This window comes from Arachis hypogaea, chromosome 18 (genome assembly GCF_003086295.3).
Source record: "Arachis hypogaea cultivar Tifrunner chromosome 18, arahy.Tifrunner.gnm2.J5K5, whole genome shotgun sequence".
Taxonomy (NCBI): domain Eukaryota; kingdom Viridiplantae; phylum Streptophyta; class Magnoliopsida; order Fabales; family Fabaceae; genus Arachis; species Arachis hypogaea.
In genome coordinates, this window is record NC_092053.1 from 133,289,018 (window position 1) to 133,406,208 (window position 117,191).

Sequence of the window (117,191 nt, forward strand, 5' to 3'; positions counted from 1 at the left end):
AAGTTGTTGATGTTGATGCTCAAAAAGAACTTTTTTATTAGGTAGTGTTTGTTTTTTAGATATTATAATTAGAACTAAAAAATTGAGATTTAATATTGTGTTTAGTGGTTAAAAATTTGAACTAAAATTTCAGTTTTATAATATAAAATTTTAATTCTTTTAGAATTTTCAAAAATTGAGAATACAAGATACTAAAATTTTAACAATATTTTTTTTAATAACTAAGGATATTTAGTAAATATTTTCATTTTATATTTATATTTATTTTGAATCAAATAAGATACTAAAATATAATTTAGTTTTAGTATATTTTACACCAAACATAATACAAATATTTAATCTAATTTTAGTTTCAGTCTTTGTCTTCTAATCTTAGTCTCTATTTCAAACGCAACTTTAATTTTGTTGTTTTGTGGAGTGAAATTGTTCAAAAGGAAGAACTTGGGAACAAAGACGTTAAAGAGAAGACTAGAAATTACTTTTGGAAGAAGAGAAAGTAAATAAATAAAAGCATAGAAGATGATACCCATGAATTTCAATTCCAAACTTGTATTCACTCAGCATGGAAAAGTCTTGTTGTTAATACAGAGAAGGTATTGCTATTGGTGAGTGGTTGTTTTCTTTCTAGTTGCTACTATCATGTTTTGAGAAGATGAAAGGAATAGAAGAAGTCAAGAATATTAAATCAAGAATTGATTTGGTTTTTTGTAATAATAAACATAATTAATAATATTTTAATATATTTTTTTATGAATATTGTAAGTATTAATAAATTGATAATTAAATATTACAATCAAACAATTTATTATTTAAGTAAAAATATTATATGATTGATTTTTTACAAGTAAGAACTAGTTTATATATGGAAAGAAAGCTGATGCACATTGGATGGAATTAAAGAAGGAAGAATTTCCTCTTCAATGCCAACGACCATAACCATTAATGTGTAAATGACTAGCTTGATTATATTAGAAATGATTCCAACATTGAAGGAAGCAATCAACCTTTATATATGAAGCTATCCAACAAGAAAGAAGGCAACTATTCGAGCTTAATTCAGAATAGACACAATCTTTGTTACCTTGTCATTTGAAGGCATTCATATATTTTTTTGGTGGAAACTCAAATGCATTCGACTTCTCGTGAAGTTGATACTTTAGAGCTGTTAGATGATTTGTCTGATTTAACTAAATTTTTATCTAACGACTCTCAGGTATCAATTTCACGTGAAGTCGACTTCACCTGAATTTTTATCATATTTTTTTTGTCTGATTTAAGTTTAATTACTTTGAGAGATACAAAAGACAAAGAAAAGTAGTACATACAAAAGCCATTTAATTTTTTGTTTGAGTATTTTGATTTCGAAAGCGCTGGCCGTCAGAGTGCACTTGGTTCTCTTTAATTAGGTTGTGTTAGTATCTAGGTAATTACTAAACTTGGGATAACTTAGATAGTTTATAAAAGTGTGAGTCTCTTAAAATTATTGTTTGTAATCCTCATTAATTATATTGAAAATTCTATCATTATCGTAGTAAAGATTGGACGTATGTTATATTACACTTCGTGATTGAATTAAAATACATTTGTATTTTCTTTTATCTTTTGTTCTACAATATAAGACGAGATAAAATTACAAATAATCTCTTAAATTTAGTATATTACACAAATTATTTTATTAAACATTAAAAGGATTTTTTGATTCAACCACCTTCTTAACTTATTTGGGAATTTTCCCAAAAAATGACTCCATTTCACTTTTTCCAATGGAAATCTGACCACTATTATTGTTCAAGAGAACAAAAAATGATTTGTCTTACTTGTACCATAGACACTTGATAATTACGTATATGAGTGTATGTGTCAATCTTTTTATATTAATATTTTTTATTGGTCACTGATAAAAAAAATATGATAAAAAATTAATTTATCTGTCAAAATTAAATTTTAGACATTTGTTTTGGTGTATTTTAGAGGATGAAGAATAAAAACTTTTGATATTAAAAATGTGAGCGACTAATTTAAATAATTAATAAAAAATTATTATATTCAAATGATTTTTTTATTATCTCTAGCATTCTAGATGGAAGATACATTTCTGTCATTATAAATTTTACCATAGCATAAGTTTGTGTATTATATACACTTTATTAACTCGAAATTGTTTTTAATATTTCTATTTTTATTTAATTTAATTAGTTATCTTCACCCATGTGAATACCTAAACCACAAGATCTCAATTATATATCTATTATCATATACTCATGCTCTCTACTTTTTTTAAATAATTCTCTTTTTTTTTTTTTTACCAAAGATAGAAGACTCGAACCTGCAACCTCTTAATTGAGTATGAGGAGATTATGTCATTTGAGCTATAACTCATTGGCAAATAACTCTCTCTTTTACTCTCTATATTTATAGACAATTTAATTAATATATAGTTCTGTATTCATATATTTTATTTTTGTCTTTTTGAATGAGAGGCACAGAGCTAATGAATAATAGCTCAAATGACATAGTCTCCCCATACTCAATTAAGAGGTTGCAGATTCGAGTCTTCTATCTAGTAAAAAAAAAAAAAAAGGGAGAGACACATAATATTTTATGGGGTTCACTTTTAGATATACCACGTCCACCGGCTCAATCAATATTAATGATTTAATGCTACTAATATTAATGGCTTTACATTAATAATAAAAATTCAGTTTCAGAAAGCTACTTTTACTACTATAATAAACTCAACTTTAACCGTAAGATTTAATTAAGACGTTAGCCGTAAAACTTGTCAATAATGACATAATAAATATGTTACAAACTACTTTCAATATTAGTCTATGATTTATGATTTATTTGTGTGATGAAAATTCAATATTCAATATTTTGAATAATAATATAATAATAAGGTACTATTATATAACTACTTACTCAGAATGGAATAATACTAAGAAGCATATTATACAGTGCTTAAACTAATATAAAAAATATTTGGTAATCAAAAAAATTAACAAAAAATAAATAGAATTGTCTTATTTAACATTCATTAATTATCGCAACAATTAATGAATGCTAAATAAGATAAGTTTTGACTGTTTTTTTTTTTGTTTCTCTAACATTACCAAACTAATATATAGACAATTGGTTCGTACACTTTGGAGAAAATTATTAGAGAATAAATTTGACAAATCTATTATATACATTTTTAGAGTAAATTCCTATACTGGTCTTCGAGATTGACGCTGTGCACTAAAATTGTTCTGAGATTTCAATTGCACTAGTTATGTTCCTAAGATTGGAAAAATTACACCATAGTAGTTCCTGACCCATTTTCTGTTAACGACGCGTTGATGTGACTTGATGACGTAGACCTTTGGTGACACATGTCATCTCATGGTTTGGTCACGTGTAACGGTATGATGACGTGTCGGTCAACGACACGTGGCATGCTGACATGGATGGGTATGCCACGTGTCACAATGCTATTTTGCCATGTGTCGCAAATGCTATTTGTCCATGTATCATCCACTATGTCATCGTTACATGTGTACCAAATTGGTTCCTTACTTTGTATCAAATGACTCATTTTAGTCCCTGAAATTGAATGTCGTGCACCAAATTAGTCCCTTCATTAGTAGTGTAATATATGAAAAAGTCGCCTAACTAAGTTATAGATAAAATGAATTATTATAATCGACAGTATAAATCTATCTTATTAATTTAGTAAGAAGTTAATTATATGAGAAATCGGACATTCTTAAAATAGATGAGAATAATGAATTTATATTAGTTAATAAGTGTCTTATCAAATATTTTTAAAATATTTATTAAAGTGTTAAATGTTAAAAAAATTGTATTAGAGAATATTATTATACTCTTAACTTACACTCTTTATTAAATCAATATCAATATGTCACATAATTCTTTTAATAAAATATTGTAGAAAAAATTGTATAATTAAAACTAATATTTTAAAAATATTTTATAAAAACACTTATATTTAAATAACTTGTGAAAAGATAAAATTAAAATTAGTGTATTCAAATATATAATGAGAATTTTAAATTTATAAAAAAAATGAGAAAAAATTGATGAAGGGACTAATTTGGTGTACGACATTCAATTTTAGGGACTAAAATGAGTCATTTGATGCAAAGTAAGGGACCAATTTGGTGCACATGTAACGATGACATAGTAGATGACACGTGGACAAATAGCATTGCGACATGTGGCATAATCTGACACGTGGCAAAATAGCATTGTGACACGTGGCATACACATCCACGTCAGCATTCCACGTGTCGTTGACCAACACATCATCGTATCGTTACACGTGGCCAAACCATGAGGTGACACATGTCACCAAAAGTCCACGTCATCAAGCCACGTCAGCGCGTCGTTAACGAAAAACGGATTAGGAACTACTTTGGTGTAATTTTTCCAATATCAGAAACATAATTGGTGCAATTGGAATCTCAATGATAATTTTGGTGCACGACGTCAATCTCGAGACCACTATGAGAATTTATTCACATTTTTAACACAAAATAATTGCATTTCTAATTAATTTGATACACAGTTAAAGTTTGCATAACTCGGAATATGCATTAGATATTTAATTATTTATATATACTATATAATTATATGGTACATCTAAATGACAGGAATTATTTAGTGTTTTAATTTAAAAATAATATTTCATATTCAAATAAAATATGAAAAAAAATTATTTCATGCATTAAATAAATGCACAATTTTAAATTTATCATATAATTATTACACAATAGAAATTAGAGAAATAATAATATTATTCTTATTTTCTATAATATCATTTTTTCATATAATTTTTTATTATATATTTGTATAAATTTATAAAAAAAAAGAATAATATTATCAAAATAGAAGTGGTATTATCATTTTTAAAAAAAATAATGTACCCTTTTGTTTTCGAAAAATACACTGGTAATGATCATATCGTGTCAAATGGGGATTGATATAAAACAACTATATTATATATACATAAAAAATTAACTATTAAACCAGTCTTTCATATAAAGTATATATTAAAATATAAAATATAAAATAAACATTAAAAATAAATTAAGTGTTACTAATGGCTCAATAGACACAAATACTTATTTAACCGTTTTTTTATTATTTTTATAAAAATAATTTTATTTGTTTTTCTAATATATTATTCACTCCTCATTTTGTTAATTAAGTTTTTTTTATCATTTTAATATTATCCTAATTTTATTTATATTATTTTTTTAAAAATAAAATCACTAAAAGATTAAAGACATTTAAAATACTAAATAATAAAAGTACACAATAAACATATATCTATCTTATTGAAAAATAATAGTTCAGAAATTAATGGATATAATTTTTTATCAAAAAAACTAAATATAAAATAAAATATATGTTAATTATTTACAAAAGATAAATTATACTTAAATGACATAGAGGAATAACCCATTAAATACTATATGTTATATATAAATATATGATAGTTTGTTTGGTGGGTAATTTTTTGTGCAAATAGAAACTTTTTTTAATGTAAAATCAGCAAGTCTTAAAAAAAAAAACTCATGCATATAATAAACTAATTACCATACCGTTTCATCATGAATGTGAAACTCATTTCAAGATGATACTGAATGAGTTAGATTAGAAATTATTAATTCCATTACAATAATAAGACAACAGCCAAAGCATAGTTTATTTACACCACTTGAATGAAAAAGTAACAGCATTATTGTATTTATTATGGCTTCCAAGATATTCCACTTATAACCTCCCCAATTCCCATCACCATTTCCAATACAGCACAAAAGTCCATAGCAAAAGTGGTAATATAAAAAAGGGATACACATAATTCAATCACAAAAATGAAAAAGATTCTTTATTCATTGTTTTTTTTTTTGTTTCATGGAAATGCTTTTTTCCTTTTTGAGCATCAAATTTTGGTATTAATAAAATAAACACACCCATATATATTTTTTTTTAAATCTTCAAACAACAAATATCTTTGCTTGTGTGTGAAGTTGAAACTTGAAAGTTGAGAGTTGAAAACACTTTATTGCTACACAAAAAAGAGTGGACTCATATCTCATCTTTGACAATTGACACAGTCATAGGTTTAAAGTCTTCCCTAATTAAAAGGGTCTTTTGTTCACACATTCTTGTTTCTTTCTTTGATCTTTGATCTTATTTTCCATCATCATCATCATCTTTGTGTTGTAGCCATCATCAATATCATTCATCAAATTGCAACAACAGCATCCAATACATCACATAAAACAAGATTTAACAATGGCCAAATCCAACACTACTACCAAAAATACAACCTTAACACCAAAACCAACATGGGTTTTGCCTTATAGAACAAAAAATCTGAATGAAGTCTACACTCTAGGAAGAAAATTGGGTCAAGGTCAATTTGGAACCACATACCTTTGCACACACAAAACAACAGGATGCAAATATGCCTGCAAATCAATCCCAAAGAAGAAGCTTTTCTGCAAAGAGGATTATGATGATGTTTGGAGGGAGGTTCAGATAATGCACCATTTATCCGAGCACCCCAATGTGGTGAGGATCCATGGAACCTATGAGGACATCTCAAATGTTCATTTGGTTATGGAGGTTTGTGAGGGTGGTGAGTTGTTTGATAGGATTGTGAAGAAGGGTCAATACAGTGAGAGAGAGGCTGCAAAGGTTATTAAGACCATTGTTGAGGTTGTTGAGTCTTGTCACTCTCTTGGGGTCATGCATAGAGACCTAAAGCCTGAGAATTTCTTGTTTGATAGTGTTGAAGAAGATGCTAAGCTTAAAGCCACTGATTTTGGTTTGTCTGTGTTCTACAAACCAGGTTTGTTTCCTTTGCTTCTAGCTTCTGGTTCAGTTACTTATAGATCCCTCCTTGATACTACTTAATGAGGAAAGAATAGTATTTAAGCAAATGTTTAAGAATGTTTTGTTGCGCGATTAGGGTGACCCGTTTATTCGATTGTTTTTGACATTTTTAAGAACTAGAAAATGCAGACAATGCTTTTGTGATTTGATGTATTGGTCTGATTTCATTTAAAATGTTGTTTCATGACTCTGGCCTTAACTATCTTCTTGAATTTGTGTGATCAGACTTTAAATCTTATTGATTTTGGTTAAATATCATGGCCATATGGTGAAAATATTGAAATTATGGATCTTCAATTGATTGTAGTTTGTAATGGTGTTTCATCATTTGATTTGGAATCTGATCAAGTTGAGAAAGAGATATATATACCTGAATATTTGAACTCTGGAAAATGGCTATATATGTATCTTCAAGTGCTTTTGAACTTAAGATCCTTGCCTTGAAGACAATTAAATAGTTAAATTTCTCAATCTCTTTAAGGCATAGTTTACTGTTTAAAAATGATATTTGATTGTCTGTGCTTTTCAGGTGAATCTTTTACTGATGTTGTTGGAAGCCCTTACTATGTTGCGCCGGAAGTCCTGCGCAAACATTATGGACCAGAGTTAGACGTGTGGAGTGCCGGCGTTATCTTGTACATCTTACTAAGTGGAGTGCCACCATTCTGGGCAGGTATTACTCCCTCTGTTCCAAAATATCTGTATTAATTTCGAAACTGTATCTAGATATATTGAATAATGAAAGTACCAAAATTAAAAAAGTACTAATGCAAATTATTTGATCAACAGAAACGGAGCAAGGGATCTTCAGGCAGATTTTAATGGGAAAACTTGATTTCCGCTCTGAGCCATGGCCTAGCATTTCCGGCAGCGCAAAGGATCTAATCCGGAAAATGCTAGACCGAAATCCAAAAACAAGGCTCACAGCTCACCAAGTACTTTGTAAGTCTATCATTAAATCTTGAAGAGCACGTAACTTGATTTGCACGAAACAGCTCATAGCTCATCTTTTTCTGTGTCAGGTCACCCGTGGATCGTTGATGACAATATTGCGCCGGATAAACCTCTTGATTCTGCTGTCTTATCGCGCCTGAAGCAGTTCTCCGCAATGAATAAGCTTAAGAAGATGGCGCTGCGCGTAAGGCTTTCTTATAACATCTTGTTAAGGCTAAGAATGCAGTAATCTGTTCCTGATAGAATGAGAAAGTGATTAATTATATTTGCTAAGATAAACTTTCCATTGAATTGAAAGAAATTAATGAATGTAACTAAGATCACTTTCTTCAAAGCCTTGGCCTGAATTTCAAGCAACAATTATATCTATAATTTGTAAGACACCAAAAGTTTTGAGAGCTTTTCACTTTTTCAGCTTAAATCTTACATTTGGAACTCTATCAGAACCTCATTGTTTTCACCAGGAGCTTGAAACTGATCCTAATTCTACAATTTCAAAACTTTTGCTTACTCGTTCCAGGTTATTGCTGAGAGGCTCTCTGAGGAAGAAATTGGTGGTCTGAAAGAGTTGTTTAAGATGCTTGATGCAGACAACAGCGGAACCATAACATTTGAAGAGCTAAAAGTTGGTTTAAAGAAAGTAGGATCTGAACTTATGGAATCCGAAATCAAGGATCTTATGGATGCAGTAAGATCAATGTTAACATTTGTTTAGTGAATCCAATTTTCCAAGTTAAGGATTAGACATAATCTTATGATGTTGTATGAAACAGGCTGATATTGATAACAGTGGTACAATTGACTATGGTGAATTCATTGCTGCTACTGTTCACTTGAATAAGCTTGAGAGAGAGGAAAACCTGTTGTCAGCATTCTCTTATTTTGACAAAGATGGAAGTGGCTACATAACCATTGATGAGATTCAACAAGCTTGTAAGGAGTTTGGTTTGGATGATGTCCATATTGATGAAATGGTCAAGGAAATTGATCAAGACAATGTAAGCACTGTTTTATCCTGCAATTATAAATTGAGCATAGATTCATTACTAGGGATTAATGGAAGACTTGTGATGCAGGATGGACAAATAGATTATGGCGAATTTGCTGCCATGATGAGAAAAGGTAATGCAGGCGGAGCGATCGGAAGGCGAACTATGAGAAGAACACTCAATTTCAGAGATGCTCTGGGAATCCCAAGGGATGGATCTGATCAATCTGCTGATGATTACCTTTAGTAATTGTTTGGTGAAAATTCTGAACAATGAAAAACTTTGGTGACATGAACCAAATTTTGTATTTATGAGAATAAACCCATTATTATAAAGGTGTTTTTCTTTAGATGTACACAAGGCTAAAACATGCTAATTCTATTAAAAGGATATAATTACAAATAATATAAAGTAAAAACAATGATAAATTGGAAGACTAAATTAAATCAACTATCATATTTTCCACAAGACATGTTAATCACTTTAGAACTATTCCGTGGAACGCACATACAATGAAAGTTATCATTGATCCAAGGATTTGATTAATCCTTCACGTTTTTTTGTTGTACAAATCTCCTTATTTTAGAGAAGCCAAATCTTTGCATTGAGCATTTCCTGTCTATATTGTTGAAGAATATCTGCAGAAATTAGTCATCAACCTCAGTGTGTTCCTCTATGGACCAATGAATCTGTCAAGTATTGCTGGGTAACTAATCGAAAATTTAGGACTGTAATGTTTGATATTGTAGTTGCATCAGTAGGCACTGACCTAAAATAAGTGGTATTTAGAAGGCTAAAATGTAAAATGTAAAGGCACACGCAGCTACAACAAATGAACCTTATTTAAAACTAAATAGAGTCAGCTAAATAGATAAACAAAATATACACTTGCCTTTTATAAGATCCAAGATTCCAATAAATCTTTTTAGCATAAGTTCTGGCTCCTGAATTCATACATACCCAAAAATAAATCTTTCCTATAAATCAATATGTATAAATTATGAAGTCACAAAGAGGAGCTGGTTATGGCCACTTCATGTGACAATGATGAGCTGTGTCTGCACATCAATATGAACTTATAAATCATTCAGGGTAACATCTCACATGTAGCAACCATAGCATTTGCAAGAAACTAAATCAGGAGTGACGAATGCGTATATTTGCCAGTTGCGAATATTAGCCAACATGGAACTGCTTATTTCGTTAGCATAGTTGCTGCCTTCACATCTTGCTGGCAAGCGGAAGATATTTGGTATGACGCCCCTGCGCAAAAATTTTGCCAGTCTTTTTCTTCCTGAACTCGACACTAACAACAGCTACTGCCTTTCCTACACGTAGGGTCTTGGCCTCGATCTCAATCTCCTCCTAACATAACAGAAGGCCACAAATAAAAAAGAAATCATCAAATCAACAACATCCAATATCATAAACCAAGAAGCGGATCCCTCCATTCCACTCATCGAAAAACAAAGTCTCATCCATACTGAACAATAAATCAATTCATGCCAAAATTAGAAAAGAGCATAGTTCACAAAATCATAAGCAATTGCAATAGTTTAAAGAGGGTGTCAACAGATAAAATCATAGGTTTTATCTTTGAGGGTCTCCCAATTTTTGTTTCTTGACCAGATATCAGACTGAATAGAGCTTGTAGCAGTGACCAAATTCATGGTAGCAAGACGGACAAAGAGCGAAAGATATCATATCATACTGCAATCTATCTGCGCTCAGGTGAATAACAATAAATTCAAACCTTTTTCTTTTAAAAATGATAGGTACTCTAGTTTGAGCTAGGCCAATATCATATTGGGAATAAAGTTCTCCCTATATATATATACTCCTTTTTTTCATAGGACTCAATATCACTTGAACCAACAATACGGTTGATCAATTCATGAAAGCCAAAGGGACCATTCCAACAGCTTCTTGAGGCATCAAACAAAGCAAACCATTACCAAACACATCACAGCCGCAAAACAATTTATACAAAGATCAAATCAAGCAACTTGAATTTGTCAAAAGATTCCACATATTTTCACCATTTGACAAATTCAGTGTGGAATTGCACATTTTGACAATTGATAGCGGCCAATTTCATTTTGTTTCCCCCTAAAAGAACACAAAAGAAAAGAAAAGAAAAGGTAAAGATAAATAGAAATGAATGATGATAGATAGATAGATACTAACATGAGCATATGCAGCATCTAAGTATGTAACATTGATCTCCACAGAAACCCCAGTCCTGCCAGACATATGCCCTAGGGTGGGAATCGCAGCTGAACCCACCACATCCACCATGGTGGCGGTGGCGCCGCCGTGCAACGAGTTGCCGGAATTCTAAGAAACAACAGAGCGATTAGCGAAATTGAGAGAGTAAACAGAATAGAATCGAAATTGTTGAGGATTGAGAGGTAAGGGCGAACGAACGAACGAGTAAACGAGGAGGGATTTTCATGGAGCAGAGGACTCGGCCTGGTTCAACGAGATCGACGCGAAGTGCATTGAGGACTAAGGGTTCCAAGAATCTTGGAGGGAGTTCATCCACAAGCGATGACGTGTCACCTCCTGGTTTCTCCAAGTACTTCTTCACCGATTCCAAGTTCATTTTCCTTCTTTCTTTCTTTCTTCTCTGCGATGCGATTTATCGAATACACTCACTGTTTTCCTTGTTCCTCTTGTTCCTCAACCTCCCGTTTGTCTTTGCATTTCAGTCAACCAAGTCATGCGATCATATTTTTTTTGGTTACCCACGGTATCATTAATTCGACACGTCAAATATTAATTCGTTTTGTTACCCACGATATCATTAATTCGACACGTTAAAGATTAATTCGTTGCAGATCTGAGTTTCATTTAATGGTCTGGCTAATAGGTTATTACATGCATAAGGTGAAGTTCAAACCCCACACTTACTTAAGCGAATAAGTGACCGATCAATTCAAATTAGTTTCATGCGATCATATTATTACTAACTTTTTTCATACAATTAAATATGCCTAAATTTTGAGTAATTATTCAAATTAATACTTATGGTTTTAAAGTGGACATTTTAGTTTTTTAAAAAAATTAATTCACATATTAATTTTTAAGATTTTATTCGGACAGATTTTGGATACAATTATTATTTAAATCTCCAAAAAATATGATAGAAGATTTTAAAAGTGAATATTTTAGTCTCTAAAAAGATAATACATAAATCAATCTCAATGTTAGTCTATTTTATTTTTTCTGTATGTCAATTTTTATTATTATTAACTTAGGTTAGTGCATGTGGATGATGACACTAACATATTAATATACTTTTTTAGTTAGAAACAAGTAAGGTGAATAATGGCCAATGAGTAATAGTTCAAATGGCATAGTCTCCCCATACTCAATTAAAAGGTTGCGAGTTCGAGTCTCATATTTTTGGTAAAAAAAAAAAAGATGAATAATGATACTTTGAAATATAAATTAAAATATTTTCTTTTAATATAAACATATTTTTTTTAAAATAAGACATTTTTTTATTATATTAAATACAAAAATATCAAATAATTTTAACATTGAATTTTTTATAAAATAATCTCTAATAATTTTATCAAACATTATTTATACGATTAATATAAAAAATAATTATTTTTACTGATATGTAATTATGTAATTAAATTAACGTGTAAAATTGTTTTATTTTAACTGAAAATCAAAATTAAATTAAATTGATATATTTGTTTGGACACCATTAAATTAATAAAAAATGATCTTTTTTCAATAAAAAAAATTTTTATTTTTATTTTTAACATGTTTAATAAATTTTTAATAATAAAAAATAAAAAATAAATTTTTAAAAATTATAATTTACATTTTTTTTAAAAATTTATTTAAAAAAAAATATTTTTTATGTAATAAATAAATAAAAAATATTTTTATATAATTATATCTAAACATAATAAGATGAGCCAAACAAACCTTATATATATGCGCAAGTGAAGTGAGGGCAAGTTGGGAGAAATCTTTAGCTTTATAAATATCCGCACTTAGTTACGCACTCGAAAAAGCTAACTCTCCGTCGTATCCTTCTCATTCCTTTTAGATCCTCGATTCTACCGCCGCCACCGCCTGCCTTATCCCTCTCTCCGCCGAATATGGCGCCGCCGACGGCCGCAGCTCAAGGCGGCCAGGCACCGCAAGGGAGACAACAGCAACAACAACAAGGAGGCTTTGGCCTCACCGGAATTATCCGCATAGCGGTTTTCTGGTACTTCGCCTCCAAATTTTTCTCTCCTAAAAAACCTACCGAACCTTCTGCTCTCATCAACAATCTCTTCCAGAAAGGCCAGCAACTAGTTCGTTCTTACACTCACTCTCTCACTTCTTCGTGATCTCTCTCTTTCACTTTCTCTCACTAACTTCCATACTGTTATGCTCGTTGATTAATCGATTTATGTGGATTTCGGAAATTTCAGTGCCCTTCTTTAGGTTGCGCCCTTTGTTCTTAGTTACTTAGACTGAGTTATGAATTTTGTAACTTCTAGGTGCGGTTTTTTTATTAACTGAAATTTCCTTCTGCACAGTTTCGCTGTGCAGTTTAGGTTGGTTGATTTTTTTACTATCGAGTATGCTCTTTGGGTCAGTTTATGTGAACGGAGAAAACCTGTGAATAAGAGAGCTTTACTTTTTCGTAGTTGGCCGATTTGGTTTGAATCATATCAGTCCGAGTATGGTCAACTAACTCCGAATATCTGATTTAGACTTGCAAAAAATCATAATTGAATGTGAAAAGAAATTGTACGAGGAAAATTAGGGTTTTATGTAAAATAGGACAATTGCTCAATAAGGAATGCTAGGTAAAACTGAAGGCTAAATTGAGAGTTTTATGGATGATGAAAGTGAGTGGATCCTAACGGAACAGAAAGGGAAGTTGAGGGGTGAAGTGGAATATAATAGCTGCTCTTTTCTTGCCATTAACCACCATTTTCTACATGCAATGATTGCAATCATAGCCTATGAAAGGTTATTATTCTACAAAGATTAACTCATGGTGAAAGATATGGAGGAAATTAATTTAGAGCTTGTGGGTATTATTATATTATCTGTCTGTGTTCTGCTGTTGGAGACTTGGAGTAAATTCAAAGTGTTTGCTATAATCCTATGTCATATTGCTTCTTGTCTTGGTACTTGTTAATGTTCTTTTTTTATGGTGATTTTGTTTAGGACATGTGGTTATATATCTCTGAGCGTGAGAAGTTCAACGACTTTGGTCGTGAAAGTGCTCTTGTTTGGCATGAAACCAATATTCCATATGCTGTTTGGGGACCTGAGAGTACCAGGACTCTTACTTTGAAGTATCACCCATCTGAGGTGTGACTTCCTGACTTGCTACTTCTTGTGGTGCATGATTTGCTTTCATTGATTACTGAAGAAAGTTTAAAAGTATTTTGTTTTCCCCAAGTATATTGAACTTTGTTGTGACTTGTTCTTTATTTCAGGCTTTGAAGAACAATGGGAGTCTGTATGCTCATGTTTTCTTTGCACATTCTGGATACTCACCTGACCCAAGTGATCCAGAATACCAACCTCAAGCAGCATTTGGAAGAACACATCGTATGATTTCTTATTTATTTTCCCTTCTCGTCGATACTTCTGTTACTTTTTTTAGTTTAAATTTAAGGGTTTACAAGACAGCACTATTTTTTATTGGCTTCAGCTGTTGTGATATACTTGCCCAAGTCAAAAGCAGATAAAAAGAAAAGTCTATTGGGGAATTCACCGGATTCTACTGAGGGCCAAGCGACATCCAAGGTGTGCTCGTAACTCGTTTTTCAATTTTTCAGTGTTGCTTAACATGATGGCACTTGCTGATTTTATGCGATGATCTCAATACATAGCAATTTTGGTTATTGTAGGTGGTTGATGATACCGAAGATGATTCTAAGGATGAAGGCCCTGTCGAGTGGGTTTCATATTGGAAACCAAATATAACTATAAACTTGGTTGCTGACTTCACACAGTATGTCAATTATTTTTGGTCCTTAGCTTTGCATGAGGGAAATATAAGAATGAGCATCCAATTTTTGTGTCACCTTTCTTTTAGTGGTGAATTAGGCTTTCTGATTGGAACATTTCAAATTTGTAGATGATTAAGCTGCTTAACTATGATTCCATCCTAAATAAAACAGTTTAATGGGTACTTTGTGATGACAATTACTGAAATTCACCCTTTTCATGGCTCTCTGTTCCATTCTCATGACTGATCATCCTTTACTTTCTAGTGTCTGAGCCAGTTATTGATGGATATTCTTTCTAACGCTGCTTATAATGTTGTACTCTTCCTGTTTGCAGGTATCCAAAAACAGGCATACCACCAAACATTGCTCCATGTATCCTTGTTTTCTGTTAATTTCTTTTTCGCTACCTTCCCATTGTAGTTTGTTTTGGCATTGGTTTTTGTATACTATATCTTCTGTATAGAGTATGGTTATATTATATGCAACATTAATGTAAAATAATGGAGAACTTCTAGATGGAGGATCTTGTACAGCTTATTGTCACTATGGTCGTATTCTATTCACTTTTAATTTTAAAATATAAATTCCGTCTTAACGCATTCATACGTTTGCACCAACAACTTTATGCTCTCTCCTTTCATGTTTTGATCTTCTATCATGTTCTGTTCCATCAACTATGAAATGCAAGTTAGCTGATCATATGTATGAGTTTCTTTAACTACAATGCCCAGACATGAATATCGATCCTTTCACTGGGAACTACTATCCAACTGTCTTTTTCAATGAGTTCTGGTTACTCAGGGATAAGTTGATAGCTTTGAATGAGACAGTAACTGAGTTACCACTTAATCTGGAGGTTGGTCCCATTAGTATGACAAAGTGGCAATTATTCATGCAGATTGACCAGTCATTTCAGATTCATCGTAATTATGGAAGCATGCTTGAAGGCGAAGCTGATGAATTAAAGGTCTGTTATCTAGAAATTCTTGGCAAAATGTTGTGTGATTTAATTCATGATGTGGGCATATCTAGTAGAGTTAATCGATATGTTGGAATCTTCTTGTTGAATGTTGAGAATAATTTGCAAGTCCTGTGTTTTTCCTATTTCTTGACTAGTTGTTTTTATTTATGTCAGAGGGTATTCTTGGAAGGAAATCCTTACCTCCTGGGAGTTACGATGATCGTATCTCTACTTCATTCTGTTTTTGATTTCTTGGCTTTCAAGAATGGTAAGTCATTTTGTATCACAATATTCAGGAAAGTTGCTCCATCAAGGAGATTCTGATGACTTTGGTTGGAGTCATAGCCTTTCATCTGACTGTTCTCTTTTTTCCCAGATATCCAATTTTGGAACAAAAATAAATCCATGGAGGGACTGTCTGCAAAGACCGTTGTTGTGAGCTTTATTTGTCAGCTTATTATCTTCCTTTATCTGCTTGACAATGACACCTCCTGGATGATTCTTGCAAGCTCTGGAATTGGCGTTGTTATTGAGTTCTGGAAAATTGGAAAAGCCATGCGTATAGAGGTATTGTTTGTGATATTCTGTTCTTTTTTTTTTTTTCATTTAGTATATCACCATATTTGATAATTGTGATTGTCGTGTAAAACTGCCATTCCTGAGAAATGACTTCTAGCTAACTTCTGTGTATCCTCATGTATACCAGTACTTACTGGCACTGTTTTATCGACCTTTTTGTTTGAATGAGAATACTTATGTTCTTCAACGCTGTTTGATTTCTGCAATCTGCAATTTATTCTCTTCTTTGTTTCCAGATTGATAGGACAGGAAAGATACCTATGTTGAGGCTCCGAGATCGAGAGTCATATGTAAGGAACAAGACAAAGGAGTATGATGATATTGCAATGAAGTATTTATCCTATGTTCTATTTCTCCTTGTTGTTGGCTTCTCCATTTACTCATTGATGTATGAGCGTCACAAGAGTTGGTATTCTTGGATTTTGTCTTCACTCACAAGCTGTGTCTACATGTTTGGTAAGCACTCTTCTAGTTCATTCAACTATAATTGTATTCTGGAGGAGATACTACCAGTTATATATATAACTTGTCTAAGTTTGATCTCTAATCTCTACTGGAAACTGGCGCAGGTTTTATTATGATGTGCCCTCAGTTGTTCATCAACTACAAGCTTAAATCTGTTGCTCATCTACCTTGGAGACAAATGACTTACAAGTTCCTCAATACCATCATTGATGATCTTTTTGCCTTTGTCATCAAAATGCCAACACTACATCGTCTCTCTGTCTTCCGCGATGGTAAGATTGGGATCATAACCACATGCTATTCTGCAACTGCCACATATACCAAGCATAATGTCCTCTAGGATTATATGCATGTAATATAGAACACCTTGCTCTTTTCCTTTTCCTTTCCTCCTACAAATGACATGCCAATTTTCGACTATTTGCCTTTCTAGAGATTCGGAGGTGGTACCAAATTTATAGAATAGGTCTGGCAGAACTTGTTTTGTTGTGCTATATTGCAGCTTTGTCTAACCTTTCATGACTGTGGGGACGGTTAACCTTTTTGTGACAGAATAGGGGGCCTTTTGTCGTTCAATCTACTAGTATGGTGGCCAATGCCTGATGTTCATCCTAGTTCATTACTTAGGGTCCATGCAAATGTTAATTATGTCGCCCTTGTCATTTTCTTAATATATTTTCATTAACTTGATATCTTTTACCCTTTCCTTCATTTCAGATCTCATCTTCCTCATATATTTATACCAACGGTGGATCTATCCAGTGGATAAGAAACGTGTAAATGAGTTTGGTTTTGGAGGCGAGGAGGACGATCAGGCTGTGGAATCTTCAGAGGTGGTTGCTGCAAAGGAAGAAGAGAAGAAAACCAATTGATTTAGTTTCCTGTCGGCCACTTTTGATAGAATTCTACAGTGAACACCATAAACTGCAGAATTCAAATGGGGACTAATTTATTTTTCTCCCCCATTTTTTTTCTTTGCTTTACATTTGCTATTAGATAGGACTGAAGGATGAAGTATCTATACAGCTTTTTGTTTGTGTTTTGTGAAGTAGAATTTCCTTAACAAGAATATCTTTAGTTTTATTTATTTATATTTGTCATCTCAGATGTCACCGGTTACATGTATTTTTTTTTTACCACTTTCCTAGTGTATTTTTTAAAAATTAAATTATCTTTCTACTAAATTGTTTGTATTGTAACTTTGAAAGTTGTGTTGCACATTTTTATTATCATCTAGGCCACAGCAAACTAGATTAGTAGCTTACTCTTGCACCATCTTCTCCCTCCTCTCATCATGCCTAGAGCAGCATATTTTGATATGAGAAAAAAGAAAGTTACATGAACAATAGAAAAATGAACAAGGATTTGGTCCTGCTAGAAGACTAATTCCTAATGGTTCAACATGGCATCTTTAATAAAAGAATGTCTGGAAACGGAGCTCCCAGCGAGTGTAGTTGGAATGAGGGGAATAGTGGAATACGTGGTGAATGGTTAATCTTGCCAATAGAAAGCTTACGTGGCGTGATCCACTCCTCGGAAATCTAATTATGATAATAATGTGTGGATAAGAATCTCCGGTGTGTATGCCACACACACACAAACACACACGAAGGCACTAAACTCCAATTGCTATTTTACTTTTTCTACATTCATAACATTATACTCTCTCTAACTGTCATAACTCTTCCCACAAGCTCCTCAACTGTTCTACAGAGGTATCCCTTCCTCTACTTCAACTTCTCTGCCTCCGAAACCATACCATCATCTTGCATTGACTATGCAGTATAAATTACCAGTATTGTTTGTTATCTTTTGAATCTTGTTGATGTCTATTCTTTACCTTTAATTTTGGGTCCAAAATTTCACTTTGGATGGGTGATTCGAGCATGAAAGGTTTAAATTATCATTATCACTTAGGTTGACATGTTTAGGGTTTGTTGATCACTAATAGTTAACAATCTTTCAGGAGGAGCTGCCAAGGGTAGAATCATGGATAGCACCCAAAAGGGAGCCCTTATGAGCAATGAAGGTCTTAAAGATTTACCACTCATGGTATATTCTCCACTGCTCTACTTTATGACAAATTCATTATGCCCTTACTCAGTTACATTTACTTTAATCTGTGACTCTGACTGTGATTAGCCTCAACTATTCCCATCATGTCGAGCCTTTAGACAGCAATACTGATCTTCATTTCTGTGAAGTATAATAACAAAAAAGAAAAGGATATGAATGTAATTATGCAAACAGAATTAGAATCAGGGTAGTTAATATTCTATTAGGTTCTGTTTAGTTAGTTAGTGCTGTTAGTCTTGCTGGCCAAGGCAGAGGTACTGCTTGTATATGTAAGTGTAGAGCATGTATAATCAGTTAGGCTACTTGTTCTTCATTTTTACCAATATTGAATAATCTTCTTCAAGTTTACTGTTTCTTGCAACACACTCAACGGTGTTGCTTTCAATTTCCTCCATACAATAATCTCAAATCATGAGTTATTCTTTCTCGAATGATTACGTGATTAGAAACATTCATGTTTTATTTGCAAAGTTACCCTGAATATTAGTATATTACAGTTAGTACTTAGGAACTCATAAACTTATTGTCTGATGGGCTCATAGAAGCTTATTGTCAACTTTTGGCAATGGTGAAACAGGAACTGCAGCAATACAGGAATAACCAAAGTAAGTTAAGCTCTAGTCGAGAAGAGACTCGTGATCAATCTCGCTGCCTTATCTGCACACGGGACAACAGTTGTCAAACAGTTTATTCAAGAACCAAACTGATGAATACTTTGATTGGAAGGGGGAAGCCACAGGAAGCTCAGTCCATCTTCAATAGTTTAACAGAACAAGGACATAGGCCAACTCTTATAACATACACAGCTCTTGTGGCTGCCCTCACCCGCCAGAAGCGTTTCAAATCCATTAATTCGCTTCTTTCTAAAGTTGTAGAGAATGGAATGAAGCCTGATTCAATACTTCTCAATGCTATGATCAACGCCTTTTCCGATTCTGGCAAGGTTGATGAAGCCATGAAAATCTTTCAGAAGATGAAGGAGTATGGATGTAAACCTACAACTAGTACTTATAATACCCTCATTAAAGGATTTGGAGTTGCCGGAAGGCCTTCCGAATCTATGAAATTGCTAGAGATGATGGATCAGGATGAAAATGTAAAAGCTAACGAGAGAACATATAATATTCTCAACCAAGCCTGGTGCACCCAGAAGAATCTTGAAGAGGCATGGAATGTTATGTACAAGATGGTAGCGTCGGGCCTGCAGCCCGATGTTGTCACCTTCAACACGTTCGCAAGGGCTTATGCTCAGAATGGTGAGACAGAAAAGGCAGAAAGGTTGATATTGAAAATGAAGTACAATAGAGTGAGACCTAATGAACGAACTTGTGGTATCATAATAAGTGGTTATTGTAAAGAAGGCAATATGACAGAGGCCTTAAGGTTTCTTTACGGAATGAAGGAGCTTGGAGTTCAACCGAATCTCGTCATTTTCAACTCTCTAATCAAAGGATATTTAGACATTACAGACACAAATGGGGTAGATGAGGTGAGTTCTCATATCTGATGCTTTTTATGAGATCCAACATTTTCCTTTAAGCATTCCCTTCTATAATAAAAGAGAGCAAGATTTTTATATTGAGATAGTAATCTTATGTTGCATGTATATTTTGTGCTTGTATCACGTTGGTCTATAATTATTTAGTATCAGATTTGTGATCAAAATAGTAACTCACAAATGAAAATTGGGCAGGCACTAACATTGATGGAAGAATTTGGGATAAAACCAGATGTGGTGACATTTAGTACCATCATGAATGGATGGAGCTCAGCAGGTCTTATGAAAAATTGCGAGGAGATATTCGAAGACATGGTGAAGGCTGGGATAGAGCCTGATATCCACGCATACAGCATCCTTGCAAAAGGTTATGCGCGTGCTGGACAGCCACGAAAAGCCGAGGCTCTTCTGGCTTCCATGAGAAAATATGGTGTCCATCCAAATGTTGTGATCTTTACTACCATCATCAGTGGATGGTGTGCCGCAGGAAGAATGGACCGTGCTGTTAAACTCTATGACAGAATGCATGAAATGGGAACTCCGGCAAACTTGAAAACTTATGAGACTTTAATATGGGGATATGGAGAAGCAAAACAACCTTGGAAAGCAGAAGAATTACTTGTTATCATGGAAGGGAGGGGTGTTGCCCCAGAAACAACCACTATACAACTGGTTGCCGATGCTTGGCGCGCCATTGGTTTTTCCAAGGAAGCCAAGAGAATTCTAAATGCTTTAGAAGACGACACTGAGCTCAATCAGAATCTTGAAGTCAACAAGATACCGATTCAAAGCTTGGACAGGATTTATAATAAAGAGCAACTCAGTGATTCCCACTCTAATCCACTGCAGATGCCTGATGTAGTGGTAACTCATCCAGAGAGAACAACAAATGGCAACATAAGAAGCAAAATGATAGTCAATGCATCTGTCATTTCACAGAAGGCTACCACTTGCATTGTTTTCGTTCGAACAAGTTCATACAGGGTTCAGCCACTTATTGTAAGTAAGCAGCAAACTCAAAACAACATTTATAGGCCCCTCCTTGATTGTTGCAGGGCAGTGCCAATACATTGTTAAGGTGACCTTCAGCTATGGCGGCTATGCGCAAATCCTGTCAAAATAGATTTCATTTGCTTCTATGAAATTGTAAATATCATCCTTGGACCAGGGAAAAAGGAAGACACACTTGCAGTTTTTACAAAATGCTGGTGTAAAATATTCATGTTCAGTTGCCAAAGGAATGTAATGTATGAGATACATGATGACAGAAATCATTCATTTACATTGCTATGTATGGTGCACGTTGTAGGGAAGTCCGTCTTCTATAAAATACTTGTAAAGAAAGAGAAGAAAACACATTATTCAGTATGTCTCACTAGTACTTTACCAACATCACAAGCAAGAACAGATCACTATCAATCTTTCGGGTCTTAATATCTCTCCACATCAAACCATTCACTATATCTAAATGTAGCATGGCATGCCTTACACTTTTGGTTTCAAACTTAAAATTTAATTTCGATGGACTGCAAGTGTAAAATCATTTTACATGTGTATCTAATCACATAACGTCACATTAGCAAAACTAATTATTTTTTACATTGACTGTGAGAATGGTCAACAAAAAAAAAACAGGTTGTGATTGCAGGATTATGTAAATTGTTTGCATGACTATGTAAAATGTTTTACATTGTCAGTGCATGTGCATCAAATTAAACTCTTCAAACTAATTCGTGAGTACAATCCAAATATGTTTATCATGAGTTATCTAATAATATTGAGAGTTTGAGACCCTAATTTCAAATTTGATCATTGTTAATGTATCAAAGAAAATCAACAAAGAATGTTGAATGATAATTATAAAAAGAGATCTCTTTTAATAATTTAATGTTAATGCATTATAGCAATGAGTGGTAAGTTGAAATAATTTGATACTTCTTTTTTTAATGATTTGATTAATATAGGTTATTTTAGTATATATTTGACTATCAATTATTTTAAACTCGTCGGATTGATCGACACTAAAACTCTAAAACTATATATATAATTGAATACATATATAAAACTATTTTATACTATAGGCAAGCTTAAGTGAGGCAATGGAGGGACATGTCCGCCTCCAAACCTTTTATAAAAAAATTAGTAGTACTTCTTAAAAAAATAAATATTAAATAATAGTTTAGTTGGCTCAAATATTTTACTATGACTTAAAGTACCTAGTTAAATTTTTATCTGTTATTTTTATTGTATAATAATTTTTAATTTTAAATATTAAAAATATATTGAATTTTGGCTGAATTGGATGGCCTTTGTTGGCTTCACAATACATTAAAATTAAAAAATTAAATCAAATCAAATAAAAAAAAGTCATCTAACAAAAAAAAGATAAAAATAAAAAAAGATCAGTTGAATTGCATGCTTGTATATTAAGTAGTTCAGAATTTGTTATAATTAGCATATTATTTCTAAGGTGAATGCTACTATGTCTACATGTGTAGATTACACACCTCAATTTTTTAGAATACGACGTTGCAAAATAAAGAATAATGTAACGCAACTTTAGGACATAACTACAATCCTTATTATGAGTGGTTGTAGAGGTGTGTTACATTGCTTAAGCGATCCTAATCGTGAATTAAGGTACATATTAGCATATTATTAATTTAAATTATATAAATTAAATCATTAATTAAAATATATAAATTAAATTATTAATTTAAATTATATCTATTTAAATTTTAAATTTAAAATTTTGAATTTGGATCCTCTAAATTTTAAATTTTTAATTTAAAAGATATAGCTGCGTTACACTATTCCCTATAAAATTCTCCATCTACAGATTAGTGTTCACCTATTTCTAATCATTAACTGCATGCATTCCTAATCTTCCTCTTAGATTAACAACTGATCTCACAAAATCCTCATTCCCCTTGATTATCGCAACATTAGAAGTCCCATAACTATTGTTCCCCTTAATTCCCTTTTACAGTTATTAGTTGTAAGGTAGAATAGTCATATTTTTGAAGTCTCCATGCATAACACACAAAATATGATTGATGAAATCTCTTCAGCCGCCACAACACAAAACATGATTGATGAAATCTCTTCCGCCGCCACAACAACCACCGTTAGCCATCATCAAGATGTCTCACTTTATGACGAGGAGGGCAGCCCAAAACGAACAGGTAATAATAATACAAATCAAATTAAATCAATCGTTACAATCTTTTTTTTTTCTCTTTTATAAGAAAATCATAAAAGAACAATTGAAGCTGTCATTGATTATATATGAATAGATTTAATTTCAATGCTCTGTAAATAACGTTTTTAACTTACATATTAATTATTCAAATGGATATAATTTTTTATGATATTTGATATATATTATACTTGGTGCAGGAACCATGTGGATGACTAGCTCATATATAATAACAGCAGTAATTGGATCGGGAACTTTATCCTTAGCATGGTCGATAGCACAATTAGGTTGGAGTGGTGGTCTTGTTGTGATGATCGTCGGTTTTCTCACTTTGTATACTTCACATTTTCTTGCCAATTGTTATCGTGCTGGAGACCCCATAACTGGCAAGAGGAGCTACACGTACATGGAAGCGGTTGATAACATTCTAGGTAAGTACAAACAAAATTAAGTTATATATGAATTTTACATTTACAGATCCTTTTCAATCTGAGAATGCATTTTGAAGAGATATAGATGATCTTATGTGTTTTATGTTTTTTTTTTAATTGCAATCACATATTCACATAATATTAAAAATGACACATTGAACTTGAAAATATATATTTAATTCGGTATGGATGTTCTAAATTTGATGATGTTAATATGAATCTTGCTGTGACTAATAATTTTATTTAATGATTAATAAGTACAGTGATATTTTGTTGTTGTAGTTATATTTAACAAACTTTTCTCTCCTTTAAAGTTGAGATTGTTACAAAATTATTTAAAAAAAAAAGGTAAATTTTCATATAAAATAGAGTAATATTATTTACAAATAAAATATTATGATTTAGTGGTCATATATATTTCATTACAAGGTGTTTTGAAAAATAGAAAACTAACTTATGATAGCAAGTATAATACATTGAAAATTAAATATTTCCATAAATAATATTGGATATGTCATAATTATTTTGCAGGAGGAAAAAATTCTATTTTTTGTGGGATAATACAGTATGCAAATCTTTATGGAACTTCAATAGGATATACAATTGCGGCCGCCATTAGTATGATGTGAGTTTAGTTAACTCTTATGTTTATCTTTGAAATCGATTTCATTTGGTCAATTTATATATATATATATATAAAATAGTAATAGACTTTTTGAATGATAATTATAAAAAGAAGTCCATTTCAATGGTAAGTTGAGGTAATTTGGCACTTTTTTTTTAAATGGATTTTATTTTTTATGGATAAAAATTGGAAGGTTGAGCTTTATTTTTTTTATTAAAAAAAAAAAACTAATTTCTCATAGTAGACTAATTTGGTAAGATTTTAGATAATTAACTTTAACAATTTCTGTAACATTTAGCCAACAAGAAGCCCATAAGAGTTTTTAAATTATACTCCATATTAAATTTTACTTTTTAAAAAATACAAAATTAATGATTATTAATTTCAGTTGTTTAAAATTGATTAATTAAAAATTATTTATCTATACTTTTCTTTAACCTAATTTGTATTTATTGTTAGTATATATATATAATATTCAGTATTCTTATTTTATTAATAGTATATAAAAATTAAACTCTTTGATAATACTAATAAAATAAATAAATATAATCTAATTAAAAAAAATTTCTGTATTATCTTGTTATTAAAATTACTTAATCTTAGCATATAGAAGTTATAAAAAAAAGATAATTATGCTTGAAATTGATTACAATTTATTGGTTTTGATTGGTAGGACAATCACAAAGACAAATTGTATACATTCCTCTCGTGAGAACAAAACATGTCATGTTTCTGGCAATCGTTATATAATATGGTTTGGAGCCATCCAACTTGTATTTTCTCAAATTCCTAATTTTCATAAGATGAGATGGCTCTCAATACTTGCTTCAGTCATGTCCTTCACTTATTCTTTAATTGGTCTGGCTCTTGGAATTGCTCAAGTTTCAGGTTATGTTTAACTTGTTTTACTACTTAAATTTGCTTGATATAATTAACATCATCTATTGTTGAACACAAATCATTATATGCCTTAATGAGTAAAGGTTTAATTTGGTGGTATTTTATATTCTAGTCACTAAAATTTCAAAAATTATCAATTTAATTTTTGTCTGACTAATATTTTATAAGTCATTTTAGTATCTGATTGGTTAACTATTATTGTTTTATTAATATGTTGCGTGATATATTTATATATCATTTTGTGTGATACATTAATAAAATAATATGAATTTTTTTTTGGTGACTAAAATAATATGAAATTGATCATAAAGACTAAAATTAGTACTTTAATTTAAAAATTTTGGGACTAAAAATAAAGTATAAGTGCAATCTCAAAAATCAAATTGAACCTCTACATGATCAGCGGCGGATTTAAGGGGGTTAAGGTGGCTATAGTCCTTCCAAATTTATTTAAAAAAATTAGTACTATTAATTTATTATTGTTATATAATATGTATATATATAGATTAAATATATTCTATACTAAAAAAAAATTTATATGTTAATAACTTAATATATATAAATAATAATGTGTATTATAATATATTAGTAGCAATTAACAAATAGGATTAAAAAAATAAATGTATATAAATATATAAATAATTAAAAAATTATTGAAAAAAATAGGTTTAGATTAATGTAAAAAGAACAACAACTACTAAAAAAATTTCTTGGTTTGATTCTTTCTATGACAATAGAAACAATTGAATAGATTTTTTTAACAATAAAAATTATTAAAACCTGAGTTTAAAATAAGATAAAAGACAAATTTTTAGCAGATTATATAATTATATATGTTAAAAAAGAGAATGTTTCAAATTTTATTTTAGATTATAAATTAATAATTTTAATTATATGAAATATCGTAGAAAAAATTAAAAATATCAAAATTTTAAAGTATGTAGTTAAATATTAATTTCTATATAATATAATTATTAATTTTGACTTATATACAATAAATTATATTTTGTTGACTTTTTTGTTATATGTTATATTTTAATTTATTTTGTATTTAATTTGGCTCCTCTCTTCTAAAATTTTTGGATTCATCACTCGTTATGATAATAATAGAAGATAAAAAATAATTTATGATATGAAAACATTTGATAATTGTTGCCTAATATTTTGTTTGTTTGGATCTACTTAAAACAGAAAACCGTGGTTTCAAGGGTACCATAGCAGGAGCTGAAGCAGAAACACACGCCAAAAAAGTGTGGGCAATATTTCAAGCTCTTGGCAACATAGCCTTTGCATATTCATTTTCTGATATTCTCATTGAAATTCAGGTATACCCTTTTTTCTATTTCCTAATCATTAGTTTTAAAATAAGGTAAAAACTCAGGTGAAGTCGACTTTATGTGAAGTTGATACTTGACTGTCATTAGATAAAAATTTAGTCAAATTATCTAACAGCTTTTAGGTATCAATTTCACGTGAAGTTGACTTCACTTGAATTTCCATCTTAAAATAAATGTCACTCCATTAATACATTGGAAAAAAATGTATTTAAACACAAGACAAAATATAAGGAACTAATATAGTAACCAACCAAAAAACTGTATGTATTTAAACACAACTGTATTCTAAATATATTAGTTATGCAAAAAAATGCTATTTACACAAAAAATTAGTTTTGGTGTAGAATTTAGATCATTTAAAATAAAAAGAAATTGGTAAAACAATAAAGTGAAGAGTTAATTACTATTTAATTTATAACTCTTATTATATGTGAGTCCTATTTTATTATTTTATCATTTTTTTATTTTGGACAAGCTTAATACATTTGTCTATAAATACATGTATTATTTAATTTATTTTTAAAATATATTTTGTATTTCAATATATATTTTATATGAATAACTAGTTTTTTTGTACATCTAATATAATTGTTATTCAAGATACTAACTTGGTCAAAAAAATTTAATTTTAAAAAGTAATAGAAAAGACTTTCTGTTTTTTTTTTTTACATGTAAATTAATTAGTATAAATAATACATTGACTCCTCCGATTTTTTTTTCTGATTTTTTTTTTTTTTTTTTTTTTTTTTTTTTTTTTACGTTGTGATGAGCCTTATTCTTTAAATGACGTTATCTCGAGGAGGACACCTAAAAACGAGTCGTAATGGCCTTATATTCAGCAGGCTCCTCCGATTTTTTTTTCAGATTTTTTTTTTCGGTTTTTTTTTTTTGAACAGGATACTATAAAATCTCCATTGAAAGTAAGAACAATGAAGAGGGCTATAAATTTGAGTATTGCAACGACCACAACATTCTACGTTCTTTGTGGGTGCATAGGTTATGGTGCATTTGGAAACTCAGCACCAGGGAACTTACTCACCGCATTTGATAAACCATTTTGGCTCGTTGACATCGCAAATTTAACGCTACTCATTCAACTTGCGGGAGCATACCAAGTTTATTCTCAACCCCTGTTTGCATTTATTGAAGAACGGGCAACTAAAAAATGGGAAATACTTGGAAAAGAACACAAAGTTCAAATTCCATTTTTATCCTCATACAACTTAAACATATTTAGACTAGTTTGGAGATCATTGTATGTTGTGGTAAGCACTGTTATAGCAATGTTAATTCCGTTCTTTAATGATATATTGGGAGTAATTGGGGCATTAGGGTTTTGGCCGTTATCAGTTTATTTTCCGGTGGAAATGCATATCAAGCAGAAGAAGATCCCAAAATGGAGTGGGAGTTGGATTCTTTTGCAAAGTTTAAGTATGTTTTGTCTCATGGTAACACTTGCTGCTCTTGTTGGGTCCATAGTTGGTGTCTTGCTTGACCTTAAGACATATAAACCATTCAGTGCAAACTTGTAGCCCAAGTCCCTTCGCAAGTCCCTTCATCTAACATTCTATGTTAATTAGTGGAAACTCAGGTGCAGTTGACTTCATATGAAGTTGATAGTTTGAAGTTGATAGCTGAGAGTCGTTGGATGATTTGACTGATTTGACTAAATTTTCATCTAACGGCTCTCAGTTATCAATTTTACGTGAAATCGATTGTATCTGAGTTTCCACCATGTTAATTACTTATTAGTTGTATTTTTTATTAACTAATTTTTATTATTACCGCACAATAATTCTATTGAAATATTAATTTTTTTTTATCACTTCTCATTTTTATTTTGTTTTAATTATTTTTTTTTTGTTTGGCCATTTTCCTCTTTTATAAGATACTGAATAATAAGATCTATTATAAGAAAAATTAATATTGACATAGTTTGACAAATTAATAATACTTAAATAGTAATAATCAAAATTATTTTTAAACATATAATTATTAAAATGGGCCTACTTAAAATGTTCTTTTGTCTTATCTTTTCTATTTTATTCCATTATTATTGTTATTATTATTATTATTACTCTTTCATTATTTCTAAGTTATGCATACAAAAAGTGGATTTTTTTTCATCTAATAATGTACCACAAATTTTAATATAAACTAATTCAATTATATTAGGTATATATTAAAAGTAGTCACTTAAAATAATTATCAATATAAAATATATATTAAATTTAAATTAAATTATATATATATATATATATATATATATATATATATATATATATATATATATATATATATATATAATATGATAACTGATTTTGAACATTTTTAAAACTACTCAACATGTGATTGAACTTGAAGGCTCTATCTGCTTATTGCTGCTGGAGTTAAGAATTTAGCTACGATTCCTTCCATTTTAAGTATTTTTCAATCCAAAGATAGAAAAGAGAAACAAAGAATATCATTGCTGTGTAAACAAATAATTTTAGACAAAGCATTTAAAATCTAAGATAATTAAAAAATTGACAGAAATAGAGAAATGAAAATTCTCTTATATAACATAACACATCTGATTCTATTGATTGAATATTTATAGATATGGAGTTAAATTATATGCAATAAAGTATAAATAAGAAAGTATTTGATTTGGTAAAAAAAATAGAAAAAATTATTTGACTAACTATTCGGTAAAAAAAAAATTTATGAATTAGATTCATATGAATCGACTAACTATCTTTTTTATTTATATCTTTTTTTAAAAAAATAAAAGAGATAAACCCCATTTTAATTTTTTATTTCTAGTTCGGTTCAGTTTGACTTTGGTAGTTTGGCCATAGAATTTTTATTCTTTTTCTATTTCTGAAATATGAGTGTGTGATTTGTTCTAATTGATCTTATTACAAATTCAGAACGGAAATAAAAGATTTGTTATCTTGATAGCGATAGTTTTATTCTCAATATTATTTTATAGGATATGAAATACATAATATATAAAATAGATTTAAAAAATATTTATTTAAGTAAGTGTTTTATTGGCGTACATCCAATAGAAATTGAACCTACCAATTCACTAATTATAAATTGGGTACTTTAACTAGTTAACCACGGATGTTTAGCGGAAATCTTCTTACATGGTGAATAACTAAATTTTTCAATTGAGATGAAATCTTTCATATAAATCAATGCAATTTATTAGGAGGATTCGGTGAAAGGACATCGATCCAAATTTTGGATTTTCAAATTGAGAGAGATCAAGAATTCTCGCTATTTTTTAAATTCATGGACACAATTCAATTCAACGAGATCTTTCATTCACATTTTTTTTCTATCAAAAGAGTTTTATGAAACTCTTGAACTCATGATTTTAGAGTATCCAACTTTCACACAATTCATAAAATTCAACAAGTAATCGATATTTTATGATTAAGGATATAGTATTCTTTAATATTTTAGTTTTTTGAATAAATTTCTACACGAATCAACATAAGTAAAGAAGGAAAATTTTTAAACAATTTTTTAAAATTCATTGTTGAGCTTAATCCTACTAAGCCAAATATGAAAGTACTTATGAGAGAATAAACTGATCTGACCTTTCACAATAAAATAATTGGTAGAACTGCTATTAAAAGACTTATTAATAAATTAATAAATCACTTTGAAATGACATATACATCACATATACCGAATGAAGTAAAAACTTTGAGATTTTGACAAATTACTATTGAAGATAGAATTATTTTACAAGTTAAAAAAGATGTTTAGAATGATAAATTTTACAAACTTAATTTAAAGGAGGCAATGTTACATAATTAAATCAAGAATATTCAAGAGAATTGTACAACTACACCATACTAGAACTATCATGAAATTAGAAACTACAAGAATTATAAGTGATGAAACTAGAAGTTAAAAGAATCACAAGTCAAACTTTATCTCCTAGTCAAAATTGGAGGCTACAAATCAAATTAGAAAAATTATAAACAAGTTGCACTCACTAATTACCTCCATATTAGAAGAATGATGAACCATGAATTGAAAGTTTCAAGATTGATGACTAAAAATTTGAAGCAAAATTGAATAAGGAATTTGACTAGTCAAAGTTTTTACTTGTTTCTTGAATCATTACAACTAGTGCTTAGTTGTTATAAAAATTACTATTTTATTATGAAAGGTTGCCTATATAAAGGCTTCATATGTATGTTGTTAATTATCTCTCGATGAATAAAAATGCTTAGTGTTTGTTTCAAAAATTCTCTCTTATATTCTTATGATTGTTAGTAAGTTTGAGTGATGAAAAATATGATAGTGTCATTTATGTGAGTGAGTAATCTTGGGGCCAATATAGTGTGGGTATTATATTTACATTTGGTATCAGAGCTGGTTAATCTAGCGCCTGGTGTTTGAGAGTTTGTGAGATGTGTGAAAGTTCTCACATAGTTGTTTATTCATAAAGTCAGTATGACAAACACTTTCAATATTGTATGGTCCGGTCCCAAGTTAGATGGAAAACTTGATTATAGTTATTGGGAGACTTTGATGTCTACCCACTTGAAGGCCCAGAACTTATGGAATTTCATTGAACCGAGTTTACAAGAAAGAGCAGATGCTGCCCAACAGAGGAGAGATTAATTTATGCTATCTCAAATTCATCAAGATATAGATTATACGGTGTTCGAAAAAATAGCAAATGCTAAAAGTGCAAAAGAAGCATGGAACACGTTGAAGCTGTCATATAAAGGCGTAGATAAAGTTCAAAAAGCAAAGCTACAGTCTTTCAGAAGAGAATATGAAAGGTATGAGATATCTAGCTCAGAAAATGTTGAGCAATATTTTACTCGTGTTACAAATCTTGTCAATAAGATGAGAGTCTATGGAGAAGATATGCCTGATAGTAAAGTGGTGGAGAAAATTCTTCGCAACATACCGATGAAGTATGATAATGTGGTGACTATGATACTAGAGTCCCACGATATGGATACCATGACGATTTCAGAGTTACAAGGAACCATGGAAAGCCACATCAGTAGAATACTGGAGAAGCTAGAAAAATCAACCGAGAAAGTCCTGAAAAGTCGAGTGAATTTAAACAATGTTGCAGAATCAAACCATACACAAGAAGGATGAGGTCGTGGTTTCAATCTTCAAAATAGAGGTAGATGAAGTTTCAGAAGTAGAGGCTGTGGCAATTACAACCAAGGAAGTTATAATAATTTTACACCACCTAATCTAAGAAAGAGGTGGAACGAATTTTAGGCCTGTCAACCGAGGAAGAGGTCGAGGCAATTTTTATCAAGAAAGAACCAATTTCGAATGGACACAAAGCAGCAGATTGCAGATTCAAAATGGTGAATAACAATCAAGCACACGTTACAGAAAATTAGCATCAAAATATTGATTGATGATAATCCGGGTACTCAGGCTTTATTTTTTACAAGCAATTCATGTGCTGAAGATGAAAATATATGGTACTTGGATAATGCTTGTAGTAATCATATGTCTGGTAGAGATGAGTTATTTTCTTCACTAGATGATTCAGTTAAACTATTATTGAAGTTTGGTAATAGTACAAAGATCCCTATTGAAGGAAAATGGCATATACCAATTAGATTGAAAGATGGTTCTCTGAGTTATATTTCTGATATTTTCTATGCTCCTGAACTTGATTACAATTTACTGAGTATGGGGCAATTATTTGAGAAGGGATATAAGATGATAATTTATCGTGGATATTGCACTGTATTTAATAACAATAGAATGTTCATAAATAAATTAATATGAATTCAACAGAATGTTTCCGTTAAAAATTCAATATGTTTATTCCTCTTGCTTGAGTTCTATGATACTTGATGATAACTGGTTGTGGCACATACGGTTCAGGTATTTTTATTTTTCTGATCTAAATTACCTGTCAAGAAAAGGACTTGTTTCTGGTCTATCACGAGTTCATATTTTCAATTGTGTTTGTGAGATTTGTCAACGGAAAAAGAAGCACAGAGATCTATTCCCTACAGGAAAGCCATAGAGAGCAAGAAGATTACTTGAAATTGTGCATTCAGATCTCTGTTCTGTTGAAGTTCCAAGCAATAGTGGTAGTAGGTATTTTATCAAATTTATTGATGATTTTAGTAGATATACATGGTTATACTTTCTGAATCAGAAGCATGTGATACCTTCAAGACATTCAAGCCATTTGTCGAAAAACAAAGTGGCTGTAAAATCAAAATTCTCAGAACAGACAGAAGAACAGAATATCTTGCATGTTCAGATTACTTTAAGCAACACAGAATTCAACACCAACTAACAACTAGATATACTTCTCAACAAAATGGAGTTGATGAAAGAAAGAATAGAACCATCATGGATATGGTCAGATGCATGCTCAAGTCAAAACAAATGTCTAAAGAGTTTTGGGCAGAAGCAGTCGCAACAGCAGTTCATATTTTAAACAAGTGTCCAACAAAAAGTGTTCGTGATAAAACTCCAGAGGGAGCTTGGAGTGGAAAGCGGCCTTCCATCCATCATTTCATAGTCTTTGGATATATAGCTTATGCCCACATACCAGATCAATTAAGGAAGAAGTTAGATGACAAAGACGAGAAGTGTATCTTTATCGGCTATAGCACAAACTCAAAAGCATACAAGCTGTATAATCCAGAATCAAAGAAAGTGATCATCAGCAGAGATGTGACGTTTGACGAAAAAGGCATGTGGGATTAGAATACAAAGACAGAAAAATGGCTGACTATAATTCCAAATACATGTGATGAAGTAGAAGAAAGGAAACCTGACACAGCTGAACAACCAGAATCATCTAAAAGATCGCAAAGAGAGGGAAGACTACTTGCTAGATTAGCAGATTATGAAGTTGGCAATGACAACGATCCATCCGATGAAGAAATCATAAATTTTTCTCTATTTTCAGATTGTGAGCCGTTGAACTTTGAAGAAGCCTCTAAAGACAACAATTGGAAGAAAGTAATGGATGAGAAAATTCATGCCATTCAGAAGAATGACACATGGGAGCTGATAGATTTATCAGCAGATAAGAAATCGATTGGAGTAAAGTGGGTTTACAAAACTAAGTACAAATCCAATGGTGAAATTTATCGTTTCAAAGCGAGATTAGTTGCTAAGGGATACAAACAAAACCAGGTATCGATTATTTTGAAGTATTTGCTCCTGTTGCTAGATTAGACACTATTCGTATGATTATTTCACTCTCGACTCAAAATAAATGGAAGATACATCAAATAGATGTTAAGTCTCCATTTCTAAATGGCACTTTCGTTGAGCAATCTGCAGGATATGAAGTTTCTGAAGAAGAAGATAAAGTTTACAAGTTGAAGAAAGTTTTGTATGGGTTAAAGCAAGCACCAAGAGCATAGTACAAGAAGATTGATTCTTATTTCACTCAGAATGGTTTCAAAAGATGTCCATTTAAGAATATGCTTTATATCAAGTTCGTTGAACCTGGAGATATCTTGATCGTGTGCCTTTATGTTGACGATTTAATCTCTACTAGCAACAATTTAAAGATAATTGCAGAATTTAAGAAGGCTATGATAAAGCACTTCGAAATGACGGATATGGACTTGATGTCTTATTTCCTTGGCATCGAAGTTCTTCAAAAGGATGATGAAATTTTCATTTCTCAGAAGAAATATGCAAATGATATTTTGAAGAAATTTCAGATGGAACATTCAAAGCCAGTTCCTACTCCAGTCGAAGAGAAGTTCAAGTTGTTGAGAGAAGATAAAGGAAGAGAAATAAATTCTACATATTACAAAAGCTTGATTGGAAGTCTGAAGTACTTAACTGCAACTAGACCAAATATTGTATTTGGAGTTGGATTACTTAGCAGATTTATGGAAGAGCCTTACACCAACCATTTGCAAGCGGCAAAACGGATTCTTCGATATATCAAAGGTACTTTAAATGATGGTAGTTATTATGAAAATACTAATGAAGTGAATCTTGTTGGTTACACTGATAGTGATTGGGCTGGAGATATAGAAACAAGGAAAAGTATTTCGAAATTTGCATTTCATCTTGGTTCTAGTGCAATTTCATGGGCATAAAAAAAATAACCAGTAGTAGCACTCTCTACAGCAGAAGCAGAATATATAGCAGCAGCAAGTTGTGCAAGACAAGCAGTTTGGCTTAGAAGAATTCTTGAGGATTTGAATGAGAAACAAAGTACTCCAACAACAATATTTTGCGATAACAAGTCAGCTATTACACTTTGCAAAAATCCAGTATTTCGTGAAAGATCGAAACATATTAATATTCGGGTTCATAAAATTAGAGAGTTGGTAAATGAGAAATAAGTTGTGATTGAGTACTGTCCCACTGAAGACCAAGTTGCAGATATCTTTACAAAACCGTTGAAGATAAAGTTATTTTACAAGTTGAAAAAGATGCTTTGAATGATAAATTTTACGAGCTTGATTTAAGGGAGGCAATGTTAGATAATTAAATCAAGAATATTCAAGAGAGTAGTACAACTACACCATACTAGAACTATCATGAAATTAGAAACTACAAGAATTATAAATGATAAAACTAGAAGCTAGAAGAATCACAAGTCAAACTTTATCTTAGTCAAAATTGGAGGCTACAAATCAAATTGGAAGAATCATGAACAAGTTGCACTCATCACCTCCATACTAGAAGAATGATGAATCATGAATTGAAAGTTTAAAGATTGATGACTAAAAATTTGAAGTAAAATTGAACAAGAAATTTGACTAGTCAAAGTTTCTACTTGTTTCTTGAATCATTACAACTAGTGCTTAATTGTTATAAAAATTATTATTTTATTATGAAGGTTTGTCTATATAAAGGCTTCATATGTATGTTGTTAATTATCTCTCTATGAATAAAAATGTTTAGGCCTAGTTTGGGTAAACAGTTTAATTAAGTTCTTTTTAAAAAATTAGCTTAAACAATAAATAAATGACTATATTAAAAGTAGTTTATAAATAAGTTATTTTGTGTTTGGGTTTTTAATTCTAAAAATGCTTATTTTAAAAGAAATGTGATAAAAAAAGGTAGTAGTATTATAAGAGAAGTAATTTTTTTAACTTTTCTATAAGCTCCTAAATAGCTTTTTAAAAAGTTACAATTTGATTTTAAAAATTACACCAGAGATTAATACTACTACTTTTCATAAGTCAATAGCTCAAAAAAATTACTTTTAAAGCTTTTCAAACGGGCTTTTAGTGTTTGTTTCAAAAAAAAATTTCTTATATTCTTATAACTGTTACTAAATTTGAGTGATGTAAAATATAATAATGCCATTTATGTGAGTAAGTGATCTTGGAATCAATAGTGTGAATATTATATTTATATTTATGATTTGGCAAGAAAAAGTGTGCTAATGCTAGAAGTGTGTTATATGCCGATAGAGCATAGGTCATTTCAGGGTCTGTTAAAGAGTTCTTTGAGAGTTGGACAGGAGTAGTAGGCGAAAAGTTGGAGCAAAAGAAATGACTAATAGGCTTCTTTGCGGTTTATTTGAAACATTTGGGTGGAGCGAAACAGAAGAGTTTTTGAGAGATTAGAGACAAGTGTTAAAGGTGTACATTATGTCATTCTCGAATTATAGAAAATGATGTGGAGTTGATCCGTTTGGTTGTTAATAGCAATGTCGGAGATGACAACGGATTATCTTTGTTATTTGTGTTTATGTCTTGTTTTTAGTGTCATTCAATCTTTACTGCTCCACTTCATTGTGTTGAGTTCTCTTTGTTCAAAAAAAAAAAAAAAAGTGTGCTAATGCCGATGAAGAGTGAAAGAACCTAGAGTGGCTCGTGGATAAAAGAAGAGGATCTAGAGTGGTGCCATAAATAAGAGAAGAAAAAAGTGGAGAAAATGAAAAAGTCTAACCAAGATAAAAACCGCATGCGCAAACTGTTTTGATGTCCAAATAAAACAAAAATGACGCTGCATTTGCTTTTATTGCGCATCAAAATCAAACGCCGTGGTTTTTCTTGTGTCTAGCGTGGCATTAGATGCTACTAGCTATTTCTAACTTATAATACTGGTGAAGTGGTGATACTTTGGAGGTTGTAGCAAGATAGTTTTTCTTTAGTGACATGCTTCTTTTCAAATTTTGGCATAAATTTTATAAAAAATTCTCTCGTATCTAATAAAATATCCTATAAATATAAAGAGTGTGTTTGGAAAGTATTCAAGTGAGAAAAAAAATTCTTTTTTTTTAAATGAATTCTAATTCTATTTTAGATTCAAATTCATGATTTAAAAGATAAAACAATTAATTGTATGAAAGAAATGAATTGTGTGTTTTTTTATTATTTTGTCTTTGTAGTTTTTTTATTTGTCTTTATTTATTTATTAGGAATAATTTTGACATTTCAATCTTTAGTAATGATAAAATTGTAAATGAGACTTTTTTTAGTCTGATTTAGTTTGAACACTAAGCTGAGAATTAGAATTCTCTTCAAAATTAAAAATTATACTTTTATTGTATTCTAAATTACAGAAAAAAAAATATTTTCTTGTGAAAATTCTACACACTCAAAGTGAAATACCCACTTGAAGGTATGTTATTTTTTTGTTAATCCTTGTGCCTCTTTGACCACGACCATTATTTTTAATCTGTAGAGCCATCGATTATCGATTATCGATTATTTGTAGTCATAAATTGTTTTTAGTCATTTAATCTAGGAAGGAATTTTTTTTTACTAAGCGATGTCATGTATATGATGAAATCCGATAACTTCGCTATCAACTACTACAATTTTTTTATTTTATTACAATTTTTAATTAATCAATGTTTTTTTGTTGCTTACGGATCTTTTTAGTTCCACAGACTAAAAATTAATCTGTCGTGAATTTAATCTTCATTTAAAAATTTGTTGTTTGCCAATAAATTAATGCATGTATAAGATAGATTCGAATTCAAATGAACTAATTACTCCATTAATCCAAATTAATTTTATATTAATCAATGTTAATATTTCCATTAATAGCAAAACTTCATTGATTCTCATAAATGGTCCAATTTAATTCGTAAATCTAAGGTATTATTTAGATGTAAGATGAAAAAAGAGAAAAAAAATTGAAAAAAAAAGAAAATAAAAAGAAAGAAAATAGAAGCAAATAAAAGTGGATTTTTTTGTTGAGATGAAAAAAAAAAAGTAAAAAAAAGAAAAAATTATAATAAAATAAAATTATATTAATACTCTTATCTATATTATATATAAGTTATAATTTATTATTGCTTTTTTCATGTTACACAAAAAATAAATTTGTAATTTATTAATTTTTCATCAATTTTTTTTTGCATGATTGAAGGAAAAATTTTAACATGGATCTCACATCAATTTTTTTCTCTTCCCCCTAACTTCTCTTCTCATCCTATCAAAGAAAAAAATTTACTTTTTTATTTATTTTTTTTCTAAATTTTTTTCCTTCCAAATTTCTTTAATCCAAACATAGTGTAAATCTTTGATTGCCATCCGATCCGTGAAAATGGAATAAATTAAAAAAATAATACTATATATTTAAAGCTTTTTATTAACCAAGTTAAATTAAATTAATTTAACATAACAAAAATCAGTTATACTAATATTATTTTAAATTACCAAGAAACAATAGTTCAAATGGCATAATCTTCTCATACTCAATTAAAAAATTGCGGGTTCGAGTCTTCATATCTTCGATAAAAAAAAATATTATTTTAAATTTTATTATTTAATTTAATTAAATTTGGTTCATAAAAAAATTTGAATGCAAAACATTACTCAAATTAAAAATAAAAGTGGTCCAAAACTCCAAATCAAACAACTAGCAAATGGAATAAAAAGCCGCAAATACTGCTACGACAATTGAAAAAAAATGGAGTTAGAATGTGTGAAGAAGATGTTAGAGAAAGGAATGGAAAGAGCATCAGTTGTAGATGGATTGCCATGGAAGTTCATAGAACATTTGTGTATGAATGGCCTCCAAATTCATCTCATGGAGCCTGCCCATGTGCTTTGCTCCATGAACATAACGCCACGTTTACTCGTAATAATTATAATCTATACTCTTATCTAATTAAATTATTATTGCTTTATTATGAGAATTGTTCTTTCTTTCTTTCTTTCATTGTTGTGTAGAATTCTAACAACTCTTTTCACGGTGGCGCCGCCGCTTTGCTGGTGGATGTGGTGGGCGCAGCAGTAATTCCATCCCCCATGACTTCCGGAGTTTCTGTTGAGATCAATGTTTCATACTTTGATGCTGCCTATCTCCATGTTAGTGTCCATCACATTTATTTATATTTATATACATCTTTTTTTTTTAAATTAAGAAGAGAAAATACTCATTTTGGTCCTGAAGTTACACTCGAGTCTCAATTTAGTTCTTGAAGTTTCAATTGTCTCAATTTAGCTCCTGAACTTTTTAAATTTTAATCACGTTAGTTCCTACAATGGTTTCTGTCACAGAGTCAATTGAAAAGTTTGGAGACAAAATGGAGGCAATTAAAACTTTAAGAACTAAATTGAGACTCGAGTGTAACTCCAGGCACCAAATTGAGTATTATCTCAATTAAGAATTATACTGAAATTCGCGATTTTTAAGTGGATATGAAAAATTATATTATTTAAACTATAATTTACTGGCATATTTATATACATGTTATTGTTTGGTTGGTGACTTATTTTATGATTTATAATCATTTTTTTCTTTTCTTAAAATAAAAAAACAAAAAAACAAAAGGAGGTGACCTTTAGATTGAATAAATTTTTTACTGAAACAGATTTCTGAAAGATTTTCATTCCCCATACCCGTAATATGAGGCTATTTATTTGCCTATTTTTTTCAGTGAGTTTTTTTATATGATTTTTTTAAAAATTTTAAATAATAAATTAGACTCACAGATTTAAAAAATAATAAAATTTGTATTGAAACATTTTCTTACCGTAAAACAGATTAGAGGATCTAATTTTCACATTTAAAAATTTTTTTAATACTAAAATATAAATTTAATCCTCGAATTTGCATGTTTGAAAAAAAATTAAAAATCACAAATTCGAGGTTTAAATTTGTGATCTCCACATAAAAAATATCCCAAATCTCAATATGGTTGAAAAATATTACTAAAAGCAAACGCCAAAATTAAAAAGCGTATTTATTTTTCTTGTTTTTGTAAAAATTGTTGTATAGAAATTAAATTGTATAAAAATTAAACTGAATATAACTGCATATCAAAAATCATATATTAAAATCAGCTACTAAATGAATTATTAGTATAAAATATACATTAAAATACACAATACACATTAAAAATAAATTAAATAACACATATATTTATACATAAATACATAATAATTAATTTTAGTATATAAATATTATTTTTGATAAGCAATATTGATTTTTTGTTTGATGTTTTTATTTAGGAGGAGATTGAAATCGATGCAAGGCTTCTACGTTTCGGAAAGGCTGTAGCTGTTGTTAGTGTGGAGTTTAGAAAGAAAAAGAGTGGCAAAATTTTTGCTCAAGGTCGACACACCAAATATCTTGCCCTTGCCAGTAAGTTATGATATCAAACATGTCATTGAATAAGCCACCAAATATATATTTTTTGATGATTAAAATTGTGGGAGACATTGTTCTTGCAATTTCAGGAGTTAAGTTGTTATTGTTACGAGTAAGATTGTTATAGGAGAAAAAAAAATGTAAGATCAGGTTCTTCTAAGTTCTCCCAATGTGGCTAATTTTTTTTAAGAATGGACGAAGATGGTGTGTTATCTACTAGAATGATTAGTTTGCGTGTTTTTTTTTTTTTTTAATATGGAACGTAATTTTTTTTAAAATTTTAATTAATAAATCGGACTATCCGATTTGAGTGATAATAAAATTTATAAAGAAATCGAATGTTCTAATTTTATGTAGACTAAATTTTAGAATTTTAGAGTACAAAAATCGAAAAGTCAATTTCACAAAATATAATTTTAAAATTTTTTAAGTTACAAATCGAACCTTTCGATTTAAATTTGGTGTAACTAAATAAATTTTATGGAAGTATGGAATTATCATGTTCTAAGAACCTCTTAAAATTATAATTTTAGATGATTATTAATCTCTATTGATTACCATCTAACTATTTAAATAGGGTTGAAATCAATTATTTATCAAGATTTAGGATATATTTTCGTATTTTTTTAGAGTTAATATTTATGAGTTGTGAATAAAAGATGAATTTTGTTTTAACTTTAATGGTTAACTATAAAATAGAAAATGTTAGTGCCAACAATATTAGTGAAAAGAAAATGAAGAAGAGTTTTGTTTATAATATAAAACAGAGGTACTAAAAAATATTGCTTGCCTAATATTTTTCTTATAAAATTTTAAACCATATCTATTGCCTAAAATTGCCACTAAAAGAGTAAATGGTACACTCATCTCAATTTTTCTTTTAACAAAGAAGAACTTGAACTATATTATTTTTGTTTATGAAAAATGTTGAATTTATTATTTTTGTTCATCATTTTTATTCATTAGTCTACTTTTTTTAATCTAATAATTTAACAATATATTTTAACTTATATTTTTAAATATTAATGTTTAAATAATAATAAAAAATAATAAATTTTGATAATTTTTTAGTATTTTTTTAAATATATTTTTTATTTAAAATTTTTATTTTATCATTTTTAACATGATCGAAACAATAAGACAATAAGGCACGGAAAACAATTTTTTTTCCTAAAGAGACAACACAAGAAAAAAAAGGTGGTAAATTGTTCACGTCAATATTTATTTTTTCATTTCAGGCCAATAACTTTTTGTTCTTGTAATGTGTCTTTGTTGTAAATATTAGTTTGTTCTAGCCAATTTTATATATCTAATAAAATTTATTATTTTTATTCTTGACCAACAAAAATATTTTCGTACTAAATTTAAAATTATAAATTTTAAATGCTAATAATAATAGTATAAAAACAAAATATTAACTTAAAATACTAGTTAATATTAATAAATATTAATCTTGTAATATTTTTCTTAGTATTTAAGTAAAAATTTACATGCAATTACTTTTATGGACCATGCATTCTATTATTTTGTTTTAAAAAATTTTGTTAATGATTATATTTATTAGATATTTAAAATTATAAAGACTTTAGTGTTTGTGAATTTAGAAATCATAATTTCTTTTGTCTTTAAAAATTATAAGTTTATTAAAATGTTTGTAAAATTATATTTTTTAATATTTAATAATTAAAAACAAAAATAAATATTAGCGGACTTTAGGATGGGATAGAAATTTGGCTGCGTTTGTTTATAGAGATAGGACATTGAGATAGGGATACAGAGACACAAAATCGTGTTTGGCAGAGGAGACATGGACAGAGACAATGTGTCTAGAGACACTGAATTAGTGTATTTTGTGTCCATCCTGACAGGAAGGACACAGAGACACTAACAAGGGACACAATTTATTTTTTATTTTTTTTCATTATTCTTGTTAATTTTTCATAATTATATTTTTTATTATTATATTTTTCATCTCAAATTTTTTAATGAAAAAAAATGAAAATAAATTGAATTTTCATAATTTGCTCTAGTTTATCGCCAAACAGAATACAAGAACACAAAATTTTGTGTCTCTATCCATCAGTGTAGTGTCTTGTCTTATCCTATTCTCAGTGTCTTGTTCTGCTCTTGAAAACAAACGCAGCGAGACAGACTACAATCAAATGGCGTGCTTTTGGTGGAGCGAGACGGGACGGCCTTTTGCCACCCCTAATTATGAAAAAAGAGGTAAATACCAAATCGGTATAAAAAAAATTATGACACTAACAAAATAGTACCTGAATTTTTTTATTAACAAAATAGTCCTTGAAAAATTTTAAAATTTAACAAAATTGCCAAACTATAAAAGGAGGATGTCACAGTAAATGAAAAACGTTGATATGACCGTCGAAGAGAACTTCGATGATGGCAAAGAGTTTCGATGTTTCCAGTGGAAGGAAACGCAACGACGAGGTGCTGCCATGTCGAAGGCCGGAGGGGATGCAGAAGGAACACAACGGCATGTTGAAGAAGAAGATAAAGCGGCGAACACGAGAACGCGACGAGGTATTGCCATGGCTGAAGCGTTTTGAAGAAGAAGGAGCGGCGAACAAAAAAAAACGTGACGAAGTGCGGCAGTGTGTCATGGCGATCTTCTTCTTCTGCTACTGTAGCGGAAGGGGACGCAGTAACATGTTCAAGAAGAAGAAGAAGCAGCGAACACGAAGAAAAAGAAAAAGAAGATCGTCGGAGCTTTCTGCCATTATCAGAACTCTCTTTCGATGGTTACATTAACGTTTTTCATTCACTATGATGTCATTCTTTTATGATTGAGTGTCTTTGTCAATTTTTAAAATCTTTTAAAAATTATTTTATTAACAACAAAAATCAGGTATCATTTTATCATTATCAGAATTTTTTAGATACTAATTTAATATTTACTTCTATAAAAAAAATAAGATTATATTTTAATTCATCTAAAAAGGTACGACCTATAATTAAAAGCACATAAATTAGTCACAAAAAAAAGCACATAAATTTATAATTTTTTTTTCCACTTACAGAAATTAATAAATTATAAATTAATCTATTTAAATAAAAAAAATTCTTTTACACCGGATAGCAGAACTGAAACTTAAAAGACTAAAAGTGTTTATATTTATATTATAAATAAAAATGCAAATATACTTTTAAGCCACTAATATAAGTGTAAGAATTTAATTTTATACAATATAATAATATATTATTATATTAGAAAAATAATTAATTTTTAAATATATTATTTAAAAATATATAAATATAATTATATATTTACGTAAAAAAATTTAATATTTTTAATCATTAGACAAAGAATAAATATATTTATCCAGTTATACATTCAAATAATTTTATTACATCCAAGTACATCAAGTCATTTAATTTATGTTATGGGATTTTGTCATCTTCTTCTTTCTCCTTTTCTTCTTTTTTTCCTTTTTCTTTTTCTTCATATTTTTTTTATTATCATCATGGTCACTACCACTATACCACTATATTTATCTCTTTTTCCTCTTTTTTTTTTATTTGAATTTTTTTCATTTACTCCTTTCTTTTTTTCTTTCTCTCTATTATTATTAGGGTCGTTCTACAGTACAGATGCAAGTTGGTACAGATATACAGATATTCTTTTTGGTTCACTATTAGATCGACAGATAGAAATTGGTGTCAGGGCTTGTCTGGGTGATGGTGGCTGTGGCTTGAGTCAAGCCTATCCATTGCTAGTGTTAGTTGGTGGATTTCTGGATTGGGTTGTGGCAGCATTGGATTGGATGTTCTAAATAATGAATTGGACCTCAAATGTTTGGATTTTGTTAATAGAAAAAAAAAAAGAGAAAGCAGCCCATGTTTAGCAATCAGCAGTAATAATGGAGCCTCAAATGGAAATTTATGCTGCCTTCATGTCAATTTATTTTTTTAATACTTTCTAATTCTTTTCATATTTATCTGATTTAGAACCATTTATTTTTATTTCGAGAAATCGAGATGATTTAAAAAGTTTATTTTAAAATAGCAAAATTTATATCACATTTAATTTAAATTGTAAAAAATTTTAAAGATTGAAACACAAGAATAGAAAAATTAATATAAAGTTTATATATAACTTTGCAATGATCTATATTTTTAGATCTACTACATTAAGATATTAAGTTCGTAGACATAATCCTAATATTTGTATGAGATTAATGAGATAGCATAGAAACTTAATTGTGTTAATTTTTTTAAAATAGTTTTATTAGTCTTTTATTGAATAAATGACCATTTATATCAATAAAAAATGAAAATACTAACATATGTATCTACACTAGATCGAAACTAAACTTGTATCTACGTAAGATGTTTTTCGTGTGATAAAAGTAGGGGTGGCAAAACGGGTCGAGCTCGTCGGGCCGATCCGCTAAACCCGCTAAAAAGGGCGGGTCGGGCTAGGATTTGGAGCCCGCCAAATTAAAAAAATCCGCCAAACTCGCACCGCCAAAGTGGCGGGTTTTCGTGGGACGGGACTGGCCGGTCCGTGAGGCCGAAGACTTTTATTTTTATTTTTTTAATTAAATAATAGAGTGATTACTATTATGAAATTAATAATTATAGAATTTTTAAACATTTTTTTCATTTTTTGTTTTTATTGTTCTTTTAGTTATTAACTTTATTTATTTTATTTTACAATTTCGTATATATGCTCAAATTATGTGACTTATTTTTTAAAATAAAGATGATTCTATTGGCAAATATTATTTTAAACAATTTTATTAAAGTTAAAATTTAAAAAAATAGTAAAAAAATTATATTATAATTTAACTATTTTTTATTTGTATTTAATTTTTTAATTATTATTTTTTAGTTAATTTTAATAATTTTTATTAAAAAAAAAAAGTCAAGCGGGCTAGCCCGCCAATCCGCCATAAAGAGAGGCGGGCTAGCATTTTGAACCCATGTTAGTTGGCAGGGCGGACCGGTCCGTCCCGTTTATGGGGCGGGCCGGCCCGCTTTGCCACCCCTAACAAAAGTACCCTACGTGGCACTCTAACCCTCCAAAGACAAGGTACTTTTGTCACACGGAAGGCATCGAGGACAAGTTTAGTTTCGATCTAGTGTGGATACATATGTGAGCGTTTTCATCTTTTATGTATACAAATGGTCATTTATTCGTCTTTTATTTATGTTCTTTCAAAAATATAACTTTATTATCTTATTACTATTTATTTCTTAACATTATTACTATCTTATTATTATTATTATTATTATTATTATTATTATTTGATAAAAATAAAATATAGATAAAGAACCAGTTTACCAATCAATTTTTTTTATACATTTTACTTCAGTAAAAGTATTTATTCAGCATAAAAATAATTGTCATAAGATCTTTTATTTTTTGAAAATGCTTATTTTGTATTGAATAAATAATATGAAATATATATATATTTTTCAAATATAGAAAAATAAATAAATAAAATAAAAATATTATTTGAATATTCTAAAGAATAAAAAAACAAAAAATTAATCATCTTAAAAAAGAAAGACATAAAAAATGTTAAATAGTAATAGTTTCCATTATGTTGTTAAACTTAAACTACTACTCTACTTCCCTTATTTTGTTTCATGCATTATATATACTTTGCTCCTAGGTTCAAATTTTTTATATTCGTCACGGATAGTATATGATCCGATAATATGACATAATATAAAATATAATATTTTTTAAAAATAATAAAATTATAAATAATTAAAGGCATTCAATATAAAATTAAAAACATAATTTTTTAAAAAATTAGTCAAATAAAAATATCTAAAACTTTTTTTTTAACCATTAAAATTTAACTTATCTAATCAATTAAATTGCGTATTAGTTTACTAGAATAAATCAAACAAGAGCCGAAGTATATATGTGATCCTATTCCCCAACAAACCAATAAAACATTCCAATTTCCAACATTAACTAAATGTCTAAATATAATACTGATACTAATACGGTGTCCGAAAAGAAAGCTATATTAAACTAACATATAATTATATAAGCAATAGGGAAGGGAAATAATAATAATAATAATAATAATTATCCTAATTATACTCTAATAATTATATTCAATTAATTGATATACATAATATTAAATTATATGATACTTAAATATTTAATCAAATCAATTAATTGATATAATTAATCTATTATAATAAATTATATTTAATGTGTTAAAAGAAATAAATCAAAAAATATTTTTAGAAACATGCCACGTCAACTTTATCATTAAGTGCAAAAATCCAATTTTTATATAATAGAATAGATAGATAGATTTGTCATTCGGTAACTTCATTAACAATTTTTATTTAAATATTGACCAAACATGTTTATGAAAATTTATCAATTTAGTTATTAAGTTATATTGAAAATATAGTTTATGTAATTGAAAAAATGAACTAAATTAATAGATTTTGATAAATATATCTAGTTAAAATCTAATTATTTATGTCAAGTATTATGTATGTTGTTAATTAATATTTTTATTATCAATTGTTGATGAAAATTGTTAATGAAATTACTGAAGGGCAAATATGATTAATTTGTAATATTTAAAGGATCAATTTGATGGAAAAAAATTTTAGGGATGAATTTAAAGAATGTCCCGCCTTTCAGGGACTAATTTGACTATTAACTCAATTAAACTTAGGTTTAATTACTCTGTTGGTCCTATAATTTTGCGAAATTTTCAATTAGGTCCCTATACTTTTTTTCTTTTTAATTGGGTCTCTGCACTAATTTTTTTTCAATTGAGTCTCTACAGAATTTAAAGAATGTCTCGTCTTTCAGGGACTAATTTGACTATTAACTCAATTAAACTTAGGTTTAATTACTCTGTTGGTCCCTATAATTTTACAAAATTTTTAATTTGGTCCCTATACTTTTTTTCCTTTTAATTGGGTCTCTGCACTAATTTTTTTTCAATTGAGTCTCTACACCATTTTTTTCCTTTTATTTGAGTTCCTGTACCAATTTTTTTTAGATGGGTCCCTATACAATTAAGGAAATTACTACTAAGAGGGACCTAATTGAAAAAAAATTGGTACAAAAATTCAATTAAAAAGAAAAAAAAGTATAAGGACTTAATTGAAAATTTTATGAAACTATAGAGACCAACAGAATAATTAAACCTTAAATTTAATCATTCATGTAAATTATATCTATTTAAATTTCAAATTAAAAATTTTATAATTCAAAATTTTAAGTTAAGTGAAGAAAATTAAATTAACTGAGCGAATTAAATGGGTTGATCTGTTTAAGTCCGCTTCATTTATAGGCCATAATTTTTTAACTCCAAGCATAATTTTTCTAAAATTGAAGAGAGTTAAACTCATTTACAATTTCTTTATCTGTAAATGCATATTAATATTAGTTTTTTACACAAGTCTCTTAAAACAATTGTATTGCTGTTATGTTTATTTTATTTTGTTGATTCAAACAACCTAATAAATCTTTTTTCAATATTTTATATTAATTTAAATGTTACAATGTAATATACACTTTATATTTTGACTCTACAATAAATTTAAAATTTATATTATTATGATAAAAATTATAATATAACATAATTGTTATTACATAAGTACTTATTCAATAAAATATCATAATAAATTAGAATTTATATTTATACAAAATATAATTTTTACATTCATAAATATAAATACATATGACAAAAAAAATTAAAAAAAAGTGATATGCATAGCATCAGTTAATATGATCCAAAAATAAGTGATGTCCAACAGCATTTTGATTTAAGTGATGAAATCCACACAATATTTCAATAACAAAATAATAGCCCAACAATGATAAGCCCATCCATGATATTTCTTTCCACCAGCTTAGCTTCAATATGGAACTATATAAACGAGCCCTGCAAACACTGCAAACTGCTCAGAAAGATGATCAAGTTGTCCCCCCAATTATTAGCATAGATCCACATGTCACTTTTGTATTCAACTAAAGAGAATATCTGTATATATACATCTGTATCCTATAATTGTCCTTATTATTATTGTCTCTGCCAATAATACTAATATTTTGATTAATATTTTTATTGATTTTGATTCTCTGTGGTGATAGAATGAATGGAAAATATTATCAAAAATTTGATAATAACAATAACGACGATGTGTATTAGAACTTAAAAGACAATGTCGATAATATAATAATGATAGAGGAGAAGTATAAAAAAAAAGGAAAAGACAAAATTCTAATAAAAAAAGAAGAGAGAAAAAAAAAAGTCTTATTGATGATGACGATATTAAAATTAAAAAATAATTAAAAAAAGAGGAAAAAAAAAAGAAGACATACATCTCGAATAAAAAAAAGAAACATTAAAACAAGAGGCTAAAAAATTTTGATATGGGAGTAAAATAAGTGATATATTTTAACATGGTAATTTTTGGTGTTTTTTAAAATTGTGGGAGTACACAAATCGGACCTTCCGATTTGTGTTTAAAAAAGTGAAAAAAATTTAGAATACACAAATCGTAGGGTTTGATTTGTGTTAAAAAAATTGAAAAAATCAGAGTACATAAATCGGACCATGCGAGTTGTTTGATTTTAAAATTTTGATTAAGAAATCGCATGGTCCGACTTGTGGTTGATCAAATATGAATTTCCGAAACTAGAAAACGGACCCTCCGAGTTGTTTGTTGTTATTAATTTTTTCATGAAATGGAATATACAACGCAACTCGAACCCTCCGAGTTGTTCCACTTACACCACATAGCTCTAAAGCACCTATATTCTCCATGTTCGAGTTTAACACCACTTTTATTTCCATAATCAAATTAAAAAACCAAAACAAGAAGATGGAAAAAAAAAATAATTCAAATAACTTGGATGAATTTAAATATAAAATTACTTAAAAAATTTTATAATTTTTTTATGTTTTCAATGAAAAAGAAAAATCCATATTTGGATCTTTAGCAAGGTTTTTATGTTTCACGCCGTCAGAAAACCCTACATTGTTCGATTTTTTTCTTCTTCCTTCTTTCTTCTCTTTGGAGAGAGAGAGAAACCGAATCGAATTGATTGCCATGGGAACCCCGGAGACAACACGCGAGCCCTGTCCTGATCGCATCCTCGACGACATAGGCGGCGCTTTCGGCATGGGAGCCGTCGGAGGTTCCGGCTTTCACTTCATCAAGGGCTTCTTCAACTCTCCCAAGGGTTCACGCCTCGTCGGCGCGTCACAGGCAGTGCGTCTCAACGCGCCGAGACTGGGTGGAAGCTTTGCGGTTTGGGGTGGACTCTTCTCCACCTTCGACTGCACCATGGTCTATGTTCGTCAGAAGGAGGATCCATGGAACTCAGTCATATCTGGATTTGCTACCGGAGGATTTCTCTCCATGCGTCAGGGACCCACCGTCGCCACGCGCTCTGCCGTGTTCGGTGGTGTCTTGCTGGCGCTTATTGAAGGAGCTGGGATCATGCTCAACAAGGTCTTCTATGCACCGCAGATGCCGCCTCTCACGGAGGAGCCTATGCTGACCGGTTACCCTTCAGGCGTCGGATTTCCGGGTCAGCACGGTCCTCAGCCTTCTCCGCCGACGGCCTCAGAATCGGAGGCTAAAACTTCTTGGTTTGGTGGACTCTTCGCTGGAGGGAAGAAGGAGGAGCCCGCGTCTGTTGGCGGCGAAAGCGAAACGAAGATTCTGGAGAGTTTTGATGCCCCACCGGTGCCGAATTTCGAGTACAAGTGAAAGAAAAAAAATGGAAATAAGTGGTCTTGTTGGGGAACAAATTCAAGGGTTAGGGTTTTTTTGGGGTAATTTATTACTATTAGGTGGAGTCTCCGTCAGTGACTGAGATTATTGTATTAATATTATTGTATTAAATTGTACTATTATGCTTTGTAGCTTGATTTTGTCATGAAAGTATGAACTTTTTAGAAGGATAAATGAATTCAGCTAGTATTGCACTCTGCAAATGTTAGTTCTTTCTTTATTGCTTAAAGTTTTCAAATTTAAGGAAGTTTATCCCAATAATATTATAATGATATTATCATGTGCATGGTTGAGAAGCATATTCTAGAGGGTTTGATTAGTAACTCAGTGTTTGTTTGTTCTTTAATTCTCTGAGTACGATCCAGTTCTCAATATTTTTGGAAATGTGTTATTGAATATCAATCTTGTTAGAAGTTAGGTCTTGTTAGACATCAACCTTCAATATTTGTTTTGGACTGTGTGTTCAACTCATTATTTGATGGTCATCATTCTTTTCTTTTTCACTAATCACCAGAACCTTTTTCGGCATACAATGCTACTGTGGAACCTCTCTAACTAGAAGATGATACTGTATCAGTTTTTTCTATATAATATAATGAACATGTTCCTTTAATTGCACAAACTCTGCAGATTCTAATAAAGATTATCTGCATGCTTGCTGCTATTATAATTGCATCAGACTTATGTTATTCTTTTTTCTTTAGCAGTTAGATCACTGTATTTTGAAAAATTTAATGACTCTGTTATATAAACAAAATTGGAGGATGAAAAAGGAAACAAAAGTTAGTTGGATAATCCTAATTCCTACTTCTGAGTTCTGATTTTGGGCTCTGCTCCTAAATTTCAGATTTGCAACCTCCAAATCTCTAAAATTCTGCTATTTTCCGACGGTCTCTGCTTCGCTATCTGCTCCGCCGTGGGAAGTAATCTTAGCAAACGCTGCCGGAGATTACAAAATGCAGTTATAAATAAGCACTCGCCGGGACATTTCCAATGAGCACGCCAACTGTTTGTGAAAATGCCAAAGAAGATATTTTTTTCCTTCATCAATTGTGGCATGAAAATGAGGAATTGGAAGCCTTAAAGGTTTGAAATTTGTGTAGCTTTTCACTATCCATTGTTCTGAATTCACTTGGTATTCTAATAATGTTGAAGTCCCGTATTTTGTAGCTTCCTCTTTGAAGAAGGGCATGCTTCAGCACGATTTCAAGAAATGGGGCTCCATGATCAGGACCTTATGTGTTGATTCCAGGCACAGAGAAGCCTTATCCCTTTTCCATCAATGCATAAAGGGTTATGCAGATTTTAAACCCGATCACAGTGTTGTTGCTTCAATTCTCAAGTCTTGTTCTGCCCTATTGGCTCTCAAATTGGGCACAGCTCTTCATGGCTATGTTGTTAAGCAGGGCCATGATGCTTGCCAGGTCACCAACAAAGCATTGCTTAACATGTATGCAAAATGTGGCAGGCTTGTTGAATGTAATAAGATGTTTTATCAGCTCAGCCACCGTGATTCTGTCATTTGGAACATTGTTCTATCTGGGTTTTCGGGGTCCATGAAGTACGATTTGGATGTGATAAGGATGTTTCGGACAATGCACTCCAATGGGGAGGCTATGCCCAATTCGGTTACTGCTGCTATTGTTCTTCCTGTTTGTGCTCGTTTAGGGGATGTCGACGCTGGAAAGAGTGTGCAGGCTTATGTGATTAAGTCTGGTTTTCAGGCAGACACCCTTGCTGGGAATGCTCTTATATCAATGTATGCAAAGTGTGGGCTGGTATCTCATGATGCATATGCTGTTTTTGATGACATTGGTCAGAAAGATGTTGTTTCATGGAATGCAATGATTGCAGGTCTTGCTGAGAATCTCTTGTTTGAAGACGCATTTACGTTGTTCGGTTCAATGGTGAAAGGGCCTACACAACCAAATTATGCCACTATAGCAAATATTCTGCCTGTTTGTGCATTGCTTGATGAGAACGTTGCATACCAGTATGGAAGGCAAATCCACTCTTATGTGCTGCAACGGGCTGAACTGTCAGCTGATGTTTCTGTGTCCAATGCTTTGATTAGCTTCTACATAAGAGTTGGTCGGATGATGGAAGCGGAATCTTTATTTTGGGCAATGGATGCAAGGGACTTGGTCTCTTGGAATGCTATTATTGCAGGATTCACATCAAATGGTGAATGGTTAAAAGCATTGCATCTATTGAGTAATTTAGTATCTCTAGAGATGCTATTGCCTGATTCTGTGACTATTGTTAGCATACTTCCACTTTGTGCTCAATTGAGAAACTTGCATGTAGGGAAACAGATCCATGCATATATCTTCAGACACCATCATCTTTTTGAAGATACTACTGTTGGGAATGCTTTAGTTAGTTTCTATGCAAAATGTGGCAATACAGAAAAAGCATATCATACTTTCAATATGATACCTAGGAAAGATTTGATTTCATGGAATTCTATTCTTGATGCCTTTGGAGAGAAGAGGCATCATTCAAGATTTCTCAGCTTGTTACATTCAATGCTTAAACTAGGAATTAGACCTGACTCAGTCACAGTATTGGCCACAATCCATTTTTGTGCTTCTCTCTTGGTAGTAGAAAAGGTTAAAGAAATACACAATTATTCTATTAAGGCTGGATCTCTATTTAGTGACACTGCTCCCACAATTGGAAATGCAATACTTGATGCATATGCTAAATGTGGTAACATGGACTATGCTAACAGAATGTTTCAGAAACTATCAGAAAAAAGGAATCTGGTCTCGTGCAATTCGATGATTTCAGGTTATGTGAGTTTAGGATCACATCATGATGCAAATATGATTTTTAGTGGGATGTCTGAGACAGATCTTACCACCTGGAATCTTATGGTCCGCGTATATGCTGAAAATGATTGTCGGGATCAAGCTCTCAGACTGTTCTACGAGTTACAAGCTCGAAGGATGAAGCCTGATGAGGTGACTATCATGAGCATCCTTCCGGTATGCACACAAATGGCATCGGCGCACTTGCTAACACAATGTCACGGCTATATTATTCGTTCTTGTTTTGAGGATCTTCACCTAAAAGGAGCCCTCTTAGATGCATATGCAAAATGTGGTATCATAGGTTGTGCAAATAAGCTATTTCGCTCAAGTGCTGTTAAGGATTTGGTTATGTTTACTGCTATGATTGGTGGGTATGCCATGCATGGTTTGAGTGAAGAAGCACTTAGAATTTTTTCTGATATGCTTAAAATGGGAATCAAGCCAGATCATGTTATCTTCACTTGTGTATTATCAGCTTGCAGTCATGCCGGCCATGTAGATGAAGGTCTGCAGATATTTTATTCAATGGAGAAAATCCATGGTATGAAACCAAATGCAGAACAGTATGCTTGTGTGGTGGATCTACTCGCTCGAGGTGGCCGAGTTAGGGAAGCATATTCTCTCATCACGAAGATGCCAATTGAAGCTAATGCCAGCCTTTGGGGGTCATTGCTTGGTGCCTGCAAAATCCATCATGAAGTCGAATTGGGGCGCATTGTAGCCAACCATCTCTTCAAAATCAAAGCTGACGACATTGGAAACTATATTGTTTTATCGAATTTGTATGCAGCAGATGCTAGATGGGATGGGGTCATGGAGGTTAGAAAGATGATGAAGAACAAAGATTTGAAAAAGCCAGCAGGATGCAGTTGGATTGAAGTTGAGAAGAAACATAATATATTTGTGGCTGGGGATTGTTCCCACTCACAAAGAAGCATTATTTACAGTACTCTATGTACATTGGATCAACAAATTAAAGAACCAATAGAGTTTTTAGCGTAATCTTGGTTATGCATTTATTAAGAAACTGGCATCCAATCAATGTTTCATAACACATTTGATAATACCCAAAAGAGCAACCATAAGAAATTAGGCTTCCCAATACGCAAATTTGAAGATCAACCAAGTTAAAAACTATTGTTATTAATAGTACCGCATGCAAGCAAGAAAATTTCAAGATTGGCCTTTCAAACAACAGCTAAATAAAACCAAAATAAAGTACCAAATCTGTCAGATTCTCAAATATCTAGAGCACCAAAATCTGAGTACCCAACATTGAACAGTCATTCTATAAATTGTGATTTTATCTTTATCTTTTTTAGTTGTGGTTATCTCTCTGTATGAGTCTCTGCATCCCCAATCATCAGGTACCACTGGCTTCGGTCTCTGATTGAGGCGGTGAATACTTTTCCATGAGTTTTGCAAGTTGTTCATCGAAGTTCTTCTCCATCTGCACCTCTTCCTCCCAATGCCTGTGCTTCAATGCAGCAATGCTTTCTTCACGAGCACGCAAAAGTTTCTCCTTTTCAGCAACAAAGTTCTCCATTTCTTTGTCTTGGACCTCAACAAATTTCAGATATTCATCCGCCCTATATCCAGAGAAACAGAAATTCACCATAAACAGCACTCACAACATAATTAAACCACATTCTTTACTGTATCACAAATGCAGTCAAGTACTGCTCCTTTAAATGCAGAGGATCGAAGACTCAAGTAAGCATTGGTCATTATTGAGTGTGTTTTATTTTCCATTTGCATCTGATGTATAGCTATTATGTGTTCGGGTAAATTTTTATGAAGTTAGTATTCTCTAGATTATTCAAATTGGAAGGTTGAAGGGGATAGATTTGGAAGAAAACCTAATTCATGTGAATAATCTAGAGAATACTAACTCCATAAAAATTTACCTGAACACAAAATAGCTATACATCAGATGCAAATGGAAAATAAAACACACTCAATAATGACCAATGCTTACTTGAGTCTTCGATCCTCTGCATTAAAAGGAGCAGTACTTGACTGCATAACCTTCTCACGTTCTTCCTGCTGCATCCTCTCAAAATCATCTTCCTTTGCAATCCTTGTCTCATGAATTGACTTAATCTGATCCTTGAAAAAATTTTCTTGCATATACATCTTCCGGTTGGGACACAGGATACAATAGTCAGAAACATAACATGACAAACATACACTTTTGACCTAGAGAAAATTACAGAACACATCTCACCAGACGAAAAAGAAATTAAGGATGAAACCAACCAAGTACAAAATCCATAAACAACAATCTCTATTCTTTTCTTTTCCTTTTTTTTTTTGAGCGAGAAACATGCCATGCACTCTTGTAATGAACTACAAAGTAGTAATTACATATGAAACTTCTCAATAGAACAGTTCACTGCATAATCATATTTGAACTCTCAAGAAACAATCATACGCTAGACATTTATAACACAAGTAAAGCAAATATGCATCAAGAAACAGCTTAAACACAAAAATTATAAAAGGCTTCTAACAACTCAATAATAAATGATATCCATCAATACTAAAATTCACCCTTAGAAATTACTTTGAATTTTGTTGAATAATTATTGATAATAATGTGATCCTTTGTATACCAACTGAAGTTATGGTTTGCCCAATAGGAAATATAGGTAAGCTAGAATAATAGTGCCATCTGAGACACATTAACTGGGTAGCAATCAGAGGATGATCCATTGAATGCTCTTTGAGCAAGAATTTTGTTCACAGCTTCTGAAGGATGAAAGACATCCCAAAACACATACTGGTCTCTGTTTCTGCATGGAATGGAATAGGGTAAGCAACTTATCCGTCCTTGAAAACTTCCAACTCCACAGCATGCTCTACCAGTCACAACAAAACCTGTAAATGAAAAAAATACATCATCATGCCATGATGATAATGGAAAAGAACGTTTATTCTCTAAGACTAAATGATATTACACATGATATTTCTTCATTTTTGACTCTGTAATTATGATATTCTTTTATTTGAAAACATAGACACTAACCTCCTTTGAAGTTTAAGCTTTAAGGCATTTTGTGTTAATAGATTTTATGAAATGTGATAATCACTTTTCTTATAAGCATGACACTAACCTCCCCTAGCCTCATGTGCAATACATTTACCTCCAGGAGAACTCAATATAGTTTACATTATTGCAATTCCGAGTAAACACCCAACCCGGTCCCTGTCCATATCAAATTAGGATAACGCGTTCCCTCACCAAAAAAGTAACGCGATCCCGGCGTGGGTTACTTTTTTGGTGAGGGATCGCGTTGTCCTAATTTGATATGGACAGGGACCGGGTTGGGTGTTTACTCTTGCAATTCCTGAATTTGATAATGTCACTCTTTTTATATAATTTGTCCATATTACCCTCCATTTTCATTATTTTATGTTTTCGGTAATGAGAAAAGCTCATAGAAATTGAGGACAATTTAGGAATAATAATAAAGGAGTGCCATTATTAATTAAGGAGCAGCAAAATACACCCCCTAGATTAATAACCATATAATTAAGGACATTTCTTACCATAAGCAATTGGGTCTTGTATAATCTGCGTGAGAGCTGCATAAGTGTTGCCGTAAACAAAAATTGATGAACCACTGTATTGTGTGTTCAGTTCATCAACCAAGGATCTCAATCTATCATTAAAAATTCCAACCATTGCGTTGACATCATCCACGCACACTCCTGATGGGAAAAGGCCTTTGGATATTTGATTTGGTATGCAACCGAGTGGTCCAACACCTGCCAGCAAGAACTTTCTCAGCCCCAAATCATGCAGACGCTGCAGAATAGTAGCACCTTCCATGTGTTAAGATTAAGCAATAAATGTAGAACAGATTATAGACACTGTTTTGATAGTTTCTGTTATATCTCCTAGCATCTCTCTTAATTACTCTGTTAGTTCGTATAATTTCACTAAATTTTCAATTAAGCCATTATAATTTAATCCCTATACTAGATAAAATTTTAGTTATGTCCTTACTAGTAGTTATCTTATATTATAGAGTAAACTACCATTTCTACCCACGAAAGTTGAAAACGCTGACATATCTACCCATAAAAGAAGGAAATTACCATTTGTGCCCATGAAATATGGGTTCCGCACAACAAAATTATCCAAACACTAAAAAATTACTTAAAATCCCTAAATTACCCTTATCTTCACCACCACTTTTCTAATCTCAAATCCCACTACCACCCAAACTTTTCTTCACCACCACTCTCATCCCCAACTACCACCATCATTGCCGCCATCCAAAATCGGCAAGCTTCCTAGACGACCTCCCTCCAAATAATCTCCGCTCTCTTGGCCCTCCGTTCCTCCTCCCTCAGCGATGCAATCACCCAAACGCGCACTGTCGTCACCGCGGTAGCCGCAGCCGTATCCGTCTCCCCACGCCTCCAGCTGCGCGCCCTATAACTCTCCGTCAGCGTGTCCCTCGACCGCCTCTCCTCCTCCAAACCCTCATCGACCTCCTCTACTGCCGATGACGACGGACCTCTGGTGTCGAACTCCCTCATGGCGGCCATAAAATGCTCCCAGGAGAACCAACGGATTGGGATCTGTATCCTATGACCGTCACATCTGCTACCCCTTCAATGGAAGGACTCTACCCTAAATCCAGGTGCGTCTCTTTCTTTTCTTTGGGTTACAGCAAGACATGGTTGAAGTTTGTACTTGTTCTGTGTTTGGTTGAAATAATCGTTGTTTCTGGAATGTTCCTCGGAGGCACGGGAAGTATTTTGAGTGATAGTAGTGGTTAGGGTTTAGGGTGGTGGTGAGGAAGAGTTTCGGTGGTGGGTTTGGGATTGAAAAAGTGGTGGTGTGGAGTAAGTGGTAGTGGTAGGGAATTTGGAAATTTCAAATAATTTTTTTGGATTTGGATAGTTTTGTTAGCAAAAGTTTATGTTTCATGGGTACAAATGGTAATTTTCTTCTTCTATGAGTAGATATATCAGCGTTTTCAAATTTTGTGGGTACAAATGGTAGTTTACTCTATATTATATATAATCTTAGAATATTCGCTTCTAGAATATTACACAATTGATCCTACATTGAATATAAAAACAAATATTCCAAGAACATTTCAAACTCTTTTAACAAAATGATTAGCAAGGACCTAATTAACGTTTTTTTTTTTCAAGAAGATGCATTGGAAAATTTACCTGAATCTGAGTTTTGTATTGCTGTATGAGTATATCAGCATATGTTTTTGGGTCGTAGAGGAAGCTTGATGAATATAGTCCTGACAAGAGATAGTTGTTTATGTAGTCATTGCTTCCATGATTCACTATTGCCAATGACTTCGCCAAATACTGACTCAAATTCATGTCATCCATTGTTGTCTTCAGCTGGGTTACGGTTGTTTGAAAATTCTGCACCTGCTGGTTGAAGGTAATGCGTGCTCCCTGTGTCGTTTAATCCGTTAGTTAAAATCTGGACATACAGGAATATACACTCTCGTATGAAATTTTTAGATTGCAACATTACAGGGGTGAGTGAGTGGGAGAGTAAAAATGTGTTTACATAGATCTGAAAATTTTAGATGCTATGTTTTTTCCCCCATGTTATTTCTGTTTTACTTGTAAGTGACCCGTTCATAAATAAATGTGATCACGAGATGTGAGAATTTCACATAAAATACATTTTCAAAGAGGTGGTTATTCACCTGAAGATGTCTTTTATATGAAGATGATAACTGAAATGTGGACATATGTTATGTCAATTAATTTAGTTAAATACATTAATAATCACTTGGATCTCAGCTGTCATCTTCACACGAAGACATCTTCATGTGAATAATCGCCTTTCAAAAAATAACAAAACTAATCAGTACAAAGATTACCAGATTTCTCCCCGTCTCATCGAGTATCCCGGCTGCAGCTGAAGCATAGTTTACTCCCCAGGTAATGTTCCTGCCTTGTATCTGAGCAGCTGCAAAAGATGGTAGATATGGATGGCCAAAGAATTCACCTGCAAAACTGTTTTATCAGCTCAAAGATACTCTATGATTTTGGTAATTACAAAAAAAAAGGCAAAAAGTTATGTACCTAGCAGATCTACAAGCATTTTTCCATTTGAAAATCTCCCAGTTGGACCCCATGAAGTATCAATGCCATAAGGTACATAATTGGCCTTTGCAAAAGAGGCCAGGTAGTTGTTGTTCCCATTATCCACTAATGAATCACCAAACACAAACATAGCCGAAAATGGTGGCATCGGTGATCGTGTCGCGGTGGACACGTTGTTTACCGACACAGAAATCAAAAGCAGAGTCCAAAACGCAATCCATACCATTAGCGAACACACCATCTGTTTAGCTCTTTTAGTTTTTGATGCTTTGAAAACTAAATTGAATCAAGTTCTACTTATAAGGAAATAATGGATATGTATTTCTTGTGCTTCTCACATTTATTCTCTTTTTCTCCCATCTTCCTGCATATATTAGGCATTTTCAGTCATGACCATGCTATCTTACCATATATGGTGATCACTTTGGGGTCTTAATGGACACTGAATTATTGCCTTCACACTTCAGAAAACCCCTCACCAGCATGGAAAGTAACAAAAGAAGTTTATTTTGGTTACTCAAGGTGATGCTATATTCTGTCTTCGCACCATAATGAGCTGTATACTTATCAAGCATATATATTGATTGTGCATGTTTTTCGGGTATACATTAAATGTGCTTTAAGAATATGCAAGGAGTTGGGACTTTTTCGATTAAAAATATACATGTACTGCCACCGACAAAACTAAAGAGAGCCAAAACAACAAAGAAAACCTCATGCAACACAATCCATTCAGGGACAGACGGCCAAACATGACGCATGGGCTAGTTGCTTCACAAGGTGGTGCCGTATCCCATATAGCATGAAAAGCATTTGCTTTTATATTATTATATTATTATATTTAGAGTAAATTGGTAGTTTATTATATTTAGAGTCATTTTATTGGATTAATTAAATAATTTATGGGGAAAATGAACTAATTGAACACCCTAATAATTAAAATACTTGGATAAACCTATGGATTGAGAAACTGGACATGGAACAAAAGTTCATGTGCAAATTGCAGGTTGTACCATGTCAGCACGTAGAACATGCATATTAACCATAGATATGCTAAAAGAATTCGTGTCAGTTTCTAATCAAGGAATAGGGTTGGAAGCTTCCGTTTACTTGTTATTTATTTATTCATTTATTTATCTTTTACACCTATCTGGAATGACTTCTAACAAGCACAAATAAGGATGTAGTATTGTTCCAAAGGATATAATAATTAAGATTCATAATCCTTTATCAAATAAAGTTTCAACAAAAAATTATTTACATATTAATATAACCAAGTAAAAAAGAAATTTAAATCTTTCAAACTTGGCTTATCGAAATTCAGTAGAAATGGAAAAGATAGTTTTATATGATATTTATAGTTTGGTGTCCACAGGAACTGAAACTACAATGGCAACATAAATACATAATTTCTACAAATGCTTGATGTTTACATTCAAGATACTAATCGATAAAAGATTACTACATTTTATTTTTAAGCATAATAGTTGTAAGAGATGTGTTATGTGTATATACATTGTATTTGATACTATGTCGACCATATCCTATTGGATGGGCTATGAACCCAAGCTAATTGGGGTCCACATTTCATCCAACGGTGAATGATGTGTGAGTCGACATGGTTCCCACACATCACATAATATGTATCCTTAATATTTTTAAAAATGGAAACGAAAGCTTGTTTAGTGATTAGGAAGTGAAAGTGTACCTGAATTTGGCATGGAAATTATAAATAGATAAATGGACATTGTTGCAAGTTGTTGAGTGTAGGACTTGAAATATAGGTTATAGGTTGAACTTGCATGCTTTACCAAAAATCCCGACAAGAACATGATCCCTTATTGAAATGATGGAACCGATTTCGGTCCCTAATAATGATATCTTTGTCAAAGATACCTGAAACATGCTTCATGAAACTATGACAGTCATAACAAATCCTAAGATTCTTGATAACCCTGATGGTCCTTCTATCCCTATGATAAAGAAGCAGATAAGCTACTGCCAGTTTCTCACTATGATAACCCAGAGAATGTTCTTTCTCCTCCTCTTGGATGTCATGCAGCACATTGGAGGTATTTTGGGTGTAACCTCCAACTTTCACAGTGTCTATAACTGAATCTAGAAACTTTGAAATCTCTTCCCATTGTGGATGAGAATTATCTCCTGATACAAACTCATGAACTGTTTGATCAACATGGAGCCAACTACAGCCAGGCTCCTTTGCAATCCTATTCTCCCTCATCGAATTCCTCAGCCCGGCCTTCTCAACCCATTTACCAACTCCGCCATAGGCGTTCGACAGAAGCACATAATCACCATCGTGATGGGGTTCCAGCTCAGTGATCCGCTCCTTGGCTTTCTCAGCCAATGCAAGATAGTTATGATTCACACAAGCCCCAAGCAGGGTCCTCCAAATAACAGAGTTTGGCTGGATTGGCATTTCCTCCACAAACTTAAAAGCCTCATCAAGCAATCCTGCTCGACCAAGGAGATCAACCATACAACCATAATGCTCCAGCATCGGTTCCATCTGGTACTCGCTTCTCATGGATTCATATACCTGCCAACCCTCCTCCACAAGACCACCATGGCTACAAGCCACCAACGCACCAGAAAAAGCAATGCGATCAGGCTTCAAACCAGACTCCCTCATCCTGTGAAATGCCTCCAAGGCCTCCCTACTTCTGCCATGAACTGCAAACCCACTGATCAATGTTGTCCAAGTAACAACATTCCTATGTGGCATTTCATCGAACACCTTCACCGCCCTGTCAATCGACCCACACCTTGAGTACATATCAACAAGCGCAGTGCCCAACAGAACCCCAACATCAATCCCACTCCTTAAAATAAAACCATGAACCCATATACCCAATTCCAATGCTCCCAAGCTCGAAACCGCAGACACCACACTCAACATAACAACCTCATCGAGTTTCAATCCACACTCCTGGACCTGCATTTGCCGGAAAACCCCAAGAGCTTCAGTAGGCATCCCGTTCCTTGCCAAGCAAGAAATCAAGGAGGACCAAGAAACCAAGTCCCTATGGGGCATTTCATCAAACACCTTAACTGCAAACTGAATGGACCCACGAAAACCATAAGCACCAATAAGTGCATTGTGAACGTAGAGACTGGAGTAGAATCCAAGCTTGATAATGAGTGAGTGGAGATGGTGAGGGTCAAGATGGCTTTTCAAGGCGGTGAGGACAAGGGGGAAGGTGAAGTGATCAAAAGGGTGGTGGGGGGTTCGGTGCATGAAGGCGAATAGGGAGATGGAGAGGGAAGAAGGGGTGGTTTTGATGAGGGTGTTGAAGAGGAAGGGGTCGCCGGGGACGGTGATGGTGGGCTGGCTGAGGAGGAGGGTGGCTGCATAGCGTGGAGCTTCGGGTAGTGGCGATCGGGCGCACTGGAGGACGAAGCTTCGGAGGGAAACAGGGTTGGAATGGTTCCCCGTTTTGATGAGGTTAGCGTGCAGCTTGTATACATTGTTCATGGTTCATTGTTCAACAACAACGTCGGATATTGTTTCTAAGAGACCCGTTAAGTGGATCTTCTAAGAGACCTGTTTAACAACATTCTTTCTTCACACTAGAATGGACTTAAACCCAAAATTCTCCTTGACATTCCTGCACTAAAATTGTTTTTGAGGTTTTAATCCTTGAGATCGACAAAAATGCATTACATTAGTCTCTGACTCATTTTTTATTAATGGCATAATGACATGGTGTGTTAGTGAGACGTGTCACTCCATGATTTAACCACGTATAATGGTATGATGATGTGTTGACTAGTGACACGTGGCATGCTGATGTGAATGGTTGCGCCACGTGTGGATAGTTGCACCACGTGTCTGTTTGTGTCACATGTCGTAACAGTATTCGTCCACGTGTCATCTATTATGTCATGATTGTAGATGCACCAAATTAGTCCATCACTTTACGTTAAATGACTCATTTTAGTCCCTAAAATTGAATGTCGTGCACCAAACTAATCCCTTCACTAGTTTTTTCTCCTTTTTTTTCTATAAATTCAAAATTATCAATGATACAACCGTTATACGTCGGTTACGAATTATAGCTCGGCGAATCCCTTTTTAATCGGCACATTAACTTTGCCGACTTTATGGCATTAAACCACTATGATCGGTTACACAGAAACGGTCAATAAACGGCCATCATCTCCGAGTTATAAAGGAAACAGCTGAAATTGAAAAGGTAGATCATCGTTCTAAGCTAAAATAACTCTTCAAATAATTCTCTTTAGCTGACTTGAGCGTCGGAGTGCTTTTTGCAGGTGCTCCCCCCCTTGTTTCACTTGGTGGTCGAGGCATATTGAAGTTCTCCAACAAGGTCGGACGTTCAACCCTCCAAGGAGACATATAGCTCGGCCACAACCAGGCAGGAACATTTGGCGCCCACCGTGGGGCCGAGGTTATAGAAAAATTTTCTTTCTAGGCCCCAAAATACCCTAACATCCATTAATGGCTGATGTGCCTCCCCCTTCTACGTCCGAGCTCCTTCGGATGGTAACCGAGCTTCAGCAGGCAAATCAACGCATGGCTGAGGCAAATCAACGTATGGCGGAGGAAAATCAAAGAATGCAACAACAAATTCAGCAGATAGCCAACGCCCGCCTTGAGCACAACGACACCCATCACGGGCGAAACACCAATGATGAGCATCAATCCCACCCAACGCATGTTTCGGAAACCCCTCAAGATGATGATGGCGGAGATCCCCATAACAATGAAACCTCGCCCAACGACGAGGAGGATGAGCCTGACAACTCGGCAGGACCTTTCACGGCCGATATTATGAACTTTCAACTGCCTAGACAATTCACATTGCCAACGACTCTAACTCCATATGATGGTTTGGGAGATCCAAAGCAACATATCAAAAAATTCCGATCTATCATGATCGTTAACGGTGCATCTGATCCTATTTTATGTCGTTGTTTTCCATCCTTTTTAGATGGTCCTGCACTTGACTGGTTTTGCTCTTTGCCTGCAGATTCCATTTCACGTTTCCAGGAGTTAGCAAAACAGTTTGAAGATCATTTTGCGGCATCAGCAATATATTTACATGATTCCGATTACCTGACGACTGTTAAGCAAGCCCCTCAAGAAAGTCTGAAGGATTATATCACCCGTTTTACAAAAATAGCCATGCGGATCCCCGACCTTCATCCTGAAGTACATCTCCATGCCATCAAAAGCGGCCTCCGCCCAGGAAAATTTCAAGAAGCTATTGCAGTATCCAAGCCAAAGACGTTAGCCGAGTTTCGAGAGAAGGCGAAGGGGCAAATCGATATTGAAGAACTTCGACAAGCTCGGAAGGCTGAAAGGTCGTCGGCTACTAAAGACGACGACAGACCTCGGGACAGTAAGAAGAACTTCAGACCCACCCCCCGCTATGAGACATATACTCAGTTTAATACGAAGAGGGACGATATTATTAAAGAGATTCTGAACTCCAAATTGATTAAACCCCCCGTAAAGCTGGCAGTTACCCTGAACCGAAGAACATCGACAAAAGCAAGTACTGCACATTCCACCAGAAGTATGGTCACACAACCGACGATTGTGTGATCGCCAAAGACCTGTTAGAACGCTTAGCAAGACAGGGACACCTTGATAAATTCATCTCGGGTCATATGCAGAAGAGAGCTATTCCGACTTCAGATCCATCACCTGCACCACCATCATCATCATCATCGAAGGACAAAGAAAAGGCTCCTGCTCAACCTAGAGGCATAATCAATTGCATCTCAGGCGGTTATGCCGGAGGAGGACAAACAAGTTCGGCTAGAAAACGTACATACAGGGCCATGTTAGCACTTGGAGCTACCACGAGCAATCCTCAGCCAATGCCAGACGTGCCAGAGATGACCTTCTGCCAGAACGACTTTAGTTGCCAGGACACCAACTTGGATGACCCCGTTGTCATCTCTATCCAATTGGGCGACTTAATAGTTCGGAAAGTGCTGCTAGACCCAGGCAGCAGCGCCGATGTGTTATTTTTTACTACATTTGAAAAAATGAAGCTAAGTACTAACATTTTACAACCATCTGCAGGAGACTTGGTCGGATTTTCAGGAGAACGAGTTCCAGTTATGGGTTCAGTGTGGTTACAAACCACACTTGGTGAGCAGCCTTTATCTAAAACACATGATATCCAGTACCTTGTTGTTGACTGTTTTAGTCCCTACAACCTTATCTTAGGAAGACCTTTTTTAAACAGATTTGCTGCAATTGTATCCACTGTTCATCTGTGTGTCAAGTTCCCTGTGCAGGATAATATTGTCGCCACAATCCATGGAGACCTACAAGAAGCCCGATATTGTTATAATACAAGCCTAAAGCCTATCAAGAGAAGTTGCGAGCGGCGTGTAAACTCCATCAGTGCCGAACAGCCAACGCTGGCCGAGCTTGATCCCAGAGCCGATTTTCAAGATCGTCCATCACCAAACGAGGAGCTAACAAAGCTTATATTAACAGATGACCCGACAAAGTTTACTTTCATAGGATCCTCCATAAAAGACAAGGAAAGGGAAAAGCTCGTCCATTTTCTGCGGGAAAACACTGATCTATTTGCTTGGACATCAGGAGACATGCCAGGCATTGACCCATCTGTCATTACTCATAAATTGGCATTAAGCCCGGCCGCCCGACCAATATCCCAGAAAAAACGAAATCTTGGAAATGAGAAGAGGCTCGCATCTATGACCGAAGCCAAAAAGCTCATTGATGCAAATTTCATCCGAGAAATCAGGTTTACAACCTGGCTGGCCAACGTCGTCATGGTAAAGAAAAATAACGGTAAATGGCGCATGTGCGTCGACTTTACAGATCTTAATAAAGCATGTCCTAAGGACGCCTACCCTTTGCCGTCTATTGATACTTTAGTTGATAACTCTTGTGGTTATGGTACCTTGAGTTTCATGGATGCATACTCTGGTTATAACCAGATCTTTATGCATCCATCAGACCAAGAAAAAACAGCCTTCATTACTGAATATGGTAATTATTGCTATAATGTCATGCCTTTTGGCTTAAAGAATGCAGGTGCAACATACCAAAGACTGATGAACAAAGTCTTCGAACAACAAATAGGTCGGAACATTGAAGTATATGTGGACGACATGGTCGCCAAGACGAAGGTCGGCCACTCCCATATTGAAGACCTTGCTGAAATTTTTGGCCAAATCCGAGCTTATAACATGAGGCTCAATCCGGAGAAATGTGCCTTTGGTGTTCGAGGAGGAAAATTCCTCGGCTTCATCCTTACTAGCCGAGGAATTGAGGCTAATCCTGAGAAGTGTCAAGCAATCCTTGATATGAATAGTCCCACAAACATCAAGGAGGTTCAGCGATTAACAGGGCGGTTAGCAGCACTATCCAGATTCCTACCATGTTTAGCATCCAAGTCCTTCAGCTTTTTCCAATGTTTAAAGAAAAATACGACTTTCCAATGGGATGAAAACTGTGAAATGGCCTTTAACAGTCTAAAGCAATTTCTTTCTGAACCCCCTGTTTTACAGAAACCCAAGGTTGGCGAGCCGTTATATTTATATTTGTCAGTTACTGATATGGCAATTAGTTCCGTCCTTGTTGCAGAAACTAAGAGTGCTCAACGGCCAGTGTATTTCGTGAGTAAATCATTGCAGAATGCCGAGCTTCGCTATCCGAGATTAGAGAAGCTCGCCTATGCACTAGTTTTTTCGGCAAGACGACTACGCCCATATTTTCAGAGCCACACTATCAATGTTAGAACTTCTCAACCATTGCGACAAATACTCGCCAAGCCCGAGCTTGCAGGACGGTTGATAAAATGGTCCATTGAACTCTCCGAGTTTGACATCCATTATCAACCACGAGGATCTATCAAGTCACAGTACTTAGCAGATTTCGTGGCCGAATTCACAGGATCAAGCTCGGATACGAATATTGCAGACTGGACATTATTTGTTGATGGGGCTTCAAACCCTCATGGGTCTGGAGCAGGAATACTTTTGGAAAACACGGAAGGAGTTGTTATTGAACATTCTCTTCGATTCTCATTCAAGGCTAGCAACAATCAAGCCGAGTATGAAGCCCTAGTCGCCGGGCTCAGGTTAGCAATTGAACTACATATTGACAATTTGCAAGTTTATTGCGATTCTCTTTTAGTTGTTCAACAAGTAAAACAGAGTTTTCAAACTAAAGACCCAATTTTGTCAAAATATTTAGCAATTGTCAAAGACCTCATGCATCGTTTTTCAAAAGTTGAAATTAACCATATAGCGAGAGATCAAAATCACAGGGCCGACATATTATCCAAACTAGCTACCACTCAGTCACACACTGCCTCACTTTTACAATCCACCCTCCATGAGCCGAGCATAAATATACTTAATATCTATCATATAGACGATGAAGATAGTTGGCAAGACCCATATATTCAGTATCTTAGAAGTGGAGAGCTTCCAAAAGGCCTCCAGAACCTAAAAACGTTCAAAAGACAGGCATCTTTCTTTACATTACTGAATAACAAATTGTATAGGCGAGGCTATTCTCGACCATTGTTAAAATGCTTAGACAGGTCAGAGGCCGACCTGGCCTTAGCTGAGGTACATGAAGGTATTTGCGGAATGCATTCAGGAGCAAGGAGCCTAGCACAAAAAATTCTTCGTGCCGGTTTTTACTGGCCGACCATATGGAAGGACAGTCAGCAAAAGGTCCGAACGTGCGACCATTGCCAAAAACATGCCCCGATTATTAACATCCCTGCCGAGGATTTGCATCACTCAACGGTAAGCTGGCCATTTAATCAATGGGGGATGGATATTTTAGGACCTTTCCCTACAGCTCCAAGACAGGTAAAATATTTAATTGTTGCAATTGACTATTTTTCTAAATGGATTGAGGCTCAGCCACTTGCTAAAATTACATCGGCTCAAATGATATCATTTGTCTGGAAAAACATAATTTGCAGATTTGGTATACCTCGTCACATCTTAACTGATAATGGTCGCCAGTTTACCGACCATAATTTTAAGACTTTTTTACAGAATTTAAAGATAAAGCAGCATTTCTCCTCAGTAGAACATCCTCAATCCAATGGCCAGGCTGAAGCTGCAAACAAGGTCCTCCTTCAAGCTTTAAGGAAAAAGCTCGACGATGCTAAAGGACTATGGGCCGAGCTTGTCCCAGAGATTTTGTGGGGTTATAATACATCAACACACTCCGCAACTAAAGAAACACCATTTCGTTTGGTATACGGATCGGAAGCGATGATACCCATTGAGATATCACAGAGCTCCTTAAGGACACAAGCCGAGGATTATGACCATGCTCGACGAGCCGAGCTCGATTTACTAGAGGAAGTGCGAGCCGTAGCGGCTGTGCGCCATAAAGCCTTACAACAGCGAATAGGTCAGCGCCACAATAAAAGGGTGAAGCCAAGATCCTTCCACGTCGGAGACTTAGTATTGAGGAAAACCGAAGCAGCACGAAGGCCACCCACTCATGGAAAACTCGCAGCGACATGGGAAGGCCCCTACCGTGTTCACCAAGTGCTCGGAAAAGGAGCATATCGATTGGAACAATTAGATAGCACGGTACTACCTAACACTTGGAATATTCAATCCTTGAAACAATACTATAGTTAGCAATGCAGAATGCTGGCACTCTTTTTCCTACCTTGAGATTTTTCCTAAAAGTTAGGTTTTGCTCAAGGAGGTTTTAACGAGGCTAGCTTACCAAATTCAAGATGTAAAGGTACTGCGTCAGAACAATATTTATCTTCTTGTTACGACTTACTTTGTTTATGAAAATCTTATGTTACATACTTATCCATTCACAAACGGTATCTTATCAACACAAAAGTCGCATTAGACTCAAGTGCGCAAAATCAATAGCTGACAATCTTTCAGCACCTAATAATGATCAAACCCCATATGACGGTATCAGCTAAGCAAAATCTATGACAATAAACTATTCAAATATATTGTCAGCAAACAAAATAACAGTCACTAAAGGGGCCATACACACTTTAATCAAAGCACACAGTGTTCATGAGAGTATTAGCATCCCTCAACACATCACAAAATATAAAACTAATTACTTCAAACATTTCTTAATCGGCTAAATTATTATTACCCTCTTCCTCCACAACTTCTTCATCATCAACCAACTGACCATCCCGAACCACCTTGCTCGGATCCAAAGCGGTAAAATCCTCTTCAGGATGTAAGAACTTCGCTTGAATAACGGCACGTTCAAAACCCTCGGCAAAAGCATCAAGGATCTCAGCTTCATGATTAGACTCCATATGTTTCAATTTTGCTGTAACCTCAATAATCTGGTCGCTCATTGTAGACAGTTCATTTACCTTTTTTCCTAGAGACTCTACTGCCCTTTCATGATCCTCTTTCACAAGTTTCAGCTTTTCTTTTGACACTGACAGCTCCTCTTTAAGCTCGGTAAGAACAATTTCCTTTGACTTCAATTGCTCCTTCAGCTCAGTTATCTCTAAACTATTACCCAGCATCATCTTATGCCTTTTTTCCTGACTTCGCCCGATGCTAACTAGTCGAAAACCTAGAACCTGCCCAATACCAGAAAATCAGTTAGAAGTTTTCAAAAAATATATACATATATCATTACATGAAACAAAACCGACCTGCATGAATTGATCTATCCCAACATCCCCAACTTCCTCAATGCGAGCAACGTCGGGAGCAGATTGAACAATCTCATCCGCCAAGACATTGAAAGGGAACTTTTTATCCCACACAGACGAGCCATCACCCTCTTCTTCGAAAGAATGCAGCTTTTCTTGTTTAACAGTAAAATTCGATAACTCACTCAACGGTACCGCTTTTTCCCCTTCCTCCAGATTAATCACCTCAGATTTTCTCTTCTTAAAAACAATACCCTTTTTCTTCTGTGCCGGTTGGTTAACCTCAACCTCACCCTCTACCTTCTCGGCGTTTGAAGAAGACCCTTCAAAATTTTTCATTTTAAACCGGGCCCTCATGCTCGAAGCCGAAACTCCAGGAAACCTCCCGCCTACAAAAGAAACACAACCTTATTGAGAACAATTAAACAATATAAGCAAACCCAACTTACGTAGCGCAAACAGTGCCTCACCAAGGTATTGCACAACAGATGCTTTATCCTCTTCCCAAGGAAGCAAATCCGACACCGATACTAAACCACCTCGGTCAACCATTTCCATCAAAAAACTTATAATACATTCATTCCGAGGTGTTATTAGTTCAGGCCCTAGGATATGATTGGGTTGACAACACCAGTACAGGGGAAACTTCTCCCCAAGATGTTCATCTAAATAGAATGGAAATTCTTCATCTACTGGCTTTACCTTGAAGAACATTTCCTTAAAATCTTTGAAAGAAGATTTATATAGTTTGAAAACAGAAAATCCAGGAGTACTATTCAAGTTAATCCAGAGACCTTTCCATACACCCTTTGCTTGAAACAGGGAGAAAAAAAGTTCCAAATCAGGTTTAATCTCCAAAAACTCCATTAGGATTTGAAAACATTTAATGAACGCCCATCCGTTAGGATGAACTTGAGAAGGTGCGCAATTCATTTGGGTTAACAAATTGCATTCAAACTTAGTAAAAGGAAGTTTTACAGATAATTCCTCAAGCACACAGCTATACATATAAAAGTTTTCAAAACCTTTACTTCTATGAAAAATTCGATCCGTACGGTTGCATGGCAACAACTCAATATGAAAACCAGGTCTGACCATCTTAGACATATTCAGACCCTCGAAACTCTCTCTGTCAAAGAACAGAGAAGCCCTTATCTTCACATCATCATCTACCCATTCATACAAATCATCATCCTCTACTTTAGGAAAAGCTTTCACCTTTTTGTCACTCATTTTTCTTTACAGAAATTAGGAAAGAAGCAAATAAGAAAATGCAGTTACTTACCTCTTCTACTCATTGTTTTTGAAGGAAGATGAAGTGTAAACAGCAAACTGTAAGCGGAACCTGAAAAGAAAATTTCCTTTTCCCATTCATTTAATGAAACCCTTTCAATTCCAAGCCGTAATCATGGCCATCAATCCAAGACCCACTTCCAACGGTTCCAAGCCTACTTAGGAACTTGAGCCTTGCATTGAAAACTGTTGACATTCATTTATACCATCATAGCAGTTACTTTTTTAACTAATATTAATTGACGTTACAAAGTAATGAGTCAAGTTGAACTGGGGGCTCCATCCCTGCACCGAGCTATAATTCGGCCATTTAATTTCAAAAGCTCAACCTGCCTCATTTAAAACACAGGCTAAGCTTGGGGGCTGTGATACAACCGTTATACGTCGGTTACGAATTATAGCTCGGCGAATCCCTTTTTAATCGGCACATTAACTTTGCCGACTTTATGGCATTAAACCACTATGATCGGTTACACAGAAACGGTCAATAAACGGCCATCATCTCCGAGTTATAAAGGAAACAGCTGAAATTGAAAAGGTAGATCATCGTTCTAAGCTAAAATAACTCTTCAAATAATTCTCTTTAGCTGACTTGAGCGTCGGAGTGCTTTTTGCAGGTGCTCCCCCCCTTGTTTCACTTGGTGGTCGAGGCATATTGAAGTTCTCCAACAAGGTCGGACGTTCAACCCTCCAAGGAGACATATAGCTCGGCCACAACCAGGCAGGAACAATCAATATATTTGAATCCATTAATTTCAATTCTATTTTTCACATGTTATTTAAATACAAGTGCTTTTATAAAATATTTTTTCTCTTGCGAGTACCTTGAACCGCAATCTTGGAGTTGACGTGAAGATATTTCAAACACCCCCACTACCATCTCCGACCTCTTCAGTCTAGACAAAAGATGTCGGAGATGGTAGTGAGGATGCTTGAAGTGCCCTCGGTCTAGTCCATTTTCACACAATGAAAATATGTATTTCATAAGAATAAAAAAAAAATGTGTATTTTAGTTCTTGATTTCTTGTTAAAAATACATTTTTTTTATGAAAAAATGTGTCTAATCAATCATATAATTCTTTTTTTATAATAACATACTTGTTCCTGCCTGGTTGTGGCCGAGCTATATGTCTCCTTGGAGGGTTGAACATCCGACCTTGTTGGAGAACTTCAATATGCCTCGACCACCAAGTGAAACAAGGGGGGGGAGCACCTGCAAAAAGCACTCCGACGCTCAAGTCAGCTAAAGAGAATTATTTGAAGAGTTATTTTAGCTTAGAACGATGATCTACCTTTTCAATTTCAGCTGTTTCCTTTATAACTCGGAGATGATGGCCGTTTATTGACCGTTTCTGTGTAACCGATCATAGTGGTTTAATGCCATAAAGTCGGCAAAGTTAATGTGCCGATTAAAAAGGGATTCGCCGAGCTATAATTCGTAACCGACGTATAACGGTTGTATCACAGCCCCCAAGCTTAGCCTGTGTTTTAAATGAGGCAGGTTGAGCTTTTGAAATTAAATGGCCGAATTATAGCTCGGCGCAGGGATGGAGCCCCCAGTTCAACTTGACTCATTACTTTGTAACGTCAATTAATATTAGTTAAAAAAGTAACTGCTATGATGGTATAAATGAATGTCAACAGTTTTCAATGCAAGGCTCAAGTTCCTAAGTAGGCTTGGAACCGTTGGAAGTGGGTCTTGGATTGATGGCCATGATTACGGCTTGGAATTGAAAGGGTTTCATTAAATGAATGGGAAAAGGAAATTTTCTTTTCAGGTTCCGCTTACAGTTTGCTGTTTACACTTCATCTTCCTTCAAAAACAATGAGTAGAAGAGGTAAGTAACTGCATTTTCTTATTTGCTTCTTTCCTAATTTCTGTAAAGAAAAATGAGTGACAAAAAGGTGAAAGCTTTTCCTAAAGTAGAGGATGATGATTTGTATGAATGGGTAGATGATGATGTGAAGATAAGGGCTTCTCTGTTCTTTGACAGAGAGAGTTTCGAGGGTCTGAATATGTCTAAGATGGTCAGACCTGGTTTTCATATTGAGTTGTTGCCATGCAACCGTACGGATCGAATTTTTCATAGAAGTAAAGGTTTTGAAAACTTTTATATGTATAGCTGTGTGCTTGAGGAATTATCTGTAAAACTTCCTTTTACTAAGTTTGAATGCAATTTGTTAACCCAAATGAATTGCGCACCTTCTCAAGTTCATCCTAACGGATGGGCGTTCATTAAATGTTTTCAAATCCTAATGGAGTTTTTGGAGATTAAACCTGATTTGGAACTTTTTTTCTCCCTGTTTCAAGCAAAGGGTGTATGGAAAGGTCTCTGGATTAACTTGAATAGTACTCCTGGATTTTCTGTTTTCAAACTATATAAATCTTCTTTCAAAGATTTTAAGGAAATGTTCTTCAAGGTAAAGCCAGTAGATGAAGAATTTCCATTCTATTTAGATGAACATCTTGGGGAGAAGTTTCCCCTGTACTGGTGTTGTCAACCCAATCATATCCTAGGGCCTGAACTAATAACACCTCGGAATGAATGTATTATAAGTTTTTTGATGGAAATGGTTGACCGAGGTGGTTTAGTATCGGTGTCGGATTTGCTTCCTTGGGAAGAGGATAAAGCATCTGTTGTGCAATACCTTGGTGAGGCACTGTTTGCGCTACGTAAGTTGGGTTTGCTTATATTGTTTAATTGTTCTCAATAAGGTTGTGTTTCTTTTGTAGGCGGGAGGTTTCCTGGAGTTTCGGCTTCGAGCATGAGGGCCCGGTTTAAAATGAAAAATTTTGAAGGGTCTTCTTCAAACGCCGAGAAGGTAGAGGGTGAGGTTGAGGTTAACCAACCGGCACAGAAGAAAAAGGGTATTGTTTTTAAGAAGAGAAAATCTGAGGTGATTAATCTGGAGGAAGGGGAAAAAGCGGTACCGTTGAGTGAGTTATCGAATTTTACTGTTAAACAAGAAAAGCTGCATTCTTTCGAAGAAGAGGGTGATGGCTCGTCTGTGTGGGATAAAAAGTTCCCTTTCAATGTCTTGGCGGATGAGATTGTTCAATCTGCTCCCGACGTTGCTCGCATTGAGGAAGTTGGGGATGTTGGGATAGATCAATTCATGCAGGTCGGTTTTGTTTCATGTAATGATATATGTATATATTTTTTGAAAACTTCTAACTGATTTTCTGGTATTGGGCAGGTTCTAGGTTTTCGACTAGTTAGCATCGGGCGAAGTCAGGAAAAAAGGCATAAGATGATGCTGGGTAATAGTTTAGAGATAACTGAGCTGAAGGAGCAATTGAAGTCAAAGGAAATTGTTCTTACCGAGCTTAAAGAGGAGCTGTCAGTGTCAAAAGAAAAGCTGAAACTTGTGAAAGAGGATCATGAAAGGGCAGTAGAGTCTCTAGGAAAAAAGGTAAATGAACTGTCTACAATGAGCGACCAGATTATTGAGGTTACAGCAAAATTGAAACATATGGAGTCTAATCATGAAGCTGAGATCCTTGATGCTTTTGCCGAGGGTTTTGAACGTGCCGTTATTCAAGCGAAGTTCTTACATCCTGAAGAGGATTTTACCGCTTTGGATCCGAGCAAGGTGGTTCGGGATGGTCAGTTGGTTGATGATGAAGAAGTTGTGGAGGAAGAGGGTAATAATAATTTAGCCGATTAAGAAATGTTTGAAGTAATTAGTTTTATATTTTGTGATGTGTTGAGGGATGCTAATACTCTCATGAACACTGTGTGCTTTGATTAAAGTGTGTATGGCCCCTTTAGTGACTGTTATTTTGTTTGCTGACAATATATTTGAATAGTTTATTGTCATAGATTTTGCTTAGCTGATACCGTCATATGGGGTTTGATCATTATTAGGTGCTGAAAGATTGTCAGCTATTGATTTTGCGCACTTGAGTCTAATGCGACTTTTGTGTTGATAAGATACCGTTTGTGAATGGATAAGTATGTAACATAAGATTTTCATAAACAAAGTAAGTCGTAACAAGAAGATAAATATTGTTCTGACGCAGTACCTTTACATCTTGAATTTGGTAAGCTAGCCTCGTTAAAACCTCCTTGAGCAAAACCTAACTTTTAGGAAAAATCTCAAGGTAGGAAAAAGAGTGCCAGCATTCTGCATTGCTAACTATAGTATTGTTTCAAGGATTGAATATTCCAAGTGTTAGGTAGTACCGTGCTATCTAATTGTTCCAATCGATATGCTCCTTTTCCGAGCACTTGGTGAACACGGTAGGGGCCTTCCCATGTCGCTGCGAGTTTTCCATGAGTGGGTGGCCTTCGTGCTGCTTCGGTTTTCCTCAATACTAAGTCTCCGACGTGGAAGGATCTTGGCTTCACCCTTTTATTGTGGCGCTGACCTATTCGCTGTTGTAAGGCTTTATGGCGCACAGCCGCTACGGCTCGCACTTCCTCTAGTAAATCGAGCTCGGCTCGTCGAGCATGGTCATAATCCTCGGCTTGTGTCCTTAAGGAGCTCTGTGATATCTCAATGGGTATCATCGCTTCCGATCCGTATACCAAACGAAATGGTGTTTCTTTAGTTGCGGAGTGTGTTGATGTATTATAACCCCACAAAATCTCTGGGACAAGCTCGGCCCATAGTCCTTTAGCATCGTCGAGCTTTTTCCTTAAAGCTTGAAGGAGAACCTTGTTTGCAGCTTCAGCCTGGCCATTGGATTGAGGATGTTCTACTGAGGAGAAATGCTGCTTTATCTTTAAATTCTGTAAAAAAGTCTTAAAATTATGGTCGGTAAACTGGCGACCATTATCAGTTAAGATGTGACGAGGTATACCAAATCTGCAAATTATGTTTTTCCAGACAAATGATATCATTTGAGCCGATGTAATTTTAGCAAGTGGCTGAGCCTCAATCCATTTAGAAAAATAGTCAATTGCAACAATTAAATATTTTACCTGTCTTGGAGCTGTAGGGAAAGGTCCTAAAATATCCATCCCCCATTGATTAAATGGCCAGCTTACCGTTGAGTGATGCAAATCCTCGGCAGGGATGTTAATAATCGGGGCATGTTTTTGGCAATGGTCGCACGTTCGGACCTTTTGCTGACTGTCCTTCCATATGGTCGGCCAGTAAAAACCGGCACGAAGAATTTTTTGTGCTAGGCTCCTTGCTCCTGAATGCATTCCGCAAATACCTTCATGTACCTCAGCTAAGGCCAGGTCGGCCTCTGACCTGTCTAAGCATTTTAACAATGGTCGAGAATAGCCTCGCCTATACAATTTGTTATTCAGTAATGTAAAGAAAGATGCCTGTCTTTTGAACGTTTTTAGGTTCTGGAGGCCTTTTGGAAGCTCTCCACTTCTAAGATACTGAATATATGGGTCTTGCCAACTATCTTCATCGTCTATATGATAGATATTAAGTATATTTATGCTCGGCTCATGGAGGGTGGATTGTAAAAGTGAGGCAGTGTGTGACTGAGTGGTAGCTAGTTTGGATAATATGTCGGCCCTGTGATTTTGATCTCTCGCTATATGGTTAATTTCAACTTTTGAAAAACGATGCATGAGGTCTTTGACAATTGCTAAATATTTTGACAAAATTGGGTCTTTAGTTTGAAAACTCTGTTTTACTTGTTGAACAACTAAAAGAGAATCGCAATAAACTTGCAAATTGTCAATATGTAGTTCAATTGCTAACCTGAGCCCGGCGACTAGGGCTTCATACTCGGCTTGATTGTTGCTAGCCTTGAATGAGAATCGAAGAGAATGTTCAATAACAACTCCTTCCGTGTTTTCCAAAAGTATTCCTGCTCCAGACCCATGAGGGTTTGAAGCCCCATCAACAAATAATGTCCAGTCTGCAATATTCGTATCCGAGCTTGATCCTGTGAATTCGGCCACGAAATCTGCTAAGTACTGTGACTTGATAGATCCTCGTGGTTGATAATGGATGTCAAACTCGGAGAGTTCAATGGACCATTTTATCAACCGTCCTGCAAGCTCGGGCTTGGCGAGTATTTGTCGCAATGGTTGAGAAGTTCTAACATTGATAGTGTGGCTCTGAAAATATGGGCGTAGTCGTCTTGCCGAAAAAACTAGTGCATAGGCGAGCTTCTCTAATCTCGGATAGCGAAGCTCGGCATTCTGCAATGATTTACTCACGAAATACACTGGCCGTTGAGCACTCTTAGTTTCTGCAACAAGGACGGAACTAATTGCCATATCAGTAACTGACAAATATAAATATAACGGCTCGCCAACCTTGGGTTTCTGTAAAACAGGGGGTTCAGAAAGAAATTGCTTTAGACTGTTAAAGGCCATTTCACAGTTTTCATCCCATTGGAAAGTCGTATTTTTCTTTAAACATTGGAAAAAGCTGAAGGACTTGGATGCTAAACATGGTAGGAATCTGGATAGTGCTGCTAACCGCCCTGTTAATCGCTGAACCTCCTTGATGTTTGTGGGACTATTCATATCAAGGATTGCTTGACACTTCTCAGGATTAGCCTCAATTCCTCGGCTAGTAAGGATGAAGCCGAGGAATTTTCCTCCTCGAACACCAAAGGCACATTTCTCCGGATTGAGCCTCATGTTATAAGCTCGGATTTGGCCAAAAATTTCAGCAAGGTCTTCAATATGGGAGTGGCCGACCTTCGTCTTGGCGACCATGTCGTCCACATATACTTCAATGTTCCGACCTATTTGTTGTTCGAAGACTTTGTTCATCAGTCTTTGGTATGTTGCACCTGCATTCTTTAAGCCAAAAGGCATGACATTATAGCAATAATTACCATATTCAGTAATGAAGGCTGTTTTTTCTTGGTCTGATGGATGCATAAAGATCTGGTTATAACCAGAGTATGCATCCATGAAACTCAAGGTACCATAACCACAAGAGTTATCAACTAAAGTATCAATAGACGGCAAAGGGTAGGCGTCCTTAGGACATGCTTTATTAAGATCTGTAAAGTCGACGCACATGCGCCATTTACCGTTATTTTTCTTTACCATGACGACGTTGGCCAGCCAGGTTGTAAACCTGATTTCTCGGATGAAATTTGCATCAATGAGCTTTTTGGCTTCGGTCATAGATGCGAGCCTCTTCTCATTTCCAAGATTTCGTTTTTTCTGGGATATTGGTCGGGCGGCCGGGCTTAATGCCAATTTATGAGTAATGACAGATGGGTCAATGCCTGGCATGTCTCCTGATGTCCAAGCAAATAGATCAGTGTTTTCCCGCAGAAAATGGACGAGCTTTTCCCTTTCCTTGTCTTTTATGGAGGATCCTATGAAAGTAAACTTTGTCGGGTCATCTGTTAATATAAGCTTTGTTAGCTCCTCGTTTGGTGATGGACGATCTTGAAAATCGGCTCTGGGATCAAGCTCGGCCAGCGTTGGCTGTTCGGCACTGATGGAGTTTACACGCCGCTCGCAACTTCTCTTGATAGGCTTTAGGCTTGTATTATAACAATATCGGGCTTCTTGTAGGTCTCCATGGATTGTGGCGACAATATTATCCTGCACAGGGAACTTGACACACAGATGAACAGTGGATACAATTGCAGCAAATCTGTTTAAAAAAGGTCTTCCTAAGATAAGGTTGTAGGGACTAAAACAGTCAACAACAAGGTACTGGATATCATGTGTTTTAGATAAAGGCTGCTCACCAAGTGTGGTTTGTAACCACACTGAACCCATAACTGGAACTCGTTCTCCTGAAAATCCGACCAAGTCTCCTGCAGATGGTTGTAAAATGTTAGTACTTAGCTTCATTTTTTCAAATGTAGTAAAAAATAACACATCGGCGCTGCTGCCTGGGTCTAGCAGCACTTTCCGAACTATTAAGTCGCCCAATTGGATAGAGATGACAACGGGGTCATCCAAGTTGGTGTCCTGGCAACTAAAGTCGTTCTGGCAGAAGGTCATCTCTGGCACGTCTGGCATTGGCTGAGGATTGCTCGTGGTAGCTCCAAGTGCTAACATGGCCCTGTATGTACGTTTTCTAGCCGAACTTGTTTGTCCTCCTCCGGCATAACCGCCTGAGATGCAATTGATTATGCCTCTAGGTTGAGCAGGAGCCTTTTCTTTGTCCTTCGATGATGATGATGATGGTGGTGCAGGTGATGGATCTGAAGTCGGAATAGCTCTCTTCTGCATATGACCCGAGATGAATTTATCAAGGTGTCCCTGTCTTGCTAAGCGTTCTAACAGGTCTTTGGCGATCACACAATCGTCGGTTGTGTGACCATACTTCTGGTGGAATGTGCAGTACTTGCTTTTGTCGATGTTCTTCGGTTCAGGGTAACTGCCAGCTTTACGGGGGGGTTTAATCAATTTGGAGTTCAGAATCTCTTTAATAATATCGTCCCTCTTCGTATTAAACTGAGTATATGTCTCATAGCGGGGGGTGGGTCTGAAGTTCTTCTTACTGTCCCGAGGTCTGTCGTCGTCTTTAGTAGCCGACGACCTTTCAGCCTTCCGAGCTTGTCGAAGTTCTTCAATATCGATTTGCCCCTTCGCCTTCTCTCGAAACTCGGCTAACGTCTTTGGCTTGGATACTGCAATAGCTTCTTGAAATTTTCCTGGGCGGAGGCCGCTTTTGATGGCATGGAGATGTACTTCAGGATGAAGGTCGGGGATCCGCATGGCTATTTTTGTAAAACGGGTGATATAATCCTTCAGACTTTCTTGAGGGGCTTGCTTAACAGTCGTCAGGTAATCGGAATCATGTAAATATATTGCTGATGCCGCAAAATGATCTTCAAACTGTTTTGCTAACTCCTGGAAACGTGAAATGGAATCTGCAGGCAAAGAGCAAAACCAGTCAAGTGCAGGACCATCTAAAAAGGATGGAAAACAACGACATAAAATAGGATCAGATGCACCGTTAACGATCATGATAGATCGGAATTTTTTGATATGTTGCTTTGGATCTCCCAAACCATCATATGGAGTTAGAGTCGTTGGCAATGTGAATTGTCTAGGCAGTTGAAAGTTCATAATATCGGCCGTGAAAGGTCCTGCCGAGTTGTCAGGCTCATCCTCCTCGTCGTTGGGCGAGGTTTCATTGTTATGGGGATCTCCGCCATCATCATCTTGAGGGGTTTCCGAAACATGCGTTGGGTGGGATTGATGCTCATCATTGGTGTTTCGCCCGTGATGGGTGTCGTTGTGCTCAAGGCGGGCGTTGGCTATCTGCTGAATTTGTTGTTGCATTCTTTGATTTTCCTCCGCCATACGTTGATTTGCCTCAGCCATGCGTTGATTTGCCTGCTGAAGCTCGGTTACCATCCGAAGGAGCTCGGACGTAGAAGGGGGAGGCACATCAGCCATTAATGGATGTTAGGGTATTTTGGGGCCTAGAAAGAAAATTTTTCTATAACCTCGGCCCCACGGTGGGCGCCAAATGTTCCTGCCTGGTTGTGGCCGAGCTATATGTCTCCTTGGAGGGTTGAACGTCCGACCTTGTTGGAGAACTTCAATATGCCTCGACCACCAAGTGAAACAAGGGGGGGAGCACCTGCAAAAAGCACTCCGACGCTCAAGTCAGCTAAAGAGAATTATTTGAAGAGTTATTTTAGCTTAGAACGATGATCTACCTTTTCAATTTCAGCTGTTTCCTTTATAACTCGGAGATGATGGCCGTTTATTGACCGTTTCTGTGTAACCGATCATAGTGGTTTAATGCCATAAAGTCGGCAAAGTTAATGTGCCGATTAAAAAGGGATTCGCCGAGCTATAATTCGTAACCGACGTATAACGGTTGTATCAATACTTATATATTACAAAATTTACCAATGTTAAATTATTATAGAAAAAAATTATATAATTAAAACTAAAATTTTAAAAAATTTTATAAAAGCACTTGTATTTAAACGATATGTGAAAAAATAAAATTGAAATTAATGTATCTAAAATATTGAAAATTTTAAATTTTTAAAAAAATGAGAAAAAACTAATGAATGGACTAATTTGGTGCAGGACATTCAATTTCAGGGGTTAAAATAAGTCACTTGATGCAAAGTGAGGGACTAATTTGGAGCATCTACAATGATGACATAATGGATGACACGTGGATGAATATTGAATACTGTTGCGACACGTGACACAAAGAGACATGTGGCCAGATAGCATTGTGACACGTGTCACAACCATCCATGTCAGCATGCCACGTGTCACTAATATGCCACGTCATCAAAATATGTCATCACGCCATTAATAGAAAATGGGTTAGGGACTAACGTGATGCATTTTTGTCAATCTCAGGGACGTAATTAGTGCAATTGAAATTTCAGGGATGATTTTAGTGCACGACGCCAATCTCAGGAACTATTTTGGGGTTTAACTCCACTAGAATGAGATCCGCCCAATGCGCCGGCGATAAATTAATGATAGTATATAATAAATATTAAAAATGATTATATTTTGTAAAATAAAATTAAATATGTATAAACTAAAGTTAAATTTAAAATGTGTTTTGTTTAAAATAATTTGTAATACAAAAGATTTGGATGTTAGAGTTATACAAAGTGACATTTTTATTTGGTGGTTTGTTTTTTGCATTTGTTTTAGTTAATAGATTTAATCTTTTTATGTGACGCTCGTCCTATTTTTTTTATTGGTTATTTTAGAGTTGTTACTTTCTTCTTTCTGTCATAGATTCTTGTGAAGGTATGTTCTTTATGAATTGTTGAGTTGTATGTACTTTCTATTGTATTGTTTGTTCCATCTTTGCATATATATTTTTCTTCTGAAGATGTGTCCTAAATTTGTATGCTTTTCTTTTTTCTTAATCCCTTGATGTGCATGCAATTTTTCAATGACATCTACAATAAAAAGAACAAAAATGTGTAGAATTTTTTTTTGAATAAGTTATTTTTAATAAGAATAATTGAAATAGTATAAAGTGAAATTATCTGTTAATATTTTTTTTTACCTACTCTGTCAGATAATGTCTCAAGTGATGCAAATTTAAAATAGTATTGAAAAATGTTCAAAATTGAGGGCTTGTTTGGGTGAGCTTTTAAAAAAAGATCTTTTTTCGAGTTATCTTTTTTTAAAAGATCTTATAGAGAAGTAAAAGTAATTTTATGTTTGGATATCTCATGTAAAAATGTCTTTTTATCAATCAATTATGTTTGGGTATAACAATATAAAAGTACTTTTTTGTTTATTTATTACATGAAAAACATCTTTTTTTTAAAGAAAAAAGATCTTTTAAAAAAAGATGTAAATTACAGCTTCTCAAAAAAGATCTTTTTTTGATTTTACTAGTGCTTTTACTTTTACTACTAGAAATTTTCCAAACACGTTAAAAAATAAAAAAAGATCTTTTTTCATTGAAAAAAGATCTTTTTTTAACAAAATAATGGCGCCCAAACATGCACTGAATCTTTAATTTCTTTCACAACAGTTGTGAGTAAAAAGTTTGCTTTCATTATATATTTAATTGGTCTATACAAATCATTTGCATCTTCTATTTTTAAATTTTTTATAGTATAGACTTTTCCTTCTTATAACAAATGTTTGAATATGTTCATCATATTTCTCTTCACAATTACATGAAAAGATGTTTCTTGCAGTATTAGTAAATCATAGTTAATAATTAGTTAAAAAAATTGATTACATTTATTTTTTTTTTAAGTTATTAGAAAAGGAACAATGAAAGTATATTGAAAGAAGTATAATTTTAACGATATTAAAATACAATTATATATAAAGTATTATAAAAAAGTATAGAAAGCAAAAATAATTTAAGTATTTTTTTCGTGAATTCAATTTAAAAATATAATAAATATGTTTGTTTTGTACCTTTTCATCTAATATAATCATTTCTAAGTAAAGAGACTCTTCTTCATTTGTGGGTGTTAATGATTTTCATAGACGAACCATGCGAACTTTGTCTGTTTGTTTGGTGATATTGTTCAAAAGAATAATACTCCATTGAGTAAGTTCGAGATGTTGTGTAGTGCAAAAATAAATTTTTTGTGCTAAATTTGATGTTATTTGAAAAAATGGTGATAAGAGACTTATATAAGTAGTTCAAATAGTATGGAATTTGAATATTTGTAACGTAAAATTGATTATGATTAATAGATTATTATGACATTTGTAATATGAATGTTTATTACATTTAATGAGTTATTTATAGAAATTAATAAATTAATTATTGGGGTTATAAATTTATTATATTGTTTATAACAGGAAAATATAATAAATATAGAGATATAGATTCTTGTAGGTTACAAATTTGATTAGACACTATTAATTTCTAATTATTGTTATTAGTAATTTTGCAGCCTAATTTGCATATATTTCTATTACTTGTATATATTTTTGTATATTTTACTTTTTTGTTGATTTAGAAATAATAGTTGATTTGACAAAAATTGAGTGACTAATTCTAAAATTTTGCCAAATAAATAATATTACTGACATGACATTAATAGAAGGAGAAAGATGTCTTATAAATAATGTGGATAAACTTATCCATCTATTTTTATAAATTAAGAATAAATTTATCTTATAAGTAAGCAAGTAATTAAGCCAACATTGGCATTTTGGAATTTTGGATCAAGCAACAATTTAATAAAATGAAAAAAACAAGAGCCTAATCTAGTTACTAAAGTGCTAAGACTTGCACATAATAGAAATTACAAACATATCAAAGATTAATCATTTATTTTATTACTTTATAAATTTTCTCATTTTAGAAAATTTTTTCTAGTACTTTTCATTATTATTATTATTATTATTTGATATAATGTCTATTAAAACTTAAAAGAGTGAGTTATCTTCTCTAAAGGGAGATTTATTTATCCGAGGATAGAGCTTTTCTATTCTCCATACTGAAATTTAGGTTACTTAATTGAAAGAGGCACTTTCTTTCTGTGGTTTTTAACAAAGTATTGTTTGGAAAAGTGGGTAAATATGCAAGCAAGGCACACAATGCTATGGTTATTCCTGTAATAACATTAATAAACTCCAAGAAGGATATATTCTGTGAAATCATACATACACTAACATTGTACAACTATGCTGCTTGTTCTCCAAAGGCAGGTAAAAAATCTCGGGGAAGATGCTTTGTTTTGTTTCTAAGTTCTAACTGATCAAAAAATAAAAAGGCAATTTAACGCCGACGAGGTTCCTGCCAAAAATAACTACAATTCAAAAACTGCATCGGCAAAGCTATACAAATCAGAACCTCCACCGCAGCTAGCAGCAGCAACTGAGCGATAATCAGGCATGCCTGCAAAACCATCTGCACTTGCTTGTGCCGATGTAGGTTGTCCAGCATAACGCTGCACCAGTGACCAGTCATCAGAAGATACGCCTTCCCCTACTCCACGCCATCTATAAAGATGATTGTTCCCAACATTGTCTAATCTCGCATCTCCTTGATAGCCAGAATATGAACTAGTTGTGGCAGTGATTCCGGCTGACATAGCAGAGCTAGCTATGGCTCCTCCAACCATATTAACTCCGCTCGCCACTGCACCACCAAGATAGCTTTCTGGCAAGGATCCTGAAACAGATCCAAGTTGCAGCGAGGATGTGGCAGGATAATTGTTTGAGTAGCCATAGGATCTCCCATCCAGCAAATGTGCTGTGAGTGGAACATCATATGAGCTGTTGGCATCCAGATGCCTAGCAATCCTATGCTCTTGCAAGGCAGCAACTGAAGGTGATGCGATAGACGGATCCTTTGGAGCAAACTTTGGTCGTTTAGCCTCTGGAGGCTTCACTTTCTTTGAGGGATTACTTTTATCCACTTTTCTCTTGGGCGCTACGGCCTTCCCTTCAATTCTTTTCTTGATTTCACTAATATCTTTTTCCAAGTTGCTAATCTTATCCTTAAGTTCCCACCCAGGAAGGAATTCATTCAAGCCGATCTTATGACCTTCCAAACAGCTAACTACAGATTTCAAAGCAGCTAAATATTTTACATTTGCTTCCTTCTGTAAAAGATAAAATACCATCAAGGTCAATATTCATAATGGAAAGCAATTAATAAAAGATAACGGCATAGGCTATTCAACTAGAGTATACCAGCAATCTAGGAATATCGTGTGACCCATTCTTGGTTTTCTTCCAAGCTTCTTCAGATTTCTGTAGAAATGATGTAAGTGCTGTCTGAGGAGAATATTTCTCTTCAAACCCAAAGGTATAAGCCAAGTCAACTGCTTCAACAACGGAGCCTTTTTTCATTATTCCATCGGCAATTTCTGTGGCCGAAACAGACAAATTATTCAGATTGTGGAAAACGCTTCAGAATACAACATATTTATACAAAATCAATCTTCAAGGGTTAATTAGGGCAGAATGCAATCAGATTGGGATGGAAAAATTTAGATCAGCAATCATTGTTGCTTGGTAGAGGGTGAAAAGTTCTTCTCAATTTATTTTAATGATATAAGAATGGAAAATTTTACAAGATAAATGCACTGCACTTTACTTCAAAATTTCACCCACTGCATATATTTTGTTCCACCAAACAAGCTTGAAATGATTTGTCATTCTAAACTATATTAGGCTTAATTGTCACAAGAGAATCAAGTAGTTTGAAAAATTGAAAATTCAATGCCAACAGGGTAATATCCAAATCAGTAATGTAGTTTAGGTAACAAGCATTCCTATAATATGCGAAGGAATATAAATAACGACATTAGCTTAACTCTAAGACTCTCAATTGCAAAAGCTTCTGCTATAAAATGAAAATGCCCACTGTTGAATTATGTCAGATTAGCAGCAATGTAACTCAAAGTAAGTTGAAAAAGTCAATTTGGCGGGGTTTAACATATACAATACCAACAGTGTAGCAAGTAGTTATAACTTACAAATTAATACTACTCCAGAAAGGGGAAAATAGAAAGTCCCTCTTCTTTCTGGGTCACATTATCCTATCCATCATAGAAAAAAACAATCTAACTATAATGCGCTATAAATGAGGATAATCCTGACAATAAAATCAGGTGATTGCAATGATAATGGCTTGTCAGATGTGCATTGACATAAAAGATAAGTTGACAGGCATTGAGAGCCTATTGTTTTATATCTATAAAAAGATAAGGATTCATATTCGTAATGCCTCCACAAATACAAGAGAAAGTACAATTATTCCTCATAATTGCAATCAATGTAATAATGATGCCGATCAAAGAGTCCCTGCAGAGCACCTGATACTTAGTCCTCTAAAAGAATTAAAAGATATTTACTTTGAGGTTTGAACCAAATTCAAGTGTATGGATAAAAGCTACTGGCCACTTTATCCTTGAGGGTTTCATGATTACAACAACATGCAGATTCCAGCTTATTAGTTTGCCATTCAAGTTTCAACAAAAAATTGTATGAAACAGTTTCCCTAAACAATCCAAATAAACGAAACAGCTCTCATTTTTCATGAAGTTCAAAACTAAAGCAGTAGAACCAAACATTATCATGCAGTAGCTCTTGCATTCTGCTAAATTTCATGAAGTTCAAATATTTGAATTTGATCATACGCAACCTCTTGCATTGCATTGCAACTGAAACATTGCTTCTGCAAGAAGAGCCAGCCACGTTTTCCTCAAAACTATCTACAATACAATTTTTTAAAATCGCAGTAATTCACAACACAACCGCAATTAAAGAAAAAAAAATTGAAATTTTCACCTGAAACCCTCTTAAGAAGGGTCTGAGATTGGCGAAGCAAATGTGAAATCTCTCTGGCATTGCTCAACCTCAGCAAATTCGACAAGTCCTCGTTTCGGAAAACAGCCGGAATCCCAAAACAAGCAATAAAAAGAATCAAACCCTTTGCATCAGCCTCAGAAGCCTTCGCCACACCACCTTCCACAATCAACCTCTTCCTCCACGCAACGGCGCCATTGTTCGCCTCTTCCTTCACCGAATTCTCCACCACATTGCTCTCACTACCAACGCAGCCAGAGAGAAGATAATACTCCAGAACCAGCACCGATGCCTCCCTCGCCCGAACCATGTTTGAGTCCTTCTTCATATACGCCTTGCTTCCCTGAAGGAAGAACCTCCCTATGCACTCGAGCACGATCTTCGCAGGCTTCGGAGCGTTCCGGATTGCCGCCGGAACCTTCTCCCGGAGCAAATTGGGTTCAGAGATGTGCGAAATCACGTACCTCCGCAACCCGCGGCTGCACATTGTTTGGCAGAGTGATAGAACCTCGTCCTCGGTGCCTTCTAGGGTTTCGGCCTGCGGCGGCTCCGACGGAACGACGCCGTTTGAAGACGGTAGCGATTCGAGCTCCTTCGACCTAGCGTCGAGGGCTTTGTCGATGAAGTTGAGGTGGTTCTGGAGCTCATCGTACCTTGCCTTGAAGGCTTGTATCGCGACGGAGAAGCTGTTGAGGTCGTTCACCGATTTAGCTATTGTTTCGGCGGCGCGTTCAGTTTCCGGCGGCGGAGTAAGGGAAGCGTTGTTAGGGAGGTCTTGGGGCTCGCATTTGACGGTTATTGCGGTTGTTGTTGCTGTCGGGGAATCGTATTGAAGGTGTTTATGTTGTTCTTCCTTAACGGTTAAAGGGGACGCCATGGGAGAAAATAGAATTAATTTAAAAAAATAAAATAAAATAAAAAAGTGGATTTCGTTTTTGAATGCTTTTTGTGAAAAAAAGGAAGGAAGATGATTAGGAAGAGGAAGCAGAGGAAGCAGTGTGCAGTTACCAGTGAAGGGGTTCTAAAAAATGGGCCTAAAGTAATAGGTTATGGCCCATGAGAAGAGAAAGAAAGACATTGAAAAATGTACAGATAAAAAAAATTATTGTCAAAAAAGAATAATAACAATTTGTATGATTATGAAACAATTTAACTTTATGAATTTGATTGCTTACTATACACAAAAGTGTAAAACACTAAAACTCACTCATAAGAAGGGGGGATCAGTAAAATTTGTCTAACCAGATGCTAATACAAACATTAAAATGTATAAATTATTTTACATTGAACTATAATTTAAATTCTAATTTTAATATATAATCTTTTGCCTAGAAATTCAAATTTTACATTAATAAAAATGGAAATAAAGAAAAATAAAAATATATCGAAGAAAAAAATTGACTGTAATATGACATAAATTTCTTTGCCGTGTATTTATAAAAGATAATTTTATCTTGACATTAAATCTTGCATTATCACATAGAAAGAAGTTGTGTATAGCAATGAAAACTCTTAAAAATTTGCACAATAATAAAATAATTTAACTTTATAAGTTTAATTGTTGTACATTGATGATATAAAATGCATATAATTAAATACTCATGTTTATTTGGGTTTTATGATATTGATGATTGAACTAAATATTTTGTTAATATAACAATATATTTTTTTACATTGAAATATGTGGTTTAATAGTAGATACTAGTGTATAAGCATTTGATTCTGCATTTTTGTAGGATTATTAACAAAAGTATAACTAATTTATGTAAGATTTAAGATTGTGTACCAAAAGACGAAGTGAGATTCTTATGTTACTAACTATATACAAAAAGATTTCGCATTTTTGGATAACGATGAATGGTATGGAACTGAACTTGTGAAGTTATCGTTACAGTATGTCACTCCATTTTTAACACTTGATTTTAAAGAGAGAGAGAAGAAGTGTATTGAATTGTATGGAAGTATATGTATGTATATTCTTGTATAAATTTCAAAGAATGATTGTGTTGCTCATTACATAGGAAACAAATTCCTTGCCTAAGCTAACAAAGAAGAGCCAAAACAATTTTTCAATAGACGTGTATTTTTTGTATACCCTATATTGCACTACTTTTCTTCTTTACATCATTTAGTTTCAGGGATGACTTGCGTCAGATATGTTAATAATTTTGTCAAGTTGATTTGTAACAAAGGGGTTACCATTTGCATCCAAGTCAATAAGGACAGTGTCACCTTGCTTGAACTGTCCTACAAGGAATGCTTCACTCAAAGGGTCTTCAATTATTGATGTAATGGCCCTCTTCAAAGGCCTGGCACCATATGTTGGGTTATAACCTTCCTGGCAAACAAGGTCCTTCACTGCTTCAGAAACCTTCAAATCTATTCCTAGAAGCATTACCCTTTTCTTTATGTCTTGCACCAGCAGATTCAATATCTCCAGCAACTGAAACAAAGAAGAATAACATGAATATGTCTCTCGACTCTCATTGTATCAATTTTGTACAAAATGACTAATTTGTGATTTTAAAATTCCGAAAGACAACTTATCCTTTCTTACTTTTTAAACCTTAGTACTTTTTTTAATTAAAAGAATGCCTGTAGGTATTAGCAGCTGGAGATTTTTTCAACAAGTTTCTAAATTGCAAAGATATTAGTTTTAGTTAAAATCCTTGGGGTGCTTATAAGTGAAAACTGAAAACAATTGGACTTTGAAAGAAAACCAATTGATGGACTTAGACTCAACCGAAACTGAACCAACCTGTGACTTTTCAAGGGGCTGAAACACTACCACTTCATCTATCCTGTTGAGCAGTTCCGGACGAAAATAATTTCTCAATTCTTCCATTACCATCGATTTCAAGCCACTATATGATGCTTTCTTGTCATCTTGAATCAAGAAACCTATGGAGTTGTGCCGACCCTTAGAAATGGCACTAGACCCTATATTTGAAGTCATCACCACCAATGCATTTTTAAATGAAACTCGCCGACCCTGTCAGATCCAGTTTCACAAACAACAAATATAAAAATGAGGACACCAGTAGCATGCTTACTTGGAGAAGATGCAGGAAAGGAAGAAATGGGAGATTCATGTAAAAATATTTAGTAAATTAAGGTTCACAGCAACATTCACAAACCTGAGAATCAGTAAGTTGGCCATCTTCTAACAACTGAAGAAGAATGTTGAATATATCTGGATGAGCTTTCTCTATCTCATCAAGTAGTACCAGTGTGAATGGTTTTCTTCTAATAGCTTCAGTTAAGATGCCTCCTTCTCCATAACCAACATAACCTGGTGGCGATCCTATCAATTTGCTCACAGTATGCCGCTCCATATATTCACTCATGTCTAACCGAATCATGGCTGCCTCCTGAAAATATAAACAAACAATTTCAAGTGATGAAGCAGTAACCACAAGTCCACAACACAATAGTTTCAGACCAGTGAAAAATAACAGTGAAGATGCATATTATAAGGAGAAAATGAAAAGAAAAGCTCTCTTGCGATAATAACATTTTAGATAAAAGAATGTTTTCCAATTATTAATTTCGAAACAAACAGTGTGTATAAAGTTGTAGTGTCATACCGATCCAAAGTAGCATGCTGCCAAAGATTTTGCGAGTTCTGTTTTTCCAACCCCAGTTGGGCCACAAAATAACATTGCAGCTATAGGTCTATCAGGATCCTTAAGGCCAACCCTGGATCTCTTCACAGCTTTAGAAATGGCAGTAACAGCCTCCTCTTGTCCAATAACACGTTTCCGAAGCTGATTCTCAAGATCTAACAGAAGAGTTCTTTGGTCAGCAGTGAGCTGCTGAACAGGAATTCCCGACCAGAGGGAAGCAACTAAGGCTACTTCTTCTGGTCCAACTATAACAGGTCTGAAAAGAAAAAGAATATGCCGGCCACTCAGGAATCAAACCAAGATATACATGCATATAAAGGTATGGTTGCATTTTTCCGGATGAAGTAACGTACTCATTTTCATTGGCTTCAGAAGCTAAATATGAGTCCAGTATGAGTTCATTAGAATCGTCAATGCTTGAGGCGCCGTAGTATTTAAGCTTGCTTTCCTGAACCAGTGAGCAAGAAATGTTGTATTACACTGAAGCTATAAGCAACTCATAACCCCCAAAAATAAAATAAAATTAAAAACACTGGAGAATGCAGTAAGCAATGCAATACCATTTCATGCATTGACTGGACATCTTTAATTTCTTGCCAGTAATCAGCAGGGTCCTTAGAAAGTACACAAGTTTCTTGTTCCTTTCTCTTCTTAAAGGCTTCAATATGAGCTCTACTTCCTGCTTCATCAATGAGGTCAATAGCTTTATCTGGTAGATACCTATCGACTATGTACCTCGCTGACAACTGAACTGCAGCCTTTAGGGCATCTTCGGTATATATGCATTTGTGGTGTGACTCGTACTTCTCACGTAGACCCATAAGTATCTTAACTGCATCATCCTATTGCCAATATAGTCTGATAAGAAATCGAATTATGATTACATGCTATGTTGAAATGATATAGATTTGAAGATAGAATACAAACCTCAATTGGCTCATCAACCCAAACAGGTTGAAATCTTCGTGCCAATGCCTTGTCTTTCTCAAAATGAAGCCTGTATTCGTCGATGGTGGTAGATGCAATACACTGTAGAGTAGGTAAAGTTATTGCACTTTGATTAGAAGACAACGTGGCAGCAAGTACATGCTGTAACTTGATTCTTTTAACCCCAAAACCCAAACTTCAGAGAAACATGATGATAATAACAATAAGAACAGATAACATGTTATTCAAAAGAAAAAGAGAATCCCTGTACATAGTATTCATAGACTTGAAGTTTGTTGAGTATAACTGAGTACAGTAATCATAGACTTGCCCTTCTACAGCCCTGTCCATGCACTCCGACATTCTTGTTCTCATTTAGACCATTAAACTTTGTAAATTTGCTCGTTGAAGTAGCTTATATGGACTAATCCTAAAAATACCTGAAGATTAGGGCAAGTTGCCAATCTAACTCCAAGTAAGGTGGCAACCTCCTAGTTTTTTCATCAAGAAATCCTCGAAAATAATTTCAACCTCGTATTGTGCTTTTCCAGATGTTAATTATAAACCAAGTTTAAGCTTCAGTACAATTGCTTTTGGCAAGTGGTAACTGGTAAAAACAACTGCAGCTGTGTAGTAACCATAGATTTTGACCTTTAAAATCTTATATCTCATTCAATTGTAAACCAGGCTTCAAACTGAACACATGTTCATCTTCAATGAACACTTTGAACAAAGGAAACTAGGAAATCTGAAGACACGAGACAAATAATTACCTGAAGTTGACCCCTTGAAAGTGCAGGTTTAAGCAAATTGGAAATGTCAAGGCCAGATCCCTTATTTCCTTTTCCACTTGTCCCGGACTGAACAAGTGTATGAACTTCATCAATGAAAAGAATGATGTCACCTGCATTGCAATAAAAACTATGAGAGCTAAAGCAATGTATTCTCCAATTTATTCTACAATTTTTTCTATTGTAAAAATATTTCACCTGCACTTATTATCTCTTTTATTAAATTTGTAACACGCTCCTCTAACTCTCCTCTCTCTTTTGCCCCAGCCATTAACAATGCAACATCCAAAGACATGACACGTTTTGTCTGCGGAAAACAGAGAATGAAAATTAAGACTCCAAAGCATTCAAACCAGTTGAAGAAGAACTTCAGAAGTGATGAGAAACACACCAATAAAAATGGGGAAACATCTGCCTTAGCAATGCGAATTGCCAACCCTTCGGCAAGAGCTGTTTTTCCAACACCAGGTTCACCAAGAAGAATGGGATTGCATTTTGTTTTCCGGCACAGTATTTGAACAATTCTCTGCACCTCGGTATCTCGGCCAATAACAGGATCGATTAGTCCTTCACTCGCACGAGCAGTGAGATCGGCACAAAATTGTGAGATGGCATCCGGTTCTGGAAATCATAAGAATGATCACAAAAAATTCTTCCCTGCCTCCAAACATAAAAGTATATACAAAATAACAAAACTTACAACAACAAATTTCTTACCTTTGGTGGTGGCGGCAGAGGACCCTGCACCATAACGTTTTCTTGCTATGGATTTGTCATGCAATCCCTTGGAATCCGCATTTGGCTCCCTACCATCTTTAGCAATCTCCTTTTGCAATCTGGAGAATGCCACAGCTGCCAACTGGCCTCCATTTGCCCCCAATCTGAAATCATATCATATTAGTGTACAAATAAAAACAATGGAAAAATCAATTGATTATACATAGTCCTACTTCTAAATATCAATAATTGAGGAATCACCTTCACCAGAAAATTATTCAACAAATTAAATGTTACCAACTTGCTTAATGACTAGATAGTTACATTTTACATGCTGATGAGCTACAATAACAGAATCAGTAACTAATAACTAACTCTAACTGTCTTTCTTTGTAATTTTTTTCCAAATAAAAAAAAAAGCATTAAAGATAGTTATGATCTAAGCTACATTTGGATACTGTGTCTGAAACAATAGACACAAATATTCTTTTAGTTACAATTTTTTCCAACTAACTGCCTGTTTTGTAACAAAAAAATATATTAAGTCTAATAATAAATAATCTACCGAATCAAATTAGTCAAAATTAAAAAATAAAACTCGAATCAAATTAATTATTAATTAATTTAATTAGTGAGTACCTACCTATAAAGGACTCGACTAGCACTTCCATCATCAACTTTAACCAAAGCAACTGCTATATGTTCAGGAGCAACAAACTTATGCCCAAGAGACTTTGAATATTCAACAGCCGCCTCAAAAACACGCTTTGCGCTAATAGAAAAAGGCACGTGACTCGCCGAACCACCTTTCTCGCCAGCATCACGTGCGTCGTCACGTGTGGAACCAATCCTCTGCCATATACTTCGGACGGCATCACGTGCCTTCTCAACCGTTATACCAGACGCAAGAAACCCGTCGGTTGAACGATCCTCTTCAGCGATGAGCCCTAACAGAAGGTGCTGCGTGTAAACCAAGTCACTTCCCAGCGATTTCGCTTCCTTTTGCGAAAACATTATCGCTTTTATTGCTCGTTCCGTGAACCGCTCGAAAACCGCGGAAACGGTGAAGACTCTTCGCTTCTTAATTACCTTCCTGCCACCGCCGCCGCCGCCGATTGCGATCGGCGAACGCACCACCGCGGTGAAGGCGTTTCTCTGATTAACCAAAAACGAGAGCGAGGTTGCAGCGGTGGCGGTACCCGTGGAGGTGGTGTTGATTCTGCAACGCGCTGGAGCGGCGCGTGAGAAGAGGACGTTAATACATGGAGAGTTGTAATAGGAGGCAGTTACAGTGGCGGTTGAAGAAGTTGAGCATGACTCCGATTGGAAACGTTGGTTGTAACGGCTTTTCGAACCGAAGCTGACTCGGAACCACGGTGAGCTAACCGGTGAGGATGAAACCTGCATCTTCTTAAACTTTCCGGTTTAATTTAATTTAATCTTCTGGTTCGATCGGTTTAATTAATAAGTTTTTGTTTTCTGTGTTTTGGTGTTAGGAAATGAAGGGAGATAAAGAAAATATTAAGTGTGGGATTAAGCTAAGGTTTCGTTGATTAATAGGAAGAAGAAGAAGAAGAGAAAGGGTTTTGTGTTTGGTTTGGGGATTTCGCTTTCGAAGCTAAGGAAGGAAGGAAGGAAGGAAGGTATAGAGTGAGCATGGAAGACACGTCACCTTTGAAATTTTTAAGATGAGAATGGAGAAGAGGAGGGAAAGACAAGTTTCTTTTCCATTCTTTAATTTGGGTTTTGTATGACTTGGAATTTGGCCTGAGTTGCTTGGAGCAATCAAAGGTGGCAAACGCCAAAAAAGGTCAGTGAACATCGACTTCCCGCAACTACCTTCTTCAATCGCCTCATTTTTTTAATTAAAAATCATTTTTTTAATTTTTCCAGTTCATACTAAGAAAATTTTATAATAATTATTTGTTAGGCCGTGTGGTGTATCAAGTTAAATTTAGAGTAATAGGGATAAAAATACTTGACAAGCCAGATAATATGCCAATAAATTATAATTAGGACATTTTAAATCTTTTTTTAATTACCTGTGATTTCTGTCAGAATCACTAGAAAGTTGTCACGACTTTCCAACTTTTTTTTTTTTTGATGAGCAAAGGGGGGAAGGACCCCAACAGCAAAAGAAAACAGAAAAGAAAAAAGCAAAAATAAAAGAGCAGATCAGGACCCTCTTAAACGGAGGGCCCCGTAACAATCACAAAAAAGTGCATAAGTAATATCAGATGGTGCTCTATCAAACAGGTGTAAACCAAGAGGCATGTCTTGCCCTTTTTTGGCTAGAAGGTCTGCTACAGAGTTAGCTTCACGAAGGGAGTGTAACCAAATAATGTGCTGCAAGCGAGCTGCCATGATACGAATGTCCTGAATGAGGGGGCACAGGGATGAGTTGGGGAGCAGCCATGATTGATGAACTTGATAGCCGCAGCTGAATCAGATTCTACGACAATGGACTGGTATCCGTTAACTACCGCAATTTGTAGGCCATGGACGATTGCCCATAATTCAGCATGCATAATAGAGCATCCACCTAAATTACATGAGAAACCTTTCAAAAATCTACCATCTGCATCTCTAAACACTCCACCACATGCCGCATTGTTTCTATAGGCATAAAGGGAGCCGTCAACATTAAGTTTAACAAAATCTGTAGGGGGTCGAGACCAAGCAATGTAACAATTCCCGGCAGCCTGGAGGTTCCTGGGTAGAATGTTGCTTTTCGTGACTTTTAGAAACTCCTCCGACCGCGCTTTAATTCGACTCACCGCTGTGACCATAGGAACAGACTGGCCATTAAAAATGAGCTTGTTCCTGAAGTGCCATATAGAGGAGGCAGCTACACCAAAGAGACATGGCCAGTCATTCTTGCTAGTGAGGTTCTGCATCAACCAGTCCTTCAGATCCGTATTGAAAAAAGAGTTCACAAAATTGGGAGGGAGAAGATATTTCCAAATGCATTGTGCGTAGGAACAGTCTCGTAGCACATGAATAACTGTTTCATCATGATGATGGCACCGTGGGCAGGAATCATCGTTCGTCAGGTGTCTTCGCCTTCTCTCTGAATTAGTAAGGATGGCATTATGAGCCACCAACCAGAGGAACGTTCTGATTCGCTCCGGACCTTGCCAATTCCAGACTTGCCTAAAAACTGTATTCGGAGTATGTTGCTCTTCAGACAAGCTCTGGTACGCTGACTTGGTGTTGAACAACCCATCAGGGGTGAGACCCCAAGCTAAATGGTCAGTACCCTTCCATGGAGAGGGAGAAGAAATCGCCACTATCTTTTTCACCACATCCTCCGGTAATAGTTCTTGTAGCTTCCCAGTATCCCAATGCCCTGAAACGTCAAGAAACTCCATCAGTGAATTTGAGTAATTAAAATTACTACTTACCAACTGTATCTAGCGAAAAATAAAAAGAAATTCCAACTAATTATGCAAAGACTAAAGTTAGTAAGTGGTAATAACTGTGGTTAATTTATTTTTAATGTGTATTTATATCATAACATATATTTATACGGGTGGTTGATTTGGGTGATTGATTTTGGTGGCTGAATTTTGGTGTACATGTAACATAACTCATTTGAAAATAATTTTAGACAACTTCAATCAACATAATGAACATATTTTTTTAAAAAAAAAAAGTGACAAATAAATTTTTAAAAGTTTATATTTTAGATAGATTAATTTTTAAAAAAATATTAATAAAATTTTTTAAAATAACAAATGTAGATAAGTTAATTTAAATTAAAGTGTTCTATCTTAATTATAGGGATTAATTTAAAGATAGTATATTAAAAAAATATATTTTAAAAGACTTCATTGGTACTATTTTTTTTAGAGATTAATTTATTTAAAATATAAATTTTTAGGAATTTATTTATTATTTTATTTTTCTTTTAAAATATTTGAATTTAGCTTCTTTAAAATGAAAGATTGCTAAAAATAAAAAAAAATATATTAATTTCCATTAAATTATAATATTTATCATTTATATGATGTCCAATATCTTAATTTAAAAGTGATTTTATTTTCTCGTTTACCAGCATTATCATTTTACAAAAATTTGATAGAAATATTCACATTTCATAACAAAATTGTTTTGGCTAATAATATAATCTCAATATTCATTTGTTAATACCATAATTAATTAAAGTTTTATGAGCTTTTCCAAACTTTTAATTGCATAATATCCAACATGTTTCTTTTACGATCACTATTGAATTTCTAAGAAAAATACTTATCACAGAAACTCATCTTTCAAGATTTTCAAAATATTACTTGAATGAGTTTGTATTAAATTTTCTTAGTGATTTCTTAAGGTTTTTTTCTTTGGTATAATAGTGATTTCTTAAGTTTCTTGGACCGTAATTGCACAAGAAATGGGCCTATGAAGAGAAGCAGCCCACATGTATGGATCTTTCATAACCTTCAATGGTTGGTTAACTACTGACCCAAAAAAAATGGTTGGTTAACTTCGAGAAAGAAATTAATTTAAGTGGTTTAGTAATTAGTTTACTAATTTGCTTAACTAAGTATTAAGATTTCGAATCGTAATTAATGAATCATCCTCATTAAAATAATGATAATCGTAATTACATGTACCATATATCATATATCCAAATTTCCAGTATGCTTGTGCCTAGTTATTTAAAAAATTATGAAGTATGGATATTATTATACTAATACAAATACAAATACAAAGTATGACATAATACATGATACAAAACCAATTTTAAGTTTCTGTTAGATACAGAAACATGATATATAAAGAATTTTTTATATAAGTTATAATAATATCTTAATATTTTATTAATATTAAAGTATAAATTAAATTTTTAAAAAATATTTTTAATATTTTTTTAATTATATAAAATATTTTAAACTATTTTTTTATTATATTAATAATTAATAATATATATTATTTCTAAATTTATTTTAAATATTTAAACCAAAAATGATATTGGATATGCTAACACATTATTATAGTTAAATATATCCAATTGTATCTAAAGAATTTTGTTTATTAAAACACAAGTAAATAGAAAAGAAAAAACATAAACCTGATACGTTAACAAAGTATTTAAGTTCAGAGAATAGATTCTTTTAATTTTATTTTTTCAGTTGAGAGAGTAAAATATAATTTCAAATTTTTTAATGTTTTTTTCATATTTTTTTATCTTATTTATAAAATTAATTTAAAAAAAACACACTTTATCCTTTTAAATAAAAAAATAAGAGAATTTATTCCTAAATTTCACAGCGTACAAATAATAAGAGTCATTGTATATGATGGCATAAGAGATAGAAGCTAGTATCTTTTTCTTTTAATATGAACAAAAACAGCATCACAAAATTATGAATATAAATTAAGTAAGAATAAAAAAAGGTAAGTTATATATATATATATATATATATAATAGGGTAATGTTATGTAGATAAAAAAAATAGCTAAAATTTATCTTATTTAGCATTAATTATTGCTCACAACAATTAATGAATGATAAATAAAACAAGTTATGACTGCCTGATAGAATTTACTTCATTATACGGGAAAGTGCGAAGGTTGACTTTTGACAATTACATTTGATTCTTTGACTTTTCTTTTTACAATAAAAAAAAAAAACTGAATGCATTTTTCGAATGAAGTGTGCCAAAATTTCATTTCTTCATTTAAGTAAATATATATAATATAATATATATATTCTATATAATTAAGATAGTTTAATTTTAATTTTAGATTTTTTTACGTCTGTTTTGGTCTTCTTTATATTTATTTTTCACGGAAGTTTAAAAAATTTCTAAAACAATTATTGTAAAAAAATAAACATAATCTTTTCAAAGTATACACTTTAAAACTTAGGTTTAATTATTCTGTTAATTCTTATAGTTTCACCAAATTTTTAATTAAGTCTCTATATATTTTTTTAATTAGGTTCCTATACCATATCAAATTTTATAATTAAGTTTCTACCGTTATAAAAATATTGAAACTAACAGAATATTTTATTAAAACTATATATAATATTCAGTCAAGTGTTAGGCATATTCGTTTTGTTTAACGCAATATTTCGTTAATTCTAACATTTTTGTCACGACGAGAATTTAATTACAAAATTTAATATGATATAGGAATTTAATTAAAAAAATATTTTTAACCTAATTAAAAATTCAGTAGAATCATACAAACCGACAGAATAATTAAACTAAACTTTTAACCATCAAATTATAATTTCTGTAAAAATTAATCAATAAACTGAATAAAGATACAAAAAAAATTTGGTCATAAAACATTGCAACTTTGCAAGGTGGCCAATTATCCACTTCAATCCTCACAAGGGTTGTTCTCAAGATCAGATATGGGCACGTACGTGTTTCGAAATTCTGCCCAAATCTTAATGCATGAATGCCCATTCAGACCGCTATCATAAACCAAAAAAAAAAAAAAAAAAAAAAACCAGATAAAGATTCTGCCCATTTCTATAAAAAAAAAAAAAAAAACAATAGCTGGAGTTGTTTAACTCAATTTTAATATATATTTTATATTGATAATAAATTTAATAATTTTTTTTATATATATAGCATAATTATATTTTGTTTTTCATAAAGGTGATTATTTCTTTTATTTTCATCCTTGTATTTAATATAAATTTAAATTAATAAACACATCTTGTCCAAAATATGTTTATTCGATATTTCGTTTCTCGAAAAGTTGTTATTCGGAATCTTTGATTTATAAAAAAAAAAAAAAAAATTTCTATTAATGATTTTATATGAGAGTCTGTGTTTATTTTTTTTTCCTCTTAAAAAAAAACTAATTATAATCTATACATTCTAACTAACTTAAGGGTATTAAGGATGAAATGAGGTTTTAGGTCTAGGCTCATAATAAAATCTTTTCATCTTAAGAGATCAAATTTAGTTTTAGCGAGATTAATATATTGATATGAAAAAGACCCAATTACAGAATTAGAAATAGTATAAAAATTTAATTAAAAAAAATGAAGAATACTAAAAAATCATCAAAATTTATTTTTTTTATTATTAGTTAGACATCAATATTTAAAAATATGTGATAAAGTATATTATTAGATAATTAGACTAAAAGAACTAGATTAAAAGAATTGAATTAATGATTAATTAAGTGATAGTCTAAAATAATAAATTCTAATAGTTCTCTGATATTTTTAAAAAAATATAGAGACCTAATCATAAATTTAGTAAAATAATAGAAACTAACAGAACTAAGGATCAAAAAATAAAACTTGAAATGATAAAATAATAGAAACTAACAGAATTAAAGATCAAAATTAAATATGCCAAATTAAAAAATGACGTTGAATCTCTTAAATTTACTCAAAAGAATCTTTTTGTTTTTTGAACAAAAGGAGGTCAAGGACTCCAAAAGGAAGAAAGCAATTAACAAAGTTTGCATGAAAGAAACCATAAACACAATTTTCACTTGTAGAATTTGTTTGGAGTATGTAGCATTTGGCATCATATGCACATCATCAGTTAAATACTGGTCATTTGGTGATATTTTGTTTCGCTCTTCTGTTCTGTATGTACAATTTCATAAATAAATATAACTGTCCTTAAACTTAAAATAAATAGTCCTATAAATTGAAAAGATGTTGAATAGGCATTTATTATTATTACATACAAGGATGAAGAGAAGTAATTTTTTACGGAAAAGATTTTATCCATGGTTTTTTATTAGAATGCGAGAAATTGCTTAGGCATCATGTTTGTTTGGGCGTCATTATTTTAATAAAAAATATATTTTTTTAATGAAAAAATATCTTTTTTTATTTTTTAGCATGTTTGGTAAATTTTTAGTAGTAAAAATAAAAGCACTAAAAAAAACATCTTTTTTGAGAAGCTGTAATTTACATCTTTTTTTAAAAGATTTTTTCTCTTAAAAAAAGATGTTTTTCATGTAATAAATAAACAAAAAAGTACTTTTATATTGTTATACCCAAATATAATTGATAGATAAACAGATCTTTTTGCATGAGATACTCAAATATAAAATTACTTTTACTTTTTCATAAGATCTTTTTAAAAAACATAACTCAAAAAAAGATCTTTTCTTAGAAGATCACCCAAACAAGCTAAAGTAAAAAAAAACGTGAATAAGCGCTATATTTCAAATCATATAATTTTAAATAAAAAATAAACAAGAAAGACATGAATAAGAAAACTTACTAATGGTGAATTGAAAATTTGAGATTCACAGCAATAAATTATTATTATTATTATTATTATTATTATTATAAATAAAGGTGTACAAATAAAGATTTGAATATAATAAAGAATTAAAAAAATATGTTTACAGAAATAAATAAATTAATTATTTAAGAATATATTTATCTTCCTAAAAAAAGATTTAGTCATTTTCTTTAAATATTATAAAATTAATTATTTTTAATAATTTTTGTATTAATAATCTGTTTTAATAATTAAATCTTTCTAATAGTCTTTCATAGTACAATTTTTTTTTACCAAATTTTAAGAATAAAAAAGTTTTATTTTATGCTTGCAAAAGATATCAAAATTTATCTTATTTCTAAAACTTTTTGATAATATATATTTAATATTTAATTATTTTTATATTTTTTAATTTTTAAAAATTTATTTATTATTTATATCTTTTAGACTTATTTATGTCAACAAAATATATTTTCAAATATCATTTTTGTAATTTATCCTGTTATGGTTTATCACAAATAACAAAACAAAACAGGCTTGCACTATAAGAAAAAAAGTCTGTCGGCACACTTTTTTCTTGTGACGCTTTAAAAGCATGGCCAAAAGTAGTTAATAGCCACGCTTTATGAGAGTGGTGACTTATTAGTGATTTAGCTATTCTTTTTTGTTTTTTTGCCACGCTTCAAAAATATGGCCATAGAGAAAAACAAGGACGCTTTTATGAGGATGGTGACTGAGTAGTAATTTGGCTATGCTTTTTTTGTCACGCTTCAAAAGCATGGCAATAGAGAAAAACAGACACGCTTTTGAAGCGTGGCTAGTTTGTCTTCCTACAATCACATTTTTAAAGCGTGCACATATCCTCTAATTATTTGGACACCCTAAAAAATTGTAGTGATAGAGTTCCTACAAAAAAAAAATTAATTTTTCACTAATTTTTTTTTCAAACACTTTAATTTTTTCTAAGGTAAACACTATAACCTTAAAGAAGCTAAGTGAGAACCCTTTTCACTACTCAAGCCATCAAAGATCCAGTCCTCTCTTCCAACCCTTCATTTTCATCACTGTTGAGAACCAATTCATCACTGCTAATGAGAATCCTCGCACTCATTCCTCTCTCTGAATCCTTCATCTTTATCACTGCTGAAAACCTTTTATCACTACTGAGAACCATCGCACCCAGCTCTTTCTCTGAGCCCTCTCTCGCAACCCTCTGTTGCAAATAACAAGATCAAGTTAAATTTAAAGTTTTCCTTTTACTACTGGTTTAGAAGAAGAAGAGGCTTAAGAATGAAAGATGATCCAGCATTCTTTTATCCCATTTTAGTTTCATTTTTGGAGAGTCCTTCCTTTAAGAACAATTTGTCTTTATTAGCTGAGATTGGTCATTTAATTTATATTATTTTTACATGTGAAGGCAATTTTTTTTCCACTATTTATAGTAAAAAAATGATTAATATGTACAAAGTTTTAAAACAAACTAGTACCTTTTCCCCCCGATAATGCTTCTAGAAATTGAGTTCCAAACATTGAATGTTTCTTATTTCATTATTTATGTTAAGCAATATATCATGGCATCTTCATTTCTCTTGTTGCAGTAATTAGTAACAATAATTAACTTGAAATTAGTCTATTGGCACACTTTTTAAGCGTAGCTATATTTTTTTGTTGTCATCAACAACCACGCTTACTAAAAGTAGTCATATATTATTTTATTGGCACGCTTAAAAAGTGTAGTCATATCTTTTCTTATCGGCACGCTTTCAAAGCGTGGCCAAAACCAATCCTCTGTGCACGCTTCAAAAGCATGGTTGTGTGTCCACTTTTTGGTACACTTTTAAAGCGTGACTATAAAGTCATACATATGGCCACGTTTTTAAATGTGGCAGACAAAAAAGTATGTCAATAGATCGACAAAAGCGTGATGATAGAGTAACTGGCACATTTGCGGATGTGACCTTTTTAAAAGCGTCTCGATAGCTCAAAAAGTGTGATAAAAAGCTATCACCACGTTTTTTCGTATATTTCGACATACTTTAAAAACGTGACAAAAAACTGACTTTTTTTAGTGTTAAATTCAACACAGCCATATTACCTTCACTCATTTACGAAGATAATTAATATCATTTTTTTCATAAAATGCATGAATATTAAATGTCATATCATGTAAATCTTAAAATAATTGTCAAATTAAATAATGGCATCATGTCATATATATTTAAAATTATATCATAAACTTTTCTTGATAGAATAGTGTGACTGTATAAACTGTCAAGAACATCAAAGTGTACTTACTGTCTATCATTGTTGTCAAACTTGCGAGTTAACTCGTAAACTCGTACGAGTTTACGAGTTTAGGTAGTGGAATCGAGTTAACTCGAATACAAACTCGTTTCTGGGTTGACTCGGTCAAACTCGCGAGTTTGAGGGCGAGTCAGCGAGTTTGATTTGGGTGCCCATTTTCGCCAAAAACGACGTCGTTTTGGGCCAAAAAAAAAAAGGGAGCAACTCAGCAACATAACCCTAATCCCCTAACGGCGCTAACTCACTCTCACTCTCTCCTCCAAGCCCTCACTCTCTTCTCCAAGCTCCAAGCCCGTCCCTCACCGCCGTCCATCCCTCGCCGCTGTTCGACGTTCCCCGTTCCCCAAGCAACTCGTCACTGTCTCCCTCTCCACCATTCTCTCACTCTCACTCTCTCATTCTGTTCTGTGCCCTCCGTTAGCTCTGTTCTGCATCAAAGCATGTGGACTCATGGAGCCTCTTCCATCCGCCACGCTATCGTCGTTTGTCGTGTCCTCTGCCATCCGCGATGCTGCCGTCGTTTGTCTGCCTGCACAGCACAACAATGCCTGGTTTCTCAGCACAGCCCGTCGCTTGTCTGACTCCATTCATCCATTCAGATTAAGGTATGGTTAAAAACAGAATTAGTTACTGAATTGCTGCATTTTGTAGTTGTTACTTGCTAGTGTTAGTTTAGTCTATTCTTAATTGTTGCTGCTTGTAAGTTTTAGTTGTTTCTTGTTAGTTGTTAGCGTTAGTAGTTAGTTGTTACTTGTTAATGAATCTGAATATCTAAAAGACTAAAACTCTGAAATGTTAGTATTAGTTTAATCTATTCTTAATTGCTGCTTCTTGTAATTTGTAGTTGTTATTTGTTAGTTGTTAGTGTTAGTTAATTGTTACTTGTTAATGAATCTGAATATCTGAAAGACTGGTACTAAACTTAGCAAAATTTGGTTTATTTCAAATGCTCACATCCACCTTAGTTGGACAGTTGGTGTTGATTGTTCATGAATAATGAATAAATTGGTTTTACGGTTTATGGATGGATTGGATTGTGTATTTAATGAAATTTAATGGTTCTTTTGCATTTTTCACTTTAACTTTCAATCCCTTTCTCTCTTTATAGTTTCTTGGTACTGCTGTTCATGAAGCCAAGGATGTTATTAACTCTAAAATGTTGGTGTTAATTTAGTTTGTTCCTTAATTGCTGTTTCTTATAATTTGTAGTTGTTATTTGTTAGTGTTAGTTATGAATTTATCAATTTTGATAGCGGATAATTTTGCAATTAAAATCTGAAATCTGAATTTATTATTTATCAACTTTGATAGTGGATAACCTTGTAATTGTTTAGTGGATAACTCTGTAATAACTAATTTTGCAACTGTTTAATAGATAACTTTGCAACTATTTAGTACTTTAGTGGATAACTTTGCAACTGAATCTGAAATTCTGTATTTTAGTTGATAACTCTGAAATAATTTCTAATTATTATTCAGATATAGATAAAGATAAGTGGATAACTTTGTTAAATTAGTTATTTGGTTTGTTGATTTGTTGATTCGGGGACAAAAATACAAAATGTTTGAAAATGTTAAAAGAAATGATGTTTCTGATGAAGATGGTAAAGATGATGATGTTGATGACTTGATGTCATGGAAGATGAAGATATTGGAGGATTTTAGTTTTAGACTTTTATTTTATTAGAACATTTAATTGTTGCTTTGTTGTTTCCTTTTTTTTTTCAGCTGTGTTATATGAAGCTTTGATTGTGTGATTGTGTGTTTTATGTTGAACTAGATGCATACCTGTGAAGGATTTGAATGTATGTTCTAAAGTACTTGTTATAATTGTAATATTATGTTAATTTATTATGTGTTTTGATATTAAAATTGTTAAATATATATATATATATATATATATATATATATATATATATATATATATATTATAAAAAAATTTATAACAGGCAAATTCGTACGAGTCTACGAGTTGAGTTTAGGTCAACTCTATGAATTTACCTAGACTCGCGAATTTGACAACCTTACTGTGTATTGTTTAAGAATTAGGCGAGTAGATTTTAAAAAACACTACTATAGAATTTATATTATTTATTTATTTTGGGTGAAAGGAGAATATCCATCCATTTTCGTTTTGTATAGGCAAGTAGGTTTTTACAGTCTACAGCTAGTTAATGAGTTACTGTATGAACAAAATGATATTCGAACTCTCAATATTTACTTAAACACATGAGTGAACTGATTATTCGACCAATTTAAATTTATTTATTTTTCTATTGAACTTTTGGCTGAGCTGAAAACAGAAATATTTGATAACAAAAAAATTAGTCGAAAACAGTCATAATTTATCTTATTTATTAATTATTATAATTATTAATAAATATTAAATAAGACAAATTTTGACTATTTTTTTTATTTTACCTAGCATTACCAAGTTGAAAAATTGTGCATTGTTACATCATAACACCAACTATTAGGCATGTGCATGAGTCCAAGTTGCAGTTTATTTATATAGCATCCATATGAATATTCTTAAGAGTTCAAAAACCAAATGAAAATCTCACGCATCAAATTCTCATTTTTAATACCTTTTTTTTTTAATTAATTTAGCGAGAAATAAAGGACCCCCTATGTCAGAATGTCAATAGGCTTCTTTAATTTTCTACCCTCGCCCAAGTTTGTGGAAGAACATGTTGACTAAGTGCTATTATTGGGTTTGATTTTTGATTGTGTGGTTCTGGATGTTGAATGATTGGAAAAAAAAAGGAGAAATTTTATTGAATTAATATTTTAATTAAAATATACTTTATAGATTTTATTAAAATTATATATATCTTGTTTCATTGTTTATGAATTATTACACTAATATTTCTTATAAATTAAAAAACCATGTAAAATGACTTGATGTGCTCATATATATCACTAGCTGTAATTCATTTTTTATTTTTTATTTTTAGAAAAAGTAATCCCAACAAATTTTAATAACCAAAAGTTTTTAGATTTTTATTTTGTTAGAGGCTAATAGAGTTTGCCTACATTTTTGAATTTTTTTATGTTTTTTCAAATCTTAACTCGTGAAATTAGGGTCAGACACAACAAAAAGAAATTGAGGAAAAGAAAATGATAGGTTGCTAGAGATGTGTTTGAAAGGTGAAAAAAGAAAAAGAAAAAAATGAAGAAAAGTTGAGTTCTGTACGAACTTAATTAGTGTAGAGCAAAATAATAATAATAATAATAATAATAATAATAATAATAATAATAATAATAATAATAATAATAAATAAATAAATAAATAAATAAAAAGTTCATAGTGGATTGCTACGGTTCTAAACTTATAAAGTTGGAAGAAAGTAAAAATGGAATTTACTGATAGTAGAAAACATATTTTAAATTACAATAATAAACATCCTTATATAAGGTAGTAATTAACAAGTAACTAGCACACTACTAATTGAAACTGAAAAATAGTTAATATCTATTCTGATTAAACTTATTAGCCTCTAATAAAAGAATCTAATCTGATGATTGATTTTATGTTTAGCAAAATGAAAAATAAAAAACTAATTTGATAATTAAAATTGTTAAAGATTAAATATATATTTCATGAAATTTTATTGGAATTTGGAAATTAATTTAAGATATTGCTCAAATAAAAAATAAATTGAGGGCAATTATAAAAAAGATGTATTCTTCACAATTATTATTATTTTTTTACTTGACAAGAACGATCAAATATAATTTTCATTATATAAAATTTTCTGTCATATTTTTTTTCTTTATTTCACTTAAATATATACGATTAAAAATCATATTTGAATGAAATCGTCAAATAAAAATAAATTGGGAGACTCAGATATGTCGTAATCCCAAAGCAAGAGTTTGTTCTATCATCTTTTAATTTGTTAATTAAAAAAAAAAAAAAAAAGCAATGTTGCACTTTCTTTATTTCCCATTGAGAAGGATAAAGAAATGCAAGATTGGGTAGTTATAGTGTAGTTGATAACCCTACCACTGTCACGCTTCAATGTTAATGGAGCAACTTTTCAAGTCTTCTTTATTTAATTGTTTTTCCCACATAAAGTTTCATTATTGATCAGCTACACAAATTGTGCATAACAGTTTAGCGCGTATTTAACCAATCTTGGTGGCTTGAACGGCCAACTCTTTTGTGTGCTTAAATAAGTATCAAAAATTCGAATCTCCTTTTATACATGTAAACAACAATAAAAAATTAGCACATATTTGATCTGCATTATTGTTATTATTATAGAATTTTGTAAAAGAAATGCCAAAATAATTAAAATAATACAACTATTATTGTTGTTTTGATTTTGTTTTTATTTGCTTTTTATTTTATTTTTTGTATCATTTTAAAATTAAACATAACAAAAAAATCAACCATGTCTTATATTTTTTTTAAAGGTAAATTATATTGCACTACTATTAGTCTCACTATATTTTATGGTACAGAGTGTTGGGCGGTTAAAGAGAGCACAAACATAAGCTAAGTGTGAGAGAAATGAAGATGTTAAAATGGATAAGTGGTCATACGCGATTGGATAGAATAAAGAATGAAGATATAAGAGAGAGTGTTGAGATAGCACCTATCGTGAAAAAGATGGTAGAATCGCGTCTCAGGTGGTTTAGACATGTGAGAAGAAAATCGACAGAGCACCTAGTCGTGGATGAGATGGAAGATGGACAAGAGGTGAAAGATAGAGAAAGACCTAAGAAGACCATTCACGAGGTGGTTAAACGAGATCTATATATAAATAGTCTCTCTGTAGACATGATACATAATAAAATTGGTGAATTCTACCTAACCCCCTCTAAAATAACATGTAAGTTACCCTTCATGATGTGTCACATTTTAATTGGTCATTACTTAACTATAGTTGGGTTATTTTGTAATTTATTATTTGAAATGGGTAATTGTATAATTTCTTAAAATATTAAAATTCTACCCCATTAATTGAAGCACGTTCTCACGCAATCTCTTTCTACAGTGCATCATTTCTTAACGGGTCGTTGAATTCCCATGGCTCGTAACTTCCCTGTTCTTCCCAGTATAGCCAACGCAGACTTCATTGCTATCTCTTGTCCTCTCACTCAATCCCCCTCCTTCTTTTTTTTTTTTTTTTTTTTTTTGCCATGAATCACTCTTTACCAACATCAACATCATTAATGGTTAATTCAGTTATTAAATTTTTTTATTAAAAAAATATATATTTATTTAATTACAAGATGGAATATATATTCATATTTAAAATATAATATAATAAAATAAATCTATTTAAAATACTTAAAAGTATAATTAAAATCATGAATATATAAATATAATAATAAAATTTGTACTCTAAACAAGTAAACATATTTTTTATCATACATAAATTATTTAAAAAATAAATATATTATTTAAATTAATAATACAAATTTAAAATAATAAAATCCAATATTTTACTGTATTTGTTATAATATTTTTATTCTTTTAATTTATAATTTATTAGTACTTTATTATTTAATTAATGATTAAACAAATTATTTTTATAAAAAATTATGTTTTGTATTATCTTATAGAAGAGACCAATATAGTAGTTTAAAAAATAAAGTAAAAATGAAATTTTAAATAAAAAATATTTAATATTAAAATTTTTAAATATAAAAATAATTTGTATAAATATTTAAAAGTTAAATATAAAATATATGCATAAAATAAATAAAACAGATAAAATGGAAGTACTCATGAGAAATAAATAATTATTTTTGTCTCCTTTATTTATTTTAAACATGTATTTTATATTTATATCCTGAATATCTATATAATTTGCTTTTGTATTTAAAAATTTTAATATTAATTATTTTTTATTTAAAATATTATTTTTACATTAATTTTTAAATTGGTATATTGGTCTCTTCTTTAAGATGATACAAAAAATATTTCTCATGAAAATAATTTGTTTAATCATTAATTAAATAATAAAATATTAATAAATTAAAAATTAAAAGAATAAAAATACTATAAAAATTACTTGTAAGAAAGTTGAATTTTATCATTTTAAATTTGTGTTATTAATTTTAATAATTTATATTTTTTTAAATAATTTATGTATGATAAAAGATATGTTTACTTGTTTAGAGTACAAATTTTATTATTATATTTGTATATTCCTGATTTTAATTATACTTTTAAGTACTCTTAATAGATTTATTATATTATATTATATTATATTATATTTTACATATGAATATATATTCCATATATTATTTTTAATGAAAAAAATTTAATAACCAAACTAACCATTAATTATATTGGTAAGGAATGATTCATGGTAAAAAAAAAAAAAAAAGAGATTGAGTGAGAGGACATGAGATAGCAATGAAGTCGGTGTTGACTATACTGGAAGTCGGTGCTGACTATACTGAGAAGAACGAAGAAGTTACAAGCCATGGAAATTCAACGACTCGTTAAGAAATGATGCACTGTATAAAGAGATTGCGTGAGAACGTGCTTCAATTAATGGGGTAGAATTTTAATATTTTAAGAAATTATACAATTACCCATTTCAAATAATAAATTACAAAATAATCCAACTATAGTTAAGTAATGACCAATTAAAATGTGACACATCATGAAGGGTAACTTACATGTTATTTTAGAGAGGGTTTGGTAGAATTCACCAATAAAATTTAATAGCGTTATTTAATTCATGAAGTTGATCCCACCTAATATGACAAGATTTTGTTGCTGTTGTTTGTTGTTGTCTTATATTTTTCTTATATTTCATACAAAATTCAACTCTAAAACAAGAGAGATAAATGTCCAATAATCTATAATTTATTTCTTTTGACATTCTCATAAAAAATAAATTACACATCATTAGAAATTATTCCGTCACAATAATTACATCTGAATGCACTTAAAGTAATAATTAAGAAGACTAGCTCGCTAGTAGCTAGGTTCATAATCTTTTCTAGCTAGTAATAATTAAGGAAACCAAGTTAATATATATGTAAGATGCATAGACATTGACACGGATACGAGATACGAGACGATTCGGGATATGCCGACACGCGAATTTTAAAATTTTATATGACACGGAAACACGTATACATATAAAATATAAAGTATTTTTTAGATAAATCGTAATGATATTTTGATATTTATTGATATTAAAATATAAATTAAAATTTTTAATTATTTTTAATGTCTTATTTTAATTATATCAAGTATTTAAAATATTTTTTATTTTTAATAAATAATAATATATACTATATCTAAATTTATTTTAAAAATATATGTTAAGAATAAGACAGGACACGCTGATACGTGATAGTATTTAGGTGTGTCCATGTGTGTCCAGGTGTGTCTGGAGAAAAAATTTTTATTTTTTATTAAGACACGGTCGAACACAGCAGACACGCGTGTCAAACGAGTGTCAGTGAGTGTCGTGTCCAAAATGTATCCGACACGCGGACACGACAACTCAACGAAGTGTCCGTACTTCATAGAATTGAACCAAATAATTGAAACTTACCTAATATTTTTATGCTCATTATTAAGGACCCCAAAAAAGATAAAAAAGAGTTTAAATCTACTTGAGATATATATTAGTTAATTCCTATATTATCTAATCAAGGATATATATTTGTTAATTTCTGCTTCTCCTCCTCCTTTGTAGTTTGTTCGTTGCTTTTTTGGTAAAGTTTTCTTACCATCCCTGGTGCACAACTACTTCTTTAAATGCTTATTTTAAACACTGGAAAGGAAAAAAAAAATAAAAAAGTACTAATTAATTTATTTATAGTGAGGATTGTTGTAAATAAAGTAGACCAAAATTTTAATGGTGAATTTTATGATAACTATAATTTAGTGTTTAATTTTTATTTATTTAATTTATTTTTTGTTGTAAATTTTAAATATTTAAAAATTATTTATTTGTATATTTTAAAATTAAATTTTTATTTTATTTTTTTTAATAAATTAGACAACTATTTTAAACTCCATAACCATCACCAAATTTAATACAAGTGACAGATAACAATTAAAAAAAAGTAGCATTCCATGTTTGCCTTTACAAAAAAAGGTATGTGGAGAAGCCTATTGGCCTTATTTTATAGTGCAAAATTATTTTATAATAAAGCATTATGAGAACTTTATTTATTAATTATGATCCTCGATCTCTAACTGATTATATAAATTCAGTCAAGTTCACACATGTAATGTAAGTAACATTTTATAAATTTAGCACGTTTCTTGTAAGAGCTAGATATATTAAAATAAAAACAGCACTCTTAAAGGCGTATTAAGTAAACATGGTCATTAGTCACCAAAAAAAAAAAGTAAACATGGTCATTTATTTTATTTTTTTGCGATAATAAAAATAATTATGAATATATTTATTGATAATAAAATATTAATCGTCGTATATTTTATCGCTAAAAAATTTTAGTGATAATTATATAATTTATAAATTTTTTTAATAATTACAAAAAATATATAATTACCATTATAATTTATAGTAATATAACAATAAATATATAACTACTACAAAAACATAAATTAAATAAGACATATAATAATTATTATGTTATTGTCATTAAAAATTTTTCATTAAAAATGTTTGTTGTAGTGCAATTACAAAAGAAAAAAGTTTCCAAAATGTTTAATATATTTAAGATGGTAAAAATATAATTTAAACTTTTACTCATTAATTGTGATACTCTGAAAGCAATGATTTGGAAATACTTATCCAACTTCGTTCTTTTTGGACAGAGCACTAATTAAAAGAGTAAATTTAATTTATTTTGTCCGCAAGAAAATTTTTCTATTTCTAATAATTGATAGGAAAATATATTTTTATTAAAATAAACATAAAATAATATTTAATAATTCTACTAATTTTTATAGTTTTACTAATTTTTAATTAGATTTTTATAATTTAAATCTTTGTATATAGATTCTTATATTAAATAAAAATTTATAATTAAATCATTACTAGTTATTAACTCTTAGCAAAAACACAATCATTTTAAAATACTTGTTTTTAGTATATTCTATAATTTAATCTACATCAAACATAAGAATAATAAATATTTCAACAAAAAATGTATTTTAAAAAAAACTAATTAAAATTTTTTATTTAATATAAGAATTTAATTATAAATTTTAAAATATAAAAATTTTGATAAAATTATAAGAGTCAACCTAATACATAATTAAGCCTAAAAACAAATAAAAGCTAAAAAGTAACTATAAGGAGTCATTGTACTTATTTTTTTTATCTTTTTAAAAAAGATTTTTTTTAATAATAAAAAATTATTTTATATTTGAATAAGTTTTTTAAAAAAAATTAAATATTAATAACATCTTTTATTTTTATTTTTTTAATAAAAGTACTTTTTTTTAAATGTATTTAAATAAATTTTAAATTGAATAAAAATACTTTATATAAAAAAAATTACTAAAAAAACCAATCCAAATTAACATATTGTCTTTTATCCCTTTTTTTGTAGGGCAAACTTTTATAAGTTATAAGATGCTTATTTGGTTTCCTTAAATAAAGCAAAAATGTTTCGGGATTCTAATAATAAAATAATAAAGAAGTTATATTGGCAAAAGATACCATTATTTTATAAAACTTTTTTGTTAGAGGGACTCAATATCTTTCTAAAGAGGCACATGGATCCAAAATAGCTAAAATAATTGAATCAAAAGTGCCAAAACTCAATCCACAATTGTGTCACACATGATATGTGCCTTCCTCCCATTTAGGTGTTTGATTTTTCGATATATATTTAGGTATACAGCACATTGGACACTTACATGCTAACGATAAATAATTGACAATAATATTTGGAGTTTTCTGCAGTACATAGGTCTGCATTTGTTTTTAAAAATAAGATAAAATAAAATATTAAAAATAAAATATAAAAATTAGGTAATAAACTGAATATAAAATAAAATAAAAAATAAAAAATTAATTTATTTCAATTTTTTTTACACAACCTTTAGAATAAAAAATAATAATACAATTATAAAAATTTGATAGTGATAATAAAAAAAATAAATATAATAAATTGTATATGTTCCTAATTTTTATGTTATTTTTATCAAAAAAAGAATATAAAATACATTAATTTAGTTTTCAAGAATACAATATTTTTATTTATATTTCACCTATTAAATATAATTTTGTGTCTTTATGTTTGTATCTTAGTACCTAAATATATATTTAGTAGAAACCGGAGTTAATACTCAAAATAACTTTCAAATTTGACCACTAACTTAATTTGTCCTTCTAATTTTTAATTGATCCAATTTATACTCTAAAATTTTAAGGCGTGGCTTAAATTGACCTTTTCGTCCAACTCCATCACCAAAGTGATAATGTGGCACCCAAACTTCACCACATGCCTTTCCTTCTTTCTCTTATCATCACAATCACCACCTCCCCTCTACCAACACTCTTTCTCCCCCAACAAACAACAACATTCACAACTCACCAACACCCACACATTTTTACCGCCATAGTTTTGAAGAGCATAACACCTACACTTACCATTCCTTCATGACTGCAAGTAGATAGCAAACCAATGAATGTGACATCGTTAGGGGCAACACCATGAACTACCATTTGTGAAAAAAGTTACAATACTTGCTTACCATGACCATTCATCGTGATGTCGCAAATAACGGCACCTCAAGAAATAACGTCCTTATGCACAATCATATTAAAAATTTTGAACTCCATTTTTATGTAACCACATTTAACAAACACGTTGAGCAATACATTCCCAATATTACCATCAATCACATAGTCACACTATCCATTGTTTCAAATTTAAAACACCCTTACCTATTGTACCATCTTTATGTTCTTATTAAAAAGAATTTAAAGTGTAGTGTTGTGTTTTTTTTTCTTTTTTTATTTTTCTTCAATTTGTTAATGTTAGTGATTGTTAATGTTGTTTGTTGGAAAGGGAAGACATTAGTAGAGAAAAGATAGTGATAATGATGATAAGAAAGAAAAAGATCAATTATTAGAAAGATTCTTCATATATAATATTGGGGGTAGAAATGTGTGGATGTTAGTAGGCTGTAAATGTTGTTGTTTGTTGAGGGAGAGGGAGGGTGTTGGTAAAGGGTCAATTTGAGCTACATCTTAAAATTTTAAAATATAAATTAAGTCAATTAAAAATTGGAGAATCAAATTGAGTTGATAGAATTTTGAAAATTATTTTAAATATTAACTCTAGAAACTGATTTGCTATATGATTAGGGGGAGATAATATTCCTAATATTTGAAAATATTTTGGATCCATATATAAATTAAATCTAATAATCAAGTTAGTTAAATTCGTAATGATGATCAACTTGTGTTACATGATACATAGACTACAGGTGTCAAGTTTTGACCCTTGGTCAAAATTATATCCTCTTCGGCTGAACTTTTGATAATAATTATATTAGAATTGAAATGGTATGAGTCTAATTCAATCTTAAAAATCAATTTATAGAGTAAATTACGTTTTATATTGATAAATTATTTAAAAAATTTATTTTTGATAGATATAAAATTTGTAATAAATTAAAAAAAAAAGATTAATCTAAAAAATTTGTATCCAAATAATCCAATTCAAGAATTAATTCAGTTGAATTGAATTAATCAGTATTTGATATTGATAATTCTCTAAAAATTAAAGAAAATGAATAATATTAAATTTTTTTAAAGAAATTATTTTTGTATTAATGCAATATTTACTTTTATTTTCACTCCTTTTCTCCCATCTTTGTCTGTTTCATTTTTTTTAAAGAAAAAAGAATTATTCAACTATAAAAAAAAAATAAAACCTTATCAAATGTAAAATTTTAAACAAATTTCGAGTTCAAAATAGCAGCCATCTTAGAATTATATACCTACCCAACACCCAATAAAATTGATATAAGTTTTGTGCACAATCTTACATGCATTTAATTAGTGTGTACCATTAGGGTTTTATATACAAATGCATGCTATAACGATTATTATTATTATTATGATAATTATGGTAATTATATAATTTTAATAATTTTTTAAATATTATTAAAATTAAAATAATTTTTTTATAATAATAATTTACACAAAATTATCTTCGTATAAATTTTAGCTAAAAATAATAAATTTAAGGACCTATAACAGTGATCAAATCATTTTTGTATATGTACAGCTTAGGATGTACTTACTTATACGACAAATTATTAGGTGTTTATGAAACAGTTAGTAACTTGTTTTTATATATATTTAACCAAAATACAAATTTATTAAGGGCATAATAACATCACCTACCCAAGGTAGAAGACATAATTCGCGGACTACATAACAATTTTCGTTTGTTGTTAAATATATGAAAAATCATATTATCTTTAATTAAAAAGAGTTTTTTTTCTTTTGTCTGATTGATTAAAAAGAATTGGTTATACTTACATGTAAGGGTGATACAATTTTTATTTGGATTAATCTTTACATACAAGTGTTTTACATTTACAAGCTTTACAAGTCTGAACGAAACTCACTCATTAAACGCGCTGCTTGTTACGTGTCTTTCTAACAGAATTTTAAATCAATTCAAATCAATCAATACACAAATATATAACTTCCATTTTTCAAAAGATTTCGTTTCTTTTTCGAGTTTCTTGCTAAATTTGTTGGATCTCCTTCATGCGTTCTCTCTTTACTTCGTTTTTTTCGATTTTCATGGTTTCTGAAATCAAGTTTTGAAATCGTTTTGAAGATAATGGAACTTTAGAAATACACCTAAACGATTACAGAAATACACCCAAACGGTTATAGAAATACACCCAAACAGTTATAGAAAGGATTACAGAAATACACCCAAACGGTTACAGAAATACACCCAAAGAATTAAATAAATACACCTAAAGAATTTAAAAAATACACCAAAAACAGGAAAAGACAGTATATTTCTTCTTGAAATCTTTTAATGTTTTGCTGGTTAAGGATGATGCACATGGCAGAGACAATCTAGAAGAAAAACCTAAAAGAATAACGTTTCTTCCTTTTTTCTGGTGATTTTTTATGGAGATTTGTATCTTTTCTTCTTGATTTCTTCTACTCTTTGCGAGGAGTTGGAACGTTTCTGGAGAATCGTAGTAGTTTGTTTTGAATGTCCATTGAATCTTGATGGTTTGTGTTTTGATTGAGGAAGAAGAGGAAGAGTGAACGTGTTGTAGAAGGGGCGTGTTTTTTTCTTGATGGTTTGCGTTTTGATTGAGGAAGAAGACGAAGAGTGAACGTGTTGTTGAAGGGGCGTGTATTTTTTTTTTTGACTTAGAACAACTTGTATAACTTGTAAGTCAAAAAGGCTTGTATGTGTAGCATGCCTCTTTTTCTTTATAATATTAAAAATATTAAAAAAATATTAGTACTATAAAAGATTGTGCACCATTAATGGAGAGCTATAAAACCGTATGTTTTAGATTTATTCATGCTAAGCCTATGTTTTGTATTAACTTTTTTAAAATAAAAGTATCGATAAGAGTTTTTAAACATTAATGAATTGAAAGATAGATTTCAATGAATTTTAAAAACTGTTAATTGATTTGTTTTAAATTTTTAACTTTGTAAAAATATAATTTTTATAGAAATTGAATTAAAATATAAATTACATTTTTTATTCTTATTAGTTGATTTTTTCATATTTTTTTTACCGAAAATAGGGAGACTCAAACCTGCAACCTCTTAGTGAGTATAGAGAAATTATGCCATTTGAGCTATAACTCGTTGACTGATTTTTCTATATTTCATTTAAATATAAATAGAAGTATTTTTTATTAATATTTATATTTTAAAATTAATGAC

At 32.4% G+C, this 117,191-nt stretch overlaps 15 protein-coding genes across 19 annotated transcripts; 8 read left to right on the forward strand and 7 right to left on the reverse strand.

Annotated features, from left to right (window-relative positions):
* Window positions 1-6,037: 6,037 nt before the first annotated feature.
* On the forward strand, window positions 6,038-9,207 carry LOC112769061 (calcium-dependent protein kinase SK5). Its single transcript, XM_025813457.3, has 7 exons — window positions 6,038-6,865; window positions 7,439-7,582; window positions 7,699-7,851; window positions 7,932-8,047; window positions 8,384-8,551; window positions 8,637-8,861; window positions 8,940-9,207. Exons 1-7 carry the CDS (start codon window positions 6,307-6,309, stop codon window positions 9,096-9,098), a joined length of 1,524 nt encoding a protein of 507 aa, XP_025669242.1. The 5' UTR covers window positions 6,038-6,306; the 3' UTR covers window positions 9,099-9,207.
* A 469-nt stretch (window positions 9,208-9,676) lies between these two features.
* Window positions 9,677-11,830, reverse strand: LOC112769062 (uncharacterized). Its single transcript, XM_025813458.3, has 3 exons — window positions 11,284-11,830; window positions 11,040-11,189; window positions 9,677-10,217 (listed from the first exon to the last, which is right to left on the reverse strand). Exons 1-3 carry the CDS (start codon window positions 11,455-11,457, stop codon window positions 10,074-10,076), a joined length of 468 nt encoding a protein of 155 aa, XP_025669243.1. The 5' UTR covers window positions 11,458-11,830; the 3' UTR covers window positions 9,677-10,073.
* Window positions 11,831-12,739: 909 nt separating this feature from the next.
* On the forward strand, window positions 12,740-18,028 carry LOC112769060 (uncharacterized). The gene is made up of 12 exons (XM_025813456.2): window positions 12,740-13,177; window positions 14,046-14,192; window positions 14,321-14,435; window positions 14,539-14,633; window positions 14,738-14,841; window positions 15,174-15,211; window positions 15,571-15,806; window positions 15,975-16,068; window positions 16,177-16,367; window positions 16,616-16,835; window positions 16,949-17,116; window positions 17,562-18,028. Exons 1-12 carry the CDS (start codon window positions 12,977-12,979, stop codon window positions 17,714-17,716), a joined length of 1,764 nt encoding a protein of 587 aa, XP_025669241.1. The 5' UTR covers window positions 12,740-12,976; the 3' UTR covers window positions 17,717-18,028.
* Window positions 17,963-21,786, forward strand: LOC112769059 (uncharacterized). 2 transcript variants are annotated; one of them, XM_025813455.3, is made up of 4 exons: window positions 17,963-18,559; window positions 18,811-18,896; window positions 19,498-20,409; window positions 20,614-21,786. In XM_025813455.3, the coding sequence occupies exons 2-4, from the start codon at window positions 18,834-18,836 to the stop codon at window positions 21,493-21,495; spliced, it is 1,857 nt and encodes a 618-aa protein (XP_025669240.1). In that variant the 5' UTR covers window positions 17,963-18,559; window positions 18,811-18,833; the 3' UTR covers window positions 21,496-21,786. The 2 variants fall into 2 exon arrangements, with proteins under 2 accessions (XP_025669240.1, XP_072080747.1); XM_072224646.1 differs by having other exon boundaries at window positions 18,439-18,639.
* Window positions 21,787-23,363: 1,577 nt separating this feature from the next.
* On the forward strand, window positions 23,364-28,442 carry LOC112771995 (amino acid permease 4-like). Its single transcript, XM_025816869.2, has 6 exons — window positions 23,364-23,603; window positions 23,818-24,048; window positions 24,580-24,673; window positions 25,347-25,561; window positions 26,765-26,898; window positions 27,807-28,442. The coding sequence occupies exons 1-6, from the start codon at window positions 23,450-23,452 to the stop codon at window positions 28,440-28,442; spliced, it is 1,464 nt and encodes a 487-aa protein (XP_025672654.1). The 5' UTR covers window positions 23,364-23,449.
* Window positions 28,443-38,707: 10,265 nt separating this feature from the next.
* LOC112771758 (putative esterase C31F10.02) lies at window positions 38,708-44,397 on the forward strand. The gene is made up of 4 exons (XM_025816571.3): window positions 38,708-38,946; window positions 39,039-39,176; window positions 40,323-40,455; window positions 44,056-44,397. The coding sequence occupies exons 1-4, from the start codon at window positions 38,776-38,778 to the stop codon at window positions 44,253-44,255; spliced, it is 642 nt and encodes a 213-aa protein (XP_025672356.1). The 5' UTR covers window positions 38,708-38,775; the 3' UTR covers window positions 44,256-44,397.
* Window positions 44,398-49,253: 4,856 nt separating this feature from the next.
* LOC112771947 (mitochondrial import inner membrane translocase subunit TIM17-2) lies at window positions 49,254-50,426 on the forward strand. The gene has a single exon (XM_025816810.2). The coding sequence runs from the start codon at window positions 49,534-49,536 to the stop codon at window positions 50,197-50,199; it is 666 nt and encodes a 221-aa protein (XP_025672595.1). The 5' UTR covers window positions 49,254-49,533; the 3' UTR covers window positions 50,200-50,426.
* Window positions 50,427-50,840: 414 nt separating this feature from the next.
* Window positions 50,841-54,066, forward strand: LOC112771943 (putative pentatricopeptide repeat-containing protein At5g08490). The gene is made up of 2 exons (XM_025816805.2): window positions 50,841-51,309; window positions 51,394-54,066. The coding sequence occupies exon 2, from the start codon at window positions 51,414-51,416 to the stop codon at window positions 54,039-54,041; it is 2,628 nt and encodes an 875-aa protein (XP_025672590.1). The 5' UTR covers window positions 50,841-51,309; window positions 51,394-51,413; the 3' UTR covers window positions 54,042-54,066.
* An 83-nt stretch (window positions 54,067-54,149) lies between these two features.
* Window positions 54,150-55,308, reverse strand: LOC112771948 (protein SUPPRESSOR OF GENE SILENCING 3-like). Its single transcript, XM_025816811.3, has 2 exons — window positions 55,018-55,308; window positions 54,150-54,628 (listed from the first exon to the last, which is right to left on the reverse strand). Exons 1-2 carry the CDS (start codon window positions 55,173-55,175, stop codon window positions 54,403-54,405), a joined length of 384 nt encoding a protein of 127 aa, XP_025672596.1. The 5' UTR covers window positions 55,176-55,308; the 3' UTR covers window positions 54,150-54,402.
* A 293-nt stretch (window positions 55,309-55,601) lies between these two features.
* On the reverse strand, window positions 55,602-62,712 carry LOC112771945 (GDSL esterase/lipase At1g71250). Of its 2 annotated transcripts, XM_072224647.1 has the most exons (6): window positions 60,850-62,712; window positions 59,121-59,505; window positions 58,916-59,043; window positions 58,236-58,478; window positions 56,592-56,850; window positions 55,602-55,919 (listed from the first exon to the last, which is right to left on the reverse strand). In XM_072224647.1, exons 2-6 carry the CDS (start codon window positions 59,380-59,382, stop codon window positions 55,696-55,698), a joined length of 1,116 nt encoding a protein of 371 aa, XP_072080748.1. In that variant the 5' UTR covers window positions 59,383-59,505; window positions 60,850-62,712; the 3' UTR covers window positions 55,602-55,695. The 2 variants fall into 2 exon arrangements, with proteins under 2 accessions (XP_072080748.1, XP_029151061.1); XM_029295228.2 differs by having other exon boundaries at window positions 59,121-62,669.
* Window positions 60,949-62,637, reverse strand: LOC140181509 (pentatricopeptide repeat-containing protein At4g21065-like). The gene has a single exon (XM_072225138.1). It carries the CDS (start codon window positions 62,635-62,637, stop codon window positions 60,949-60,951), a length of 1,689 nt encoding a protein of 562 aa, XP_072081239.1.
* Window positions 62,713-68,912: 6,200 nt separating the features above from the next.
* LOC112772611 (uncharacterized) lies at window positions 68,913-71,383 on the reverse strand. 2 transcript variants are annotated; one of them, XM_025817577.2, is made up of 3 exons: window positions 71,094-71,383; window positions 69,809-70,197; window positions 68,913-69,733 (listed from the first exon to the last, which is right to left on the reverse strand). In XM_025817577.2, the coding sequence occupies exons 1-3, from the start codon at window positions 71,104-71,106 to the stop codon at window positions 69,263-69,265; spliced, it is 873 nt and encodes a 290-aa protein (XP_025673362.1). In that variant the 5' UTR covers window positions 71,107-71,383; the 3' UTR covers window positions 68,913-69,262. The 2 variants fall into 2 exon arrangements, with proteins under 2 accessions (XP_025673362.1, XP_025673361.1); XM_025817576.2 differs by having other exon boundaries at window positions 70,279-71,383.
* A 925-nt stretch (window positions 71,384-72,308) lies between these two features.
* Window positions 72,309-75,120, forward strand: LOC112772610 (uncharacterized). Of its 2 annotated transcripts, none has more exons than XM_025817574.2 (3): window positions 72,309-73,754; window positions 73,836-74,224; window positions 74,300-75,120. In XM_025817574.2, the coding sequence occupies exons 1-3, from the start codon at window positions 72,992-72,994 to the stop codon at window positions 74,768-74,770; spliced, it is 1,623 nt and encodes a 540-aa protein (XP_025673359.1). In that variant the 5' UTR covers window positions 72,309-72,991; the 3' UTR covers window positions 74,771-75,120. The 2 variants fall into 2 exon arrangements, with proteins under 2 accessions (XP_025673359.1, XP_025673360.1); XM_025817575.2 differs by having other exon boundaries at window positions 72,309-72,939.
* An 8,908-nt stretch (window positions 75,121-84,028) lies between these two features.
* On the reverse strand, window positions 84,029-87,880 carry LOC112771677 (protein FRIGIDA). Its single transcript, XM_025816478.3, has 3 exons — window positions 86,728-87,880; window positions 85,126-85,301; window positions 84,029-85,034 (listed from the first exon to the last, which is right to left on the reverse strand). The coding sequence occupies exons 1-3, from the start codon at window positions 87,620-87,622 to the stop codon at window positions 84,237-84,239; spliced, it is 1,869 nt and encodes a 622-aa protein (XP_025672263.1). The 5' UTR covers window positions 87,623-87,880; the 3' UTR covers window positions 84,029-84,236.
* Window positions 87,881-88,696: 816 nt separating this feature from the next.
* On the reverse strand, window positions 88,697-94,969 carry LOC112769139 (chaperone protein ClpD, chloroplastic). Its single transcript, XM_025813570.2, has 12 exons — window positions 93,450-94,969; window positions 92,807-92,970; window positions 92,481-92,710; window positions 92,288-92,396; window positions 92,072-92,202; window positions 91,299-91,400; window positions 90,932-91,213; window positions 90,725-90,819; window positions 90,333-90,627; window positions 89,883-90,116; window positions 89,504-89,737; window positions 88,697-89,188 (listed from the first exon to the last, which is right to left on the reverse strand). The coding sequence occupies exons 1-12, from the start codon at window positions 94,211-94,213 to the stop codon at window positions 88,880-88,882; spliced, it is 2,949 nt and encodes a 982-aa protein (XP_025669355.1). The 5' UTR covers window positions 94,214-94,969; the 3' UTR covers window positions 88,697-88,879.
* Window positions 94,970-117,191: the final 22,222 nt, after the last annotated feature.

What these genes read in the sequence shown, in the direction of transcription:
- LOC112771677 (XM_025816478.3), bottom strand. Translation starts at nt 87,622, where the DNA reads ATGGCGTCCCCTTTAACCGTTAAGGAAGAACAACATAAACACCTTCAA. An exon ending in CCTTCTTAAGAGGGTTTCAG is followed by an intron (nt 85,302 to 86,727) that starts GTGAAAATTTCA and finishes TTTCGGCCACAG; the next exon opens with AAATTGCCGATGGAATAATG. An exon ending in ACGATATTCCTAGATTGCTG is followed by an intron (nt 85,035 to 85,125) that starts GTATACTCTAGT and finishes TATCTTTTACAG; the next exon opens with AAGGAAGCAAATGTAAAATA.
- LOC140181509 (XM_072225138.1), bottom strand. Translation starts at nt 62,637, where the DNA reads ATGAACAATGTATACAAGCTGCACGCTAACCTCATCAAAACGGGGAAC.
- LOC112771947 (XM_025816810.2), top strand. Translation starts at nt 49,534, where the DNA reads ATGGGAACCCCGGAGACAACACGCGAGCCCTGTCCTGATCGCATCCTC.
- LOC112769061 (XM_025813457.3), top strand. Translation starts at nt 6,307, where the DNA reads ATGGCCAAATCCAACACTACTACCAAAAATACAACCTTAACACCAAAA. An exon ending in CACAGCTCACCAAGTACTTT is followed by an intron (nt 7,852 to 7,931) that starts GTAAGTCTATCA and finishes TTTCTGTGTCAG; the next exon opens with GTCACCCGTGGATCGTTGAT. An exon ending in TTAAGAAGATGGCGCTGCGC is followed by an intron (nt 8,048 to 8,383) that starts GTAAGGCTTTCT and finishes TACTCGTTCCAG; the next exon opens with GTTATTGCTGAGAGGCTCTC.
- LOC112769060 (XM_025813456.2), top strand. Translation starts at nt 12,977, where the DNA reads ATGGCGCCGCCGACGGCCGCAGCTCAAGGCGGCCAGGCACCGCAAGGG. An exon ending in TTGGTTGCTGACTTCACACA is followed by an intron (nt 14,842 to 15,173) that starts GTATGTCAATTA and finishes TCCTGTTTGCAG; the next exon opens with GTATCCAAAAACAGGCATAC. An exon ending in ACCACCAAACATTGCTCCAT is followed by an intron (nt 15,212 to 15,570) that starts GTATCCTTGTTT and finishes TACAATGCCCAG; the next exon opens with ACATGAATATCGATCCTTTC.
- LOC112769062 (XM_025813458.3), bottom strand. Translation starts at nt 11,457, where the DNA reads ATGAACTTGGAATCGGTGAAGAAGTACTTGGAGAAACCAGGAGGTGAC. An exon ending in AAATCCCTCCTCGTTTACTC is followed by an intron (nt 11,190 to 11,283) that starts GTTCGTTCGTTC and finishes GTTGTTTCTTAG; the next exon opens with AATTCCGGCAACTCGTTGCA. An exon ending in TAGATGCTGCATATGCTCAT is followed by an intron (nt 10,218 to 11,039) that starts GTTAGTATCTAT and finishes CTGTTATGTTAG; the next exon opens with GAGGAGATTGAGATCGAGGC.
- LOC112772610 (XM_025817574.2), top strand. Translation starts at nt 72,992, where the DNA reads ATGAGTGACAAAAAGGTGAAAGCTTTTCCTAAAGTAGAGGATGATGAT. An exon ending in ATCTGTTGTGCAATACCTTG is followed by an intron (nt 73,755 to 73,835) that starts GTGAGGCACTGT and finishes TTTCTTTTGTAG; the next exon opens with GCGGGAGGTTTCCTGGAGTT. An exon ending in GGATAGATCAATTCATGCAG is followed by an intron (nt 74,225 to 74,299) that starts GTCGGTTTTGTT and finishes GGTATTGGGCAG; the next exon opens with GTTCTAGGTTTTCGACTAGT.
- LOC112771948 (XM_025816811.3), bottom strand. Translation starts at nt 55,175, where the DNA reads ATGTATATGCAAGAAAATTTTTTCAAGGATCAGATTAAGTCAATTCAT. An exon ending in GCAGAGGATCGAAGACTCAA is followed by an intron (nt 54,629 to 55,017) that starts GTAAGCATTGGT and finishes CTCTGGATATAG; the next exon opens with GGCGGATGAATATCTGAAAT.
- LOC112771758 (XM_025816571.3), top strand. Translation starts at nt 38,776, where the DNA reads ATGGAGTTAGAATGTGTGAAGAAGATGTTAGAGAAAGGAATGGAAAGA. An exon ending in ACATAACGCCACGTTTACTC is followed by an intron (nt 38,947 to 39,038) that starts GTAATAATTATA and finishes ATTGTTGTGTAG; the next exon opens with AATTCTAACAACTCTTTTCA. An exon ending in TTGATGCTGCCTATCTCCAT is followed by an intron (nt 39,177 to 40,322) that starts GTTAGTGTCCAT and finishes GTTTTTATTTAG; the next exon opens with GAGGAGATTGAAATCGATGC.
- LOC112769059 (XM_025813455.3), top strand. Translation starts at nt 18,834, where the DNA reads ATGGATAGCACCCAAAAGGGAGCCCTTATGAGCAATGAAGGTCTTAAA. An exon ending in TTAAAGATTTACCACTCATG is followed by an intron (nt 18,897 to 19,497) that starts GTATATTCTCCA and finishes ATGGTGAAACAG; the next exon opens with GAACTGCAGCAATACAGGAA. An exon ending in ACACAAATGGGGTAGATGAG is followed by an intron (nt 20,410 to 20,613) that starts GTGAGTTCTCAT and finishes AAAATTGGGCAG; the next exon opens with GCACTAACATTGATGGAAGA.
- LOC112769139 (XM_025813570.2), bottom strand. Translation starts at nt 94,213, where the DNA reads ATGCAGGTTTCATCCTCACCGGTTAGCTCACCGTGGTTCCGAGTCAGC. An exon ending in TTTCAAGGGGTCAACTTCAG is followed by an intron (nt 91,401 to 92,071) that starts GTAATTATTTGT and finishes CCTACTCTACAG; the next exon opens with TGTATTGCATCTACCACCAT. An exon ending in TCCAGTCAATGCATGAAATG is followed by an intron (nt 90,820 to 90,931) that starts GTATTGCATTGC and finishes TCACTGGTTCAG; the next exon opens with GAAAGCAAGCTTAAATACTA.
- LOC112771945 (XM_072224647.1), bottom strand. Translation starts at nt 59,382, where the DNA reads ATGGTGTGTTCGCTAATGGTATGGATTGCGTTTTGGACTCTGCTTTTG. An exon ending in AATGCTTGTAGATCTGCTAG is followed by an intron (nt 59,044 to 59,120) that starts GTACATAACTTT and finishes ACAGTTTTGCAG; the next exon opens with GTGAATTCTTTGGCCATCCA. An exon ending in ACAAGACCCAATTGCTTATG is followed by an intron (nt 55,920 to 56,591) that starts GTAAGAAATGTC and finishes TTTCATTTACAG; the next exon opens with GTTTTGTTGTGACTGGTAGA.
- LOC112771995 (XM_025816869.2), top strand. Translation starts at nt 23,450, where the DNA reads ATGCATAACACACAAAATATGATTGATGAAATCTCTTCAGCCGCCACA. An exon ending in AGCGGTTGATAACATTCTAG is followed by an intron (nt 24,049 to 24,579) that starts GTAAGTACAAAC and finishes ATTATTTTGCAG; the next exon opens with GAGGAAAAAATTCTATTTTT. An exon ending in GCGGCCGCCATTAGTATGAT is followed by an intron (nt 24,674 to 25,346) that starts GTGAGTTTAGTT and finishes TTTGATTGGTAG; the next exon opens with GACAATCACAAAGACAAATT.
- LOC112772611 (XM_025817576.2), bottom strand. Translation starts at nt 71,041, where the DNA reads ATGAGTGACAAAAAGGTGAAAGCTTTTCCTAAAGTAGAGGATGATGAT. An exon ending in ATCTGTTGTGCAATACCTTG is followed by an intron (nt 70,198 to 70,278) that starts GTGAGGCACTGT and finishes TTTCTTTTGTAG; the next exon opens with GCGGGAGGTTTCCTGGAGTT. An exon ending in GGATAGATCAATTCATGCAG is followed by an intron (nt 69,734 to 69,808) that starts GTCGGTTTTGTT and finishes GGTATTGGGCAG; the next exon opens with GTTCTAGGTTTTCGACTAGT.
- LOC112771943 (XM_025816805.2), top strand. Translation starts at nt 51,414, where the DNA reads ATGCTTCAGCACGATTTCAAGAAATGGGGCTCCATGATCAGGACCTTA.